Source organism: Acinonyx jubatus, chromosome A1, assembly GCF_027475565.1.
Source record: "Acinonyx jubatus isolate Ajub_Pintada_27869175 chromosome A1, VMU_Ajub_asm_v1.0, whole genome shotgun sequence".
Taxonomy (NCBI): Eukaryota; Metazoa; Chordata; class Mammalia; order Carnivora; family Felidae; genus Acinonyx; species Acinonyx jubatus.
This window is the reverse complement of record NC_069380.1, coordinates 54,217,364-54,336,011: the sequence shown is the minus strand read 5'-3', so window position 1 is coordinate 54,336,011 and position 118,648 is coordinate 54,217,364. Positions and strand designations below refer to the sequence as shown.

Genomic DNA, 118,648 nt, shown 5'->3' with positions numbered 1-118,648 from the left:
TACTCTCAACTCAGGAAAAGCCAAGAGGGATATAGAATAAAGGTCAGAGAAATTTCAAGGAATTCAAACACAAGTACAGCTGACCTTCAAATAAACTGTAAGTCATCACATTAATTCAGTAGTGAGGAGAGGCATCAACTAGCCCAGGGGGATTCATGGACTTTGTGAATAACTCTTGAAGTTTTTCAGTTATGGGCAACAGCACATATTGTGTAAGGAAAATTATGTGTTTATGTGGGTGTGTGTGTGCAGGGGTATGTGAGTTTACCTATTTTGATGAAGAGATAAGAGAGGGCTTTCAGGCCACCAGAGTTTAATCAGATTGTCTTTTTCATGTAATTGCTTTGAGGAATTGAAGGACTATACACTATCAACTTCTGTGATCATTTGACCTTGTGATGCTACCATCACTGTGTTTAATCTCATATTATTAAGGACAAGAAAATGTTGTTTCTAACTGTATTTTCATTTAATGAATTCTCCCTGGTTTTAAAGCCATTTTATCACTAAAAATGTTTATTTGAAATGATTTTTAAGCCACATATTTAAACAATTCAGTGTTTTCTCACATAATTTTATAAATACTTTTAACATCATGTTAATAAGAATTTGCAGGGTCAACATATTCAACATAATTTTTAGGATACATTTTGAGCAATATTTCTTTTAGCAATATCTGGCCGTTAATTTTATTTTTAATTATTATTTTATATTTTATTTTTTGCATTTATTTTAATTTTTTTCATTATGAATAAGTATAGAGGACAGAGTGTATCATTCTTTTTGAAACTTAAGCATCATTTACAGTTGTGTTTCAAGGTCTACTTCTCCAAATAATAAGTTTTATGGAAAAAATCATTAGCAAATAATTGTATAATCTATCCTTTCTTTTAATATTCCAAAGCATATTGCACACTGTAGACTCTGGCAAGTCTTGCAAGAATCTTATTAGAATCTAATTGTTGAACTTATTAGAACATGATAAGAGTACTGCCTTAAATACTTATCTTTTTTTTTCATGTTCATATTTTCCTTCCCTCATCCCCTTCCCTCTTCTTTTTAAAACAATCTTCTATAATCTTCAGTTTGGGGAATGCTCAACTATAGAAATGACTTCTTCTATTAATATGTTTTTATATTCCATTTTTTTAAAGAAACATTTTTTTGAACGTTTATTCAATTTTGAGAGACAGAGACATACAGTATGAGTGGGGAGGGGCAGAAAGGGAAGGAGACACGGAATCCAAAACAGGCTCCAGGCTCTGAGCCATCAGCACAGAGCCCAACCTGGGGTTCAGGCCCATGAGCCATGAGACATGAGATCGTGACCTGAGCCAAAGTCAGATGCTTAACCACTGAGCCACCCAGGCACCCCTTCATATTCCATTTTTTAAAAGCTCTTTACCAGATGATTTTTATTAACACTGAGATTTGTTATGGTATCACTGTACTAGACAAATGGACATGAGCTAATCCTAAGGTGACAACATGTTTGCTCTATTTTGTCATTGAGGTTATAAAGTGAATTGAAATGTGAGTCACTTATTCTGGAATATCTTTTATTGGCTTAAATAATTATAATTATTAATAAATAAATTACTTTCCAAAACTAAAAAAAAACAAAACAAAACTGTACAATATTGGCATTAAGAAGAAACTAGAGATGATATGTTTCACTCATTGTTCACATTCAGAACAACTCAATCATTATTGTTAATATGTACTATTTTTCTAAGTTTATTTATTCATTTTTGATAGAGAACAGGGGAGGAGCAGAGAGAGAAGGAGAGAGACAGAGGGACAGAGAGACAGAGAGAGAATCCCAAGCAGGCTCCATGCTGCCAGCACAGAGCCTGATGTGGGGCTTGAAACACAAACCATGAGATCATGATCTAAGCCAGATCAAGAGTCAGATGCTTAACTGACTAACTGATCCACCCAGGAGTCCTATTAATGTATAATTTAAAAAAATATATTTTTAATTTATTGATTCATTTAAATCCATCCAGAGATTAGTAGGTTGAATTATTCAAATTTTAAAAATTACAAAGTGAATGTAATATTGACCTTTCTATTTCTAGGGTATTTAGAGATTAAACATTTGAACCACTGGCTTTAAGTACCAAATTGCCAAGATAAGATACGTGTTTGTTTTAGAAGATCAAGAGTGTCATATAAACTATATTAAAATTGAAGGGTATGGCAGAAATCTATTTGCCTGTACATGGGACAAGAGTTTTATAGTGGAAACACCCCTTTTATAAATATTACTGAAACTTTAGAAGCAATCATTTTCAAATACATTAACTAGCTAAATAAATCTATGTCATATGTAGTTTGTGAAATTCTATATAACAAGAGGTAAAATATCATTCTCTTCTAAAGAAAATCTTCTATGCAATCATAAATATTCCATAAAATAAATCTCTCCCCTTAGAAGTAATCTTATTACATTTTAGTTTCATATTTTATACTAAAAACAGCAATTTTATGCTGTTAAAAATAGACCCATTTATGTTTTGTTTATAATCTTATATTTTGTGTGTTATGGTTTTTAATAGTCTTTTTAGCAGCCAAAATTTAACTTTTATTTTTAAATAATATATAATTCAAATCCATATCTTTGGGTACAAAATTTGCAATAAAATAAATTTTAATATATGAGGATAAATTGACTTTAAGGGAAATAGAGAATCAAAAATAGTAAGATTATATTTTTCTCTTATATATCACTAGGAATTTCACACTTACAGAAAAGAAAGCCACTTCTAAAATGTCATAGACATGTATTTACCTCCAGGCATCCAGTGTAACAAAATGAATCTATTTCCATTTGTTCTGTGACAGAAGGGAAATAGTCAACCAACTATGGAGAACATGTTTTGGAAGAATTTCATGTGTGGGCTCTTTCACTTTGATAATGAATATGAGGTTTTACTCAACTTTATATGGAAAACAATACCCAAAAAATATATGTTGTGATTGGAATACTAAAGTAGGTGTTTTGTCATTAGATTTGTAATAGTCTAACAAGTTGTTTTATAGATGCACAAAAGCCTTAAATGTCATATCTTTTTTAAGATTTATAAGCTATTAAATTACTACACTGTGAATTATTTACAATAGTAATTTGATTAAGATGGAGTATTGATAGAACACATTAATATGAGGTTGATGTTTGACATAATTCATTTTAGCCTTAATTATTTTTTTCTACCTATTGCCATAATGCACATTTCTCATCTCCCCAAATGAATCAAGAATAATGAAGTCACTGCTTATGAAAACATTGTATATAAATAGCTTCAATTACTTGTGAAGAAACTTATTACAAGGGAACACAAAGTACCATATGAAAATTTGCAGAATGTGAACAATTGAAATTGTCATTAAAAACTTGTTTGCATGTATCACACACAGATTTACTTAGAAAAAAACAATCTGTTATAATCTTTCTAAGGTATATAAAACATTAATGTTTTGTGATATCATATTATAGTTGATATATTTAATATGAACTCTTAAAAACATAATGCAATGCTATTTTAAATTTCAAGCTATGAAAATTTTACAATTATTTATTAATAGCTATATTGTGTGAGTCTATATGTGAGGGAGGGTAGAGAGGGACAGGAGAGCATAAGATTTGATTAAATTGCTTATCACTCTGCATGTTCTTATTTCATTTTAAGCTAAATCTGAAAACCCACTTAGGTTTCATGACTTGTGGTTTTTAAGTTCTATATGATCTTTATAAACTGAGAAGAAACTATTCCAACTATCTAACCTCTTCAATCTTTCTTCATTTTGGTTACTGACAAAGAATCCAAGACAAAGGAGCAGTGTGGCAAGAAAGGGTATGATGCATTCTAAGACACATGCCCAGAATAATTAAATCATTATTAGTAGTTCTATGAATAAGAATAATTCTGAAAATGGTGCAAGTGAATGTTACTGGTTTAAACGAAATGCTTCATATCATTGGCAATAGGAAGTAAGAATTGGCAGTAGGAAGTAAGAATGGGTTCCTATGAGTGGGGGCTTCCCATGTAATGTCATTGTGAATAAGTGTCCTCCAGAAAAGCAAATGTTAGAGTAATGCTGAATGAACAGTGTTTGCTTTTAGGGATTGATTTTTCATAAGAAATAGAATGTATTAAATTACTAGCAGGAAAAATAGAATTAAAGGAAAATGCAAATAACAGCTGTTAAAGATACAAAACCAATAAAGAAATAGATAGATAGATGATAGATGATAGATAGATAGATAAATGTACATTTGCAGAAATCCAAAAGTAAACGTTAGCATAAGTATTTCGAAATTTGAAAGATAAACTAGATGACAGAATAAAGATAATGACCTAAATATAATTAACTCTATATATAAGCTTTGTACCATAAAACAATAAAAACAATTATTTTCAAGCAGTAAGAAAATTTATCCAAAAGCCACAAAATATTAAGCCATTATAAAAATACCTTTAAGTTTTAGAAACTTAAATATTAAGTACCACGTTCTCATAAAAAAGGGCACTAAAAGCAGAAATACAAAACAAAATTTTGAATAAAATAGACCTAATTACTTGGAAATGAATAGATATAGATATGTTAGAATATATATTTATTATATATTCAGTAATAGATATGTTTCATCATCATTTTGGGATAAGATGAAATCAAAACTTCTTTGGTATCAATTTTGGGATTGAAACAATAAAATGAAGATTACACAATGCAATTATTAGACTTTAAACTAGTAAGATAACATTTTAATTAATGACAGTTTTGCTTCAGCACATTTTGGAGGTACTGGTGCTGGACTTAACTCTAACACAGTAAACAACCATAAAACTTGACCAAATATGTAAGGCAAATCTTTTTTTTAAGTGTAGGAAAACAGGTAGTGTATAACTCTGAAGCTTGATAGGAGGGAGACAAATCAGGAGGGCCTTACCTTCAGTCTGGATTTCAACATTAATGCACTCAAAACTATGGCCAAAAAATGTAAGTCAAGCAGAAATAGAGGTAGTTTTTCTGAGCTGAGGGCACAACCATTGGAATTTAGTTTTCAAAAGCAGCTGAAATTTGCAGAATATATTACTGGAAAATAGTAGGCTATCCCAAAGTTTGGTCCCAGAAGTCTTCATGAGGATTTCCTATATGTTTTTGACCAAGAGTTGGTCTGGGCAGGTGAAGGATGAGAAGTTTGAAGTCTTGAAGAGTGTAACCACTGTGATATTGAAAGCAAAATGGCTATATCAGTAGTTACGCATTCCTTGAACATGTTGGAGTTCTGTCTACCCTGAGTGGAAACATCATTGAGCACCTTAGGCATTCATTTGTGACTCCAGAAATCTTATGTTTTAGTAGTAAGTGCTATGCTGTAAAGTCAGGAAATATCCTAACATTAAGAGAAAATTCTAAACAGACCCAATCTAATCAACTAGGGCCAAGCAAGAAGATAGTGTCTGCTTTTATCATGCTGAGCACACTAATCATCCTCTATTCAGTTCAATACAGATTAAACCATCTCCATAGAAACCAGCAGGAAGATATTTTGAAAGGAAGACATAATGTAATCAACACAGTAAAAATGTGGATACTATCCAATGACCTGTATTTCAGTTGAGAGCACATTTTTTGGTCTTCTTAAAAAAAAAAACTTAATCAGAAAAAAATATTAATTTTAAAGTTATTCAGAAAGTTAGGATATTTGACCTTATTTAATCCTTGAAACAGTTCAGTCTCATAAATTTGAATCTAACAATAGACTGCCACACTTAATATAATCGAACCAGTTGAATACATTTTGATTTCCACCTTTCTAATATGACAAGAAGTTATTTAGGTTTATTTATTTAATCAGTCTTGCATTATTCTGAATTATAGATGAGTTCTAAATTATTAAAATAAAATAAGAAATCTAACCTTGTAAGCAGAACGTGGAAATTACTATGATCAAGGTCTTTTGGAGTGAAGAATATTAAAAACCTGGAGATACAATCAGGGATTACACATAAGCTACTGGATATTGGAAATTGAAGTAGTTAAAATTCTGCTGCTAGTCACAGACTAAAATTTGGATTCACTACTCTCCATCATTAAATGTTTGTATAGAAAAACTATCATACACGAAACCTCCACAGTGTAAAAATGATTATAGAAACACTGAACCAGAAAATTAAAATAATTTGTTTATTTAAATTGATAATAAAAAATATGTAAGTCCAGTATTTTGATAAATGCAGTATTTTGGAATTAAATTGAAAGTGTTCCTAATGCGTTGGGTTTTTTTTATTCAAGTATAGTTAACATACAGTGTTACATTAGTTTCAGAAGTACAATATAGTCATTCAACAATTCTATACATTACTCAGTGCTCATCACGGTTAAGTGTACTTTTAATCCCCTTAATTTACTTTACCCATCTCTCCATCTGCCTCCCCTCCAGGAACCTCTGTATTTAAGAACCTTTAAAAGTTTTAAGACTTTATTTCTCATCTCTTTTTTTTTTTTTTTTGTTTATTCCTTTGGTTTGTTTCTTAAATTCCAGGCAAGAGTGAAACCATATGGTATTTTTCTTTCTCTGATTAACTTATTTCACTTAGCACTGTACCATAATATTTAAGTTGTTTTTTGCTTATATATTTTAGAATATTCAATAATTCAAATGAGTGATTAATTCTCAATCTTCAGGAAAATAAAATCTAGCCTGAAATGACAAAACTTAAGGAAAATGCAAAAATTTATAATGAAAAAGGATTAAGTTATATTTTGTTTGTCAAATAGTTTCCATTATTGGTATAAACATGAATTTGCAAGACAAATAGTAAATAATATGTTTGCAACACCACACACACACGCGCGTGTGCACACACACACATGCCCACAGGCAATATCCTTCTTTGCAATATTCCCTCTATCGCCTCAGAATTCACATATTGCTTATGTATCTTTCTTTGTTTTAATGAACCTGGATTCTTTAATAATTCCCTGACTTTTTCATCATAGAGTCATTTTTTATTTACCACACTTTTCATCTACCTCATATAAGGATAGTCTTCACTGATATGAGTTTTTTTAAATCCCAGAAATTACCCATGTTCTTCATTGCTTCCTGATGGTGAAATTGATACCACTGGTATCAGGCAGAAAATTAGACATGTCCTTGATGGATATTTCTGAGCATGGCAGAATATTCCAGTGTTTATTAAAATTTTATTAATAAATAGTATAGCTGTGTTCCAGTAAACATTTATGGACATTGAAATTTGAATTTCAAAAAATGTTCACTTTGCACAAAAATAATTATTCTTCTTTTGACTTTTTCACCCATTTAAAAATTTAAAAGAAACATTTTTAGCTCAGGGATTGTACAAATAGGCAGCAAGGTGGGTATTGCAGTCTGTATGTTGTCAATCCCTGGTATAGACAGGCTACCATCTTATCTTTGGAACATCAGGGAATGCTTTTGAATTTAAGAAATTCATGACTGGTATGACTAACTAAGACATGCCTGGTGAGAGAGAATTACATTTTCTAGCACAGAATAGGGACTTAAAAATTAATAATTGACTAAAGGAGGACTTAGTCCAGTGAAAGAGGTAGGAGAAATAGGAAATGATTGCTCTGGAATGCAGGATCTGCTATTTAAAAAACCTACAACAAAGATGAACCATGAAGTTTTGGAGAGATCAAACCACATTTAGTGAGGCTGACCTGAAGACCATGAAATGTAGGACAGAAAGTATGTGTATTGAGAGACTCATTTCAAAGCTTTCACCTGAGGTATCTTCCTTTGCAAAAAATGCATAATATTCTTCTTTCAGCATTGTTTAGGTAGTGAAATGAGATAATTGATGCAGAACTGCTACATGGAAAGAAAACTTACTTTTTTATTCCTTATATAGTAGCTTCTTTCCCAAGACTGTGCTTACTTAAATATTTCATTTTGACTTTATTAAATTTAATTGTTTATCTTGACAATCAGTGTTTTCATATTAATGTGGTTAAACTCCAAAAGTACTCTTTATCAAATTGGCCAGTTTGATTTCATCATGAAGTTTATTTTATAATTTTTACAAATCTGGGAAAGTTGTTGATAATATTGTTATAGCTCAGATAAACTAAATTAAAACTGTGTTATTTTGTTTTGTTATGTTGTTTTTTGGCTGGTAAGGACAGGAAGAGATTAAGTATTGTGTTGCTATTTATAATTTATTTATAATCTATTTCTAAATTAGTTTTATTGTTCTGTTAATTTACTCAATAAATATTTACTGAGGGCACAATCAAAAGCAGCAATTATCTCTATATTATAATTTCAAAAGACAGAAACTACTTTTCCCATAAAAAACAAATCTGAAGTATAATTAACCACCTTAACAAGAAAGGCACAATTCTCCACTGCCCTTCAAATAATCATGAATGGATTATTTATTCCATAGATGCTAAATAGATGGCCACTTGAACACATATCACCTCCTTCCCTTTCCTGTTATGTGTATTTAGTGCTGAGCACACAGCTCAGTGAGCTATCAGCTATTATTATAATGCTATTTTCATCTTTAATGTTACACTTGACCTCTACATATGTGCTACTAAATAGGATGCTCTCATTAGGATGCTCTCCTCAATTTGTCACTTGGACAGTGAAGTTAAATGAAAAATCTGTCCACTCTATGTAAGGAGAAATGCTTTAACAAAAGTTTCACTTTTTCAATGACATTTAATTCATTAGATCTGAGGCAATGTTGTTAATGGATTGAGTTAGAGGATACTGCCCTATGCATTTTGATTGTCATCAAAATTGTCTACCATTCCCTCTTGGCTCCATTCCATTGACATTTGTGGTCTTTGGAATGTCATGGAAGGAAGCTCCAGGTTACTCATTTATGAAATAGCAGCATAAAGATCTATAGACCTCACAGAAAGTCAACTTTCATAATTATTAAATTTTTGTAAAATGTTAGGTAATACAATTTTAGCCTTCAGATTAGTGTTCTATACCTCCCAGCAACACACAAATTATCTTTGTGACCTTAAATCATTACTAGAAACCAGTGACAGGGTTTATGGGTCAGAGAAACAGATTTTAAAACTTTTCTTTGGTCTATTTTCTCGTATATAGCAAGAAAAAGAATTATTAAATAAAAATCATTAGAAAGCAAATCAAAGGTAATAAAATTTTGAAACTTATCCAACATAATCAGCAACCCAACAAATATGGATTGCACACTAATTCTAAAGTTCTATACTAGTTCAGGAAGAAAATATGATATTTTCTGTACTAAAACAAGTGATCTACAATTGTCAAATTATTTTTAGTGTTACAAATAACCAAAGTAAACAGGTTGTTTCAAAGTTATCTGAAAAAATGTGGCGATAATCTGTTGATAATCTGTTGTAGCTTGTATCTTTGTTGTGACTCTCGATAAAGCTTTTTAAAAAATAACATTTCTAACATCTTTTTCAATGGGGAGGAAATACTGTCAGGAGTAATGACTTCTATCATGCAGATTAGGAGACATTTATAAATGGCTTGGAAGTTCTAACTATTTTTCCTGGCACTACTCAAACCCCTCCAAATCTTCCACAGGGCTCCTAGCACTTTATGAACATCTTTTAAAACCTCTGTATCTGGGGGCTCCTGGGTGGCTCAGTCGGTTAAGCATTTGACTTCAGCTCAGGTCAAGATCTCACAGTTCATGGGTTCGAGCACAGATTATGGGTTCAAGACTCGCATTGGGCTCTATGCTGACAGCTCAGAACCTAAGCCTGCTTCAGATTCTGTGTCTCCCTCTCTCTGCCCCTTCCCCCCTCTTGCTCTGTCTCTCTTTGTCTCTCAAAAATAAATAAACTTAAAATAAAAAGAACCTCTGTATCTGTGTCAAAAATAGAATACAAAAAATATTATAGTAGCATAAAATGAACCCCCAAAATTATCATCTGGTTCTGCTTACCTATTCAATCTTAACCTTTCACTTATCCATCTTTTATATCTTAAATTTTGGTATCCACAAAACTATATTCACCTTTATCAAAGTTCTACACCATTCACTCTTTTTCTGTTCAAACCATTCATTCTCAGCTTATTTTCGATGGCTTGGATACACCAGTCAGTTTGTAACCTTTCTTATGTTTTTTTTTTTTTCTCTCTAAAATACTTTATTCCACTACCTTCCTTCAATGTCCATATATTCTTAGCATGTTAGTACCTACCAGAGACAGTTAGTGCCCTAATAATTTAGGGGGAGCTCTTTGGAAGACGTCTCATTTAAGCTGATGTGTGAAGAAGAAGCAGTGGTTAAGCGGATGAAAGAAGAGAAGGCAATGGAGAGGAGGAGCACAGAGGGACAGACATGTAAAAGTCATATGGTGAGAGATGTTACTTGAGCAAAACAGGGACAGAATTGACCAGGGTGCCATATTAAGGAGTTCTATTTAACTTGGAGGATAATGCAAAACCCATGTGAAGTTGTTAAGCAGAGCAATATGTGTAATCAGATGCATGTCTGTAAATGATCATCATTGATAATTGAAAAGAATTACTCAGAGGAAGAGGATGGCCCAAAGATGGAGAGACACCAATTTAAAAGGTCTGGTAGTAATTGAGGGTTGGAAGATAATGGCCTGTACTACTTTGCAGGAGGAAGATAACAGTAAATATTTTGATGATAAAATCAATTACCCCTAATGATTAATTAAGTGTGAGAAATGGAAAACAGAAGTGAGAAAGAAAGACCATGCTTGTGGCTTAGGCCAACGTTTAAACATTTGAAAAAAAGAAGGGCTTTTATGTGGTGTAGGGACAAGTTCAAGAAAATATATGCAGTAGGCTTTTTTTTTTAATGTTAATTTGTTTTGAGAGGAGAGAGAGTGTCTACAAGTGTCAGAGTGTTGTAGGTCTGGGTCTGGAGTTGTCTCTTGTCCAGCAAAAGAGAGGACACAGGATTAAGATGCGAGAGAGGCTAATGTCCAGGGAGACAAGAGCCTGAGTAAGGGTCCTTGCTCCATTTGAATTAAGATCAGAAGGCTGATAAGCATGATGGACGTGCACAAAGAGACAATGAAACTGTGAACATTAACTCATGGGTGTGAGGGAAAGGGGGTTTTGAAGATATGCAGTGATAGGGATTTGGGTCAATACAAAACAAAATCCTGGCTCCTGGTGGAAGGTTGTGTGCAGCAGACATGAGGCACTACTTCAGTTTACCTAAACTTGCTTAGGGGACAAGAAAGACAGAGCTTGCTACCTCAGGGTCAACAAGGCACCTTTCTTTTGCTAATTAGCTCTGCTCTGGGCAACTTCACCCTGCTGTGGTCTATAGCCCAGTTTACCTGTTTACCTATTTTGGTCCTTCCTGTGAATGCAGCTTTCTGCTATTGTACTAAATTGGGGGGCATTTCCACCCTGAATACCTAATCTTTTTTACCTAATTTTGGATATTTTCATCCTGAGATTTCCTATTTCTATACGTTTGTGCTATACTGAGGATCTTTGTCCTGTTTACCTAATTTGTTTACTTAATCTTGGATGCACATCCTGTGGCTTTCTATTTCTTTATGCCTTGTTAACCCATCAGTGCAAGCTTGGGGAATTCCCAAGCTTATTCTCCACAGCAGAGATAGAGGGAGAGACAGAATTCGAAGCAGGCTCCAGGCTCAGAGCTGTCAGCACAGAGCCCAACACGGGTCTCAAACCCATGAATTGTTAGATCATGACCTGAGCCAAAGTCAGACGCTTAACCAACTGAGCCACCCACGTGCCCCTATGCAATAAGCCTTTAATAAACTACAGTGTGATTCTGGTATTTATATCTAATTCTTCCTTAGCAGAAAGTCGGTGGAAAAACTTAACCAAAATATTAAGGAGAATGTTCTGATAAAACTTAGGTGTTTTATCTAAGTTTTTATCTATCCATGTTCTGATAAAACTTAGATATTATTTTTTGCTAATACCAAGTATACTTTTTCTCTGGTTTCTTTATCATCCTGTCTACCAAACTTTGAATATAGAAGTTTAATAAATTATTTTCATATATTTAATATTTTCTTTATATTTCAGAGGTGAGGGAGGTGCTTTTCTCTGTAAAATATTTTCTAAAATGGCTATCAAAGAAGTGATGAGCTGATATCTGCATAAATGTGCAGGGTTTTTTTTTTTTTCTGTATAAGCATGTCTGAGTTCATATCTATATACTAAAGCAAACAAACACTATGAAGGTCAGGGAGGCTTATAGTCTTATGCACTAGAAATGTCCAAATGAAAAAATTTCTAGTTAAAATTCATGAGGAATACAAATCACCTTTATAATTGCTAAATAAGAAAAGCACCCCCCCCTTTTTAAAGTTTATTTATTTATTTTTGAGAGACAGAGAATGAGAGCATGTGAGGGAGGGGCAGAGAGAGAAACAGAGAATCCCAAGCAGGCTCCGCATATCAGTTTGAACTCATGAACTGTGAGATCACAACCTGAGCCAAAACCAAGTTGGATGCTTAACTTATTGAGCCACCCCGGTGCCCTGAAAAGGCCCTTCTTTAACATACTTAATGCATAGTTTATACAATGAGTGACTCAGTACACTTTATTACAGCTGAGCATCTTTAAAGACTGATTTTTATAGTATTCTAAATTTGCTTTTTATTAAGGTAGAGCAGAACTGTCAAATAATAATAATAGCAATGACAGTAACAATGGAAGAAGAAACAAAGGACCTTAATTTTAGTAAGGAAGGATCATTTTACCCAAAGCTCTATTTGTATCACTAATGCACATTTAAAAAGAATATTGTGGGGGGCACATGGGTGGCTCAGTTGGTTAAGCGTCCGACTTCGGCTTAGGTCATGATCTCATGGTTTGTGAGTTTGAGCCCCGCGTCGGGTTCTGTGCTAATAGCTCAGAGCCTGGAGCCTGCTTTGGATTCTGTGTCTCGCTCTCTCTCTGCCCCTCCCCTGCTCATGCTCTGTCTCTCTCTCTCTGTCTCAAAAATAAATAAAACATTTTTTAAAAATTAAAAAAAAAGAATATTGTGGTATACATTGTGTTCTCTGACTCATTAGGGTAGGAGGGAATTTGGGAATCTTGGTAAAAGGCATTACAATTCAGAATATTTATAAACAATACTATAACTTACCTTTTCTAGTTTTCCTCTTAGCTATTTTATGAAGCAAATAATCAGGACATATTAATCCTCATATATCCATTATATTCTTTTTATTTAAAAAAAAAACCCTCTCATTCTTAACCAATGAGACATGCAATGCTCTTTCAGTCACAACTTCTAATGCAGTTACATTTTATAGGTTTGGCCATATTTTTAAATTTAATTTTTAATTTAGATATGGCCAAGGTTCTCACCTTTGCTCTGATCCCAGCTCATTCTCTCTTTAAATCAGCAGAGGCAGGACTGACAGGAAGGGAATTAAGATGAGAAACCAATCACCCTTGTGCCTCTCTATAATTCATTTCCCCTTCTTCACCCTGTGGCAATCACAGCAGTGGGTGAACAGAGGTGCAAACAGGGAGCATAGAGTCTCCCTGGATTTTGTGTTGAGTGTGTCAAATATTTGCAGAGGAGTGGAGCAATCTCTTAATAGCTACCAGGATCCACATATAAGAAATAATAATTAACAACCACACTTTTAACTTCTACAAAGGTAACTCAAAATGTAATAAAACTGTGTTGAGAGATCATCTGTTTTTATCAAGAAATCCTCTCACTTTCAAAAATATCATACAAAATGTATCACACACAAATATTATAGTTAGAATATATTTATCACATGAAATGTTATATTAAAATAAATATTGATGGCCACACTGCCAAGCTTGGCAATTTGAACATAAGTAGTACTTTGGAAGTCCTCTAACCAGACATGCCTTTTTTTTTTTTTATTACCCATCCATTTGATTTCCTTTACAATTTAAACATTTGTCTGTTACAGTAATATATATATATATATGTATTTTATATATATGACATTTTCTTGGTTTGAACTGTATACAATTCACATAAAACTATGTGCTCTATTCAGTGCATTTCGTTTATTTGGCTCAATATTACATATTTATGACCTATCCAAATTGATATATGTAGTCATGGTACATTTGTTTTCAGTGATGTCTTTTACAATTTTATAAGAATATACATGATTTATTTCTCCTTTGTTCTATTGATGGACAGTTCCTGGGAAAATATTCAAAATATTTAATAATAAGTGGTACATAAAAATTGAACAGTTAAAATAGAACTGTAACCACTCTGAACAAATTACAACTTAAAAGAAACAGCCATATAAGTGCTTCCCAGCAAATTCCAACTTTTGGGATAGCTTCCTTTTTCTTCTTACTAAAATAATTTCAATATGAATATATCCAAACATTTACCTTGGTGCAAGTGCACTGACTTTTTTTGTTTTTTAAGAAACTCACCTATCAGTAAAATTGCCAAATTTTTGAATAAGTGCATGTCTATTTTTATTAAATGATACCAACTTGTTCATGGTGTTGTGCCGATTTCATGTTATCAGCTGTGTATGTGAGTTCCCCATTAATCCACTAGCACTGGTTTTTGTATGCTGCTTAAGTTTTCTAGCCTGGTGGAGGTAAGATGGAAAAGAAAAAAAAAAAACCTGCCACATCAAACCTGGTGAACTGTACATAACCCAGATATCAATAAAGCTGGATCTAATAATATAATAGGATTAGTGATGAGATAGGTTTTGCTCTTCATGGAGAAAAGGGGAGCACTTAAATACCTGAAAGGCTAGTGAAGCAAAATGTAACAGGAAGTACTAGTTGTTCCCCACATCCATTCACCCCTTATTTTTAGGTGCCAAATTTTATATGCACACGTTAACATCCAGCTAAAGATAATAATTCTTCCTCCTGTAACAGTTGAGTGAAGCCAAGTAATTAACTTTGGGCAATGAAATGTAAATGGTAATGATGTGGATTATTTCTGGGTCATCACCTTACAGATAAAGCCACTTGTTCTTGATTCTCCACTTTTCTTTCATACTCTCTGGGAAATGGTGATAATTAGAGCAAATTTGGGAGTTTGGTTTTGATGACAGAAGTACCACCATCATCCCCTCAAAGCTGAAAATCTTGTTCTAGTATTTAACCGAGTAAAAATAAACTTGTATTTAAGTCAATATATTTGATATTGTCATAGCAGCTTAGCCTGTAGCCTGCCTAATGCACTTGAAAAAATATTTTCTCTATACATTCCTGTATTTTCAAAATAAAATCTATAATGAGAAAGAAATCTCTGTATCTTTCTAACTATCTACATAAAAACTAAAAACAAATAAATACAGCAGATGTGTATAGTACATAAATAAATCTCTTTAACAATACAAAGTAAACAGGAATCACTAACCATGTCACAAGTCATTTCTAGATATACACTCTAGCTAGAATATTAAAAAATATATAATGAATCAGGACTCAATGAATATTTTTATTTATTTTTGGCCATATTGCAGCAAAATACTTTAGGTTTATATTTCTACTTATATGACCTGACTTTTGTTCATTTTCTAACATTTTTCTTTACCCATAAATTACAGATGGAGTTTACATTGAGAATTCTTTTAAATCAAAAATACTGTAATTTGCGATTCATAAAGATTTGGTTAAATGAGTTACTAAGTATCTCATGGTGAAACAAAATTTATTTAACTATTACTACTTTGAAATAAGAAAGGCAATACCAGTGACTTTTCATTAAATTAGCATGACATTTTAGTGGCCATGGACAACATAATTCCTTAGACTGTGTTATATTGCCAATGCAGTTACCAGTATTTTGAAAATATAAAGTTCTATTTTACAACACCCTTTTCACAAACATTCAAGGTCAGGAAGAAATAAATATAATTTAATAATATTTTAGTATTAAATCAATCACCGAGTTTCAAGATTCCAGTCTAAAAGCTTTGTGGATATTTCTTCCTATAGACCTGCAAGTTCCTACTTGTAGGTAGGAAGAATGCATAGTTTTATTTTTTTTAATTTTAGGTGTGGAAGAAGCACTGGACTTCAGTCCTCAATCTATAGGGATACAAATGGAATTTTTTATAAGTTATAAAAACCTCATCTCCTGAAAGCTATACTTCCACATAATGGTGGGGTCAGAAGTAGGTCCAGAAGCCACGCATTTGAGTTTCAACTAAAGATAATATTCTTTCATTAAATCCTTATTTCTTATTTTTGCATATGCATATCCTTATCGACTTTTGCATATGTTCTTTACATTGTTTTTTTCAGTGAGAAAATTGTTTTTTTATTAATTTCAGTATCAGTGCTAACAATGTTGACTTGTAATGCGTGAAATTAAGGTTTTTTGTAATTCTCATTAGCATGTGAGAAAGTTCCTAGATCTTGACGATTATATCAGTAAATGCATTTAAATGTTAGGTAAAATAGCTGACCCTGCTTTCTAGTACACAAACCTTCGAAGTACAAATTGAAATTTGGTTATGGTACATCTACGCATTTCAATAATGACACTTTGCCATGATTTTTCAATGCATTACTTAACTTTAATTTTTACATGCTGTGGTTAAAAATCATGGTAGAATAATTCATTAATTTTTCCCATTTAGATATTGCCACTGACACATTTTAAAGACAGTATTTAGCCGCTAGGCCTGGGAAAAACTCAAAGCAAAAGAAACTAAATTTCCTTTTCTCTTCGGACTAAAATTTGTATTCAGAAGGAAAATCCAACTTCTTTGAACATGCAGGTGAGGTCTAATGCAGGTTTTCTATTAACTATGGTCTCCTGGGTTTTGTATGCATTATATGTGAAGTGAACAAACTCACTGGTACGATTACCTCAGCCATCAAGGAATAAAACTAGTGAACATGCTTTCCTTTTTTTTCTTACCTTTATAGGTATATCTCATTTCATTTTTTACTGGTTAGTGGTCTATGTGTCACTGATTGAAAAGCAATTCAAAATAAACCTAAAAGTGTAAGACTTCAAAAGAACCAGAATTAAATTCTTCTGGTGCTACAGAGAATTAACATTAGAATTGGGGGAAAAAAGTGCTTTATTCACATTTACAAGTATCATATAAATAGTGTGTTTATGTAGATATTCAAATAACAACTTTTTTTTCCCCTGGGGGCTCCTGGGTGACTCAGTTGGTTAAGCTTTGGACTCAATTTCAGCTCAGGTCATGACCTCATGGTTCATGATTTCAAGCCCCGGGGAGGGCTGTAGGCTGACATTGTGGAGCCTGCTTGGGATTCGTTCTCTCCCTCTCTCTGCCCCTCCCCAGATCTCTCTCTCAAAATCAATAAATAAACTTTAAAAAATAAACAAACAACTTTTACTCCCTGAAGATTATCAGGAAATGCAGTTTATTGCAAATGGAACCAGAGAAATAGTATTAATGTGAAAGAGACCCTAAAAATCTATGAAATAAATGGCTGAGAGGTATGTGCAAGATGTGGGGATGGGAGAAGGGGAAGACAGATATGAGGTTTATAGATGGAGTGATGAGAAGAATCTCTTACGACGCAAACGATGACTCCACCTCTTTATAAAGACAGGCTAATTACATGAACATAAATTTTTGGAAACACTATGCATAGCATCAATATACTTGAACATTATATAAAATTACTTGCATATCTATAAATGCAGTAATGAATGAATTTCAGGATTCTAGAAGAATGTTTTGATAAAGTAATAACATACATTTCTTTATGATTACCTTAAAAATAATAATAAATAAAAAGGAGATCATGCATCCTAAATCTAATTCAAGGTAATTATGCTCTGAGCATTTGGTAGGTTTTTTTTGTCATAGTGATAATATTTTTATTCATATTAATTATAAAATCTATACTTGACTCAGAAATCAAAGCACTCTTGAGCATTTGGTAGGCCTCCCTTGATAATGGGAAAGATGTGGTCTTATGGACAATGACAAAAACCTTCCAAAGTGGAGTTTGCCTTTTGTGTGATCATATTGATATAGTACATTAACTATTACTAAAAGTCAGCGTAGCTGCATGGTAAAATAGTGCTTTTTTAGTTAATCAACTTTATTTTAGTAAACAGTTTTAGATTGACAGCAAATAGAGCAGAAAATCCAGAGAGCTCCCACATACACTACTCCCTCTTCACCCACTCCCATAAAACCCCCACTATTGACATTTCACTTCATAATGGTACATTTGTTATAACTGAACGAAGGTTGAAAAATGATTATCACCCAAAGACCATGGTTTACATCAGGGTTCACTTTTGGTGCTATATATTCTATGTGCTTGAACAAATGTATAGTTACATATGCCCACCATTGTAGTATCATACAGAATATTTTCACTGCCCTAAACCTATTCATCGCACCTTCTCCATAACCTCTGGCCACCATTGATCATTTTATTTTTTCCATAGTTTTGCCTTTCCCAGAATGTCATATCGGTGACATTAAACAGGATATAAGCCTTTCAAATTGGTTTCTTTCTGTTAGTAATATGCATATAAGGTTTCTCCATGTCTTGATGGCTTGATAGCTCATTTATTTGTATGTTTGAATAATATTCCTCTGTCTAGATCCAACAAAATTCATTTATCCTTTAACCTAGGACATCTTGGTGTCCCCAAGATTTGGCATACAAATAAAGCCTCCACTCTAAGTAAGATATTTTCTTTGCCTGGTTTCTTTCAAGACTTTTTCCTTATATTTTATGAAATGTTAATATGATGTAATTAGGTAGTGTTTATATGAAATGCGAATATAACTAGGTAGTGTTTTAGCGTCCATCTCCCTTCGTGTTCTCTTGAGTTTCCCAGATCTATGGCTTGGTGTTTGACATTAACTGGGGACATTCTCAGTCATTACTGCTTCAGATACTGCTTCTTTTCTTTTGTTTCTTTCTTCTCCTTTTGGCATCCCCATTACACCACTGTAGTACCACAGTTTGAGAGTGTCCTATTCTGTTGTTTATTTTTACAGTCTTTTCTCTTTGCTTTTCAGTTTTGGAAGTTTCTACTGTCATATCCTCAAGCTCACAGATTCCTTCCTCAGTTGTGTCCAGCCCATCAAAAGCATTTTTCTTTTCTGTTACTTTGTTTTATATCTCTAGCATTTATTTTTGTCTTGTTTTTCTTAGAATTTCTATTTATTTGCTCACAATGCCCATCTGTTCTTGCATGTTGTCCACTTTTACCATTAAAGCCCTTTATATTAATCAGAGGTTTTAAAAAATTCCTACATTCCTGCCATATCTGACTTTGCTTTTGTTGCTTTTTAAGTCTCTGTAAACTGTGTTTTTGCCTTTTAGTATCTTTAAAACTTTGTTACAAGGTGGGTATGCGGTACTGCATAAAAGGAACTGCAGTAAACAGGTCTTCGGTGATGTGTGGGCAGCGTGTGGGGAGATGGGCAGTGTCCTGTGATTAGTCTCTGACTTCTGGAAAGCCTTTGCCCCTACACTGTGTAAGTTGTGACTGTGTCCACCAGTCTATCCAACTTTGAGGGGCAGTATCTTGCCCCCTGACTTCATTTCTCTGCCATATCCAAGACTAGTTATTGATTTTTCAGTTTGTTCGGCTTTTTACTTGTCGTTAGGATGAACTAGCAACTTCTAAGCTCCTTATATTCTGGACTGCAAACCTGGTTGTTGTTGTTGTTGTTGTTGTTGTTTTTTAAGTATGAGATTACATTACAACATCTTCCTTCTCTACCTACACCCTTAATACCAACCATGAATTCACACAGCAAAACATGACAGGGTTATTGTTATTTATATATTCTTTTCAGCCTTTTAAATAATCTCAGGATATTATAATTTTTATTGCTATATGACTGAAATCCATAGTAATAAATAATTATTAGCTTTTATACTAGATTTTGAGACATGTTATGCAGTCACTTTATCAAGTTTTATTCAGAATATAATTATTATCATTAAGTGAGAATATTTCTTCCACTCTGATACTTATAAATGATATATTTGGTGCTATTTCTGTCAGTCATCATATATTTTTAAAGAATTGTTTGGTGGTGCCTGGGTGGGTCAGTCAGTTAAGCATCCAGCTTCGGCTCAGGTCATGATCTCATGGCTTGTGAGTTCGAGCCTGCATCTGGCTCTGTGCTGACAGCTCGGAGCCTGGAGCCTGCTTCGGATTCTGTGCCTCCCTCAGTCTCTGCCCCTCCCTCGCTCGCACTCTGTCTCTTTCTCTCTCTCAAAAATAAATAAAAATGTTAAAAAAAAGTTTAAAGAATTGTTTGGTTCCCACTGCATCTTTTTGTTGTGATATGCCTAGTTATGTTTGCTTTTGTCTCTGTTAACTTGAAATACATGAGCTCATCTAAAAAATGCATTTGCAAATATATTTTAGTATGTATATACAGAGAACTTTTTTCCAGTTGAAAAATTATGGAGTAGCAGCCAGTGGTGGTAGAAGTGTTTGGGTTATTTTGATCAATGTTTGAAAGGTCCCTGAAGAGGGATGAGAACAGCATGATGAAGCATCAACCCACTGGGTATTTGGAGGATCTTCTCCAGGCTGGGCTGTGGGCCAGTTATGAGAGTATTGTGCTAGGCCCTTTCAAAATGATTCTAAAATGCAGGTCTGTCCTGCCACTTGGAAGGGCTGGCTCTGGTATGTCAAGCAAGGACACTGCCAGCATACCATCATTTTTTTTTAACCTTTAAATATCCTTGGATCACCAAAAATAGCCATGAACTTTAGCAGCTAAAATATGCTTAGCAGTATCCCTGGTGAAATGGTTCCTAGCTCTCTCGTGTTTCCCCATCTGTTCATGCTCTAAAATTGGGGCATTTTAGGACAGGGAAATCTAAATGGCTCTCTGCTACTCATTATTAAGTTTAGGGGTCAGTCTTTAATATCCTATTGATTTAAGTTTATACAAATTTATAGTATATTATATGTTTTCAGTAGTGGTGCAGATTTTTTGTTTGTACATTTATTTGGTAAATTAAAAGTTTAACTCCATTCTAATAAAAATATTAATAAAGCTCCCATGGGTAAATGAATAGATAAACCTAGACGAGAAAATATTGAAAGAAATTTTACCACTTAAATATTTGGATATACCCTATAAAGCCCTGTAACGTTATTTACAAATATATTCCAATGACTAATTTTAGTCATTTTCATTGATCCTATAGCATAAATTTATTTCATAAATGCTGAATTTTTATTCACCTGTAAACTAAACTAATATTTATTGGCTTCAGCAAAGGCATTGCTATGATATAATTACTGTGACATCCAATATGTTAAAATGTCTTTTTTTTTTTAACGTTATTTACTTATTTTGAGCGAGAGAGAACACACAAGTAGGGGAAAGGCAGAGAGAGAGGGAGAGAGAGGATCTCCAAGCAGGGTCCATGCTGACAGGACGGAGCCAGAGTCAGGGCTTGATCTCACCAACTGTGAGTTCACAACTTGACCCAAAATCAAGAATTGGAAACTTAACCGACTGAGCCACCCAGACGCCCCTAGGATGTCTTTTTGTAGCTCTTTTCCCATAAGTACAACTTAGATTATGTGAAAATTATTGGATCTAATCTTTACCAAGTAAGATTTTGTTTGGCAAGCCACAGGATGCTTCATCAAGAATGGTTTAAACAGGTAGGGGAAAAAAAATTCTTTAAATATCAAGATAAATGGAAGTAGGGAATCAGGTACACCATCATAAAGAATCCTAAATCTACTTATTTTCATGTTCTGTTTACCTTAACACTTAACTTTTATCTTCATGATTTAAAAGTGGCTGCTATGCCTCAGGGAATCTCACTTAAGTTCCAGGCAATTAGTAGAGTGAGGAAGCAGGGTGAAGAGTCTAATGTAGAAAGTCCATGATTTTACAGTCTACAAAACACCTTTCCGAATTTTTATTTCTATAGAATCAACAAGAAAAAGCTTGATAATCTACAAAATTATAATTTCATGATTTCTCCTGAAGTTGGCTATGTTTTAATATACTTATTAATAGTACCTAGATTTTTACTAAATGAACAAACATATGAATAATCTAATGGTAAAAGGATAAGAAGTTGTTAAAATGAGTAAAAGTTTTGGTGGCAGAATTGACCTGTACCTTGGTGGAAGAGTCTTATTATTTCAAAAATACTGTTCAGATTAACTGTGTATTCATGTTCAAAGAGTAGATTTGGAGTATGCACACAGTGAGTTTCTCACTTACGTTTGGGGGTATTAAAGCATGTGACTCCATCAAAATTTTTGAGGAATTAAAAGTGGTAGGCTCATCTTTGCTCTTGAATGTCATTGATATTTTCTAGATTGATTACTTGTGACAAAGTGAAATACAACTAGAGGTGAGAGAGAAAGTATCAGCTACTAACAAATAATCTGGACTTCCGTTTTTTTCTTATGACTTACTAATAGAACAGCTTTTGTATAAGTTGTTTTCACACTTGGAAGTTTAGTTTTCTCATTAAAAGTAAAAATCAAGGATCATAAGAAAATTTTAAATTTATTCATTTATTTATATATGTGGATAAAACAGATAAACATATGGGGGGAAAAAAGAGAAGCAAACCAGGAAACAGATTCTTAACTATAAATAAGGGTTACTGGAAGGAAGATGGGCAGGCAGATGAGTTAAAAATAGGTGATGGGTATTAAGGAGGACACTTGTGGTGAGCATTGTGTGTTGTATGTGATGAACCACTAACTTCTACACCTGAATATTACAGTGTTTATTAACTAACTGGAATTTAAATAAAGAATGAATGAATGAATGAATGAATAAATAAATAAATAATATATCAGACAGATGTCAATGAAAAACCTAGAATATAGGCACTGAACAAATATTAGTTTTACAGTAACACAATTCCATTTGACATCATTTATAGAAAAACAAAGAAATCAATTAATTTATTTTCAATTTCAATTAATATACTCACTGAAAATAATCTATATACCTGTACTTGGAATTTTGTGAGAGCCATACAAATGCATATCATTTATTTTGCTAACAGAAATCTCAACCTGCCTACGTGTATATTCAGTAGTAAATTGTAAAATTTCAATTAAATATTTGAAATATACAGAATGAACAATGTTGTAAGATAAAAGTAGCCTAAATGCAATTGCCTTATTGATATGATAAATTTACTAGAGAGTTCAAATAAACATCTGTTGCCTACACTCACAAATGTGTTCAACCATTCATGCTTCAAATGCCTATCATATTTTTAATTGAGCATAATCTATAATTCAATTATAGTTTGTCTTTTAGTCTGTATGAATGTGATACTGAGAGAAAGGTTTATTAATAACTATACTTTGGAGGAAAATAATTTAAATTTGATAAAAATTCTAATAATAAGGGCATTTAGTTTGATAATGGCCAGATAATCTCATCTAAATTCTTGTAGTCCACAAATTTCTAAGGGCATAAATTTAACGTAATATTTCTGATTTATATATCCACAACAACAAAGAGATATAAAATGGGGCAAAAGCACATCAAATTTATCAAGGAAGAAGAAGTAAAGAAGTTGGAACAGTGGTAACTGCTGGGTTAAGGGAGGAGAAAGCTGATAACTAACAATATTCGTGGAGGAAGATATGGCCAAAAGAGGAGTTACTCTACTCAGTACGTTGAAAGGCTGAGATCACTGCAGTGTTAGGTGAGCTAAGGGCAGAAGTTAGATGCAGGACTGAAAAAACAGTCATTAATGTAAAGCATTCCTAGAGAGAAAGTATATTGACTCGCAACCCCATTCTCCATACAAAATCTGTATAGAGAGGCATATAGGATAAAAAATTAATTTTCTTACAGGGCCCTGAGCAATTTTTTTCAAAATGCTTATATTTAGTATCTTTCCCACGTGAAGCCTCACTTTTATGTGATGAATCAAAAGTAAAGCCTATCAGTTTAAAAGCCCCATTTATAGGCACAGAACACTGAAATATCTATTCATTGTTGTTATATCCCTTAAAATTAACTGCAAACCACAAATTATGCCATTATTTTTGGCTTACTGTAAACTATTGACATTTTATAATAAAAATGCCCCATCCCTTCTTTTAATATATTTAATGGAATATAAAAACCATAGTGATTTTATCACTCATTTAAAACAATACATGAATAAACTATTTTTAAGAAATTAATTATAAACCAATAACTATATTTACAACATCATAGATATTACAGTAAGGTAATATAAAAATTGATCTAAAGGAAAATCATATGCTTCTAGGAATGAAAGATGCTCAAAAGGGCCTGCATAAACATATGGGCATTTGTGCACAATTGTACAACTCTACTGGTGTTGAAAAGAATCAGGAATGTGGTACAACCATGAAAGAACATCTACGTAATAAAAATTAACATATGGAAAGAACTATTAAAATAACATACATTCAAAAATAATAATCTCATTATTAATTAATGAACCTGATAGAGAACAAATGTGAATAGCAAAGACACACAAAATCCTAAGTAAAAAATAAGAAAAATATCCAAAATGAGTGGAGGAAAAGATAGGAGAAAATGTTTATAGTCTTAGGGCACATTTCCACGTTGATAGAAGTTACCCATACTACTAATTAGAAGACAGTAAGACCCAGACCTAGACAAACTGCAAAAGTTCAGAGCCTAAGGGTAAGAGAAAATTTTACACTTCTCTAAAGAGGACAAAAGAGTATTATATTATTACCAAACACATCTTGAGCAGCACAGGATAATATAATATGATATATTCATTTCAAATTTCTGAGGGAAAAAATTCAATTTAATGTTAAATTCTATACCAGACCAATGCTCAATCAAATCTGTTGCTAGATTGCTTATAGATATGTTAAAATTCAATATCGTAAGATATTATGTGAGGATCACTTAAAATCTATATAATGTATATTTAAATCTATTATATATTTTACATTTATATTATATATAACAGATATAATATGTAAAATGTGATATATATCCCATTATATATATATTATATCAGGATCATCTATATATTATATATATACATATATATATATCTTACATATATATGTAAACAAACAGGAAAAATGCACAAGGGAAGGAACAGAAAATAAGAATACCTACAATCAAGAGAGTGGATTCAACTCAGGAGAATAAGAAAGAAAGTCCAAAATACATTGTTGTGCAATATCCAAGGAAAATTATCAGTAGAGGTTTAAGCAGATTTATACAAGACATCAAAAACATTACAACTGATGAAAAAATGATGGGATTTGATAATCTCTGATTTTTAAAAAAATTTAATGAGAACATAAAAATTATTATTCATGGGATTTGAAATTTTACTTGTTTACATTGTCTTCTATATCCCTGGTTAACAGGAATTTAGTATTATTTTTTCTTTTCTTTTTTTTTAATGTAATTTAATTTTTTTTTTAAATTTTTTTTTTCAACGTTTATTTATTTTGGGGACAGAGAGAGACAGAGCATGAACGGGGGAGGGGCAGAGAGAGAGGGAGACACGGAATCGGAAACAGGCTCCAGGCTCTGAGCCATCAGCCCAGAGCCTGACGCGGGGCTCGAACTCACGGACCTCGAGATCGTGACCTGGCTGAAGTTAGACGCTTAACCGACTGCGCCACCCAGGCGCCCCTTATTTTTTATTTTCAACATTCATCTTAATTTGACGTTTTCTATATGCATTTTTGAGATTTTGATTGATTTTGTAGGAGGTGTCATAAAAGTAAATGTGCAAAACAATAATTTGTGTTTGGAATCAGCAGAAATGATAAATATAGAAATCCTAATTTCCTCTCATAGTATAAATGAGACAAAAGTCAAAAATATTTATTTAAATCCTCTTAATAATTGTATAATTATTTCATAACTGCAAGGCCTTTTAAAATTTATTTCAGCTTACAATAAAAAAGTAACTAAAGTTTAACAATTTATTTTTTTCTATTCATTTTTTTCTCCTGTGAAATTGAAATTATATTTAAAACCATCTATTAATATCACGTGTATGGGACAGTTCTGGCTCCTCTTGTATATATAGTGAGAATCATGATGCTCACCTACAGGCACTCACATAAGTAATGGACATATTTTTTTTAAGTACATTAATTCTATTTACTCATAAAATATTAAAATATGAAATGAAAGACTTAAACTAACACTGCCTAGTTATTTTTATGTGCTCGGTATTACATATGGTTGTTTTTTAGGTAATGTTATGTAAACTTTAGAATAAATACTTTTTTTCACTTCTGGGTTAAATCTTAGACATCTAATGAAGAACAAAATGCAGCAATTTCCAGCCTTCGTGGCATTTACATTTTATACAAAAACTGGTAGGGTAACTCTCATTTGCTCCCATTTTACCCACTAGGAAACTGTATTTCACAATTGGTTTGGACACTTCTGTAACCAGATGTCAGCAGAGATGTATCTCCTTTTGAGCTTCAAGTGAAATTTCCTGCAATCTTATGCCATGTTCAATAAGATAGAGGTAATCTGAGTTTTCAAATTCCCACCTGGCTATGAACTTCTGCTTCTGCTGCAAGAGTCAATGAACTGCTCACACCACCAGTCTTTGATTTCTGTACAGATTCCAGATTATAATGAGCTTAAATAACATTGATGTGGTTGTCAATCCTTTCCTTTAATTCCATAAAGAACAAACAAAACAGCAGTTAGAATAATCACAAAATCCAAAGAAATGCAAATAACTAGAATTGAATATTTAAAAAAAAATACAGTTAAATAATATTAAGGTATTTCTGACAATGTGAGTTCTTATCTCTTCTAGACTTTAGTCACTCTGCTTTCTCCAGCCTTCACATTCATGGACATGTTGAGTGCAGAGCATTTTCACTTGCTGTATGCTACCAAGTCATTTCCCCAACACCTCCACCTATATCTGAGGCAGTTACTTGCATAAGCAACTTTTTACCAAATCAAAAGTTTCCAAGCAAACATGTACTTGCATAAAATCAAATATCTGGTCAGTGATGAAACCAATATTCACATGCTTCCAAAAGCATAGACTTGTCACGAAATTTGTGCCTTAAGTATATTATTAATAGCAATAAATAATGAAGTAGAGCATAATCGGATGATCTTTTTGAGCATAGTTATGAGGCAGGAACAGTGTAGCATATAAGCATTCTACCTATGATAATAGTTAAAATTCACTGCAATTACTATGGGCCAGGTACTGTGATAAGAGATGCATTCAGGGTTTCCTGACCTCCTTAAAACATCCATAAGAAAACATTAAATAAATATTGTCATCTTCCAGGACCAAGAACTACAGGATTGGCCCACTGTGACAGATGTACTAAGTTGTGGTGTCATCTCCACCACGTCTGTCTGATTGCAGGGTTTATTGTGTTAACTACTATTCTACACTACCGGCACCTCACGTAAAATGTACAACGGCATTGCAGATTTTGCAGAGGCAGATAACAGGGTGCTGAGACATCAAATAACTTTCCCAGGTGACAAAACTGGTAATGATGAAATTTCTAAACATAACCTTTTCGTGTAACTCTGAACCCTTGCTCATTCCACCGCGCCATGGTACTGTTTAGATCAATGCCATTTCAGCTTTTAGCAACCAGGGTTCGTCACATCTACAAGTCCTAATTAGATTTTGTCAGCCTCTTTTCTCTGGATGAGGCCATTGTAGTGTGAAGCCAAAAACCCCAGTGATCTGTAAATGACATTAACTTAGGCTTATAATGTAGCCCAAGCATGCTATTTAAAAATTTGTCTTTTTTCAACTTTAAAATGTGAACTATCAAATGATATTAAGTTTGAAAATAATGGTCTTTAATGGCATTATCTGATGGACAAAATTTTACAATAAAGAAAATCTTTTTTTGTTTTTAATTTAAGGAAATTTTTCACACTTTAACTTAATATATCATTTCCTCTTTTTTGGGGTTCATTATTTTATAATATATTTGGCCTTTCAACAAGCTTTATTTTCTGAAGACAGCATGTATAATGTGCTAGAGTTTAATGTCATTAGTAATAGACCTCTGGTTTCAAGTTGATTTTTAGATTTTATTTTCTTACCATAAAATAGTAAAGTTTCTCATGTTAAATGTTACATTATTGATCATTTCACTGACAGTGTATTGATTCAATGTGGATGCCAGACCCAGGGCTCTAACCAAAAAATTGACTTTGTTTTTCTTTTTTTAAGCATTATAATGTATACCTTAAAATTTATTTTTCATATGTAATTAAGCATTAATATGTTGAATGGTCTACCTTACGAAATGGATTATTTTAATAACCTTTTATAATTCTTTATAAACTTAATCCATTCTTGAAACTTCAAAATACTAAGATTATAGGGAATTTTCCCTACCAAAACATATTAACAAAGTATCATCTAAGTTCATAAATATATTAAAGAACATAAGCCATTTTTATAGTTAGGGTATATAATATATATCATTATGCATTATCAGATGATCATATTTTTTTGAAATCCATACATACAAAAATACATTTCATTCAATATGACAGCCTTCATTCCAAAAGAACAAATGCTTCATTTACCTCCAAAAGGAAAACAATATCAAAATACTTTTAAAATTGGCAACACTCAATGTGTTCTAAATTATTTAATCATAGAAGCAGTTTAAAATAGGACCATTATAAAGCTATAAATCTAAGACACTACTCTGTAATTAAACATCTGTTTTTGGTTTGTTTGTTTCTTTGTTTTGCTTTTTAAATTCTACATATAAGTGAAATTATATGGTATTTGTCTATCTCTGTCTCATTTATTTCATTTAGCTTAATACCTTCAAATTTCATTTATATTGTCGCAAATATATACATACATGTATATTTTTGAAATGACGTATGGAAAATTTATACTCAGGTAGAGACTGATATCCTAAAGCAATCACAAATGATTTTGGTGAAAAAAACTTTTACATCTCCTACTATGATTGTGGATTTGTTTGTCTCCTTAAATTTACGTACTATTAAAATTAACTAGTTTGATACTATGCTGTTAATTTACCAGTATATGCAATATCAACACATGATAATTATGTATATAATTTAAAATAAATGTGATATATATATCATATTTTCTTTATCTATTTATCTGTCAATGGACTCTTAAGTGTTCCCATGTTTTGGCTATTGTAAATAATGCTTCAATGAACATTGGGTATAGAAACCTTTTTGAGATAGTGATTTGTTTTCTTTGGATATGTACCCAGTAGTGGAATTTCTGAATCACAAGGTGGTTCTATTTTTAAGTTTTTGAGGAATCTCCATAGAGATTTTCCTCTATTAAAAAAATAGATTTTTTTCTATTGAATTGTATGATTCTGAGTTCTTTTGTATTTTGTATATGAACGCTTTATCACAAATGAGATTTGCAAGTATTTTCTTTAATTCCGTAGGTTGATTTTTTCGTTTTGTAGGTGGTTTTCTTTGCTGTGCAGAAGCTTTTAAGTTTGCTGTAGTACCACTTGTTTATGTTTGCTTCTGTTTCCTTTGCTCATGGGTAGCAAATCCAAAAAATCATTACCAAGACAAATGTCAAAGAGCTTACCATTACATTTCTTTCCAGGAGTTTTATGGTTTCAAAACTTATGTTCAAATCTTTAGTTCAATTGGAGTTTATTTTTTTATGTTAGTTTTTTTGAAATGATGTGTGACAATTTGTATTCAGGCAGACACTAATATCCTAGAAGCAGCCCCAAAGATCTCGTGCAAAAAAAGTTTCAATCTCCTACTATGATTGTGGATTTGTTTGTGTTTCTTTAAATTTGTTTAGTTTTATTTCAACTAGTTTGCAACTATATTGTTAATATAGTAGTATATGCAGTTTCAAGCTTATAATTTCCTGTTGAGTTGGTCTTATCATTGTAGGCTATCAGTATGTAGTGACTCAATTTATCCTTAATAATTCCTTTTCCTGTAATATTGTATACTAGTTTCTTTTTTGTTTTATGGTTTGTATAACTATTTCTCTTTATTACTTTCATTCTTCCTGTTTCTTTTTTATTTCAATTTTGCCACTAAAGAAATACTAAAATACAATTATCCAATAATAGAATTGTTAAGAATTTAAGCTGAAAATATCTACATTTGGAGGAGAGTTTTATTTTTGTATTCAATATGATTGTCATTATATATTGGCTTTATCTGTATCTCTCTTTTTTTTTTTTGTTCTTTCTATTGATCAAGCTTTTACTTTCTTCCACCAAAAAAAAAAAAAAAAAAATCTACGTACTTCCTACCTTTCTCAGTGTGGGCTCTTCTCTCCCTCTTGTTGTGGAGTTTGTTCCGTCAGTTCTCAGGTCAATTTCCTGAGTATTCAGAATGATTTGATAGTTATCTACTTGTGTTTGAGGGATGAGACAAGTCTAGGGCTATCCTACTACACCACCATGTTAGATCTCTCTCTGACTTTTACTTTCTTAATTTCATTTTTTTCTCCTTTCCTATTTTGCATTGAATTTATCAATTTTTAATCCATGTTTTCTCTTTAAAATTGAAGAGCATATATATTCTGTTTTTATCTTTGAGCAATTTTACTCATATGCCTTAAAATGTATAATCGCATTAACAGTGTTTGAAGAGCATCCATTTTCCATTCTCTCAAAATTACATAAGACACTCAAAAGGAAGCCTACAACCTACATTTTTACCAATTTTTTTGGTCTCAGTGGATTTAATTTATCTCCAAATAAATTTGTTTTACAATTATTTTGTTAGTAAAGATTTTTGATGGGTAATATTTTGGTCTCTGAAATTTTTTTCTTATCTTAACATATTGTATTTCATTAGAGAAATGTAAATTGACTGTCCTTAGAAAATTGATAAATGGGGGCACCTGGGTGGCTCAGTCAGTTAAGCCTCCGACTTCGGCTCAGGTCAAGAGCTCCTGGTTCGTGAGTTCAAGCCCTGCATCTGGCTCTGCGCTGACGGCTCAGAGCCGGGAGCCTGCATCCGATTCCGGGTCTCCCCCTCTCTCTTTGACCCGCCCCCCCCTGCTCTCTCTCTCTGTCTCTCTCTCTCTCTCTCTCAAAACTAAACATTAAAAAACAATTAAAAAAAAAAGAAAATTGATAAATGGGATATAGACTGGCATTAATTATAACAATAAAATCATAATGGTAACTTAGGACTAAAATAATAATTATTATTTTAAATAGGATCCTATGGGTGGGGAGCATTAGTATTCCGCTAAGAACTTTGAGTAATTTGTGGTATTCCTTGAATAGTTTTTGTAAATTTATTCTAGACTTCTTTGTGTTCTGGCCTCTATTAATAATTGTGATAATTCTGCAGACACAATTCTAATTGTTTTCTTTCTGCACATAATCATTGGTTCTTTTTATGACTTTCTCTTTATTTGGCATGTTAGAGAGTCAACTATGTGCCTAAGATTAGTTTTTTATTTATTTTGTTCTCACCTGAACATTTTTCAGTTTTAGGATATATCTTTCTTTATGTCTCATGAGTTGTAGGCAATGCCATCTCAACTAGAAAACCTTTAGATTACCTTTTTAAATTTTTCTTAATTGTCCATTCTGTTGCTTATAGACTACACATGTGTATTATATCCTTTTTGTCTAAGAACCTCTCTGATACTTTCATTTCTTTGTATCATTGTGATGGTTTCCAAGAATTTTCTTCAGATGTTTCTGCCAGTCCATTCATTCTATGTTGAACTATATCTAATCTGATTTTTAATTAATCTATTAACATTTTAATTACAATAAAATAGTTCATTTCTAGTATGGTCATTTGTCCTTTTCCAAATCAGCCTATGCTTGTTTCATAGTGCCCTGGGCTTCTAAATTTTTTCTCATTCATTATTTCATCATTTTAATTCTTTAAAACACATTTATTTCATATTCTACTTTTGAGTTTTTACTCTATCTTAAATTCTAAGAATATTAATCACATTAGTTTGGTCCAAATAGATTTGGTCATAATAGATTATTCCCTTTGTTGATTTTACTTTTAATTATAAGCTCAATTATAGGGGAAACTTTATTTTTCTGTGTATTCTATGTTTTGGATATATTCCCAAAGAAAGATTTAAATATCTTTGGTTTCCCAAGAGTTCCCACTGTCTCATATATATATATACATATATATATATGTATATATATATGAATTATATAAGAATTATATATATATGAATTATATAAGAATTATATATATAATATATAAGAATTATATAAGAATTATATATATATATATATATAATTCTTATAAATTATCATCTTGGACTCCTTAAATTATCCTATGATTAGCACAGCCTTGGATTTTGATTTTCCAAAGAGTTGGGTATTTTTTTTCCTACTTAAATGCCAAGACAGATATAAGCCTGCAAACAACAAACCTGGTATGGCAGGAATATTTTATTAGTTTATTTTAATGCAGTAGTTCTCACCCAGAGAAAAATCTACCCCCCCTCACCCTACTCACACAGACATTTGTCAATATCTGGAGACATGTTTCACTGTCTCCAAAAATGAGGTGAGATTGTACTACAGGAAACTAGTAGATAGAGGTCAGCGGTACTGCTAAACATCCTATCATATAAAGGGTAGTCTCAACAACAAATAATTATCCAGCCTAAATGTCAACAGTGCCAAGGTCAAGAAATTCATACCATTAATTTATATTGCAATTAAAATCTAAATTTTGTTTTACTGAAGGGCAAGAAACAAAATATCCTTTTTATTCTTTTAGGTTTTTCTGTTTCTTCTTCAAACTTTGTTGCAGAAAATATACTGCTGTGTAAAGGGAAAATCATAATCCCCTTTTCTTAAAAACTAATGAGATTTGTTTTTCCTCTTCTAGTAAGTTTCTTCTAAGTTTAATTGATTTTCTTTCTCACTAAAACATGTTTAGGAAAACATTCATTTTTCTAAAGTACATTGAGTAGAAATGACTCCTTTCATAAATTATGTTATAATTCAGTATTTTGCATAGTGCTAGCCTGAAAACCAATATATCTTCTAATTACCATGAATAAACTTGCTATTTTTAGAATATGCAGACATGTGAAAACCTTGAAAATCTAATCACCTCCACCATGTATAGGCAAATTTCTAATAGATTTTTATTTTACTTTTCTTTTAGAAACATAGATTATTAAAATAATATCATTTAAAAGTTACCTAGTTCTATATCTTGGCTCAGTGGTAATATACACAATGCATTAAATTCTTGGAAAAATAACATCCTGCTTGATTATTTTTATTCTTTACCAGACAGATTTGTAGTAGCTTTAATTCTTATTCAATGATTTATCTTTTTAAAAATTAGTATAATGTTTATCATATCTAAATGGCAACTGTCAATGGAAATAATCAAGTATCTTTTAGAATAAGTCAACCCCTCTGAGTAACATTACAATATATCACGACGATATAAGTTTCTCCATTATACGCAAATGTGGAGGACAAGATGACTTTGCAACCTCGATTGCCTGGGAACACTGCCAAAAATTGAATTTTGTGCTACATTAATGTAATGGAAAAAGACTCAGTCTTGAATTGCACTTATGTTCTCTTGGATTAAAAAAAAAAAAAACTCGCTATAACCTTGACTAGTCATTATATAGAAAACCACATTTCTGAAGGTAAGGCAAATTAAAATGGTACACGTACTATTTTAGGTATTATAACAAATATTGTGGCAGTAATATTAGTGATAAACAGGTATTATAATAAATTCATTATTAATACATAAACACATACACCAAATCTATATTAAGGTCTTACTATATGTTGTACACTCTTCTAGGTGCACATCTAAGAAAATCAAGAACCGATGAGGTCACTCCCTCATGGAATTTATTATTTATTTGGGACAGGCGTACAAGAAACCATTAATTAAATTAATACAAAATTATCAAGTCATGGCAAATACTATGATGAAAATTGGATACTGCATTATGAGAGTAAGTTCTATATGAAGAATATTCAGAGGAGGTGATGTTATGGTTTGAGCTGTGTCCTCCAAAAGAAGCACTAACGCCTGCACTCTGAATGTGACCTCTTTTCAATTAGCAATAATCGCGCCTCAGATAAACCTCATTGGCTACGATACTGCCACTGCGCAAAGCTGAATGTGACCTCTTTTGAAAAGAGGGTCTCTGTAGATGTAATCAAGTTAAGATGAGATCATTAGAGTGGGCTCTAACCCAATATAACTGATTTTATTATAAAAAGAAAAATATAGACACAGAGGCACAAAGAAAATACCATATGGAGACAAAGGCAGAGACTGTAGTGCTGCATCTACAAAGTGAGAAATGCCATAGATCTCTGGCCATCCCCCGACGCTAAGAGCAAGGCATGGCATGAATTCTTTATCAGAGCCCTTGGAAGGAATAAATTCTGCCAATATCTTAATTTTGGACTTCTAGACTCTGGAACTGTGAGAAAATGAATTGTTGTTATTTTAAGCTACCCTGTTTCTGGTACTTTGTTGTGGCAGTCCTGGGGAACTAATATACGGGTATCTATGTTGAGACCTAACTTATGGTGTGAGTCAACTGTATGAAGAATTAGGAAAGATAATTCTGAGCAGAAGGATTAGATATTGCAAAGACTTAAAGCACAAACAAGATGCTTATGCATAAGAAAAAAAGATGATATCTATGGCTGTAGTGTGAAAATAATAAGGCAGAAATGGAGTTGTAGGAAGTGATATAGAATAGGAGGTGAACAACAAATCATGTTTTCCAGGTAAGGAGTTCATATTTTATTATAAGCAAATGAGAAAAGTTATTTGAAGATTTTAATAATAATTGGATATAATCAGAAAGGAAATTTGTATTTCAAAAAGAACATTCTAGAAAATAGAGAATGGATGAAAGAATGGAAAAGAGAGAAACAGGCAAAGCAGTGAGGCATCAGCACAATAATACTGTGGTGTAAACCATAAATTTTGGTAATTTCTGTTGAGCTGGTAATTACTGGATATGGAGAAGAGTAAAATATTTGTGATATGTTGATAGGAATCACTGATGGAGAAGCATGGAATGAAAAATATAAAGAATCAAAGATAACTCCATGGTTTTTGGTTTGAGATCCTAAGTAGTTGATATCAATTCTTGATATCAGTGTCATAGACAATGAGTCTGGAGTTCTCTCTTGTCCAGCAAGAGAGCAGACAGAGAATTGAATACGAGAGAGGCCAATGTCTGGGAGGAGACAAGAGCCCAGAACAGGGAGGTTTGTCTCCATATTTATTGAGCTATCAAGATCTTACACACGGGTGGAACATGAAGAATTCAATCAGATAGTAATCATTAACTTGTGTGTGTAAGAAGCAATTTATTATAATAAATTCATTATTAATACAAGGGTGGTATTTGTGATCAAAGTATATTGGTGCCATATGGAAAGTATTCCCTGCAGGTGATATAACAAGTTAGTCATGATCCCATTGTAGTATCTTATTAACTAACCTTGAGTTATTTCACCCTGTGGTGGCAGCTTTCAGCCCTAAGCTTTTTTAACCTATTTCCCCACAACTCAGGAAGGAACTATTTCAGGTGGCACAAGTTTAACTGTAACATTCAGGGAAAGATGTATTATTTACAAAAATTAAAATGTTAAATTGACAGGTTAGATATGTGAGTTTTGAATTCAAGGGACATGTTGAGTCTGAAGGTATGCATTTAGGAGTAATCAGCAAAAACTTTGTATTTAAAGCTGCAGACCTGGATATAGAATAGCATATTAGAGGGATATATATTCCTGTGAACTACTCCTAGGGACTGTAATATTTCAAAACTTGGTGGAATATGGAACACACAAAGGGTATTGATAAACAATAACCTTGAAATAGAAAAAAATCGCAGATTTGATGTAGAGAGGAGCAGAGAACCTGAATTAGGACTCAGGAAAAGATTAGATACTAAGTTCTAGCATAAAAGAATGGGTAGAAGCTAGCTACTGAAATGAATTAAAGACAGTTCTAGGCAAAAAAAAAAAAAATGAGCATATCCAAATTTCTGAGGGCAAAGAAGTACACAATACATTAATAAATGAGGAAAAAACCAACAACTTCCAGTATGGTTTGGGGAAAGAGATGAAGAATAGGCTAAGGATGTATTCGACACCAGATCAGTTTAGCAAAACCCCTATTAAGCATGTCAGACTTCATCCTAATGGGCATGACAAGCCTTTACATTAGGCCTGGAAAATGTCTAAATCACATGAAAATATCATTTTATCTGTGGAGTTCAGCGTGGATTTGAGAGCAATATCAGTAAGTGCTACTATGCCTCATTGATACTTCTTTAGTCATTAACCGAATAATAGCAACCTCAAATGTGACCTACAATGTAGATTACCATATGGCTCAGTTACCTATAGCAATCTTGGTTTACTCTGTGTTTTGACAAAATTGTTAGATGCATACACTTTCACATACTGGTAAGTGTTCAACAACTGCCAGGAAGGGGTGAGGTCTTGATTCATAGCATTAGCTGATTTTCATGGTGAAAATGCTATCACCGGGGTAGCATTTCTAACTAACAGCTTTTAACATCTGGCTGACAAATTTTTTTTTCAATAATCAGCTCATCCAAGCCAGTAAAAGGCAGTTCCAATGTGCCAGTAGTTCTATTTTGTTTTTAATAATAGCTTATATTTATTAGCTGTAGTCCTTCATATTCAAATGAGCATCAGTTTTGATTATAAATTATTTACCTTGCCTAAAATGGAAGGATGTTTTGGGAATAAATCAGTATAAATATGCCAAACTAATGTTAACTTGTATCATGGTTTGTAAATGGAATAAAATTATATCACACAAAGGAATAAAGTATGATATAAAGAATTCAATGTTAATAATCCTCTTAGAATAAAAAAAATAACTGGACCTATAATTTTAGTTGGTATATAGTACTTTATTAAATAATGACTTACATAGACTCCATAACAGTAATTGTTATTTTTGGAAGATATTTTCTACTTATATAAAAAAAGTATTAAAGAACAATCTTTATGAACATCTCCTAATGTTTACTTTGGAATACTTTAAAACAGATCTGTAACCTTTGTATAAAGATTTTCGTTGACAAGTTGAATAGCTTCTATCAGTATATATTAGTGAATTGCTTAGTAAACCTTGAAAAAATAGCAATGCCTCCTAAAAAGTTTTAATTTGAGCTCAGTGACTCCTTTAATTAGCAGGCAACAGGAAAAAAAATATAAGAGATAAATAATTTAGAATTGTTTCTAAGAAAAATAATTCAAATTGTATGAAATAGGCTGCAACAACATCACCAAGTAATTGACCTAAATGAATAAGTTGGCTTCACCTAATACAATTTCTTATGTGTCAAATACCCCTTTGGTCTTATATATGTTTTCAAAAGATATTATTATGAATTTTCAACGTTAAAAATATAAAATATCCGTAGTACTGGCTAACCAGGTGCAATTCCTAAAATCTGTTTTAATCAAGATATCTGTCAAATAAAGATGCAAATTAGGAGTGATTTACAAAAACAATAATGGTTTTCAAAATTCTAAGCAATTCATACTAAGATGTCATCGCAAATTCTGTTAAGGATGTTTATTTGAAAAACATCTTTCCTGAAAAATCAGAATAAAGCCTGTTGTGTGTGTAGCACCCATCATTTTCTGCAATTCATCCAGGATCTGAGTTATAAATGGTTCTTGCAAATGTCAGCCGAAATTCTCCATATTAAGGAGAGTGTTCAAGGGTATCCTATGGGGGAAGGAGAATTTAGTTTTAATGAGTCAATCTCTCTTTCTGTTTGGTGTACTTTAGCTTCTCTGTTCTGAGTCTTAATGGTTATTGCTGGAATGGTCTCACTTGGCACATTTCACTGAGATGGATTGCTATTTGCTCACAAGAAAAGTTTTGTAACGGACTAATTATGTAACTCATTGCAATATTTTTCTCATCTCAAAATACCAAAATCTGGATACAGATTTCTGTGTTTTTTGGTTGTTTGTTTTTTATAATTTGTATTGATTTATGTTAAGCAAATACAAGATGCAACAAAATTGTCACTAAGACAAATGCCCTTTTACACATCAAGAGAAAATATCCATGTACCATCAAACAGTCTATTAGAAGATATAAAAACAAAAGCAATAAACCCACCTCATTACTTCACTAATATTAACAAATCTGCCTTATTGTTAAAAATGTCTTCATTACAAAAAATATGTGTTGGCTATCTATAATGTATCATCTTAAGCCTTTTTTTAAAAAATATAGTAATATGACCTAATATAATCAAGGAGTTTGTAATCCTGTGGAGGACAAGATTTTAAAAACGAATATTAAAAACCAGTTTGGAAATACTGTCTTCAATATAACAAGTAGTTCAGAAGAGTTGCCCCCTATAGTGTAAGCGCTGACAGGTTGGTTTTTCTTTTTTTGTGTAATGCAAGTGCCTGACTTAAATATTGATTGCTGAAGCAACAACTTCAAAGATGGCTCTTGTATAAACTAATTGTCAGCCACACAACTAGACTCCTTAGACAGCTGACTATTTGGGGCACTTTTTTTTTCCTTTCTGTTCTTTAAATTCTCACTCTTACATTGTAAATTCCTCAATTAAGATTCAGCCTGGGGGAACCCTATACCCCCGTCTTGAGGCCAGTAAAGTAGAATCCAGGCCCACATGTGCTCAATCTCTCTTTCTCAATTGCTCTTAATCTCTCTTCCTCTTCCTCTGTCTCCTTCTCCCTTTCTCCTTACTCCTCCTCTTCCTCCCTCTCTCCCTGTCCCTTCCTTTCCCCCTTCTCCATAACTTCACTGTGTGGACCTAAGACTTGTAAATAATAAACATTTTTTTCCCAAACTTTCAAAGTTGTTTCTGAGGTCATCTTGCAACTGTAAGAACCACAAGGGCTGGCTCAGCCACAGCACTGGTTATCACCTCCCTAAAAGAAAGAGAAAAAAAAGTAGTTTATGTCTCTTTAAATATAGAGGTTACATTTTTCAAACTATTGTAAAATGTATCCTTTGGGTAATGGAATTATTTGCATTATTTTAATTTCCTGTTCCCTGTTGTGGAAACAGACAGACTGAAAATGTTTCATTGGGAAAATTTTGCTAGCAAAAGTAAGTCAAAGACATTTGCCTTCCCTCACCTGTCTCACACTCTCCATGCCACCTGCTTCCAAAACCACACTTCCGCCCATTTTCTGGCTTCACTGAAACAGATCTGCAGTCCAAATCTAAATATAGTTGCTACTCGTTAAGAAGACTACACTTTCAAATAGTTCAAAGTTACTATTACCAAACAGATAGGTTCTTTCCCTACTCAGTACTGTTCACCAAATAGCCAAATAACAAAACATTTGTATTTGATGGAAGCAGGTAATTTATTCAACGGGCCAGAGAATAGAATAAGGGAATTCATGCTATAAAGGCACCCCCTTCTCCACAGATGTGTCGGGGGCATAGATGATATGACTGGGGACAAACACAAGATGGTTGATGTCAGCCAGATTCTGGGGAAGGGGCAGAAATTTCCAGGAACTTAGGCCGCATCCTTTTTTATTGCTTATTTGGTCAGGGGTTTCCTGTCATGGCACTCTTAGGAAGGAGATTTTAGTATGTTAACATTGTATAATGAAGGAATAATGTGAACTTTGGCCTATTTTGTCCGCCATCTTGGGCCTATCTTGTTTGATCTGGTTTCTTGCAGTTTCTTGTGGTCTGGATTTTCTGGGCAGGAACACCTGTGGGGGAGATACTAGAACAAAAAACATCTTTTAGAAAAATTCTCTGGTGGGCTCTTTGGACTCAGTCTAGTAACAATACTCCATTGCTATGACTCAAAATTGCTGACCTCATAGCATGCATTAGTTCTCCTAAATAACTAATGCTGGGCTACTCTCATACTATGCTTTTTGAGAATCAGGTATTACTTCTATTTACCTATCCATCTTTTATCTGCAGAGCTCTGAAATTTGCAGACAGCTTATTTGTTAACTGAAACAGTAAAATTGATCATACTAAATGCTCCTATTTACAGAGACAAATAAACAATTGATACGTTATCAAATTCTGTTTGAATTACATTTCAAATGACATGTTTTAACATTTTATTATTTTATTATTAATATTTTATATAAAGATATATGATATGGGAATATTAAAATATAAGTGGATTTTGTGGAAAATAAGAGCAATAAATTCAGGTGATCCTTTCAATAAATTTCTCCTCAATATTCTAAATAAGCTTGTTCTGTTGAAAATTTGATACATGTAAATTTGTGTCTAGAGTGGTTTTTAAAACCCAACTATTGGGGCGCCTGGGTGTCTCAGTTGGTTAAGCGTCTGACCCTTGATTTCGGCTCAGATCACGAACTCATGGTTAATGGGAGTGAGCCCCACATTGGGCTCTGCACTGACAGTGTGGAGCCTGCTAGGGATTCTCTCTCTTCCTCCCATTCTGCCCCTCCCCTGGTCTCTCTCTCTATATATATTTGTCTCTCAAAATAAATAAATAAACATTTATTTTTTTTAAAAAAACCCTATTATAAGGGTTTATGTTTCAAAGCATGTTTTACTGGTGAAGATTCCATACATATCACTATTGACTTTATTCATACTACAAAAATCTAATAACTAATCATAATGTAATATGAAAGGAGAAATTATTCTAGCCAACAACAAAGACGGAGATAAAAGTAAGATAGATAAGTAGCTCCAACGTCATCAGACAGGTTTAAACTTGCCAGTTATTCAGGCAAATTGCTATGTGTGTTTGTGTAATGACTAAAACCTGGCATGTTCTTTCTTTTCAAGCTGAAGAAATATAAGTAAAGTATAAGAGTTTTAGTCCTTGGATTTTATGACATCTTTACAAGTAGACAGGAGCATTTCTTAAATGTATCATTTGCCACTCATTAGCTGTGTCCAGCTGTGTTTGGAGTTGGCAAGTAAGTGAACTCCAGATTATTGAAATATTATACATTGCTTTTATCCACACAAGACTAAAGCTACATTGGTTATTTTATTTTTCTCATTCCTAGACAGCTATTGTTAAACATGTATGTTGTTCTTTGCTTCAAAGATTTGCATGTTCTCAAAGAAAAGACTTATTCTTAAGATCTATTTGATCAGTAGTTTAATTCATTCAGTGTTTAGTACAAGTCAGGGATGAGAAACAGAGAAAAACAGAGAGAGTGACTAAGAGAAAAATAAGAAGGAAAGGAGGGAGACAGGGAAGAGAATAGTAGTATTGGGCTGTAGTGGTTGAGAAATAGGTCAGGTCACCAATTCAGAAAGAATTAGCTTAGGAATTTTATCATGCAATCATTTAGCTTTTGACATTGGCCAAGTTACTTAATGCTCTGAAACTCTGATTTTCTTTTACAAAATTGGTATAATACATTTTCCTACTTCACAAATTTCTTGTGTGTGTGATAATCAAATGGATTAATCCATGTGAAGCGCTAACCACAGTGCCTGTCAACAGAGCATGCAGTTGATAAATGTTAGCTATTATTATTATATATCATTGTGGAATACAAAACGGATGCAGTGATGATATGCTTTCAATGTGTAAAACCGTTACTGCTCCAAAGATGAAAAGAAACAAAAGTAAAGTACTTGTAGATGGAAGTTAATCTATAATTTCTAGTTTTTAGCAATATATGCGTGTGGGAGTTTCTATTATGTGCTAGGCACTCTGTTAGGCAGGTAGACGTTGGGATACAAAGAGGAATTACAATTCAGTTTGGGGGAGAGAGAGAAAGCATTGAATATGCTAAAGTACTGTGATCAAGATATGAAAAAGATATTATAGAAGCATTCTTTTATAGGAATGACTAGAGATAACACTGGCATTGGAGGCGATTTTTCTGAGGATCTCTGAAGACTGAAACACTTGTTTGTACACACTTCTGTAGGAATTTATGGAATATTAGAGCAGAGAGAAGTCAAAGGATTCCAAACAATGTGATCATATTTGCAAAGACCTTGATATGTGTCAGAACATAGCATTTTGACCACTGTAAGGAATTAACCACTAGATTCATGGTAGAATTTTAAAAAATGTGACAACCAGATAAATTATTTTACTTCCAATAAAACATTTCTGGTAAATCATCTGTATATTGCAGAGAAAGTTCTTTTCTATGACATAAAATGCCTGTATACAATACACCCTGTAATTTTTGGCATTACATCACTTTAGAACACTCCATTTTACTGGTGTAGATCTAGATTTTCTGATGAATCTTAATGGAGTATAGTATATAGTAAATAGTTTATTACTTCCCAAATGTCATGTCAGTAGGCCTTTATTATGAAATTATATTAAATTATGTAAACTTCAACATAGCATTCTTTAAACAGGATGAAACTTAGTAAAGTGTGGCTTACTACTTAACCATGCATACTATTTGCAAGATTTTGATTGAAATCATGTCATATTAAACATATTTTTTTTCCTGGATGACCTGGCTAGAGTTAGAATAGGGCTTATTGATGTAAGTATAATTGATTGGACTCCAAATTGTAGATAGATTCAAGTAAAAAGTGCTGTCCTATTATCCACCTTCTACACAATGTACAGCTGCATCTGTACTAGTGATGATGTTGCTGTCTTCCATTTTCTCTCAAGTGCACACATTATTGAAAAAAAATTACTTTAAGATTTTATGGCATTTCTTATGGGTAACTGATCCTTTATAGGTAGCCTTTCTCCATTGTAGTAAACATGTGTTGATCAATATCCTTTACTATTAAAATGGTTACTCCATGACAAAATAAATACTGATTTCACAAAGAAAAATAACACAGACTGCAAAACAGAATCATTTTGTTGGAGTCTAATAGGGCCATATTTTCTTTTTTCCCAATTAGGAGATTTCTGCAACAAAATTTCTTCAGAAGCAACAAATTCTTCTATGGTTAATAAATATTTCTCAGCACGTGTGCAGGGAATTCTGAGAGAATGACTAACATTAATAAAAAAATAATCAATTATTCATGATGGGAAGGAATAACTACTGGGCAACTGAAGTATTAAAAAGTCATTCTGATCTAAGGTAAATTTAATGGAATGAAAATCCAATACTTGGTTTATTTGACTGATGAAAATCAAAGGAAGTAGCCAATGCTACAAATTAGGGAGAATTTTCATACTGAAGGTGTGGCAAACCAACAAATACATTGTGTTCATGTACATTAGTTACCTATCAAATAACATCTGTGAAGTCTCTTTCCTAAGTAAATTTCGCATTTTTTCCCCAGACTGAAGCCACAAATGAACAGAAAGTTCACATTAACCTTAAGCACTGCTTTAAAATATAAATAGAGCCAGAAAGAAATCAATGAAGCATGTTTCAACTTTCTTTTCCTATTGCAATTTTATGAACCTCTGGCTTCTCATTTATTTTTATCTTGTTGTCTTCTGTGTATCTATCCAAACCCCTTCAAATATTTTTATTTTCCACTTAGGGTTAAAATATCAAGATATAGTGTTATATATGTTTGAAGCTTTAGTAAAAATACCAATTCAATAAATACTTATTTTGCATTTAAAATAACTTAGGTTTGCAAAATAAATAAATAAAAGAAGGAAATATATGAGATAAGCCCCACACCTACCCCATAGATAATTTCTGCATAGAGATCAATTCTCAAACTTGTCTCAGGGTGGTGAAGCCTAAGGAGAACACAGAGGTTCTACTGAAAGGAGAAGACAGACAGTGGAGTTCAAGGATACTGTTGGCAGGTGGCACTTACAGACAATGCATCAGAGGGAGGGAACTGTATGAGACTGGGGTTCCCCAAGGATCTTTGAGCAAGCACTGCTTTCCTCATTTTCAGGGTGAAATTTCGCAAGGCCAAACAGAAAGCAGCTGCTACAGAATGAAGAAGGCACATGGAGCTGCAGACTTTGACACTGTGATCCATGTAAGAGAGACTTCGATAAAAACTCAACATTCTTTTGAGACAAGAGACTGGTCACATCTTAAAACCAACGACCACATCACATGGTAAGGACTTCTCTAAACCTGACCCCCAAAACAAAGACTAATTTGAAGCCTCAAAATGGTCAAGAAAAGCTGCCATAGATTAACTCCTTTTTAGAACAAAAGTAAACTTTTTAAAGAAAGACAACATAGTTCAAATCCAGGTATTAGAAATAACAAAGAACTTGGTGCTACAGTTCAGAGGTAGAGCACTTGATTATAGAAATAGTAAAGGGCTTGAAAAAACTATCATAAATGTATTTAAGGACTTAATAGTAGCAGATGGTACTAAAAAATAAAGATGAGGACTCATAGGGGAAAAATAAAAGTGATAAAAAGAGCCAAATGAAGAAGTCTGTAAGTCAAATGTACAGGGAAATGAAATGAACATTTTATTGGATGTGTTTATTAGGAGATTGGATACTGAAGAAAAAAAAAACAGTGAACATGAACAATTTAGCAATAGAAGCTATTCAAATGGAAACTCAAAGGGAAAAACAAGTCATAAAATGCTAGAATTTTCATGAGTTATAGAAAAATATCAGGGATTATGAGAAAGTTTCTAGTGCTATAGTAAGTATCAGGAATCTTTACAGAGACAATGGGGCTAAAAACTGAAGAAGTAGTGGTTTTAAATTTAACAGATTCATTCAAAATGTAATGATGCATATTACAACCTTTAAAGCAAACACTAAAAGTATAATAATTATAATGAAAAAAATTTGAAAATGGTGGAAGCAAGTGATACCTTTAAAAAGTAGGTAAAATTTTTCCATATCCTTGAGAACCAAGAAGTGAGTTGTTGGGTCACATGGTAGTTCATTTTCAGTTTTTTAAAAATGTTTATTTATTTCTGAGAGAGTAAGGATGTGCACATGCGCACGGGGCGAGGGACAGAGAGAGAGGGAGAGAGAGAATCCAAGCTGGCTCCATGCTTTAATCCCAGAGCAAACACAATGCTTGATCCCATGAACTGTGAGATAGTGACCTGAGCCAAAATCAAGAGTCAGATGCTTGACCCACTGACCCGCCCAGTGCCCCAATATGGTACTTCTATTTTTAATTTTTAAAGGAATATTCATCCTGCTTCTCATAGTGACTATGCCAGTTTACATTCCTGGCAACAGTATACAAGAGTTGTTTTTTTCTCCACATCCTTGACAGTACTTGCTATCTTTTGTCTTTTTGATAATAGTTACCTAAGGTATGAGGTAATATATCATTGTGGTTTTGATTTATATTTTCTTGATGATTAGTGATGTTGAGCACTTTTTCATGTACCTGTTCTCTATTTGTATGTCTTCTTTGGAAAAAATGTCTATTCAAGGCCTTACCCATTTTTTATTGGGTTATTTGCTTTTTTGCTATTGAGTTATAGGAGTTTCTTATGTATTTTGGATATTAACCTCTTATCAGATTTATGCTTTGAAAATGTTTTCTCCCATTCCAGTGATTGTCTTTTCATTCTGTTGATTATTTCCTTTGCTGTACAGAAGATTTTTGATTTGAGGTAGCCTCGCCTGTATATTTTTGCTTTTCTTGCACGTGCTTTTGATGCCATGTCCAAAAAATCATTGCCAATACTAAAATGAAGAAGTTTTCCCCTATGTTCCCTTCCAGGAATTTTATAGTTTCAGGTCTTTATTTAGGTTCTATATCATTTTTTACTTGATTTTTGTGTATTAGGTAAGATAAAGGTCCCATTTCATTCTTTTGCAAGTAGGTATTCAGTTTTCCCAACACAATTTGTTGAAGGCACTATCATTTCTGCATTGTATATTCTTGGCCCCCTTGTTGAAGATCAGTTGACTGTTTATGTGTGGCTTTATTTATGGGCTCTCTATTGTGTTCTATTGATCTAAATGTCTGCAGGTACCATAGTGTCATGATTACTATAGCTTTGGAATATATTTTGAAATCAGGAAGTATGATGCCTGCAGCTTTGTTCTTCTTTCTATAATAATGGTTCTATAATAAGTAAAAATTTTTTTTCTATTTCTGTGAAAAAATGCCATTAGGATTTTGATAGGGATAGCACGTGTTCCCCCATCTTAAAAATAAAAAAAAGTTAAGCTGAAAAGTAAAAGATGGAAAAGAGAAAATGCAGTTTTAAAAAAACACCTAAAACAATCTGAAAATAAATATAAAAATGGTCTATGTAAACACAAACATATCACTAATTACATTTACAAATGAACTACATAATCCAGTAGGGGAAGTAATTATCATACTTAAAGGAGATTTAAAAAAGAGTACAATTGTATGCCAACTACAGGAAACACAGCACACACACACACATACACACACACACTCACAGATAGGTTGAAAGTAAAAGAAAGGAAAATACACCATGAAATCTTAATCAAAGGAAGATTTTTGTGGCTCTTTTTAATTTAAGAAACAATAGGTTTCACCACAAGGTAGAAATAGTAACATTTCATAATGATAAATGAGCCATTTGAACAGGAAGACATAAAAATCATAAACGCATATGTGCCCAATTAGAGAGCCTCAATATACATGAAGCAAAATCAGACAGTACTACAAAGAAAAAGAGCCAAACCCGCAATCGTATTTATCATTCATCTCTGGATTTTACCATTCATCCCTGGGAAATTGAAATAAAATACAAAACCTAAGAAGGATGCTATTGAATGACACTATCCATCATTTTGACTTAATTTTCATGTTCAAAACACTATACCCAAAACTATTATTTATAAAGTTTGTAAATTGAACATGTTTCACCAAGATAATTCACAAACTGGACCATAAAACAAATCTCAATGAAATTGAAAATATTGAAATATTACAGAGCACTTTTTTTTACCATGACAAAAATGATTAGGAATCAATACAAATATGTATAAGCTACAATGTTTATATTTATAATAAAGTTACAATAAATACGTGTGTGTGTGTGTGTGTGTGTGTATCTTTTGTATTTGTATATCTTTTTGTACATATAATTATTTGTATATCTTTTATGTATATATAAATTCCCTTTCCTTTGAAACTCCCTTCCATTATGTTTCACTTTTGTATAAATATATATAGGAAAGATATATTTTTTATAATTAAAGCCGACATATGCCTGGTAGAAATAAGGAGCCTAATTTTGATATACAGTTCACCTGTGAACAACACAGGCATGAACTGCATGGGTCCACTTATGCACAGATGTTTTTTGACAAATACACTATGGTACCGTAAAGGTATTTTTCCTTCCTTATGATTTGAATAACAATTCATTTTCTCTAGCTTACATTATTGTAAAAATATAGTATGTAACACATATTATGTACAAAATATGTGTTAACTAAGTGTCTGTGTTGTCAGAAAGGTTTCTGGTCAACAGTAGGCTGTTACCAGTTAAGTTTTGGGAGAGTCAAAAGTTATACCCACATTTTAACTATGTGGAGGGTCAGCACCCCTAGCCCTCACATTGTTCAAGGGTTATCTGTAACAAACTATAGGTTTTAAACACATATTTAATTTTTTAAAATGCCGTCATATATGGACAGTTCCAGTGTTAATAAGTAGGCTTCAATGCTTCAGCCAGTGGTTTTCAGACAGAACTCTGGACCAGACACAGCACTTCACCTGGGGACCGATTAGAAATGCAAATACTTGGTACCGATCCTAGAAATACTGGATTAGAAACTCAGGGTTTAGACCTAGCACATGGTATCTTATCCAGCTCTCCAGATGACTGTGGTACACACATAAGTTTGAAAACCGTTGGTTTTAAGGCATCTCAGTTATGTCCTGTCAGAGTTACATGCTCAAAGTTGTCATGGGTGGTAAAAGGTGATTTTGCCACATTACCATTTCCTAAGCAATCTTTTAAAAAGCAGACAAATGAAAAGGCAAATTCAAATATATACACCTCTCCAAATTCATCAAGTTGTTTACATTAAATATGTATGGTTTTTTGATTGTCAGTCATACCTCAATAAAGTAGTCTCTTATTTTTATTTATTTATTTTAAGCCAACAAACAAATAAAACAAAGACAGTTACTGTTGAAACTGTCTCACATTTCCAGTTTGGTAATCTTAAGTAACCGAAGTGCAATAGACATTAGCTTCTCAGAAAAATCCTCCAAAAATTTGAATTGTTCAGAAATCAAAAATACAATTTGAAAAACACTTCAAGTCTGCATCCCTATGGAGCTACTTGATCATTTGCTAAAAATTTAAAAACCAAATAATTCCACTAACGTATTAATTTCTCAAACAGTGCCTTTGGTGGTGTTTGAACATTTTTGAACATTTGACTCAACTGAATAGTTAATTCAGCCTGGATCTTCAAACCAGTTTTATAGAAGCATTTTGGCATATGACACAGCAGCTATGAGAGGAAGAATGCCAGCATTTTCAAATGCCCTCATTAAAATCCTAAGCTTTTTGAATTATTCTTTTTTTCTTTTTGTTTCACAAATTTATGAAGTTTAATTCAAACTCTGAATTTCTGAAGTACAAACATCCATACTAATTAAAATTCAGTCACAATAGACAAGCTTAATTGGGACCAAAAAGCTCCTGAGAAAATTACAGTAGTTTATTTCAAGTCTGAGTGTTTCAAGGACTTCTTTGTTATGCCAAGATCCAGTTATGAAGATTTCTCTTGTCCTTTCACAATTCCCTCACAACAAATTTTACTTTCTACATAGTTTCATAAATGAGTAACTGGAATACCACATCTAGTTCTCAAAGCTTAGTAACGATGAGCAAAATTGCTTTCGTTTATGTTGTGCTGCGTAGATGGTACAATAGAAATAAAAGAAAGCCATGTGTTAATTATAATCATAGTGTAAGGATCATCTTACACATATAGGGATATTAGAGGCAAAGGTTTTTGACAGTTTTATCCTGTCAGCACAGTCGTTGAAGTACTGTTACAATATTCCCTATAAACTAACTTGGCAATCATGCCTCTTTCATGTGTAAATTGGCAATCAGTTGAGACTAAAATCAAAATTATAGATTTTAAATTGTTTGTAAGTTTCTAATTTTACTACAAATCAGGAGCATGAAAATCTGAACCCTTTAAAATAATGATACTTATTTATATGTCAATTTTTTATGATAGCTAGGTCATAATAATAAATACCCCAACATGATAAATATCGCAAACATGGCAGACATTTATTTCTTAGTTGTGTAACAGTCCTGTGTGGTTTTCCTGATTAGCATGTAGCTCTCCTTTATGGTGTGAGTCAAAAGTCTAAGTCTTTTAAACCATTTGACTCTCTCATCCTCCAGGTCTAGCAGGAATCCAGCTAGAATAAAGAGAGACAGTCTGGGAAGGAAAATACTCACTAAGCTTTGTCTTGAAATAGAAACCATCATTTATTGTAACACTGTCTAGAAGGCAGTCAGATGGGTCTATATAAATCAAGGGAGGTTGGGAAATGTAGAATAGGTGTATGCTGAAGAAGAAAAAAAAATGAGGTTTTGGTAAACTAGTAGCAGCCTTTGCTGCATTCATTTATAAATAATTTGATATTAATACTTTTCAATAGCTTAATTTATAGAGGCAAACTAAAATGGTACTATCATAGTTCAAATTTCACCCACAGCAAAAGCATCTGAATGATTTAAGTGATGACAAAAGATAAAAAGTTAAAAGAAATTTTACAAAAACATACCGAAATCACAAACCTAAATCATAGGATTGTGTGTCTATGTTTCTGTATGTATTAACACATGATGTCCATGATACTTAGCTGTGGTGGATAAGGAAAAATATTGCTATGTATCTGTACTTGAATGTAATTTGGATATTGTCTTTAATAAGATATGGCTATCTGCTTCCACTGTTTCAATTATCAGTAAAATACAGACACAAAGTATATTCAAAAGAAGCATAAGTTTGAAACATTCCAAATATGCAACCTTGGTTAAGCTGCTTACTAAATTTGTGGCTTACTAATTGTGTGACTTTGGGCAAGTTTTTAATCCCTTTCAGATCAAGTCTCAGTTTTAAAAGGGCAAACTTTCTGCTTTGAAGATTTTGAGGATTACATGAAATAATGCATGACAACTATCTGACTCACAGAAGGCAATCCATACATAGTAACTACTATTTTTATGCCTCTCAAATCTTCAGTCCTATCTCTCTCTTTTGAACTTGTGGTCTATTTTCCAACTTCTTACTAGATACTTCTATTCTTTTTAAGTTTATTTATTTATTTATTTGGAGAGAGAGAGAGAGAGAGAGAGAGAGAGAGAGAGAATGCAAATGGGGGAAGGGCAGAGAGAGAGAGGGAGAGAGAAATCCCAAGCAGGCTCTTGCTGTCAGTGAAGAGCCCAACGCAGCGCTCAATCTAACCAATCGAGAGATCATGACCTGAGTCAAAATCAAGAGTTTAACCTCTTAACCAACTGAGCCACCCAGGAGCCCCAAGATACTCCTATTTTTATTTTCCTACTTTATTTCCCCACAAGCTAAAAGCATTGCTGTCTACTAACTTTCATCCAGATCCAGGGGAACATATTTAGGATGCATCTCCACCTCTATCATATTGTCCCTAGTACAGCCTCATTTTATCTCACGTATAATATTGAGTAACAAAATAGTGTCTGTCCTTGCTCTATTGTTCCTACTTTTCTTTAAGAAAAATCCTATTTTCTTTTTTTAATTTTTTTACTGTTTATTTTTAAGAGAGAGAGAGAGAGAGAGAGAGCATGAGTGGGGGAGGGAAAGAGAGAGGGGGAGACACAGAATCTAGAGCAGACTCCAGTCTCTGAGCTGTCAGCACAGAGCCCGACACAGGGCTGGAACTCATGAACCATGAGATTATGACCTGAGCCAAAATCAGACACTCAACCAACTAAGCTACCCAGGTACCCCCCAAAAAAGCTATTTTCTAATCCTTCAAGTTCATCTTGCAGCTTAAGTGAATTCTCAAATCTTTACCATGATTTTTAAGACCCTTCATAAATGTACCCTATCAAAACCTTTTCAACTTTATTTCCTGTCATTCCTTTCGCCTGACCTATACATGTAATCTTTTTTTCCCTATCCATGTTATCTTAAACTCTAGCTACACATTTGCCTGAAAAAAAATTCTTCTCTTTTTTAAAAAAAGTTTATTTATGTATTCTGAGAGAGACAGAGAGAGCAAGCATGATTGGGGGAGGGGCAGAGAAAGAGGGAGAGAGAAAATCCAAGCAGGCTCCACATTATCAGAGCAAAGCTCGATGTGGGGCTCGAACTCCTAAACCACATGAATTGAGCCAAGATCAAGAGTCAGACACTTAACTGACTGAGCCACCTGGGTGCCCCCAAACCATTCTTTGCTTTAGTCTGTGCATCCATCCATCCTGAAACATCTGCTTAGAATGCATTTCCTTAGTTTCTCTGTCTTCCTATGTTATGTAACTACTCTAAGGCTCCTTTAAGACTAAGTTTAATTTTAATACAGCAGCTTAATTTTTTGGGACACCTCATGCATATATATTCCTTCTAGAAAAGGTCAGAATTAGCCCCCATACTTGAGAATAACTTTTAAAAAAATATTTTTAACATTTATTTACTTTTGAGAGACAGAGCATGAACAGGGGAGAGGCAGAAAGAGAAGACACAGAATCCGAAGCAGGCTCCAGGCTCTGAGCTGTCAGCACAGGGCCCAATGCAGGGCTCGAGCCCACAAACTGTGAAATCATGAACAGACTGAACCACCCAGTCACCCTGAGAATAACTTTCAGGTAAAGGGCATGTTATCTCTTCCTTTTACTTCCAACTACTGTTTTCAAATGCTTTCAATTCAGTCTCTCACAAGACAGATCACACATTAGACTAAGTGTAGGCATCTCTCTAATAAAGCCTTTGCTAAATGAGAGAAAGTCCCAGGTTGGAGCCCATATTTAGCATTATGAATCAACCAGATCTGGGACTTTGGTTATTATGCTATTAAACTTTTACTATTAAATAGACCAAACACCCTATTAGCTTTTGAAGTTTGCATTTCTCAGTGTGAACAATCTCCCTCCCTCTCTCTCTCTCTCTCTCTCTCTCTCTCTCTCTCTCTCTCTCTCTCGTGTGTGTGTGTGTGTCCTAGAGTTGCTGAAAGGTTTTTTCCCTATTCTTTCATTGGTACCTTGTAATATCTCTGAGATGATGTCTTTTTTTTCAGTTGTTTTTCTTTGGTTCAGTTTGTTCTTATCTCATATCTTTTTTTTTTTTTACTTGTACATTACAGTCAGGAGTTGTTTTTTTAAAAATTTTTTTAACGTTTATTCATTTTTGAGAGATAGAGAGACAGAGCATGAGTGGGGAAGGGGAAGAGAGAGGGAGACACAGAATCCGAAGCAGGCTCCAGGCTCTGAGCTGTCAGCACAGAGCCCGACACAGGGCTTGAACTCAGGAACTATGAGATCATAACCTGAGCTGAAGTCGGACGTTCAACCAACTGAGCCACCCAGATGCCCCTACAGTCAGGAGTTTTTATATCAAATTAGGTGAGTTTCTTTCACATATCTAGTTTCATATTTAATTTTTTTCATTAAAGGCAGAAAGGATGTGTCATTTACCTCTCTTTGACAGGTCCTCTCCATACCTGTCCCCTGCCAGCAGGAAGTTCTATTTTTTCATACCTAAAATTATTGACTGGCACTTTTTTAATTCTTACAGTAATTTTGCGTGAAAATAATTGTTTTTTATTGTTCATAAAAAGTTTTGCAGGCTTTTTTATGCCAGCAGTAACATATTGGGTGGAGTGAGGTAAGGAGTTGGGATGGTGAATTTATTTTCTTTAAGAGCCTTCCATTTTGGAGTTGCAGTGAAGTTCAGCTCTTTAATAAATGGTACTTTTGTGTGTGTGTGTGTGTGTGTGTGTGTGTGTGTGTGTGTGTGTGTGTGCTGGTGAGTGGGGGGGCTGGTCATTGTGCCTTCTGCTTGTGATTCAATGATACTGTCTTGTTTTCAAAGGTTTATGAACTTGAACAGCATGATTACTTCTCCCTTTTCACCACCAAACCCCTCTCTTTTTCCTCCTTGTTTCTGGATGTGCTTCTGTATATTGTTTCCTCTGGAGTTGTGTACTTTTCACACCCTTTCTTTTTGATGCACCAGATCAGATCCATTCTCAGCGTCCTTACCTAGGGCAGGATACTGCCTCTGGGGGTAGTTTTATTTACATTTCACCACTCTTAGGGGTTCCTTTATACAACCTTCTCTTTTGTAGACTTCTTAAAATTTGCTACTCTTCATAAATGGGATCCACACTTGCGTCTGCTATTTTCAAGTGTTGGTTTCCCCAGTTACATGTAAATTGAATTTTAGTGTTCTCTGTTTTTTGATTATCTTGTAGGATGTGTGAAGCAGTTTGATATAAAGTTGTCAACATTTTCTTACACATACATACAAGTCTTCAGCCAATGTATCTTTAAGTAGTTGAAAGTCAATAGAATTAAATATATGACCCTGACCAAATATTTTTAATTAATCGGTCCCATAATAAAAGACACCTCAGTGAAGACTAGGAAGAAATACAAAGAGTAAAATCTATTCTGGGAGTAAAGATAAGAACTTACATTGTTGTAAATAAATTCTTAGTGGTTATTCAGGGAGGTAAAGATTTCATATGAGGAAATTATAGTAAATCTGAGAGCAATGAAAAAAGAACGGAACGGCTCATTTTTAATGATACATTTATTCACTTAATACTAAAAAATCATTATTTTGTCCTTTTAAAGTATATTTTTTTTAAAAATTACATACAATATAACAAAGGTTGTCATTTACAGATTTTCAATTACTTTAAGCCATAAATTTAGTTACTTGGAGGTTAACAAATCTACCTTGAATTGTATTCTTATCTCTTAAATTAAAAAGGTAACACATTTTATATTATATGCATCTAAGAAGTGCTATAATGATTCCTCTTATTTTTCTTTTCTCCTTCTATCCTTTTCTTCTTTCTCCCCCAAATCTTTAATTTTTGAATCATATTTGCATCTCTCCCAATGAAAACACAAAAAGCAATTATTTTAGAAATAGGAAAAATGATTTTGCATTAATATGGGGTTGCTACTAAAGGTATTCTCATAATCTTTGTTTTTATACTTATCCTGTCTGAAAGGGAAAAAAATGGATTTAGTAAACATAAAAACCTGGAAAATATAGCTTATTGAATGTGACTATTACCTAGATATACTGATTATGTGCTTAATTCACACTTCAAGGAGCATATTAAGGACCATGATTTTGGAAAGCTTGCTCTTTAGGAGTTCTATACTTAAAGATTCAGCAAGCTCCATAGAAACATAACATCTATCTTTCCATGCTACATTAAAACCAAGAAATTGAGAAAAAACAGAAATTGAAGGTCATCTTTTTATATTTCAAACAATAGTCTGAAATTCACTTTACCAAGTATCAGAAGTGCTTATATTTCACAACAATGTGCTTTGGACAATCATTGCAGGAGAGATGTATTTGTTCATATTTTCAATTGGCAGACTGTATTTAACAAACATTGATTGAGTGCAAATCACTGGACCAGGTGACAGAAGTGTATGTATGTGTTGGTGGGAGTGATGATAAGTATATAACTAATAGAGAAAAAGTAAAATGTCTTTTTCCATTTAGCAGGGGGAAGAAGACAAATAACACAGAATGTGGTGTCATTGGCTGGGCAGTTTGCCAGTGTCTGGATAGATTGGATGATTTTTATATCAACATTCCGTTAGTTTTATGGAAATTGTTGTTCTTAAGATGTTTTTCTAAGCAATGAGCATGATTAGACAATTAATTATAGTGGTGTAAAAACTTCAATTCTTCTAAAGAAATATTAATTAAATCTCTAATCCCAAGAAATTTTCTTCTGATCAAATTAGAAAACAAAACAAAACAAGACCAAAGAAAGCCATGATATGTCTGAGCAGGAGTATGAAGAAACAATTTTTTACATATTTTAGTGATGCATAACAAATTTGGGAAGCCTCAAAAAAATTTGTGATGTATTGTAAGGAAGAAAAATATTTTTATAATCTAAGTCAGTTATAATGCTCATCGTTATATGGATATCTGCATCTGTCAAGAGACAATATCTTAATATATAGAAAAATCTATATGCATAAAATGCGACTTTTGATGTCCAAAAAATATTTCAGTAATTTAAGGTGTACTCAATGCTATATGATGCAGACATTTAAAAATGAATTTAAGTATCAGTCCTATCATAGGAAATATATAAATTGACATAGGAAAATATGGGAACTATACCAAATGCTACCATTGGCAAAGAAAGCTTTATGAGCCTTGTTTATAAAATTTCTGTACTTTCTATATTTCAAAATTGTGATCATATTACAGATGAGGTTGAAATTTCAATTTTTTTTTCAACTCTGGGAGCATTGGGGTATGATCTGGGGTATGATCAACATTGGCTCTCACCATTGCACCACATACATTTCCACGTGAACAGTCACATTTCCTTGTGAATATGTTTTCATTGTGAACATCCGTGTGGGAATAGAGGTGCCGACCATCCCAGTCAGCATTGCATGTTTTCCCTGTGAACCTCTCATGTGTGGTTCTTTTGCAGATTAGCCTGGTCATTCTGATAATTTTCTATTGCTTCTTTATTTCTATAAATGCTTTAAACATGGCAGTTATATAATCACAACATAATTTCATTGTCAAAATTTCTTGGGAGTATTGAAGATTCAGTTTCTAATTTTTTTTACTCAGGTGACTTTTCTCTGCAGTTGTTTTACAATGGTTTTATGTTTGGGTCCTTTTTTTTTGACTCATATAAATTACCGAAGGACTTGTGCAAAGGATCTTTTTCTTCAAAAGTTTTGCTTTACTTCTGTAAGACACTACTTGCTATCAACCTAGAATGGCTTTTTGCATGAATAATTGGTGTGCTGCTACTAAATACTAGGGAGTCTTATTTTCCTCTTCTTCCTTCCTTCCTCTATCCTGTCTTCCTTTACTCTCTTCTTTTTTCCTTTCTTCATTTTCTTTCTTTCTTTTTACTTTTATCATCAATATATTTAGTTGCTGTGTTTTTTGTTTTTGTTTTTGTTTTGCTTGCAGTTGATTTTCTTTGCCTAACCCATGTTCTCCATGAAATTCTAGCTTTAGCTGGAGGATATATTTCCAAGTGCATATGTTGTGCAGGTCTAGTGCCTTGCCTTCTGAATGCTGGCCAGCTTTTCACACACAAAGCTCTGTATTCTCCGTATCACCATGTACACTTAACATACCCTGGGCTTTAGTACTAGCTTTTCACTGTGGAATCATCCATACTCCTTTTCACCTTGTGATTTATCAAAAATACCTGTGAATGCAAATTGATTTTACTTATGTTTATTATATTCCCCGTCGAAACCTTTATTTCTACTGAAGGTTTTCAGACTTTCTAATCTGCCATTTTGTAGGAAGTGGGATCCAAAGTTTTCATTAATATATAACTTTTGTATTGCTTGACTTTCTCAAGGAAGTATATTTTGTATTCTGAGAAAGTATTGTCTTCTATTTTTTTAAGTTTATTTATTAATTTTAAAAGAGAGAGAGAGAGAGGCAGAGAATCCCAAGCAGGCTCTACACTGTCAGTGCAGAGCCTAAGGAGGGTCTCAGACTCACAAACCATGAGATCATGGCCAGAGCCGAAGTCAGATGCTTACTAACTGAGCCACCCAGGTGCTCCTGAAAAAATGGTATCTTCTACATACTAATCTATAGAATAAAATACACATTTTCTAATGTGACATACAGGTGGTCGTTGTTATTTTCATTATAAATACTATATTTTTTAGAAGAGTTTAATATTTATAATTTACCTTATACCTCCTGCTTCCCAGGTTACTTAGGCTCTGGTACTACCCAACAGGTCAGACTCCGGTTAACTAGTTTCTCCTGAGGGCAGACCTTGTTAAATACCGAGAGCTCTTTTGTATTTCAAAATGGTTCCTTTTCTCCTCTACATACAGGAAGCAGGGGGTACTTTTCTCTCAGAGTCTTACTCTGGGAATCTATCTGGTTGAGCTCCTGGAGGTCATTCCCACAGTACTGTGGGAGTCTTCTTAAGACTGTGTCCCCCTGGAGTTTTCAACTCTGAGTTGTCCTCACTGTCCTCCTCTAGCAGGAGGACAGTTACAGCTCTGGTTTTCTCCTGTGCTGGTTCCTGCAGTGGTTTCCACTCCTGAGTCTGCTCTGGTAAGATGAAACCCCCGGATTCTCCTGTCTGTTTCTCCAATCTTGGGGGCAGCAGTTTGCCCTGTATCTTCCCATATAAAGCTTTTCAAGCAGTGGCCCATGACGGATTATCCTTTCTTATCTCCCTCACTTTAAATTCTCCCCATTCCCCTTTCATCCTGAATGTCAGCAATATTGGACTACAATTTATTTTAAAATGCCCTAAGTGCTTTCGGAACACAGCTTGAAAATGACCCCTTCATAATATCTTTTCTGAATTGCTAAGATGCTGAGGCAACATATTCTGAGTTCTATGGGGAAATTTTTATTTTTCATTAATTATTTTTGGAAGAGCACAGTAACATATTATTCATTATATTATGCATTTACCTAGTCATTAAAATAGTGTCTTCCTATCTGTATTTATGTATAGCTGTGTATCTTTATATCTTTGTATATTTGGGAAGTTAGCTTTATAGAAAGACAACAGCACCAAGAAAGTCGGGATAGTTGTATGAGCAGCAACTGAAGATAATCTTGTTAGTGCAATTGAATATTATATTTAACTTGGAGATTTACTGGAGTCCTGCATAAGGCAGAAAATAATAAATAGAAAAAATTCCTGTTAGCTTCTTATAGTTAATCCTATAAGTCTTTTTAGAGGAAAAAATTGGACTAATACTAGTATTAAGAGGAACGTATCATATGAATCCTTTTCTCAGGGTCATTGTATCTGACAATAGACTACATCCTTAACAGTGAAGCTAAAGCTATTTTTTTTTTATTGAGGTAAAGTTGAGATGTATAAGTTTCAGGTGTACATGATTCAGTATTTTTAAATTATTATTTTTTTAATGTTTATTTATTTTTGAGAGAGAGAGAGAGAGAGCATGAGCAGGAGAGGGGCAGAGAGAGGGTGACACAGAATCTGAAGCAGGCTCTAGGTTCTGATCTGTCACCACAGAGACCAACATGGGGCTTGAACCCATGAACTGTGAGATTACCTGAGCCAAAGTCAGATGCTTACCTGACTGAGCCACCCAGGCACCCCCACATGATTCAATATTTGTATACACTGAAAAATCATCACCAATAAGTGTAGTTACCATCTAGCATCAAAGTTATAAAAACATTTTTCTTGTGCGAAGAAGAGCTTTTAAAATTTACTCTCCTAGCTAGTTTTAAATATGTAATATAATATTATTGACTATAGTCACCAGGCTGTACATTACATCCCCATGACTTATTTATTTTATAATTGAAAGTCTATACCTCTTGATCCCCTTGACTCATTTTCCAAAAGCACCCCAAACCCCTCACCCCAGTCCCAGCAACCACCACTCTGTTCTCTGCATCTTTGAATATGATTTTGGTTTTGTCTTATTAGTTTGTTTTGTTTTTTAGAGTCCACATATAAGTGAAATCATATGGTACTTGTCTTTCTCTGCCTGACATATTTCCTTAGCATAATATCCTCAAGGTCCATGTGTATTCACAAATGGCAAGATTTCATTCTTTTTGCGGCTGAGTAGTATTCCACTGTATATATTTACCACATCTTCTTTATCCATTCATCTATCAGAGGACACTTAGGTTGTTTCCGTGTCTCGGATATTATAAATAATGTTGCAATGAGCATAAGAGTGCATATATCTTTTCAAATTAGTGTTTTTGTTTTCTTTGGATAAATACTCAGAAGTGGCATTGCTAGATCATATGACAGTTCTCCTGTAAATGTTTTTCAGGAACCTCGATACTGTTTTCCACAGTGACTGCAACAATTTATATTTCACTAACACTGTATGAGCTTTCCATTTTCTCCACATCCTTGCCCATACTTGTTATTTCTTTTCTTTTTGATAATAGCCATTTTAACAGCTGTGAGGTAATATCTCATTGTGGTTTTGATTTGCATTTCCCTAATGATTAGTGATGTTGAGCATCTTTTCACTTGCCTGTTGGCCATCTGTATGTCTTCTTTGAAAAACTATCTTTCAGATCCTCTGCTCAATTTTCATTTGGATTGTTTGTATTTTGCTGGTGACTTATATGAGTTCTTTTTGTATTTGGGATATTAGCCCCTTATCAGATACACGATTGGGCTTCAGATAAGCTCCTTTCTGGAGGGTACCTGTGAGCAATAGTGAAACCAAGGGAGACAACAAAGATGACAGCCTTCATCTGTGTTCTCTGAGAACACCTCCATAGCCTCTAGATGCTCCAAAGAGTAAATAGGACTTTTTTTCCGGAAAGACTAGGGATATGTTTCAGTCTGCAAGCTATGAAGTGCCCTGGGATAGTAGCCTGCCAAGAACAGTCTCTCTGTTTCAGTCCCTTAGGACCCAGAAATGCACCCCCAACCCGACCACCAGAGCCATGTGATCAATAGGTGTCCCCTGTTGTGGACTGCAAGCATCTGCCAAAGCAGTGGGAGAGCACAGGGCCAGGATGCACCAGCAGCTGACTTTAGTGAGGAAGGGAAGATATTTCTATTTTAAATGTGCAGCAATTAAAAAAAAAATCTATATCAGATCATGATAGGTTTGGATTTGTTTTTTAGAAGAGTTTTAAACTTTCTCTAGAAAACAGGTATGTCCTTGGTAATCAAATTTAAAATATAAAGAAAATAGCTTAAAACCTACAACAATGAATTTTTACCACGGTCCACTGACTACCAAATATAATCTTGAAAATGGAGCTTTTGGCGGGGACTCAAAAGCAGTTAGCTCAACATCATGTCCCCTGGCAAATGAGCCATGTATGGTTTCTAGTCCAAACAAGAAGATAGAAAAGCTGTCATTCTATTTTTTGAATTGAAGAAATTGATTGTATTTCACTTCAGATTGCCAACCATGTGATAGAGTTTGTCTATAGAAGTAGCTTACACGGGGGTCAAATTTCATTATATCAGTCAGTTTTGCATTGTACAGAAGGCTGAGATAAACAATTTATCCCCAGAGTTCTGTCCCATGACTCATGGGAAATATTTCTGAATAGATAAATTATATTATCAATTGTCAGCTGATATTATCAACTGACTTCTTAATCATCAAGATTATCATTATGATGACTCCTGATTTTCTACACAGTGGGGGATGTGCACACATGTTTGTGAATAAATCCTATATCCCCTTTAAAAATAGACTGCACAATAATTGAATGAGTTAGACCAACACGTTACTTGTTAGTACCTCTGTAATTTTAAATAAATGTTGTCTTATATAAGAACATCAACTTGAGAAATAAATCAAGGTATTTCATTGCTAAGAGGAGCTGTGTCTGGTAAGTGACATTATAGCTCTTATATTAAGCTGGTTTCTTAAAGTAAGAAAATATTTGTGTAATCCCCAAGTTTCCTGTACTGTGTGAATTAAATTGTGTCCTGGATTTTTTGTAGGTTTTTAAATTTATTTTGAGAGAGAGAGCAAGAACAGGAACAGAGGAGGAGAAGAGAGAGAGGGAGAGAGAGAATCCCAACCAGGCTTGATGCTCAGTGCAGAGCCCGACATGGGGCTCTATCCCATGACCGTGAGGTCATGACCTGAGCCCAAATTAAGAGTCAGATGCTTAATCAACTGAGTCACATAGTCACCCCTGTGTCCTAGAAATTTTTATGTATTCCATTATTTTCAGAATTTCATCTTATTTTTGGTTTTATTATGGTTGTGTTTTTCTTCTAATTTTTATAGACTAGGCATTCTTACTTGCTAGATTCAGACTGAAGATTTTTTTCCTTCTGACTTGATCAAACTTCAAAATCTATAAATTATTCTAATTGCAGAAGACCTCAAATCAACTTTCAAAGAACCAAAAAACTAAATAAAACAGTTTTCACTAAACTTTTTTATTTTAACAAATGTGTGTTACTTGCCCTTTTTTCTCATGATAGAAATTGCAAGAATTGCAGTGTGTTTTCCCCATGCCAAACAAAATATTGTTAGTCATATGGTTGTGAAGCCATGATATAGATCCAAATCCACAACAACAAATAAATAGTAAATATTATTGCTTTATAATGCAACATGTAAGCTTTGAATATACAGAGTCTCCCTGGCATCTGATAGTAAGAGATAATAGATGTGTCAAGTATATAGCCTTCTGGAATGTAGGAATGGCTGATGAAGAGGGCAGTTGAATGAAGATAGAAACAAACCTTCTTCAGTGAATTCTTTTTTCAAAAAATGTTAAGTGTTCTGTGTTTTTCTTTTTCTTTCAATAATTACCAGCACAAGTGAATTTTCATATGTTAACAGCACTTACATTCATTTTATGTACCCCAACTGGAACAGAGATGGGCCACTTAATCAGTGCTATCAGAGGCATACAAATGTCTTCATTTTTGGAGACTGTGTGTTTAAAACTGTCTCTAGTGCATAGCTGCTTCCTTTATTTCTATCAGTGTTCTTTTTACTAAGAAAATATGTTGAATTATTCAATATCTCAAAAATCAAAAGCATTTTGCTTCATGATTTGAGCTAACTATCAATTGAGCTTTTCTAAGTCAGTAAACCAATGAAAATAATTTCATCACTTGGGATAATTTAGAACCAGTAAAAAAAAAAAAAAAAAAAAAGAACCAGTACAAATTATCAACAGCAACAGAACACCTAATTTCTAATATGACACTATTTTATAGTCAAAAGAAACCATGCGTTCTCTATCCTACAAATTCAAAGTTTCAGGGAAAGAAATAACTTGCAAGGATCCAATCAATATGGAAGGGTATACACAACATTTATTACTACATTTTTAAAATGTGGTGACTCTCATCTGAATATTATACTTAATTATAATACTTAACATTTTACATGGTAATTAAAAAATTAGTCATAATGTTTTTTGCAAAAACCTATTGATATCAACTGTACAAAGAATTCCCAAATATAAGTTAACTCTAAACACTTATGTTAGTCTTCATCCAAGAATTCATGAACATTTCATAAACTGCTGGAAGGAATTTCAATATGATCAAGATCAAAGTATTTGATAAAGCTTAAAAGTCCCTTGAGCTGACTGATACATGCACTTTAATATCTGAACTGATTCATTTGCAATGCTTTAATACAGTTTTTTAATAAATGAAATTAAAACGTATGTCAATTGTGAAGTGATGCTGATTGGCAACTCTTGTGCTTGATTAGATAGCTGTAGGGCATTCGAACTGAATCCCTAGATTTCAGTCTCCCTGCTTTGCAAGTCACTACATGCAGATTTGAATAATGTTGATCATAGTGCTATTCCTATATCATATTTAAAATAAATATTTTAAGAAAAAGTCCTTTCACTTCCTTTGAATTTTTTTCAAAATTCTTATTAATTGCTGGTTAATGTTTAATATACTCCTAAATCACATCTTGTACTGAAGGGAAAAAAACAAAATTATTTTTTCTGGCCCATATTAAAGTTTTATATGAAAGAAATATATTGTGTTTTTTGTATTTCCAAATGCCCTAGCCTTTAAATTCATTTGATTCAGATACTTTATTTACAAACATTTTTATTCTGAAATTGTTTACCAGTGCAATTTTTCACTTTTATTTATCTATTGTAAACATGCTTTGATAATTAGTGTTTTTATGAATACCTTACAAAATATTTTATTTAAAAGGCATGGCATAGCTCATGCCAATTAAACCTTTTAGAATTGGGTCATTCTGAGGTTATTCAATATTTCAAGTAACTCAAATGTAATAGCTTAATGAACCTCCTTATTATCTTCAAAGGCTTAAAAACCAATATAGCTTTAAAATATGTAATCTGCTCTGAGCAAGACTGCATGTAATTTTCCTTAAAATTACATTTTTTAATGGATTTAGATAGCAGAATACATTGCTTAATGGCTGGCTTCAGTAGGGTATTCCAAAGAGTCTTAAAAATCTGGACATTTATTATAATTATTTATTTATGAATTGCTGAGTGTATTCTTTGGTTAACATTACATTAATTGAATCTATGTTTTGTAGTGGTTTTAGAGCTTAGTAATACTGCATTGTATGTCTCATTGATCTCCCTTATAAATATTAAAGCAAATGAACTCTTTCCAGTTTGTTAACATAAATAATGTATCTCTGCAGCCTGGAAACTTACTGGAAATTTCTTGCATTTTAAGTAAGGCATTTCTAAACTTGAATACTCAGAGAAAGACAGAGGCCCATTTTCTGATTCAATGTCTTAACCCAATAAATAACCACTAATGAACTTAGTAACTTTGAAAAATGAAAATAATGAGTTTTTTTACTTACATGTCTACTTTTATCACAACAATTTGAACTTAAATTTGCATATGCAATTTTAATATCAGTTTTAGAAAGGGCATAACAGAAATTCATTGACTTTAGACTACTCCTATTGCATATGTGGCTAATGAACATTCAGAAATTCTAATATGGTGACTTTGAGAAAACACAGAAGTATTCATCAATATGCATAGCAGTCCATTAAATTAACCTTGTGAAGATACAGGATGCTAATGTGCTCAGTGGCAAAATGGGCAAGCATTCTTTCAATCTGAATTATAAAAGCCAAAGGTCATACTATAAGGCAGGTTTTCCTTGATAAATTTCTGGTTGAAAGGTAGTGTGATGTATATAATCCCAATCATTCCTTAGATAAAATGTCCCAATGGTAAAGAACTTTGAATCCTAGTATTATATGACCTTTAGTAAACAATTTAAATGTTCCAGATTTGTCTTTTGGAAAGTGGAACACATTTAATGTCTCCTTAGATCTTCTTAGGATTCTGAAGAATTCTAATTTTAGACACTGGAAGCTCATTCAAGATGAGGCAATTAGAAATAAAGTAAAGAAAAAAACAACAATGAAGGAAGTAAAGCTGTTAAGAAAAGAAGAGAGATTAGTGAAATGAAACATTGGAAAAGGTAAATGACAAGGGAAGAAACACACTTCCCCCTTTGTGAAGAAGCAATCCAAAGCAAGCAGACCTGTATGAGGTGTTTGCTGGGACTCCACGGCCCAGAGGCAGCAGCACAAAGGACGAGGTCTGGAGCACACTGGTCACCACCGCCTCTGTCAGAAACATCACAAAATTGAACACTTGAAGTCGGGATAGAAAGCCAGAGGGAAAAAAATATGCTGGTTATGTATATATGTGACAAAGCCAAACAAATAACTATCCTTCTTAACCATTCAGAAAAAAAAAAAAAAACCCACATCCCAAAAAGGTAAAAGATAAAAATTGAATTTCACATTATACATAAATTGACCCTATATATTTAAAGTATAGTTGATGTTATACTTTATGTAGAATGCTACCTCCATTTTATTTCACTAAACCAAACTGAAATAGCCACCACCCACACCATGACTTCATGAGGTTGAATTTTGAATGCTCTATTTCCTTGTAAAATCAGACTTTTTAATGATGTCTTCATCTCCAACTTTTATTCTAACAGATCCATTTACATTACTTCCTAAATGTGATTAGATTCTCTAGAATTTGGAAGAATTTAAGTTCATAATTACATATTAGATAAATTGAAGGATGTTGACTAAGCATCTTTTAAATTTTTTTTTAAGTTTATTATATTTATTTGGAGAGAACAGGGAGAGATAGCAAGAGAGCAGGGGAGTGGCAGAGAGAGGGAGAGAGAGAATCCTGTCAGTGTGGAGCCCTACCCCCAGGTCTCGAACTCACTAACCCTGAAATCACGACCTGAGCTGAAACCAAGAGTTGACGCTTAACCAATGAGCCACCCAGGTACCCTTAAATACCTTTGTAAAAAATAAAAACATGATGGAACTAAGTATGTGTAAGTTGCTTAGTTGAACCAGGTAAATGTCTCTTCCTCAGTAGTAAAATCACCTTTCATTAGAATGAGTTTATATTTGGATAATCCCCGTAAGATCTTTCATGTTGATAGGGTAAAAATTCAGGGAAATATTACTACAATAAAAATGCAAGATATCACTTTTGAAAATTTCTGTAAGTAAGACACTAGTTTTTGTTTGTTTCTTTATTTTCCATACATTTATAACCTGTTTTTTGTTTGTTTTGTTTTAAGACTGTCAATGTGACCTAGTCCAACAACAGATGTAGCTACTCTAGGAAAGTGTCTATAATTCGGGCATTTAACTGGGTAAGGTAACTTCAGTTAGGATTCCTTGAAAGTCAGATTTATGTATATGGTAGATAAATTGATGTTTATTGCTTAACTATCTTATACTGATTGATTTTTGATACATAATATCTCTAGGAAGATAATCCCAACAAACTGTAATCTTTAAGGTACTGTAACTTTATTTATGCCAGTAGTAAAACTATTTACTTTATGGAGAAATATTATAATATCAGAAACAAACCATAATTATCAGACATGATGAACATGGTAGGATGATGTACAAAATTTTTAGAAAGAAGAAAGCATAGAATCTTTATACTTGAATTAGCACTTTCTTTCCAAAACCTTTTTGCCTTATGCCTACTTCTCAAATCTTCTTATATAGCTTCTGCTCCATGTTAATTTAGCTACCCTGTGCTCATTTGCATCTTTTACTTTTCAAGCACAGATTTAAATCTATATCTATATATCGCATATGAAAGTACTTAAGTCTAAGATGGGAAGAGGTTAAAACCTTGACTTTTACAAGTCAAGCGATCCAATTTTGACTCAGGAAGCAATGAAGACTCTTAAAATATTTGATTTTTTTAAAAAGACATCTTCAATAAATATTCAGTTGTAATCAGCCACCCTTCTAATTTGTTAAGTCAGAAAACCATTACAGTTTCCCCTTTAAAGTCATTCTTTTTTTTCACATATTTACCTAATTACCATTTACAAAGCGCATAACATTCTTATAAGTCTGATTCACATTTGAAAGAGATGAAGTGGTTATAACTTCACAATAAAAATCAGTCCTGATAATTACAGTATTCAGCCTGGATACATGGGTATTCATGCATAGCTGGTGAATAATTGTGGACAATTCGAGAGTTTATAGAATTTACAAAGACTTACTAATGCAAAAAAAAAATCAGGAAATAGGAAGCCACGCTATTTGAATGATGTTATCTGCATAATCTTTCAAATTCATATCGTTTCTGAACAAGCATCACAACTTTGAGGATATATGTATGCTTTAGTTTATCTTCCTTCAGGCACAGACTGTACATAAAAGCAAGAAAAGAATTGATAATCATTCACATTCTGTTCAGTCAGTAAAGAGCTTTACCAAATGATACGTAGGAAAAAAAAGATTGAATTCTTATATAAAATGAGCAGTCATTAACAACAACAGTATTAAACAATTCATCAATATTTATGACTCTTCTCCGCATAGTTTGATTAATAGTCTTTAAGAAACCTCATTATTTAAATGATTTGTGAAGGGTGAGGTTATTTTAAAGTCAATAATTTTTTTCTCAAATGTATATAAACTCTCAGGCTGGAAGCTACATAGTTTGTGGCAAATATAAAAACATTGCTGGGAATGCTCAAGTCAATGAAACATTTATTAAGTTCTGGGTATATTTGAGTCATTGCTTTAGGCCAGGGTGGGGTTGGGAGGAAGTGGAAGCATGCAGAATCTGAAAGAAGGGGCAACATAGTCCCCACAAAGAGAAATGTGAAACATGTTTTTAAAAAAATAAGATATGCCAACAAAAAAGAAAATACTCTAAAGAAGCAGAGCAACATGTAAAATTTCTGAAGTTCAGATGTAACTGTAAAGTATTACAAGAACCTATTATTTTAGAGTACTACTGTTCTGGGAAACCTGTAAATTGTGTTGAAGGACAGGTAAATTATAGCCTATAACAAAGGACCGGGTACTACCATAGGAGAGATGAACCAAGATGTTAATTGTCTCTATTATGACTTTCTATAACTTTGCAATATGTATCAGGGATTTTGAAATGTCAAGTCAAAATTTAACTGCCTAAACAAATAATTTTAAGAAGACAGAATTGTGAAATATTGCAATGTAAAAGATGGTTCTATGTTAGTAAAACAAACTGCAAAACTATGCATTATACAAATCTATTTTCTTCTTTGAGAAGTGTGGTACGTAAAATAGTGTCCAAATGCCTATGATTTCACATTTCTGTTATTATAAAAATGCCTTGAAATACAATATCTGTAAATATTTACTTACCTGACAGAATATAATATTTTAAGAAAGGTTTGCATACTATTTCATTTGAATCTCAGGTAGCTATAATTTTGTAAATTGTGGGGTCTATTACGGAGTCAACTTAGGCTACAATCGCTTTGCTCAGAATTATTTTACTATATGGTCCCATGTTAGTGTTGATGACAGGCTAAATTTCTGTGAGGGTGTGAAGGCAGGAGTGAAATAGGAGCCATGTTTTTATACTGTAAAAATTGAAGGAGGATGACAGTCTCCGTGATAGCTTGTACATGTCACTAACGTGTTTGGTCATCTTGTTGGCATTAGTCTAATGTGTTTGGTCATCAGCTGGAACTGCAGCTTCTCTAGTTCCCAAGTGATTTACTCCTTCATCTTCTCTGATCTTGGGCCAGGATAAAGAATGGCAAATACTCCCCAACTAGCCCCCAAATTGTGTAAGACCTAAACACTGTGATAAATCCTTCATACAATTTCATTCACAGTGGTTTTGTGGTTTCACAAGACCCTAATTTTAGGGTTTCACAGACCCTAACTTTAGAAAAATAAGTAAACTAAAAGATTTTACAGGAATAGAATCTTAATCGTGGGTTCTTTGAATTGGGTCTGGGTTATCTGGATGTGGTTCTGTCCCTGATTATATTTAAAAACATGAATGACAGGGGCACCTGGGTGGCTCAGTCGGTTAAGCGCTGGACTTGGGCTCAGGTCATGATCTCGCAGTTTGTGAGTTCGAGCCCCGCATCAGGTTCTCTGCTGACAGCTCGGGGCCTGGAGCCTGCTTTGGATTCCATGCCTCCCTCTCTCTCTCTGCCCCTCTCTCGCTTGCGTTTTGTCTCTCTCTCTTTCTCTCTCTGTCTCAAAAATAAATAAACACTTAAAAAATTCTTTAAAAAGCTTAATGACTGTTTCCAGTGGTAAAACGTCCATTGGTAGTCTATGGCATGAAGTGTCAAAGCAGTTACTTAAATTGTCACCTGTAGACACTTGTATTAAGTATCTTTTGGACAGGCACCTAGGTGGCTCAGTTGGTTAAGCATGAGTTCAGCCCAGGTCATGATCTTGCAGTCCATGGGTTCAAGCCCTACATTAGGCTCTGTGCTGACTGCTCAGAGCCTTGAGCCTGCTTCAGATTCTGTTCTCCCTGTCTCTGCCCCTCCCCCTGCTCTGTCTCTCACTCTCTCAAAAATAGATAAATATTTTTTAAAAAATGTGTCTATAGGAGACAAAACTTTGGAGGATCAATATGTTGCTGTCATGGAACAGTTTCATGAAAATAAGGAGTATAATGTTGTGGGTTTTTTTATATTTCTGGATTTTACTAGGTGTCATACATAAAATTCTAAGATAGTTTAAAAGATTCCTGTCCTTTAGTGTTCATGATTTGTATAATACCACCCCCTTGCATGAATGCAGAAGTTGTGAATATAATAGAATATCATTCTTATGATTAATTTACTAATCAGTTGGGCTTTAAATAATCAAAAGGAGTTTACACTATGTAGGCTTGACCTAGTTGGCTGAGTTCTTTTTTATTTTATTATTTATTTGTTTATTTATTTATTTATTTATTTATTTATTTATTTATTTATTGAACGAGAGGGTGGGAGGGGTAGAGAGAGAGAGGAAATGAGAGGGAATCCCAAGCAGGCTCCACACTATGCGCATGGAATCCCATGTGGGACTTAAACTCATGAACCATAAGTTCATGACCTGAGCTGAAATCAAGGGTCAGACACTTAACTGAGTGAGCCGCCCAGGCACCCCAAATTTGCAGAGTTCTTAAAACAAGGTGAAATAAACAATTTGTCTGCTGACTTTGAGGGAGCAAACTGCAATGCAGTGGAAAGAATCCCAGGGCAAAAAACTGCTAATAGTCTCTAGTAGCTAAGGATAGCCACTGGTGGACCACAGGAAAGAAAGCAGGGAGCTCAGTCCTACAACCAAAGAGAATTTGGCTTTGCCAGCAATCCAAATAAGCTTAGAAGAGGACCCTGAGTTACAGATAGGAAAGGAGGCCCAATGGAAAATTTATTTCAACCTGGTGAGACCCTGAGCAGAGAAACCAGTTAATCTTTGTCCAGATTCCTGATTGACAGAAACCTTGACATAACAAATCTGTGTTGCCTTAAGATACTACTTGTGTGGCTATTTGGGAGAGGGGGGGAATAATAGAAAATTAATAGGGGTGCCTGAGTGGCTCAATCGGTTAAGCATCTGACTCTTGATTTCATCTCAGTTCATGATATCACAGTTTGTGAGTTCAAGCCCCATGTCGAGCTCTGTGCTGATGGCTCAGAGCCTGCTTCGGATTCTCTCTCTCCCTCTGTCTCTGCCCCTCCCCTGCTCATGCACCCTCTAAATAAATAAATAAATAAATAAATAAATAAATAAACAAACAAACTTAAATTTAAAAAAATTACCAAGTAAAGAGATTTTGTTACCTAGAAGTGAGGTACTACTGTAACAAATACCTAAACACGTGAGAGAGCCTTTGGAATCAGGCAGTGGGCAGAGGCCAGAAAAATTTGGGGGAGTATAATAAAGAAAAGTTAAATTTCCTTGAACAGACTGCTAGTAAAATACGGGCTTCCAGGATGCTGCCAGTGAGAGCTGAAAGGATGCAAGGAACATGTAATTGTAAACTGAAGAAGAAAGCATCCTTGTTAGACAGGGACAAAAAAGTCAATGTTTAGGGAGTAATGGGGCCTTGAAAATTGTAATGGGATTATGCTTTTATACTTAAGCCAAGGACTTTGAATCCTTAAATTTTTGCTAAGCCTCCTTTACCAGTCGAAACACTACTTTCTCCCTATCTGAGGAGGTGGTATACTTTTGCCTGAAAAAAACTTTTATAGCCTCCCTTGTGGTACTATTATTATTTAAGGGACTTCTGATCTTACTCCAGGCCTAACTACCTACAAGTCATTACTTCTAGATCTATAAATGGACTTATTTCCAACAAGGCCAGAGAATGATGTACGAAGTGTGACTCATGAGAAAGTCTGATATACAAAAGGATTACTAAGATTTTGCAAATGTATATAGACAGAAGTGTAGGGAACATGGGTTGAAATCTATTCTCAAAGTGTTGAATCAAATTTGAGAATATGTTAGATCAGGCTGAATTTAGACTTCCAAAATAGATATTACACATCCAATTCATCTCAATATCATATCAATGTTCAAGAAATTTGAGCATGCAATAGCTTGGCTAACTGGCTGGAGAGTACCATTAATATTTTTCTTGTTTTAGACCCAATTCTGCACTGTACTAAATGAAGGAGAAATAGCAGACCTTCTTTAGTTTGCTGTAGATGAAGATATCCAAATGCTGGAGCAGACTGGAATGCTTGAATGGATTTATCATATAAAATTTGCTAAGTACGTCCCACAGAGCTTACAAAGGACAGTCCTTGCTAAATCTAGAAAATACATTCATGAGTGGAACCCTTCTGTGCTTGAGTAGTTCTGTGACGGGCTATTCTTTGTAAACGAGAAATGATAGTGGGAACTATTGCCACAGAACTGAGTCCTCCAAGCTCAATGAAGATAATCAGGCCTTGATCAAGTTGTGACTCTTAATGGTCAAAAACAAGGAATGCATTTTTACCATAATGGGTGACAAAGTCAATCCAAAATCCTAATAATCTGATGGGCAGAAATTTTTAGAATTGACTGCTTGAACATTGTATCTCTAAACTGAAACATATGGGTAGTCTACTAAATTCATATGAGTAACTAAGTGTAAGTTTGGTTAACAAAAGTATTTAAATCACCCTAATAGATAACTGCAGTCTCTAAATGAATTCTAATATTGAAGTGACTTCATAGACCTATAGTCTCTTGATTGAAGTAGAGGCCAAGTCTTTCCATAAAGCCAAAAAATAAATACTTAAAATTTCTTCCTCCCTTCCTTCAAATAACCTGTGACCATTTACTAGGGTAACTGAGCATTGGCAAAGAGAAAATAATCAGACTTTTGAGAGATTTCTGGACTCTGTCTCTGAAGTGACCTTAATCCTGGACACCTGAAATGCCATTGTGTTCCGCCAGTCAGATTTGAGGCTTATGAAGGTTAAGTGAGCAATGGCATTTGGGCATATTCCCATTTCACAGAGGGACTGCTGGATCCCTGAACACATCCTGATGTTATTTTCCATAATTTGGAACAGTCACACTTAGCAACTGGCAGAATTTTCACATTGATTCCCTGGGCTCTTGTAACAAGAAAGGTCAAATAGAGACCACTAGAACTGGTTATATCTACGAAAACGGTAATTCCAAATCAATCATAAGGATGTTGCCAAGGTTAGTGCCACTCTCGAAAACTTGAACATTACAGGGGTGATGATTCATGCTACATTCTCCTTCAAGTTGTCTATATGGATCATACACAATCCAGACGGATCTTGGAGAATAATGGCAGAGTATTATCATCTCAATCACTTATTGACTCCAATTGCAGCTGCTGTTACAGATGAAGTTTCATAGCTGGAATAAATTAACATATCCCTCAGCTAGTACTTGGTATGCAGCTATTGATCTGGAAAATGTTTTTTTTTTTTTCCTCTGTATTTGTTGGTAAAAACCATCAGAAGTGCTTTTCTTTCAACTGAACATACCTGAAATACATCTTTTCTGCCCTACCTTATAGCTATGTAACTTCTAATCCCACAGTATAGTCTAACCTGGAGCAACCTTGCTCACCTCTCCATGCCACTGGACTGCTGTTATACTGATTTATTACATTGATGATATCAATGATATTGATGCTAACTGGACTTGGTTATTAGGTGTCACAACTATTCTGTACATCTAGTTAAAACAAATACATCACAAAGCATGGAAAATAAATTCCTCTAAAATTCACAGGTCTGGAAAATGTTGAGAGATCACTTGCAAGTTGAATGACAACCTGCTTCCTCCAGCCTCTTCTCTCTCTTTCCCATTTACTATACCCTTTTTCCACAAGGATGATTTAATCACATTATTATCTAGGTACTTATGTACTTATTCTATAAGAAAACTTATTCAACTTCTTGTTAATTACTCTTTCTTTACAAGTTAAACAAAAATTTCCCCTGTTATCCCTTTTTCTTCTTTCAGTGGAACAGAATTTAAAATACTTATAAGAACATCTGCTTTAAACAAGACTGTATTTCAGCATTTCCTCCTTATCCTCTTGGAATCTTTACAAAAGCATAAGAATGTATTTTTGAATTTTTGAAGAACTCAGAAGTCTCATTTTTAGAGAATCTTGGAGATAAATATAATCCCAAACTCAAAAATACATATTGGGGCTGCCAAAAGCAGCTGAGGCTGAGCAGAAGTTATCTGGAGAGAAGTGAAGACAAGAAGCACAGCAAATGATGAGGACTCTCCTTGACACAGCTCAAAGAACTACAAGAAAAAAAAATCTACAGTTCAAATGCTCATTCTGAAGTCAAAAGCAGTAACAGATAGAGGTACTGGTTTGATGCAAAGAAGCAAAGGACATATAGTTACACAAAGAATTGCAAAGATGGGCCATATTTTGGGGGACCAGCCTGTCTCTATAGCAACAAATAGTTTCCCAATCATGAGCACACAGCTGCCTGGAATAAAGAAGTCATATTGCACGGCCACATGAATAAGTGTTGACTAACAAGATATAAGCTGAACTGCCTGGAAATTTGAAAAGATGACTCAAAAGTTCCTCTTGTCCCCTTTCTCTCCTGCTTCCTCCTCTTTAAGATTCTGATGTAATGCCAAAGTGATTGAGTAGATAAGAAGAGCTTCATAAGAAATAAATAAGCTTTACTCCTGTTTAAACCAATATTATTTGGATTTTCTTTAGAATGGCAGCTAAACCTTATCAGAATAATTATAAATATACACGGGTTCATATTGACGGCATTTCCAAGAGAAAATAAAAAGTAACAATTCTGACCATTTATCACTTAACCTGGAAATTTTTTTATATGAAAGAACCAGTAAAAGTGTATAGGTTAAGCATAGATATCATAAGCAGCAGCTAAGGCAGGTCCCAAACTGTGCTGGCTTTAGAAGACTGTCATTGTCTCATGAAGTTCCACCCTTTTTTGTTTTTGAATGTTTATTTATTTTGAGAGAGAGAGAGAGAGAGCGAGCACATGTGCACATGTGCTAGTGGGGGACAGGCAGAGAACGAGGGAGACAGAGAATCCCAGGCAGGCTCTGGGGATGTCAGCACAGACCCCAATGTGGGTCTTGATCTCACAGACTGTGAGATCGTGACATGAGTTGAAACCAAGAATCAGATGCTAAACCAACTGAGTCACCCTGGTGCCCCTAGTTCCACCCTCTTCTTAAAATTGCAACAAGACCTCTAGATTTCACAAAAAGAGAAACTCAAAATGTAGGATCATTATGAAGAAGTCACACAGACATCTATATTTTTCATCCAATGACTTAAAAAAATTCTTCATCTGTGTCAATTTTAGTTTCTGTAGAATTGGAAGGTTGTCCCTGGTAGTGACTGTGGGTCACCTCTCCATCAGTTCAATCATATTGATGTGATTTGAAGTGGGGGTTAGAACCAACAGTTAAGAATTTTTGAGCCATTTTTGGTGCAAAAGGTGTTTTTTGTTAAAATATGGGGGATAGGACCTGTGGGCAGAAAGGAGCATTATGAGGAGCAACTGATCACATACTTTGAAGTTGGGAAGGGTAGAGACAAAGGAAGTTTCCAAAAGAATTTTCATATGTTAAAGATTTATGGGATCCTTGGAGGCCTAACTATTGTCAAGCTAAGGTTGTTTTTTTTCTTCAACAAGGCATTAACATTAAGATTGGGAGTTCTTGGAGGAATGTCATTCTCTGCCTGTCTCAAGTATTTGTTAATAGCCTGCAAGTTATAAGGAAATTTAATTTTATCTACATTTTTTTTTGCCTTTGCATTTTCTGCATCAATATGATAATCTTGTTCTTCAAATAACTAGCAATGAAGAAATGGGCAATGAAATCCAGTATTTTTTGGCATTTTTACATTGTATCTGAGGATTATTAGCAACCAAAAATAAATATAGTAAATAATTAAAGTGAAGTTGGTTTAAATAATAGGATGTTATGCATACATGCATAACTCAGAACAGATTATTGAGCAACAAAAAGTAAAATGCACTTGTGTAAAATGTAAACAGACATATTCATGAAACAATATCATACAATTACAGATAAGCATACACATGCACATCTGTTACACACATTAAAGTGAAAGCCTACAGTGGATAGTGTGCCTGAAGAAAACATTGGTAAAGATAGAGCTAAAGAAAAATGCTAACAGGAGAAAGGGACCTTGTTTAGGTTATTGGTTTCCATTTACTATAGGTATGGTTATTTTTTGGCTTTGAATTATAGAACTAGAAATGTGTGTGTGTGTATGTGTGTGTGTGTGAGATATTTTGTTTTCCTTTGTTATTTTATAGAGACATCTGACCAATATCACTGAAGACTGAGAAACAGGGTCGTTTCTCTGATTATAAAGTCAGATTTGATGAGGAGATAAGGCAAGTTGAGGGCAAAGTACAGGCTAACAGCACCTCCCCCCCACCCCAGGTGGAATATGTGTGATATTCCTTGGACATTCCTGGCTACCCAAGAGCAAAGGAAAGGAGTTTAAGTGCTTGCCATGGTGGTGTGGGAAACAAAGGCAAAGGAAAAATTTAATTATCTTACTATCTACAGCTCATTGACAAGTCCTTGAAACAGGCAGAGTGATCTTCCTGTAGGAGCTCAGCTTCCTCCAATGATCACACTTTGCTAGGGGCAAAAGGCAGTCTTGGCTTAACATTATCCTGAACCCCTAAGGATCCTTTCTGTGAGTCTCCTTAAACATATAAAAATTCCTTTGCAAACCTCCTTTTTTTCAACTCCCCTAACATATATGCTGATAATCATATTCCAAGCTTATGGCCCCCTGATATACATCTGAAGGGTCTCATGACTGAGGTTTTACTAAATGGTAATAAATGGTAATTTTCCTAACAGCAGCTAGCCCCTCAGAGCCCTGGAAATCTTGCTTCCAAAATTCCTTAGACACTTCTTGGTATAATTCCTTATACCCAACTTGAGGGTATATAATCAGTCACTCTGCACAACCCCAGTGTAGCTCTTTCTGCCCACAGGTCCTGTACCCAAGCTTTAACAAATTCACCTTTTTTTGTACCAAAGATGTCTTCAAGAATTCTTCCTTGGCTGTTGGCTCCAAACCCCACCATCACCCCAAAACCCCATCAAGATTTATGTATCTATGCATGTTCAATGGCAGATGCCAACCCTGTGTGTGTAAGTATATACATGTGAGAGCACACATGTGTATTTTGCATGAAAGAGAACACACTGAAGATTTTAAACAGTATCTACAGCATCTAAGCCCTAGTTTTAGAAGGCTGGCATGTATTCTAAATTCTTTACATTGCTAGAATAAATTTTCCTTTTCTATGATCCCAGATCTTTTTAAAGCCTAGTTTTTGTCCAAGTTATATATATTTCAATTTCTGATCTTCAAATATGGATGCTGTTCCTCTCCTATGTCTTATAACCACCTCAGACTATTATTATTATTATTATTATTATTATTATTATTATTATTACCACACATTTAATTATCTTCCTCAGGAAAACTGAGTTGATATTTCACTAATTTAACAAATGTTACACATAATTCTAGGAGTATCACATTACTGGTAGGGCTCCCAATTTCTACATTTGAAATTGATGCTACAAATTGTAAATGAGTCTGGGAATTTACTTAAATTTCAGCCTGTCTTGACACCAAATGTTAAAAAGAGATTCTATGCATTGCATAGAAGGTTGGATAAAATTGCCACAAGAAGAAATTTAGGCAGGTTCTCAGTTAAAACCCTAAATCAGCTGAACAGTTACATTGAACTCTTAGATGAACATTTCTTAGGAATTTAGAGAAGATGTATAACAAAAGCATCTAGAATACAGAAATGCTTGCTGCACATCAGTGCCGGTGTCACAACTAGTGCAACACAGCCGGCTGAGGCGCCAGCACGGAATGCACAATGAAGTCTGAGGCATCAAGCTGCAGGCAAAGCAGGCATGGGCGGAAGTAAGATCACTTCCATGTAACCAGGGACCACTTCCCTAACAACTTTAGCGGTGGGTGATTTAGAAAATGCATAACAAAAGCATGAAGAAAGAACTCTAAGAAAAAAAATCCATTAGCAATGAAATTGAGCAGCAAATTTGCATTCTTGTCCTGTACGCTGCAAGGCTACATAGTAACCTTATTGATGGTGTTTAAACTGTGCTTAAATTACAATTGCAAATAAATGAGTGATTTATTGGATTTGGGTTAAAAGTGTGTTGTAATCAGAGAAAAGCAAGAAATGTCTTTCAATATTCTCTAATAAACCTGATTGAAGAATACAAAAGCAGTAAGTTCACCCTCTTCCTTAAATGGTTTAAACAGTGGAAGAAGCAAGTCACGTGCTTACTGTAAAACACATGTTTGATTGGGTCTTTTATCATACTCTCAAATGTCATTTTCCTGAACCCTTTCCTTTTTGATCTTTGGCAAGGAAAGGATATATAATATTTTACTAAAAATATGAAACATATACTTCAGTAACAATTAAACACCGAGAAGGTATAAATACGCTTTAACTCTTCTACAGATTTACTTTTATAGATCAGGTAATGAGCTGATACGATCTCTAACGCACCAATTTCTTTATCCCCAAAACATTTCAAATAATTTTATAGTGCAGGTACAGGGCATAGGATCAATCATGTGATGGGCTTATTGTTTTCATTTATGGTTTGTATAACTTGTTACAAGTACATTGTTGTATTTTCTTTATATTCTGATGTCTCAAAATGATGCATTAAAATTGCAGCTTGTTTTTGTTTTCCACTTTTTAAAAACATTTTCCTCTTATCTTCCATTCCAAAGGAAGAATCTGGCCTTTTGCATATCTTTGCCTAAGAAGGTTTTACAAGATAGGTAGGGGAAGCTACCTCAAACAAGTCTCATTTTTGTATGTATGTGAAAGCTCCGGCTTATTCATGAGACTTTGCTAAGTATTCCACTGGAGAAGTGCCTTATATTTTGGAAGCCATTTCACTGTTAATAAATTAACTCAAAACAACTCATTATGCTTGTCAAGTTACATGTTATCACAAAACATGTTCCTATTAAATATTTGCAAAATTTTTAGCAAATTTTAGTGCATGGGTTGTTTTCAACATCTTTGAATATTTTTGAAGTTTTGGTTCAGTTTTAATTTTAATATGTGTGTGTGTGTGTTTAGATCTCAGACCATTGATTCAGCCAATTAGCTTTGGTTTTGAATGCCAATGTGTATGCATTCATATTTCAGACACTGAACATCTCATTTCTTTTCAATATACACCAGCTATACATTTGATAAGGTCAAGTTCTATTTCTGGATTAGGATCAAAAGTGTGTTGAAATTAAGAAAATTTCATGATTTACAAATGTATTGACATCCACCCTTTGTAAACGCTTGTAAGTCAAAACTCACAAGAAAACGCATTCCCGAATGTCATAAGCCCGAACCCTGCAAGAACCCAGGGTATCCTGTACTTTACTCATAGAGGAAGTGGTAGGACAGGACTACAGTAGGCAAAGAGAAAACAATTTAAAATGAAAATTAAACTGTAACCGTGAACTGCTAGTTATAATTGATGAGGGAGACTCAAATGCTGTGAAAGCCATAATGTTTTTTTGAATGTTTATTTATTTTTGAGCGAGAGAGGGCACATGCGGGAAAGGGGCAGAGAAAGAGAGACAGAGAATCCCAAGAAGGCTCTGCACTGTCAGCACAGAGACTGACGTATGGCTCTAACTCACGAAACTGAGATCATGACCTGAGCCAAAACCAGGAGTCAGATGCTTAACCTACTGAGCTACCCAGGCATCCCTATAACGTTCTTATAGAACTTGTGAATTTTTCAAATCCTTAGAAAACATCATATTTGCTAAATAGGTAAGTTTTTCAATTTAATGACCTGGCTACTTGGTAAATTGTCTTTCAGCCATTTGATTTTTATTACATATTTTCACCAGATTTTTGGCCATCTATCATGTTGGCCTTTTCCCCTGAGTAAATGGTTTATCTTAGGAAGGAATAAACCTTCTGATTGCCTAGGGAGGCTGGATACTGGGCCAATTTCCATTCTTTCAGGAAGAGCACAGAAGCTGAAAAGTCACCATTGACTTTCAAGGCAGCAGTCAGTAACCCAGGGGAGGAGAGAAATGAAGGACTTCTTAGAATTTTGGCAGATTAAAAACAAAAACAAACAAAAAGAAAACCTAGGACTTCTATAAGAATCTGAAAAGGTAATATGACAAAATGCTGATAACTGAAATGATATTTCTCTGTCAAACCAGATTAATAGAGATTTGGAATTAGTTATACATTTTTTCAAGTGCTGTAGACCAAAGTACCTTTATTCCACTTCTCTTCCTATGGTTGGAACTATATTTTACAACTGATTTTTACAGATGAGAATAAAATAAAATAGCAGCAATTCTAAGTGATAGCTCACCAATACTTTGTTAACTTGCCCTAGATAAAAGGAAAGGTTCAATAGAAAGAAATGTTGCATCTTATTACTTATAACTATAGCTTGGTTAGTTTGAGTTTAATTTTACAAGGATATTTCTAATTATTTGTTGGTGATTATCTCACCATGTATTATGAAAAGACGTGAAATTTTTGATATTTATATGCTAAAAGTTTTTTAGTAGAACTGCAAAAATAATGATCTACAGATTATAAAGGACACGCTTTTAAAAATATTTTAATTCCGGGGCGCCTGGGTGGCTCAGCCGGTTAAGTGGCCGACTTGGGCTCAGATCATGATCTCGCAGTCCGTGAGTTCAAGCCCCCCGTCGGGCTCTGTGCTGACAGCTCAGAGCCTGGAGCTTGTTTCAGATTCTGTGTCTCCCTCTCTCTGACCCTCCCCTGTTCATGATCTGTCTCTCCCTGTCTCAAAAATAAATAAAACGTTAAAAAAATATTTTAATTCCTGGGGTTAGTAACCTTTAAATGTAGAGACACAGTAAAGCACTGTAATGGATAAGTATTGGTGACGATGAGTAACTATGTTGAATACAGCAACATTTGAGTATAGATACTGGGAGTAGATAGGACTCAGATAGCAGGAGAGGAAAGCAAGCTACAACAGGACTAAGTCCTGGTCATGAAGTACGACTGTAGCATTTATCATATACCAGTTCCTTCATATTGCACCGATGCCTTAAACCCCATATGAATATTTTGACATAAACAGGGTGTAAGTATTAGCAGATTCCCAGAGCAGTCATCTGGTCAAAAGGACTTACTGGTATTCTATTCATTTTAAAGTAATGTATCTATCCTAAGAGGTACTGTTCAAGCTTTTGGGGTCAGAAATGCAAAAAAAAAAAAAAAAAAAAAAAAAAAAGGAGAGGCAGGCAATCATTTCCATGTTTTTCCTCTGTCCACAACATGGAATTGCTGTGATTGACTGTTAATATGCTATATGGCCATAATCATGATGAACAATTTTTTCATGACCTTAAATTTCTGATACAGGATGTCAAATCCAACCTCTTTAACTTTTTGATGCCAGCCAACAATTGAGCCCTGTGAAAACAGGTCCCACGTCTATTTTTCTTGATATTATATCCCATTTTCTCAACTGCTTTCTGATAAGCAGATCAAGAGGTACCCAATGAATATTAAAATTCATTCAATCAAAAGATGTATACTTATTCCTACTACAAACTCACTAAGGATTCCTTACAAACTCACTAAGCGAAAGTTTTGACATGTTTTAGTATTTTTGCCTACATGATAAGTAAGCAATGGAATTTCAGGATTCTGTACTTCCATTAACACATGGTTCTCATAGGGTTTTTTTACTTACTAGATTTTTTTTGTTTTATATTACAGTGTCTTTACTAGATGAAACTTCTATTTATATTGGAGTTATGGGTACTGTTTCTTCTGCTTGAAGATGTTTATTTATGACATTTGAAATCTGCCCCCTTGTTTCCTTCTACTTTTTACCATCAAGATTCCAAGGGCTAAGTCATTCCAACCCACTCTCTCTCTCCAGAATGTGCACCTTCTGAAGACTCACCTCTGTTTCCACACATAGTTACCCATTTCCTTTCAGTTGTATGGGAGGTAGTGCTATAATCCTAAAAGCTTCAGTCCTGTTCCATTATTCCCCTGTTTAGAAAGAGATATTGAGATGATTAGAAAAACTGGTACAAAATTTTGGGAAAGTAATAGTAAGGTAATAATAAAAAGGAGGTATTAACAAAATATCACTAAAATTTGTTGTTAAGTGCCTTAAAGGAGGACAAAGCTAAAAAGAAATTTTCAAATGCGTTGGCATTCCTATTTTTGCTAGTCTCAAGTAACCACAGATAGCTATAAGGTAGCAGTATTTATTTCTAGCCTAAATGGATTTAGACATGCCTCAAATACAAGTAGTTATCATTACAGATTTCATGCCCATCAGAGAAACTCCCCACCACTGGTAAGTTTGTGGTCTACCCAGGTTACTGCTAAGAAGCTTAGTGAGTGTTACAAGTTAAGAGGAGAAACAAAACATAGTAAGTAGTACAGGAAATAGCTATTGTCATAATATATGTTTTCTAGCAATAAGAAATAAATACATAAATTCCAAAAGATTGGTAAGACTGTCCATGTAATATCATGTTTAGTACCTGTTAAGTATAAAGAAACCAGAGATAGCTTAGAAAAGACGGTCAACAGTGAGGAGGAATAAATAAACAACTTATTAAAAGAAGGTAAATTCACTCCAAATATAAAATTTTATTAGTTGCTTTCCAAAGTAATAACTTAAAATCATGGCTTAGTTTCCAAATAAATTAAGATTGAAAATCTGAATGGTTGAGCAATATGGGATGAGGGATAATTAAGTAAATGAAATGAAAATAATTAATGACATATTGAGAGATAATGAGAAAAAGCCTAAAGATATTATAAAATTGTCTTCATTAGCTTTACTTCTTTTGTTTTAAAAATGCATGCATTTGTAAGACTATACCCATGAATATTGCATATGAAAATATTGATTAGGAGATAATTTCTCAGATATAAACAAAATAGCCGATTATTAGATATAATGCTATAAAGCAACTGCAATGAATTATAACATTGTAACTAGTTATTCTTCTCCAACTCTATAAGCTCCAAAAATACCAACACTCCTCCAAGTTACATTTTTTAAAATTTTTTCATGGTTTATTATTTTTGAGAGAGAGAAAGAGAAAGCGTGAGTAGGGAAGGGGCATAGAGAGAGGGAGACACAGAGTAGGAAGCCGGCTCCAGGCTCTGAGCTCTCAGCACAGAGCCTGACGCGGGGCTCGAACTCACAGACCACAAGATCATGACCTGAACTGTAGTCAGCTGCCCAACTGACCGAGCCACCCAGGTGCCCCTACATTTGCAAAGCATGACAAACATAAACATAAAAGGTATGGAAGGGGAAAATATGGAAATGCATTTGATAGGCTTTTTGGAGATATGCACAAGCCCTTAATAGTAACTTTTATCAATATAGAAATACCTACATAAGACGATACTCAAATTATAAGCACAGATTAATGTATTTCAAGTAAGTTTTGATGCCTGCAAAATATTTCAGTTTTATTTAAAACAATATTAACTATAAAATGCTCTTCCATGACTATTTACTTTAAAAGCAGTATCTTTATTGTGTAGATGAGGCAGTTGTATGTTTCTTATGTAGAGTTTATCAATTTTACCCATTTAAGAAAGCTAAAGAAAAGGGTTTTTTAAAATTTTATATTTAATATAATTCAAAATACCCAATTCATAAGAATAAAATAATACATTTTACAATCTACAATGAGTTTATACACATTGAACTTACCTTTTAAAACACTGATGCAAATGTTATTTAGGCTTTGAAAGCCAAAGATAAAATAGGTCAAAATAACTTATCAAAACAACGTTTTGTTGAGACAGTTTTCCTAAAGCAATGGTTATCAGCCAAAGCAATTTGCAGCCTCTATAGGATTCATTTAACAGGGTCAGGAGACATTTTTAGTTGTCAACAAACTGGGAGAGAGGAGCTGGGGAAGCTATTGGAATCTATTGGGCAGGGGCCAGAGATGCTACTAACCATTCCTATAATGTATGAACAGACAGACCCTCACAATAGTTATCCAGACCAAAATGTCATCAGTCCTAGCATTGAGAAACTCTGCTTCTGAGCAGGTTTGAGACTACTAGATATTTAGAAAATAGGAAATCGACGTTTTTTTCTCCCCAAGCAGTGTAAAATCCACGTATAATAGAATAATCCATACTTCCCTTAATAGACTTTGTCTTCTTTGCCTCACTAATCATCAGTCATATTCCAACACTTGTTGAAGACATAGCATTTAAAAATTAAGTAAAATTTAAAAGGTCTTACTAATACAACATAATTGAAACTGAATACAATTTCTAAAAATTTGCCATATTCCCATTTACAAAATTACACAGACATACACATTAGGAAAAATGCATCTAACATTTGCATAACTCCTTAAAATTCACTTTATTATTCCAAGTGGCCTCATTATACCCCCGAATTCAATTGCCTCCAATACATTGGTTGTGTTTAACAGTAATCTCATTTCTTGAGCTTCAGAGGTGTTCAAGATCTGTTGGTCCCCTTTTCATAGACGCTGTTAGTAACCTGCCCAGCATAGAGTAAATATGCAGTCAATTCTATTGACTAGACCATAAATAGTATGAGAATATGAAAAGCCTGCCTAGTTCACCAATGTATTTAAATACTTTACATAATATTCATCACATATAGAATCTCAATATTTATTGAATGAATGAATGAATGAAATAGATAAGTTTTTAATTTATTTTTCAATAAATATTCTGCTTTTACTACAGAATCCAAAAGATTTAAAAACTTGATATTTTGTATATTTGGAAAGCAAACACCATTTTAGGGGTAGCACAGTTGAAAGTAATTGACCAAAAATATTCATAAAACTTTGATTCTTGAGTCACACAATGTAAAAGCCTAGTAACAGGTTAATGAGCTGTTGAATAGCCTGTGATAAATAGTGAGAGGTTGAAGGGAAACCCATTAACATGTCAAAACTGCTGAGATGGAGTCCTTGTTTTGAACATTTCTTTTTCTTTGGGAAAAAAAATATTGACATCTCTCCATCTCCATTTGTGCTTTGTTCAGGAGAAAACTAGATTTTTAATTTTGCATCTGTTTGTTTATTAAATGGAACTATGTTCAAATTGCATTTAAAAGCTGCACCAAAGCTTAGAGTCTTCCAGAATCTGTTCGCAAGGGTAAGGACAAATGTACATAAAAGACCTCTGGTATTCACTGACATCACATCTTGTCATCTTAACCATATTACTAGTAAGTAATATTGCATATTTAATTTTGCTCAGAACTTAAATATGGAGAATACATAAAAAATACATTTAATATTCAAGGAAATAAATAATTCAATCAATAATAGAAACAAAAATACAAATTTAATTTTACCTTGAAATGTCATTTTCATGTTCCCTTAGCAATTCGAAGTTACAATGAGGACCTAACTGAAGACAGCATAGACAAGGAATTTATTCTTGTCTCATTCAGTTCCTTGACAGATAAGCTTGTATTTAGATATTAATTCATTGCTTTATAGTAAGTGGATAATAATAGGTGCTTTCCCTTTCATATTATGTTAGTGCAAAATGAATATTATAATTTATGTGAATGTCTTTTGAAAACCACAGATGTGAAATTCCCAATGTGTATTTTACCATTCTCTTTAAACATGTAAAGATTTTTTATGATACATGTACCATACGTTTGCTGAAATTTCCTTTAAAATATCTGGTTCTGTGATTCCACATTTTCCCACTAACAGTGATAAATTAGGACAGAAGAACTATGCTTCTGTGCATCTACTTTATAAATGCAGTATTTTTAATCACTTTTTCTAACAGTACAATATTTCAGACTATGTGAGAAGACTTTAAAATTATCTATAATTCCATTAAATATTGTAGTCGTGTCCTTCCTGACTTATACATGTAATGGGATGAAAATTATTTTATCAGCTGGTGCATTTTGGAAACATATTGTCTTTATTTAGAAGAATCATTTGATGTGCAACTTGAAAGCACTGAGTTCAAGTTTGTGAAAGAAATAACCTAGACATAGAGAAATATCTTTGTGTAAGGAAAAAAATACCCAGAAACTTAAGGATTTTAGATAGCTAAGGAGTAAGGCATAAATACAGTTAAATGTAAGTTGGATTAGAGGTTTACTACTGTAAATGTTTTTCATAATTATAAGCAATACGGTTCTAAGTTTGAGTGTCCCAACCTTTCTTTCACAATCCATCCTTACCTATCCACAAGCAGATACAATATCTACAAACATCTAGAAAGGTAAAATGTCCCTACTCATAATTATAAATTATTTTACTTTGTTTTCTTTTGTTTCAAATTTATTTATTTATTTTGAGAGAGATAGAGCACGAGCACGGCACGGGCAGAGAGAGAGAGGTAGACAGACAATCCCAAGCAGGCTCTGCACTGTCAACACAGAGCCTGACATAGAGCTTGATCTCATGAATCATGAGATTAGGAGCTTGAGCTGAGATCAATATTCAGAAGCTTCACCGACTGAACCACCTAGGCACCCATATAAAATATTTTATGTATTAAAATATATGTTGACCCAGTGTGAAGTCCTCACCTTTATCAAGTTGCTAGGTTCATCAAGCAGCAGAATATAAAACTTAGAGAATATACTTAACCTGTTCCCTTCAGCTTTAAATTAATTTCTATCCCTAAGTCCCTGTAAAACCAAACCAAACAAAACAAAACACAAAAACCTAGCAAACAGATTTTCTCAGACTTTCTTTTTGTTTGTTTTCTTATTTTATCTGATTTGTTGCAATGAAGGTAGAGTTGGCATTGGGGCTAATGGGGAAGAATTTGGTGACATATGATTAATTTTCACTTACCAAGTCAGGTGCTGAAAAACATTTTAAGGATTGAATTTACCTCCAGAATTATGAATGTCAGTGAAATGTAAGAATTTTTTTAGCTTTTCAATGTCATTCTTTAAAGGAATAAGTCCCTTACTAATCTGGAATGTCTGACTTTTTTTTTTCAATGAATAATTAAATGTACTCATTGAAATGCAATTCAGATCCTCACTGCTCTGCTCAAGACTTTTGATGCTTCCTATTTTCATCCAAATATATTCCAGTGTCTTTATGTAGAACATAAGAACTCTAGTATCTTGTAGTGTCCCTGACCTCATGTCCTACTTCTCTATTCCTCTCTCAATGGGCTGCACATAAACTAGTCAAAGTCCAGCCAGGATTTTTACTTGTTCCCCTTGTTTGGGACATGCCTATTCCAGATCATGCCACGGACACTAAAAAGGAACAATTGAAAACTTTGACTATAAGTTTGACTATCAATATGCATTTCATTTATCAAATATATCTTAAAGTTTGGGAAGGTTTCATTAAAAATAACTAATTTAATTGCAGTTAGTCAGTGAAAGGTTTATTTTCTTTTCTAGGAGAAAATAGATATTTTAAATATTTTACCATGAATCTGTTGATTTCTTAGGAAGGTGTGTTTCAATATATATTTTGAATAAATCCTCAGAAATATAGAGAGGCATCTAAAAAAATGTTTTAACAGTTCTCAAAAATTATTTTTACATTTCATACAGCCAGAGAATGTACAATTTTTTTAAAGTTACCAAATAAAATGAAAAGCTAAAGGAATATTCTAAGGTAAATATCAACAGCAGTTACTGATTTTTTAGAAGAGATATATTTTGAATTTCCCCCACAAGACCACTTCTCTCGTTTGACTACTTCTCAGTCAATTCATACTTTCTATACTTTTAAAATGCATATTAATTTTAGCTTACTATGTTAATATTAAAAAGATATAATATTTGTAATTGCATGTTTTTTTATATCTCACTTATTAATTCCTTGAAAAATAGTGGTTAATTCAATTAGACATCCAGCAACACTTTGCAACAAATAAATTGAAAAATACATTTTTGGTCATTCAAGTGTATTGACCCATTCAAGTGTATTAGCAATATGAAAATAGTTGGATAAATTACTAGTATTTCTTTATTTTTGTGGGTTTACAAGGCTTTACACACTATTTATTCTTCACAGAAATCAACTGTGCTTGCAAGTACTTTGTTAGTCTTAAATTTCTTTCCCATTAAATGCCAAAAACTGGATATGTTTATTGTTACACTAAAGGAAAGAATGCACTATCTCAAGAATGATTTTTAGTAGCAAGAATCACATATTTCCTATTATATAGAAAAAAGATTGAGACAATGTACAGATTTGAAAGTAGGTTATTTCTTATGTATAGTCTATAATGGGTTATGTATAGAGTATAACGGGTAGGCTAACTGAGAAAACATAAGTAATAAGCAACACTTTGTTCTGGGAAGAGTTTGTATATGAAATGTGCTGCCAACTTGTCAATATTTTAAAAATAAATAATTTGAGCAAATATTTTATCCAACATAACAGTCTGAAAGTTGTGAAGTAGACAGATTATTTCTAATTTCTTTGCAGGTGTTTTATAGATATCATTATGCTAGAAAACAATTGAGCAGTATAGATATGAATTTTCAGTATATGTATTTTGAGCCAAAGACATAACTTTTGGATTATTAAATCTTTCTAATTGGGAAATGTTTTTGCATTACAGAATCACTATAAGTCTTTCACTTGAATTCGGTTATAATCAGTAAGCCATAATGACTAGGAACTTCCAATTGGTTCAGGGGAAAAATAGCAGTCCATGGTAGCAAAGACACCTGTATCTCAATGTCAGATCTGCCATTTAATAGCAGAAAACTAGGCATGTTGATTAACCTCTAGGTGCTTTACTTTTCATTGTTAAGTAGGGCATGATAACTCTTGCCTCACAGGATTGTTATGGTTTATGTAAACAACATGTCACAAGGTACATGAATATTAAGATAAAGCTACATGTCTTTGTATTAATCATGTTAATCAGATAAAGAAATGGTACAAGTTCAAAAATAGTACCAAAAGCCGAAGAAAAAGTAAAAGTCATTTTATGACAAAATATTAAAGATAAATTCAAATAAATCACAGTTGTTATGCAGTATAGGTTTTACAAATCTTAAAAGACAATTGTCATAAATAGAAGGTATTGTCACGCTAGGGCGTTCCGGCTAAATATAGAATTCTAGTCACAAGAGCTTCCAACCAGTCTCACTGCTTCTATCCTTGGCCTTCTATTGTTTATTCTTAACAAAACAATAATAATGTTCCTTTCAAGACAATTAGACATGTTCCTTGACTCCAAACCATCTAGTGGCTTCACAATTTACGCAAAATGAAAGATGTCATTTCATAAGCTACATTGCACTGCTTCATGTCATTCTGGGCCACTTCTCCAATCTGATATTACACCTGTCTCTGTCTCACTCATTTCATTTCAGACACACAAATTACCCTGTGTTTATGAAACAATCAAGGGATAGTTCTGCCACAGAGCCTTTTACCATACTGTTCCCTCTGCCCCAAAAACCTCTTCCCTGGCTATCCAGATAATTCATTCCCATACTTCAAGTCTCTGCTGACATGGACCTTTATCGGTTGACCTCCAGTTGTCATTTTTCTCTTTACTTCTCTTCATTTCACATATCGCTATCAAAATTCATTCATTCATTCATTCATTCATTCATTCATTCATTCATGTTTATTGTCTCTTGCCTCACCCACACTAGAAAGTAACTGTGAAAGCAAATGCTAAATAATTTTTAATTCTCAGTAATAGTTACATAGAGTGTCTCAGAATATATTTACTGTATGAATAAATATGCTTTAATTTTTAATTTAAGATTATCCATGTGCTTCTTTTTAACCCCTTCATGCTTGGAATAACTTATTACTATTTCCATATACAGTTTTATGTTATGTTCTTTTTAAACCTCTAAAGCAATAATAGCTATTAAATCTTTGAATTCTACTTTTAAATATTTTGTATTTTAAATACAGAAGTCTTACTTATTTCATAACTTAAATTATGGATCCAACATAAAGTTTATGAACAGTTCAGAAGGTCGTGTTTTACAATTGAGATCCATAAAGTTTTTCTTGTATATACATATATACTCTGACAGAGAATAATTCTATCCTTCAGTTCTTAGAATATTTACAGTCAAACAACTTTGCTTTAAATTGTGGTTAATGCAGTTTCTCAATGAATCCATTATATAGTTTGAATATAAGTGTAATAAAAAATGCATATGTTTAATAAAAGTAGAGCAGTAAACCACCTCTATTTCAAGTAATCAACATTTCATTAATAAATATAACCCATGTACTAATATTTCTTATGCATTAAAAATAGTACTGATACGTTTCAGTAAACATCTAATAAAATCAAAATAAATTATAAGAGTTTCTATAAGATTTATCATTCCTCCACTCTTTCTTCACACAGTTTACTTATACCAATGTTCTCCTGGGTGCCAGGACTCTGCTATGCACTGAAAGTGATGTGTGAAGGTGGGGCATATACAATAAGGGTGAAAATGTTTTTGCCCTTACCTTCAAAATAATAGCACTCTCTTAGAGAAGACAGAAAGAGAAATAAGTAGTTTCAAAATTATGGTAATTACCAAAACAGGGGGGAAATTTTTCAAAGTGCTAACAGGATTAAGCAACAGTCCCCCCCAACCCCAAATCTGGGAAATACAACTAAAGGAAACATATACCTTCAGTGGGTATGGAAGGTATTCACCATGCAGAAACTTAGATCTGAAGGTCATAGAAACAATACTGGGCAAAGAAAATGCTCAAAGAAAGTTAATAAAATATCCATACTTTAGTGATATTTAATATGAAGTTTAAATGTATTATCAATATTCAAAAGTCAAAACAAATAAACAATTTAAATGCATTTTCCCCTCCCTTTTCCAGACTCTTATTTTCAAGGCTTTTAAGCCCAAAGGATAAAAAAGGAAATAAAATGGCTGTACAATATTCACTTGCTTATTTTAGTTTGTATATAATTATTCTGATGCACACATATGTGAGGCTAATATTTGCCAAATTGGCAAACTTTCCTTTCTTCTTTATAATTTCATTGCTAAAAATTCACCAAATTTTTTATAAATGAAATAAACATTTCAGATTTATCCTCATAAGTGAAGAATATTTTTTCACTTGAAACAATTAGGATTTACTTCTATAGATCACATTGAGTCTGGCAGGAAAGCCATTGCTACAGCTGCACTCACTTCAGTGAATTACTTTTTAATTACCAACAATTCTCTTCATTTGGCTTGGATGACCAGACAAGCATCTGGGAATTAAAAAAAAAAAAAAAAAAATCTCTCTAACATAAGATCTTTTCTTAGCTGTACAAATCCCATTTTTGTTTTTGTTATTTTTAACCAAAATAGGGCCATAATTTTTTCTTTCAATACTACTAAATAAATTTAGGCAGGATTCCATAGCAACACTCAGTACAGAAAAATCTAAATAAATAAGGTCAGGCAAAGCCTAGTAATTAAATCAGCAGGGCTGAGATCTCTCCCTAGTGGAATTTTTAAATCTCAATGCCAATTGGCCCAACAGTCTTAGAAGAGTACTTTTGCATCTGAGTTATTTCTGTCATGGAGGGCTGGGTTACCTTTCAGGGTTGTAACATTTCCACTGGCTCCAGCTTCTTCCTGATAGCTGAGGAATAACTTCCTTGGATCATCCATGAGGCTGGAAACATCGCTCCTTTTTTCAACGAAGCTGGCCAACTGGAGCGAAGAAGAAATTCAAAACAGTGTTTTTCCATCTCAAAATTAAGAAAAAAGAAGGCCAATCCCACAGGGAGGTTTTAACATCTTCAGATATTCAGCTTGTAGAAGAGCCTCACACAGTGTCTGTTGGTTAGTTCCCAAATAACAGCCTGTTAAGGGAGCTTACACTTCTTGTCTGTTACGAGACGAGGGCCATTATGTTCAGCATCTGCCAGTGCTTCTCCCTTCTTTATGTATCTTCAGACTGTATTTTAAAACAGAAACTTTCTAAAAGAAACCACGTCTTTCTCTTCAATGTTTAAAAAAACTGTATTTGGTAAATCAGCTCCTAATTCAACATATAATATTTTCATCAGCTTAATAATTAAGAAGGCAGAAATACCATTTAATGTTTCAAAACCAGATAAAGTTATTTACCATTCCATAATTAGTTATTGAATGTTGACATTAAAAATAACCTTAGCAGCATTTAATTCTCTGTACCGTTCACTCCTTCTAACACTCCTTTTTTGGGTGCTTGGGTGGCTCAGTCAGTGAAGCTTCTGACTCTTGGTTTTGGCTCAGGTCATGATCTCATAGTCATGAAATCGATCCCCACATCAGGCTGGGTGCTGGGTATGGAGCCTGCTTAAGATTCTCCCTCTCCCTCACCCACCCCATCCCCCCTTTCTCTCAAACACAGACACACACACCAAAGAAACAAAAACATTCCTTTTTGCTTCTAAGAATTCATATCTATCTCAAGCAGCCTTTACAGACTGACTTCTCTCACTTAGTAATGTGCATTTACGTTTCTTCCATGTCTTTTCAGGGCATAATAGCTCATTTCTTTTTAATGCTGAATAATATCCCATTGTCTGGATGTTCCACAATTTATGTATCCATTCACCTACTAAAATATACCTTGGTTACTTCCAAGTTTTAACAATTACAGATAAAGCTGTTATAAACATCCATGTGCAGGGTTTTTTGTAGACATTTTTTTTAACCTCTTTGGATAAATACCAAGGAGCATGATGTCTGGATCTTATGGTAAGAATATGTTTGATGTTGTGAGAAACTGCCAAATATCTTCCCGAGTGGCTGTGCCATTTTGCATTCCCACCACCTATGCATGAGTGTTCCTACTTCTCTGCATCCCTCACCAGCATTTGGTGTTGTCAGTGTCCCCAATTTTGGCCAAAGAAATAGATGTGTAGTAGTAGCTCACTCTGATTTGAATTTTCATTTCTCTTATATAATGTGCAATATCTTTACATATGCATATTTGTCATAGGTACCTGTTCTTTGATGAGGAGTCTGTTAAGGTTTGGTCCATTTTTTAATGAAGTTGTTTGTTTTCTTCTTGTGTAGTTTTAAGAGTTCTTTACATATTTTGGATAATAGTCCTTTATCAGATAGGTCTTTTACAAATATTTTCTCCCAGTCTGTGGCTAATGTTCTCACTCTCTTGATATTATCTTTCACAGAGCAGAAGTTTTTAATTTGATGAAGTATAGCTTATCAATTATTTGTTTCATGGATCATATCTTTGATGCTGTGACTAAAAAGTCATAGATATACCCAAAGTTATCAAGATTTCTTCTCTATTATCTCTTATGATCTTCATAGTTTTGCATTTTACTTTTAGGTCTTTTATCCATTTTGAGTTAATTTTTGTAAAGGTGAAAGGTCTGTGTCCAGATTTATTTTTTTATTTATAATATTATATACTTATTTATTTTATATTTATGTATATATAAAAATATATATATAACATTTTATAATATTATATATATTATATAATATTATATAAATATTATATATATAATATTTATATAAATATTTATATAATAAATATTTATATATATTTATTTATATATAAATAAATATTTTAATATTATATATATAATATTTATATAATATTATATATATATAATATTTATATAATATTATATATATATAATATTATATAAATATTATATATATATATATATATTGCATGTGAATGGCCAGTTCATCACCATTTATCAAAATGACGATTTTTGCTTTGTTGTATTCCCATTACTCTTTTGTCAGTGATTAGTTGATTATATTTGTGTAGAACTATTTCTGGGCTCTTTATTATGTTCTAATGATCCATTTGACTATTTTTTCACCAATACCATACTCACTTGATTACTGTAGCTTTATAATAAGAGTTGAAGTTGGGTAATGTCTGTTCTCAGCTTTGTCCTTCTTCAATATTGTATGGGCTATTCTGGGTCTCTTGCCTTTCTGTATGATTAGTTTGTTGATATCCACAAAATAACTTGCTGGGATTTTGAGTAGGATTACATTAAATCCATAGCTCAAGTTGGGAAGAATGGACATTTTGACAATATTGAGTTTTCCTATCCATGAACATGCTATATTTCTCCATGTATTTAGTTCTTCCTTGAAGTCAGAGTTTGATAGTTGTCCACATATAAATCTTGTACATATTTTGTTAGATTTATATCTAAATATTTCATTTTTAGGTATTAAGGTAAATAATATCACCTTTTTAATATCAAAGTCCACTTGTTCTTTGCTTATATATAGGAAAGCAATTAAGTTTTGTATATAAATCTTGTATTCTGCAAATGGTTATTATCCCTTATCAGTTCCAAGAGTTTTGTTGTCTCTTCTTTTGGATTTTCTACATAGATAATCAGGTCATCTGTGAACAAAGACTGTTGTTATCTTTCCATTCTCAATCTGTATATCTTTTATTTCCTGTTTTTGTCATTTACATTAGCTAGAAGTTCCAGTAGGATGTTGAAAAAGAGTAATGAGAAGGAACTCCTTGCCTTGTTGGAAAAGTTTTGAATTTCTCAGCATTAAGTATGATGTTGGTTATAAGTTTTTTTAGGATATTCTTTATCAAATTGAACAAATTCTCTTTTTTAGCTTATTGATATGATGGATTGAGTTAAATGATTTCCAAATGTTGAACCAGCCTAATATATGTAGGATAAATCCCACTTGATTGTGGCATACAATTCTCTTTGTATATTGTTGGAGTGAATTAGCTAATATTTTGTCAAGTAAAATAAAAGTTTAAGAAGCATATGACTATCATTTTATTTCCCTCTATCAATTATTGCTGCCATTACAATATCTGTGTGCTTCAAATAACATCCTTACCTTCTATAACAAGTGCAAGGCCAAGTTCCAGAAAAGGATTTAAAAAATTATTCTGTTCCTACTATCTACAGAGAGACTGCTTGCATCTACATTGGTATAAGTGAACAATTAACAATGGGCTTAGAAATGTTTCTTCAAATGATAATGCCACTTAAGCCTTTATCATAATAATTTCTTTAGTGCAAATTTAGTACCAAAAAGTATTATGACAATGCAAAGGAAATGATTCATGTCATTTACTGTAGTATGAATATGTGAGATCCCATGTATTTACTGAGTGAGAAAAATACATACGCTATGCTTGACAATTAACAATATATTATTTTATTTTTAGAAACTTTGAGTTGCAGACTAAAAGCGCAATGTGCTAGCAGTTTTAAGAATGTTATACTGTGTGAAGGGTAATAGTCTATGACATACCTGTGGAATGTACTGCCAGTTTCATATCAATTATATGAAAAGTAAAACTGTTTACAAATCAAATGATCCCCTTTGAGTTCAAGCTCTCAAACTGTGAATACCAAGGGAGATTTCTTGGCATGTAGACTTCTTCCACTTGTTCTAAGATGAAACAGAAGTGTGAACCAGAAAAGATGTGATTTTTAGTGTTACACAGAAAGCATGTACTTGAAAACTTTGCATGATAAAAATATCAATATGCCCAATTAGGTGTTGAATACTTTAAATATTTCCCTGTAGCGGTCTGAGATTTTTGTCTGAATTTCTTTATCAAAAAAAAAAAAAAAAGAAGAAGAAGAAAAATCAGTTGCTTAATTTACAAATTCATAATAGGCAAATAGAAGAATTAGTCGATGATATAAGGAATCCAAGTTAAATAAAATGCTGTTGGGTTTAATCTTGTTTAGCTTTATTAAAATTAACTTGATTGATTGGAATCTTTGAATTTCTATGCAATGCATTTCAGTTAAGCCATAAAAGCAGGTTTAAGGAAGTAGCTCAATGGAACCATAGTAGCTGAGTTTATTCACTTTTCTCATGTATATTATTTATAAGTAAGGATAACATAGGAAGTGGTAAAAATGAGGTATATGCCACTTTAAGTTATTAATGTAAGACCTGAAACATTAAGTACTGAGCACCTTTTCTTGACCTGTTCTTCTTCTCCCCTTAGATTTAATAAAGGAGTTACCTTGTTAGTAAAATTGATTGAAATGGAGGTGATACTTGATTCAGTTGGATTCAGAGTAGATTAATACTGAAAGTAATATTTTTCACTGGCAAAGGAAACTAATGATAAAACGTCTAGGTTTGGTGTCTTTCTTGATATAAAGAAACACAATAAAAGAGGAACTGATCTAAACGGAAAAAAAGTATTTAGGAAAAAGTCATGGCAGTACACAAATCATGGTTTCTCAAAAGTCTCTAAAATAATTTCTAGGGGTGCCTGAGTGTTTCAATCGGTTAAGCATCCAACTCTGGTTCAGGTCATGTTCTCATGGTTCGTGGGTTTGAGCCCTGTGTCGGGCTCTGTGCTGACAACTCAGAGCCTAGAGCCTGCTTCATATTGTGTCTCCCTCTCTCTCTGTCCCTCCCCTACTCGCGTTCTGCCTCTTTCTCTCTCTCTCTCAAAATAAATAAACATTAAAAAAATTTTTTTTTCAACGTTTTTTATTTATTTTTGGGACAGAGAGAGACAGAGCATGAACGGGGGAGGGGCAGAGAGAGAGGGAGACACAATCGGAAACAGGCTCCAGGCTCTGAGCCATCAGCCCAGAGCCTGACGCGGGGCTCGAACTCACGGACCGCGAGATCGTGACCTGGCTGAAGTCGGACGCTTAACCGACTGCGCCACCCAGGCGCCCTAAAAAAATTTTTTTAAGTCAATGTTTAAAAACAAAATAAAATAATTTCTAAAATGTTCCTTGGAGCCTGAGATTTAGTATATTTCTCTTATTTTTTAAGCTATGTTAAGAAGGATTTCTATCACTTGCAACCAAGAGTACAAATACATTAAGTTTAAACAAGACCAAACAGACTTTAATTTTGAGATACATTTTTTACTATCAAAATAGCAAAAATAAGTGACTCCCTTTAAAAATAAATTAAAAATATTAATGCTCTTAATAAATAAAAACAAATCTTGAAACAAAAATAAGTGACTGCTTTTAAATATAGATTTTAAAAATATTAATTTATTTAAAATATAAATTTTAAAAATATTCATTATCTTAATATATAATAAAAATCTTTAGGAACCAAATTTACAAAGTAAAAGCACAATCAATACCAGACCATTATTAAGCCACAAAATTATTTTAAAAGTTAAGATAGCTTAATTTCATGAAAACAGTTTACTTTTTCCTTCAGTTTGGATGTCTTAAAGAAGCTATCCCCAAATATTTGTTTTAAAAACCTATGATTAACAGCATTTTACCACTGGGAATAATCCTTAGATAAACATTTTAATTATTAATTGCATGATTTGGGCAACATTTAGAAATAAATAGTTATTCTGGAGGCATTTGGAAATAAACTGTTCAGCCATGAAAGATTTTGTTTTTAAATGATGATACAGTGAAAGAAGTACCCAGCTGTTAATTATTTCTTGTGATAGAGTACAAGTTTCAAAGACTTATAATTAACTTTCTTGTGCATTTTTAGGATACTTCAGAATGCTCTAATTGATATGATATTCAATTTGGGAACTGAGACATTACCCAACTAACTATCCTGGAATAAATTTGTTAACATACTAATGGGTTTTGTGGGGTTTCCCACAAGGCCAACAATCTTCCCTCATTTTTTTGGTGAGATAGCCCCCACATTTACTTTAAGTTACTATTTATTTCCAATTCTCTTTCCATTTTTTTCAGGTATAATCAATTTTACCTGTGGCTCTAGGGACAGGAATATGACCCAGCATTGGCAACTCAGAATAACTGACCAGAAAATTGGTTACATAATGTGACTAGTGGCTATGAGACAAGATCTCTGGACTTTTCTTTGTCTATGCATATAGGGAGGCAGACTCTACTTTTCATGTGGACTTGTTTTCTGGAGGGCACCATCCATCAGGAACTACCATGGTCTCACTGCATGCTGGCACTGCATGGTAATACCTTATCTGACCACGATGCCAGCCATAAAGCCAACAGAGGGTCCTGGGACTCATTGGAGCACTTAGGTCCAGTTTCACTAAACACTGGACTTTGAGCAACGTAACTTCTAAGTTCCATTTTACTTAAAGACGTTTATATTGGGTTTTCCTTCCTATTGTATTTATTTTCATTTTTTACTATTTTAAAAAATGTATTAATTTTGAAAATTAGTGAGCAAGTAGGGGAGGGGCAGAGAGAGAGAGAGGGAGAGACTTCTAAGCAGTCTCCATGTTGTCAGTGTAGAGCCTGATGTGGGGTTCAATCCCACGAACCGGGAGATCATGACCGCAGCCTGAGACCAAGAGTCAGACACTTTAATTGACTGAGCTACCCAGGCGCCCCTCCTTTCAATTGTGTTTAAAAAGTAATTAACTGGAAAACTGAGACTCCAAAAACAATGTAGAATCTAAGTGACAAACTTCCAGGATCATGAGTTCAATTACCACTTGGGATATTGGTCTCTCTCACAACTACCTCTCCTTTTTTATTTTCTTTCCTTTTGTCAATTCCTATTTCCAAAGCAATATAGTATTAGCCCTCAAAACCATATGTATATACAATAGTCTACCTCCTTGATAGTGCTAGCTATATCACAAGAGGAAATATGACCAAAGCTGACCCAAATATATTCAGATTTAAGAAAAAACTATAATATTGGGAGATCTCAGAGTATCCTCTGTTGGCAATATAGCTTAAAAAACAGATGAGTAGGAAGTGAGGAACTGTGTGGAAATGTAGTCTTATATTAAATTTATCTCACCCTCTTTTAATATATGTCCACTGACTCCATTTGCTTCTTAATACCATATTGTCCTGCCAAGTGTATTACCCAACTTAAAGGCAATTTCCATTTCTTTTGAGGCTATGTTGGAGGCAGAAATCATAAAATGTGGAGGGTCTGTTTGTTATTCCACACATGATGACACATAGCTTCCAAGTTTATTTTCTCTGTTTTCCTGCCTTATTCTGTTCCATTGCTTTCTTATCTTAGACTCCCATTCCCTGCTGTGTTTATTCTATGATCTTCCAGCAGCATCAGAGGGAGCTGGAATAAAAATAAAATTTTTATAGTGTTGTAATTAGAGTAACAGGTAGAGAGATCAGTGAATACATGGCTCAGTGCTAAATTCTTGCAGATGTTTCTGACTGAATTCTTGCCAACTGAATTTGAAAGCAATGTATGTATGACTGTTTCAGAGAACCACAGACAATCAGCTCTCCCGTTCTGCACTTTTGGGTCCAAGTTACTTACAAGCAACATAATAAAATAACTTACATCTCTCCAGTTGGTTGAGCTAGAGAACACATACTCAAACAGGGTGACTTTTTCAAATCTCATTTTTGAAACTTTGTCAAAAGCATGATTATGTTATTATTATAAGCAAAATTACCCTTTAAAACATAATTATCTGAGTTTCAAACATCTGTTGATAATTAGTTCTCTTATTCATACAAACTTATTTTTAGTCCAGAATTGTCCCAGGCGTTGTGGATTGTGAGATTATTTAGGGACTTAGATAAAAGTATAGATATCCTTAGACTCATCCCAACATTAACACACAAGGATCTAGGGTAGATGTATAAGTCTTCTTAGCAATTCTTATACTCGAGTAGATTTGTGAAACAATGATTTGGTCTTAGTGTCCACTTTATCTTTTACAACTAATCACTAATCAAGAGTATCTGTGTCCTTTGATCTGTTCCTCAGTTACTTCAAGCTCTCACTTCTGCCTGTGTCCTTTGTATAAACTATTGTTCCTAGAATTGTATTCCTTTCCCCTTATTTTTGTTTCCTGAATACAGAATGTGCAGTATTATTGTGAAATTACTTTTTGTTTGCATATGCTACATAGTACGGGAAAAAAATTGGCTTTGACACATATTTTGTCATTTACTTCAGTTTCTCAGCAACTCACATGCTTTTTTCTTTACATCAGCTTGTGTTCCTGTTTGTTATTGGAAGTCTATCTAGATCTAGCTTCTCAAAGAATCATCCAAAAGACTAGAGAACAAGGAAATTGTCAGGAAAAAGGAAAAGTAGGCAATGTGAAATGAATTTCACAAAAATGGACTTTTCTGGATGTTCTCACTTCATTGGCTCCCGACATCACCTCTAATCTCCACACCACTACTGTGATTGGCCACTGATTTTTAAGCTATACTCACAATATTTACAGCTCCAGGAAAGAGCACTGAAGCGGGCTGTATGTTCACTTCCAGCTCTCCAGTAGCTGAAAAGAGAAAATGGGGAGCCCTTCTTTTTTCCATAGTGTAGGTAAAGAAGAATTCAGAATAGCATAGTAGTAGACTAACTTAAAATAGGTAGTGTATTCATATCCTGAGTAACAAAAATAAGACAAATAACTATAATAGTGCGAAACTTAATTGCTCAAGATCCATATAAATCCTTCTTCCCATATATAAGCTTCCAAACGAAAAAATTGCTCTCAAGAAGCATCTAATCTATCTCCTTTCAATGCAAAATTTATGCATATGTGACTATGTGACCCAAAGGGGGGCAAACTCAATATTATCACATAGAATGCTAAGTGTCCAGATAACTCGGCATTGTCCATTTCTTTTCTAGTTCTGATCTGATGCTGTCTATATATTATCTCACACACAGATTAAGTTGTATAGCAATATGCTTGTGTTTAACCACAAGTGATATGATCTATATATAGTTTGGTGGAAGAAACTACTAAAAAAGTATGTAGATAGATTTAGATATCTCTGAAAAGAAAAGCAATTAAATTAATATTAAGAAAAGATAATTCCTCACTTCTGCAGCTCGTTACTGATTCATAGTTGGAATTCCTGATCATTCTTCATTAAATATACAACACCCCCTTTGATTCCAATCTGGAACTCAACCGGTTCTAAGACTTTTTTATATAACATAAACATTTACCTCTGAAAGATCTGAGCCCATGGTGGTACCACTTATGTACTGTTACAGTAATCTTTCATTGACATTCATCATTATATTTAAAAAAATGGTGAAGCATTCCCATAATAAATTGGCTCCATCCCATCCAAACTTTCCCATGTATCTAATCTGTGGAAATCACTGAAATCAATATCAAAATTCCCATTTTCTTCAAATGGCATCAGAAGCATCAAAAAGTAACTTGTTGTCACATTATCTAATTCAATGGAGTCATAAATCCACTAGTGGAAGCCTGTCTTTGAAGTACTAAAATCTCTAAATTGCACAAGATGACAGTCATGAACATAATAAACAAGTATTTTTTGAATGGATACTATGGGAAGTCATACTATGTGATACTATGTGAATGAGTAACTATCGGAGGTGTTATGCCCTACTTCTATTTCTTAACTTTCAGATCTGTGCAGAATACATTCTATACAATGCATGATGTTGTTTACAGCTGATCCCTGATTGGGAAACCTAATGATTTCTGTAGACTCTAACCCAATTCCTTCCTTATGATGCTCTAAAAAGAACTCCTCAGTCAAAAGCAATGCTCTATAAAATACTACAGTGGTTTGTCATCATTTAGTCAGTGTATGGACTTGTTACTAACAAAGACATGAAGGCAGATAAAGTATTTTGAAAACCTGAATGAGTACCTCTTTGAGAATAAATTGCTACTTTCTCTAAGGTTAAAGGCGTAAATAAAATTGACCTGATTCAAGGCTTCTCTTACTTAGCATATTATACAATATTAGGCTCTTGAGGTTGCTTATTTCTACTAGTAATATTAATTATTCAGTGGCAGCCATAACTGAAATAACCTTAGTTATGGAAAGTCCATGCCATTGATTTTCTGTATAACCTCCTATTTGCAAAACTGTCTCTTTGTGAGGTCTTTGTGGAAGCACTGCAGTGGCAGGTGAAGGAGGCTCGCTTACATATTTAGCTTAAGTAAACTTGTCCAGCTGATAATTAAAATCTCCTCTGGCATAGTGGGCTTTGAATAAGAATTCGCATGTGATGCAAATATTTTTCACACTCTGAGCCATTATACAAATTCTCTCTGCAAGAATCCTCATTGTTTCTAATTGTTCAACTTGCTTCTTTCATTTCCTTGATTATCCAACAATAACTACCCTTGCTATGAACTATTGGATATTCCTAACTCATGCCTTATCTATTTCCAAACAAAGTGGATGACAAGATGTACTACTCTAAGGAATAGCTCTTGAAAATATGCATCCCTCGGTCCCATTGCCTTCAGAAGCACTCCTGAATAAGCTATACTGTCAACACAGCTCATTTCTGGCTATTTTATTGGTATGTAAGGTGGAGTCATCAATAAAATGTTACTTTACACTTCCTCTGTCAGATGACCAAGGAAATTCCTTATGAGAAAGGTATGAGTTGAAGACAAGTTACCTGGTAGAAATAATCATGATGGGAAGGTTAATGACATAGTCTGATCATGTAACTTATTTGTGCGTATCAAGAAATTACATATATAGTTATCCCTTGAACAACATGGGGTCAGGGGTACCAACGCCCCACACAGTCAAAAACACATATATAACTTTTAACTCCTCAAAACTTTAGCTGCTGAAAGCTACTGTTGCTATTGGTTACTGTTGACTTACCAATAACATAAATAGCCAATTAACAAGTATTTTGTTTATATGTGTATTATAAACTATATTCTTGCAATAAAGTAAGCTAGAGAAAATAAAATGTTATTAAGAAAATCATAAAGAAGAGGGGGCACCTCGGTGGTTCTGTCAGTTAAGCGTCCAACTTCCGGCTCAGGTCATGATCTCACAGTCTGTGAGTTCGAGCCCCACGTCATGCTCTGTGTTAACACATCAGAGCCTGGAGCCTGTTTCGGATTCTGTGTCTCCCTCTCTCTGATCCTCCCCCACTCGTGTTCTGTCTCTCTAGCTCTCAAAAATAAATAAAACATAAAAAAATTTTAAAGAAAATCATAAGGAAGAGAAAATATTTTTTCAGTATTGTACTGTAAAACAAATATCTGTGTAAGTGGACTCAGGCAGTTCAAACCTGTGTTTTTTGAAGTTCAACTTTATATCTCAAGTTTTTGTATAGGACGATAATTACCCAAAATTATGTCAGTTCAAAAAAATAATTCACAAAGAACATTAAGGGTCATATGACAATGTGATAAGCATTCTCGATTTCAGTTTTTGTAACTTTCATGGACTTATTAACAACCTGAAAGCTATTTCTGAAAATGATCATGGATACATGCAAAAGACGGCATAGTCTTGCTTCTAAACTAAGAAGTCTCCACTGTGGTTTCCAATTGTGGTTTGTTATAGCCTCTGTCCATCACTCTGAAATGTCATAAATGCTTGAGTGGTACTCAGTTTGCTGGGTCAAAGAACCACTTGACAGATTCACTTTTTTTTCTTTTTAAGTTTATTTATTTATTTTGATAAAGACAAAGACAGCACGAGTGGGGAAAGGACAGAGAAAGAGGGAAAGAGAAAATCCCAAGTAGACTCCACATTGCCAAGTTGCAGAGCCCCACGTGGGGCTTGATGCAGGACTTGAACCCACGAACCGGGAGATCATGACCTGAGCCAAAACCAAGAGTCAGACACTCAACCAAATAAGCCACCTAGGCGCCCCACAACAGATTCACTTTTAACTAGAGAAGTTTACCTTGCTATTGGTCTCAGGCTTGCCTGTCTTTCAGATCACAAAGTAAAAAGATTGAGTCAAACCTCTATGTCTCTTTTGTAGTGGTAGTGAGCAAAGGTGTGGCAATTTATTCTATGTTGTGGAAGAATCATATAACCTTCCCTGAAATGAAAGTCGTACATATTTTGTGGAGTACATTTTCCACTCTTTGACAAATGTATTACCATGTCATTTAAATTATTTATTAATTTGAATGCTTCAGTCCTATCAGCATGATGCAATCAATATCGTGGGTCCATGTGTTGATGTCCTTTGGAAAGAGGAGAAACTAGAGATCCCTGCAGCCTAAGAAATGGCACCACATTTGAGAAATGACCGACCCCTGAGGAAAGATGTTGAAATAAATTGGTGTACCTACTAGGTTAATGGGACTGATTATGATATTTCATGTTTATGATGATAAAGGGAACACTGCCATATCAGCAATGCGACATGAGTTGATAGCAAATGGATTGATTTGCTTCAGAAAGATCTCTAGAATAGAAGCTACAATTATGGGTTAATGTACTATCATTGTCAAAGACTTCTTAGATTTTAGTATAGACTAAAATTATTTATTTGGTTTATATAGCAATTACAGTCCTCACTAAAAGGCTCTAAATTCCTATGATTCAGACAAGGATATGTAATTGCTTTTGGTAAACTATTTTGGTAGTGAGAAGGAAGAAACTGCTCCAGGGACTTAACTTACTATAAAATCCTTTACCCCTCAGAAAAGAGATTCAATGTAATGATAAGGTCATCATAACAATTCCATAATGTTATCTTTTACAGTTTTCACCTAAAGCTTGCTTGTATAATGAGATAGGTTCAAGACTTCAGTAAGTCAAATGTGTATTCATTCCAAGTAAATTTCTTTTTATATAACTTGCCTTTTATAAGTCTTTATTGACAATTGACAACTTTGTTATTCTGGATGTATCCCTAGGGAATAGTGTTAACTCAGAAACATTCTTTTCTGATCTCTGAAATATATTAGTTTTCCTCTTTCTTAGTACTTGGTTTTCTTGGTAAAACACCATGATAATTTTGCAGAGTTTGAGAAGAGATTTGTAGTATGATCTTGCTGTTGTATTTTAAGGTCTTTCCTTAAATATATGCCACATTTATATCCATATGGTATTTATATTTTTATATATACAATATTTCATAATTAATGTAAAGCTGCCTCAACCTACATTTCCTGCACATGCTAGGATGCAGACATGACTGAATATCACTCTAGGACAGTTAGGGCAGAACCAAAAGAAATGTAAGTGATTGACACACTGCTCTACTGGGAAATATTACATTTTTAGGGAAGAATAAGATGAGATAAATAAATTGGATTAAAAAAGGTTGAAGAATTTCTGCTTCTGGTAATGATGGGCTAGATGGTGTGAAATAACTCTTCACTGAAAACAACTACTTATTGAACGAAGAAAAAAAGGCATTAGAGAAGAACAAGGCAGTGAGAAATTGTGAAATCAGTCGGGGAGAGCAGAGAAGAATAAATGGATGAAATAGACATTTGGGACCTTTTCTCTTTTAGAAAAAGCACGATTTGGAAGCGGTAGCTGAGAGGCTAGGAAGTTGAGCAAAGCTTTCCACAGACTCGTGGACTTAAAAGGACAAGTTTGGAGTTGAAGTCCATCTGGAAAAAAATCCATAGAATTTGGAATGGGCCCTCAAACATCTACAACAAAGGAATAAACATGAACTGGAAAGAAACAAGACTTCACTAAAGCTAGAGTTACTTTCAGATACTCTCAATTTTGTAACACTGCCAGAAGTAAAGATAAATTCTCTGTGGATAAAATGTACATAATCCAGAGCTTCAAATTATCTTAATAAGGTACAATATAATATGGCAAGAACTTGATCAGAATTAATCAGGTATATGAGGAACAGAATGTGAATGAAAACCAAGAGAAACAACTGGCTGAAAGCATTGACCCATAAAGAGTATGGATAATGGAGGTACCAATCACAGACTTTAAAATAAGCAATGATTAGGATGCTTAAGAAACTAAAAGACAAAAAAAAAAAATGAGAACACAAGTGTAATTAGAGCCAAGAATTACAATAAGTGAAATTAAAAACTCAGTAGATGCATTGAATATCAGACTAGTTACTGGTGAAAAGAGTGTTATTAAACTAAAAGGTGAACCAAAAAATAACTTTCTGAAACAAAGATATATGTCAAAAATCGTGAAACGTATTGATGCAAATTAACAAATTAGTGTGCCTCAACTTCACGGATGCTATCAGCAAACACGAGATTCTTCACTCCAAAATAATGAACTTTATTAGAGTGAAGGGCAGGCAGCATGAGCTTTATGTTCATATCCAATTTACTCCCCATTTTCCACAAATTCCATGGGGATGGTGCTGAAATGGGCCCAGGTAGATGCTACACAAACACGGAATTTGTTTCACGGCTGAGGAACCCCTAGCTTAGAAAACCCCTACTCTTATAACAAAGCTGCAAGCAAACCTGTTGAACTTTTGCTCTAGAGAGAGACACTATTTTTATTAATAAAGAAATAAAGGAAACCATTGTTCTTTCTACCAGAGTGGAAGATGTTGTATCTTCTGATGTTGTTTGCTAGGCAAACCCCCTTGAAGATAGTGTGAAACGAAATCTTCCCCCCAAACATGTAGAAATACCATGGTGGATTGTCTACAACAATACATACCCCTCATGTCTGCATCATCATGTCTTCTGAAAATTATTCCCATCAATATTCCACTTCACTGTTCACTCAGATTAATCTGAAAGACATAGGCTGGCATTTAATATGGCTCCCATCAACATGCTTATAAATAGCAGGATAAATTCTGGAAAGAAACAAGTCTTTGGAATCCAGTACTATTATAGTCATGCCACCCAGTACTATTTATAATAATAGTTCTGTTTATAATGCTACTCAAACTGGAAACCCAGTGATCATCATAGCAGAAAAGATAGTAAATTGTGGGGATTTACACATAAAATACTCGTGAAATCGATTGTACAAGTTGTAACTGTGTGCATCAATAGAAATGAACCTAAGAAAATAATTTTTACATTTACAAAGGCGGGTAAAAAAGAGTACACATATGTGACTCAATTTACATAATGTTCAAAGCAGACAAAATTAATACATGGAGTTATAAGTTAACATAATTTGTGAAGAAACATCAGAGGGAATAGGGGTTTAGTGCAGTTTTTCTTAACTTACATACTGGTTACATAGAGTTGTTAAGTGCATGAGTATTTCACTGAGTTGTAGATCTAGGATTTGTGCACTTCAGTACAAGTCCCCCAAATAACAAAAAATGTGCTATATCAACCAAATATACTATATTAACCAAATAAAGAGAGAGAAGAAACAATTATAACAACTAAACAATACAGACCTTAACCAATACAGATGAGACAGTTGATAATACTCAATATTTATTTGTGATTAAAATACTTAGAAATTTTAGAGTAGAAATTCTGTATTCAAATAAAAAGTATATACATAAAATATACAGTAAACATTACACTTAATCAGAAATGCTTAACTCACTTTTCTTGAGATCAGAAATGAGAAATGATCATTAATCTCCACTGCGTTCATTCAATATTGTATTGAAGGTCCTAGCCAATAGATAAGACAAAAATATTAAACAGAATAAGAAGTGAAAATAAGGAAATACAGATTTAATAATTTACAGATGACACATTTGTGTATATGCCATATCAAAAGAGTCTGCAAATAAATTATCACTTAATAAGTAAATTTAGCAATGTACTTGGATGTGAAATCAATATACTAAAAACAATATGTAACTGCAATATGAAAAATCAGTTGTATTTATATGAAATGAAATCAATTATACAGAGTAAAATATAACAGAATAAAATTAAAAGTCATTAAATATCTAAGAATTAATCGAAAATATATGTAAAGAATCTTTATTTTTCTTCTATATTGAAGAAGATGCCAGCAAATGAAGGCATATAATATATTTTCTTGAATTGGAGGACTTCAAATAATTAAAGGATACATTTTCCTAAATTGATCTATTGATGTATAAATTCATGTAAATCCAATCAAACCTTTGGAAGTTTCCCCTCACTTTTTTTGATAAATTAACAAGTTGATTCTAAAATATATATGAAAAATTCAAGTTACCAAGAACAGTAAAAAGATGTAAAGATGACCAAAAAAGGGATACTCACTCTGCCAGATGAGTTGTTAAAAACATTAGTAAAGTACAGTAAAACCTTGGATTGTGAGTAACTTGTTCTGTTAGTGTTCCATAAGATGAGCAAATATTTCTAATAAATTTTAACTTGATAAAAGAGCAATGTCTTGAAATACGAGTAGTATGTGACACCGAACATCAGAAGATCACAACTGAGTCAATGGTTCTTCTCTCTCTCACTGAAGGATGGTGGGTGATCGTTTCCCATGCTGGGATGCTTGGCCTCAGGCCATGGTGTTTGGCAGAAATCAGTGATTTTTCAGAACTTTGGAAGGTGCCCACATATGGCACTAGTGCATATTTTGTCACTTCAAAGCACCTATGGGCAGTCCTTTGCTTTTCCATATAAGAGTAAGGTTAGGAATTCTTTGCTTTTTCTAGGTAGGGTTGCCTATAGATATAAGCCCTTTCCTGTCTGCCTTATTGTCAAATATAGTATATGACAAGAGTTTATAATATTGTACAGTAGTCATCATCTGTGTGAGTGTATGCTATGGCCTCCATGCAGAAAAGATTCTAATGAGCCAACATATAGCAGTGATTCTGTTAGTGGTAGTGAAAATTGCCCTACACAATAACTCCTAACACTAACTCCTCTCTCTTGTCTCCCTCACAACAGCCACAAAAGTTTTCAAAAGTCAATGCAGGTTAATATGTTTCTTTTTCTTTATATTTTGCATTTTCTTTATTATTTTGTATTATATTACAGTATTGTAATCATGTTTCTAGGAATATTTTTGGGTTGTGGAAAGAATCATCTGAGTTTCCATTATTTCTTATGGGGAAATTCACTTTGATGTACGAGTGCTTTGGATTACAAGTATATTTCTGGAACAAATTATGCTCACAAACCAGGGTTTTACTGTGCTTTTTTTTATTCCCTAAAAGATAAGCAAGAAAGTTCATGGATCGGGATAGTGAATTAAAAAAATAGACTCATTTCATTTAACACAAAGGTAGTATTGCAGTGCTGAGGAAAGATTACTTTAAATGATGCTGGATCTACTAGATAGCTGTATATAAAATGATTAAAATTTAAAGCCTACCTCATTCCATTCACTTAAATTATTTCCTTTTTTGTTGTTATATCTAAATGTGAAAGAGAGGTAACAAAACTTTCATATCAGAGTATATATTCATAAACTTAGAGTAGGAAAAAAAAATTTAAGTTTATTTATTTTGAGAGGGAGACAGAGCAGGGGAAGGGCAGAGACAGAGGGAAAGAGAGAGAATCCCAAGCAGACCCCACACTGTAAGTGTGGAGCCACATGCAGGGCTCTAACTCACAAACCATGAGATCATGACCTGAGCTGAAAACAAGAGTCAGATGCTTAACTGACTGAGCCACCCAGGCACCCCTACTAGGAAAAACTTCTTAACTGAAACTTAGAAAATTAGAAAAATTAAGAAAAATTAATGAAGCAGCAGAAAGAGAAATCCAGGAATCAATCCCATTTACAATTGTACCCAAACAAGATACCTAGGAATAAATCTAACCAAAGAGGTAAAAGATATGTATTCTGAAAACTATAAAACATTTATGAAAGAAATTAAAGATGACACAAAGAAATGGAAAAACATTCCATGCTCATAGATTGGAAGAGCAAATATTGTCAAAAAATGTCTATACTACCCAAAAGCAATCTACACATTTAATGCAATCCCCATCAAAATAACACAAGCATTTTTCAAAGACCTAGAAAAAACAATCCTGAAATTTGTATGGAACCACAAAAGACCCTGAATAGCTAAAGCAATCTTGAAAAAGAAAAACTGGAGGCACCATAGTTCTGGACTTCATATCATATTACAAAGCTGTAGTCATCAAGATAGTATGGTATGGGCACAAAAGCAGACACATAGATCAATGTAGCAGAATAGAAAACCCAGAAATAGACCCACAACTATATGGTCAACTAATCTTCATAAAGCAGGAAAGACTATCCAATGAAAAAAAAAACAGTCTCTTCAACAAATGGTGTTAGGAAAACTGGATAGCAACACTCAGAAGAATGAAACTGGACCACTTTCTTACACCATACATAAAAATAAATTCAAAATGAATGAATGGCCTAAATGTAAGACAGGAAACCATAATAGTCCTAGAGGAGAACGCAATCCACTACCCCTTTGACCTCATCCATAGCAAATTCTTACTAGACACATCTCTGAAGGCAAGGGAAACAAAAGCAAAAATGAACTATTGGGACTTCATCAAGATAAAAAGCTTCTACACAGTGAAGGAAACAATCAACAAAACTAAAAGGCAGCTTACAGAATGGGAGAAGATAATTATAAATGGCATATCTGATAAAGGGTTAGTAACCAACATCTATAAAGAGCTTATCAAAATCAACACCCAAAAAACAAATAATCGAGTGAAGAAATGGGCAGAAGATATGAATAGACATTTTTCCAAAGAAAACATCCATATTGGCCAACAGACACATGAAAAGGTGCTGAACATCACTCATCATCAGGGAAATACAAATCAAAACCACAGTGAGATCCCATCTCACACCTGTTAAGAATGGCTAAAATCAATACAGGAAACAACAGATGTCAATGAGGATGTGGAAAAAGGAGAACCCTCTTACCCTGTTGGTGGGCATGCAAACTGGTGCAGCTGCTGTGGAAAACAGTATGGAGGTTCTTCAGAAAGTCAAAAATAGAACTACCCTATGACCCAGCAATTGTACTACTAGATATTTACCCAAAGCATACATAAATATTGATTTGAAGGGGCACATGCACCCTGATATTTATAGTAACATTATCAACAATAGTCAAATTATGGAAGGAGCCTAAATGTCCATTGATTGATGAATGGATAAAGAAGAGGTGATATATGTATACAATAGAATGTTACTCAGCCATCAAAAATAATGAAATCTTGACATTTGCAACAGTGTGGGCAGAAATAGGGTGTATTTCGCTAAGTGAAATAAGTCAGTCAGAGAAAGACAAATACCATATTATTTCATTCATATATGGAATTTAAGAAACAAAACAGATTAACATAGGGGAAAGGAAAAATAAAGAGAGGAAGGCAAACCATAAGAGACTCTGGACTATAGAGAACAAACAGGATTGATGAAGGAAGGTGAACAGGGGATGGGCTAAATGGGTGATGGGAATTAAGGAGGGCCCTTGTTGTGATGAGCATGAAAATGATGAATTACTAAATTCTACTCCTGAAACCAATATTACACTGTATGTTGGCTAAGTAGAATTTAACTAAAAATTTGAAAAAAAATGTGCAGAGGCAACACCCATTGGAGTATGTCAAAAATGCAATAGAGTGGACGGTGTCAGTCTAGTTTGGCATATACAGAGACAGTATAACTTTCTAGAAGGGTCTGCTGGTATTTTTCAGATACAAATCCTGGCAAACTCAAGTGAGCAAAATAGGCCTGGATTGATTGTATTTTCAGTATTGTTGACTTATAGTAATTTGTTACTTTATCAATAAAGCAGATGGAAATTTATATTTAAAAAAAGAGAAGTTGAGTGTAGGGTATACAGGAACTCTGTACTATCTTTGTAACTTTTCTGTGAGTCTAAAATTATTCCCGAATCAAAGTTTATTAAAAATATAGGGACACCTGGGTGGCTAAGCCTTGACCTCAGCTCAGGTCATGATCTCACGGGCATGAGATCAAGCCCCTGCTTGGGTTTCACTCTCTCTCCATCTCTCTCTGCCCATCCGCTGCTTGCATGTGTGCATGCATGTGCTTTCTCTCTCAAAATAAATGAACTAAAAAAAGTGTATAAAACAAAAAACAAAACAGAAACATTAAGAAAAATATTGACAAATGGCTACATTAAAATTAACAACTTCATTTCATTAAAAGATAGAAACAAATTAAAAAGCAAGACAAAGAGGGGAGAAGCTGTTTGCAACAAATATAACTGATGAGATGTTTTTATCGTGAATATAGCATGAATTCATTCAAATAATGATAAAATGACAGAAAACCCACTATAAAATATTAATAAGGGCTTCAGGTAAAGATCTAGAAACATGGAAGGTGGTCATTTTTCAAGGACCTGCAAACTAAAAGAGACTGTATCACCAACCTCAGCAGCACTGATACCAGCAGCTTCTATATAAAGTAGACCAAAGGCTTGGCTCTCCAAATAAATATATTTTCAGAGCAGTCATCAGTAGAACCAATGCTCCTGCAATGGTATTTGTCTGCAAAGCTCCTGTTTCCATTGACAGTAACATAACAATTTACTCGAGACAGAGTAGTTAAAAAAAAAAAAAAGTTGTCATGGAGTATTAAGGGAACTACAAAACACTTTGGAAAGGTCCAGAAAAGGTCCAGAACATTCCCAGAGCAACAAGGAAAAATGTGATTAGAGCATGATTTTCCTATGAACAGGAGGTGGTGGCACTGATGGAACCCTGTGAATATCCTATGATAGTTATGATGACCCTCTATTATGTTAAGTGTGGTATGGCAACAAAAGTGTCTTCACATAGAAACAGATATCAATCAAATCATACCGACTATAATTCAGAGGAAATCAATAAGTGATAATCCATTATGAAAACTGTCGCTATTGCTTTTGTTTGTAAGTTTTGCTTTCATTTAGCCAACTTATTCTAATTTTGAAATGAGCCATTGGGAAAATTGGCACTCCTCAGGATAAACCAAACTTATATTATGAGGCTTACTTATTTGCTTACTATGATTGTTTTCTGCAAAGACCTTTGGCTGTTTGATGAACTAAGTCATGATTACTGAATCCCCCAAAGTTTTTAATCACCTTATTTTGACTATCCTTCAGAAAAGTCTGTTAAATTTGGAAAAGCAGCTGTTTATTTTAAATAAACTAAATTAACATAGCTTTAGGAAGGCATGGCTTTAGGGAAAAAGGCATAGCTTTAGGAAAAGAAATATTTTTGCTTTCCAATAAGTGAAGCAAAAGTTATTTTCTAGGAGTATCCTGTTTCATGTTAATTTAAAGATGCTAATGTAGTCTATACTAAACATAAAGACCATTTCAAACATATGAGAATAAATATTTTAAGAAATCAAAGGACAAGAATAATTTAAAAGTCAAAAATGTGGTTTGGAATACTTGGAATAAGGTGTAATTACAGAATCAAACGTCTCAAATCAACTTATGCATTTGGAACGGGGGCAGAAAGATATCATACAGACTAAAAAATCATGAAATTGAAGAAACTTCTCAAAATCATTTTGGAAATTGAATGTGGGACTAATTTTATGTAGAACCCAATGCCCAAAAACTGGATCCCCAAAAGAAGTGTGTCCAAGAGATAACTTGCAGTTTCCATCTTATGTTTTACCATAAGCCAGAGATAACCTAAAAATATCTCAGCCCAGATTTGTTGTGTAATGTGTATTATCCTGCCAATGAAACAGCACCCTTGTCCTGAATTTGAGTTTCTTCCTCAAAACTGTTAGGTCCTAATTTACCCCTCCTTTAGTCTATTCCCTATTCTTTCTTGTTAGATGACAATTTCTCTGTCATGGAATTTCTGATTTGTGGTTCATCAACTCCCCCAAGTGATGTTTCTACCCAGTTTCTAAGTCTTAGGGCTCCAAAAGCAACATGTGAATACTAAATAAGATAGGAAAGAAATCAAAACAACTACCAGAATTAAAAATATTTTGGAATCCAGTGGAGAGTGCTTTGCAAGTATAAAGAAGTCACACGTTCTGTCATTTCTAATAAAATACATACTTAAAACTTATGACACCATTGAAAACTTATTTCTGGAAACCAATTTTAAAGTTTTCATACATTTTAATCAATATTACTGAAAGAAATGTTGAAACAAAGTTTCTGCCAATCTGAATAAATTAAGGTTGAGGTAATTGAATAAATAATTAGTTAATATTGAAATGGATTTTCTGCCAATGTGAGTAAATCTACAAATCATCATAAAGAATTTCAGCCATCCCACATTAATCTCATAAACGTGTCCAATTGACTGATTTAACTGTTATTTTTGTTGCCATCATTTCTAGTATGTTTGGTTTTAATAGAAAACAAATTAAATGGCTCATTGAAATATATATTTATCAGGTGAGAATGAGGTTGTATATTTTCCTCCAACTGAGAGAAATAAATGAATGCCACCCAAATGAAAACAAAGGCTATTCATGCAGAACTTGCCATGACAGATAAGAAGCCATCCACCATCACATGTGTTTGGCACAGACTCAAAGGCAGGCAGAAGTGTAGGACTGCTTTATAGTGGGAAAAAAAAAAAAGAAGGATTTCAGGTATGCCGTGTCTGGTGGTTTATTGGCATGAGGAAGCCAATATTATCGGTATATTGTTTCCCAGTATTATTGGCTTCCTAATATTATTCCCCACATTAATATTCCCTGTGTTATTCCAGGAGATGTCCTAGCTAAAAGTGAGGCATACTATGTAATTGGTTAGGAGAGTGTTTGTCTTTCTGTGGTGAGCACTTCTTGGTTGGAAGTGGGAGTGAGAAGGGGAACAAAAATTAGGAAAGCTGGCAGTTAGGGATGAAGTTCTGAACCACTCGGGCCACCTGCCACAGTGCTACACAGGTTGTGGTTTAGCTTCCTGGGCTGTAGAGTATGGGCCAGTTGTGTGGCTCAGAGTGCTATTTTCATATATGGAATAGCTATCAACCATTTGTATAGTTGGTCTCTCAGAAACAAGTCTAATTCAATGAATCTCAAATTTTCTTCCATTAGATGTTTTTGTTTAAAATTATTTTAATGTTTATTTATTTTTGAGGGGGGGGGGGAGTGTGCAGAACGTGAGTGAGGTAAGGGCAGAGAGAGGGAGACACAGAATCTGAAGCAGGCTCCAGGCCCCGAGCTGTCAGCACAGAGCCTGATGTGGGGCTCAAACTCACAGACCGTGAAATCATGACCTGAGTCGAAGTTGGACGCTTAACCGACTGAGCCACCCAGGCACCCCATCTTTTATTAGGTATTTTAATCCTACCAATATATGTAGATATATTTTCAAGATATTTAACCTACATTATTGGATAAATTTATGTAGAAAGAGACACTGAACTTTGAAATATAGTTGAAGAGTTCATAGAAAGTTGTAATTATTTTATACCTAAAATATAAAGGGAGGCATATGCCCTTTGCTACAAATATCAAGATGAAATGTTTTTTGACAGCAGATGGATAAATCATCTTGGTAGATCTTTATGTAGAAACGGGTTTCCAGAGAAACAAGTGCCTGTGAAAGCAGCGTTTCCCCATTCTTATTATATATCGTACAAATAAGGCTTCAGGAATCCCCTTCAGTTCCTTCCTTGCCCAGTGGCAATTTTGGTGGCATTTTCCAAATTTAAACATACTCAGGCCCAATTACTCAGAAAACAGAGAAACCTGTTTGGTCTTAAAATAAGTCTTCTAGGATAGAGTATTTAATCTGTGCATCTCGAGCTCAGATCTGGCCATTGAGAATCATGAATAAGATCCTCACAGAGGGTGGCAGATCCAGAGGGCACAGAACAATAGTCAATGAAGATTTGTGAAATAGCTTACTCATATCATGAGTCAATGTCTTACCTACAGGGTGGAGGACTAGGGGCACAAAGTTCCACATAGGTGTGTTTGTACTTGCCCTTTAAGGAGGAGTCTCTTCTCCATTTTTAATTGCTGAATTTTGGTAGTTGACTTTCTCAAATGCTTTTCCAGCATCTATTAAACTGATCATACATTTTTCTTCTTTATAAAAATCAGTTAGAAAGTGTTTCTTCCTCAACTTTTGAAAATTGTGTGGGATTGGTATTCTGAGCTCTTATTTAAAGTAAAGCTTTTGAAAACAAATTCAGTCTTCCAATAGATATTGAACTAGAAAAATGTTTTATAGTGATCTTGGGTCAATTCTGAGAAGTTATATTTTTATGATATTTGTTCATTTAGTATAAACTGTTGAATTTATTGCCATAATTCTCTCTCTCTCTCCCTGTCTCTCTCTCTCTCTCTTTCACTACTTACTTAAGTATATGTATACAAACTTAAGTGATATGGAAAAAATAAGTGATATGGAATATCATAATTTTCCATATTAAAAAATATCATTTATTTCTAAGTGATATGGAAAAAATAAGCAGAGAAATCAATAATATGATTTTGCCTATAAACAGGCAAATCATAGGAAACATAACAAATCCAAAAGTTGGTTCTTTGAAGTTATCAACAATATATATATAATATAATATATATAACAATATAATGTATATATTCCTCTCCATATATAATAAATATAAATAAACATATATAAATATATATTTGTGGGATTATTCTCTTTAAATACTTTAATGAGGACTAAATGAGTTAATTTCTTAAATGTCTAAACCCACAAAAATATATGATCTGCAGGTGTTAGCTACAACTATACAATACCTTTATGTTGTTTGTAGATAAAAGTTTATTCCAATTATATAAACCAAAAATGGCCTATGGAGAATAAAAACGTTCTTCTTGTAGTGGCAATGACGTATTTTTATTGAAGTATAATTAATATATAGTTCTATATTACTTTTAGCTGTATTACTTTTAGGTGTATAACACATTGACTCAACAATTCTATACATTACTCACCATGATAAGTGTAGTTACCATCTGTCACCATAGAATGTTATTACAATACTATCGGCTACATTCCCCATGCTGTACTTTTCATTTCTGTAATTTATTTATTTTATAACTGGAAGTTTGTACCTCTTAAGTATCTTCACTTATTTTGCACACCCACCTTTCCTCTGGTAACGACCATTTTGTCCCATGTATTTAAGAGTCTGTTTTTTGTTTGTTTGTTCGGTTTGCTTTCAGAAATCCCACATATAAATGATATCATATGGTATTTGTCTTTTTCTGTCTGACTTATTTCACTTAGCAACTGTGCATGAGGGTTTCCTTTTCTCCACATCCTCACCAACACCTGTTATTTCTTGTCTTTTTTATACTAGCCATTGTGACTGGTATGAGGTTTAATCACACTGTGGTTTTGATTTGCATTTCCCTGATAATTAGTGATGTTGAGCATCTTTTCAATGAGTTAATACTTTTAAAGTACTTGGAGAATAACTAAGAAGATGTCTATCAAATGAATAAATTAATAATTACATATGTACACACAACCAATGGCTTAAAAATAAAGGAGACATTTCTGTAACAATAGGTACATGCTAATTTCTATTATACTCATTTCATGCTTTTCTGTATTGCTTGATGTGTTTAACATCAGTTAAAAATTTGCTTTTCTTAAGTGTAGAGACATATTTTTGGAATACCTTAAATTTATTACTCTTTAATGTTTTGCACCAGTAACAACTAAAATGTGAGTCTGTCCACTTATGTTCTGACTACTGTATATGATTTTAGTCCAGTTTTGCTCCTTAACATTTACCATAATGATTTATTGTATGTGTTAAATGTTACTTCATTCAAATGGACTTATTTGTTGTTTTTAGTTATTATTTCTAATACCTGAATTTGCTTTTTCAAGTCATATACGTAGAATTTCAAAAAAAAAAAAAAAACACCTGCTCTGAAAATAGAGAATAAATAATTTCTTGTCCTAAAAGCTAAAATGTTCTGACCTAGTACTTGGATATCAAGGAAAAGGCCAATAAAATTATCAATCAAGGCAAATAAAATTATCAATCAATAATTTATTATTGAAGACCATATATATGGAATAATTACTTCTTATTTCTAAGCTTATCATTTAGTAGTGAATCATAATCATTAAAATGTTTTGGGAATGGTGACAGATGAAGGGTATAGAGATATTAGAAAATGTTTTACCAACATCCAAGATTATAGTAACAATGACACCAAGAACAAGATTCTTATAGAAGTTATGCATACCCCAAATGGTTTATTTTTCTAACATATATATTATAAACATTTATAAATATATATAATATTACATGTATACTATATAATATTTATTTTTTGTATCATTTGCAATCTTAAAAATTGTTCAAACAGCAAATAACATGTAATGCAGATAACAATTGGAAATGAATTGTTTTTATTCTTCAAACAATCCCTGTGAGATAGATAAGCATCTATATTGTTAAGTTCTCCATGTTACTTATGAATAAGAAATTGACTAAAGTTTATGCACTACTATGTAACAAACCTAACTGGGACTCACAATGGGATGATTTCAAATTTTTGCTACATCTTTCCTCTGTGATTCTCGAATGTTAGTGTTCATACAATGGGGCCCTTGAAAACTATGATCCTTGGGGCACCTGGGCGGGTCAGTCGTTTGAGCGTCTGACTTTGGCTCAGATCATGATCTCAAAGTTGGTGAGTTCAAGCCCTGCATTGGACTCTGTGCTGACAGCTCAGAGCCTGAAGTCTGCTTCAGATTCTGTGTCTCCCTCTTTCTTTGCCCTTTCCCCGCTTGTGCATGTGTGGGCATGTGCGCTTGCTCTCTCTTTCTCTCTCTCTGTCAAATATAAATTAAACATCTAAAAAATTAAAAAAAAAAAAAGAAAATTAAGATCCAGATCTCAGATTCTACTCATGAGTATTCTGATGAGATTCATCCATCTGCCTCTTAAATAAGCACAGATATTATTCATAATCAGATATTATTCATAATCAAATGTGTCTAGTGACCACATTTTGAGAAACACTGCTTTTCAATCTGTGCTTTTTGTACACATTTAACTTGCATAATTAACATTCAGTATATAATATTTCCTATTTTCCACCTTTGGAAAGAAGTAAGTATAATTCCTTAGTTTTTGTTAGATGATTGTTGAGTGTCTGTAATACCCACAGGATTTTCTGAATGCCATACATTTGCTATCAAATATTCCTTAAAGGTTATTATGTGTGTTTTCTACATAAATAAATGGGTTATGCAGGTTCTTAAGCACCCCTTAATTAAACCTGCACCCTAAACTCCAATTATTTTCTCACATCTTATTTGGATTTGATTAACATCTATTCTAATCCTACAAAGTAATTTCCAGGCTCTGCTAAATTATTGTACTATAAATAAGAAATAATCATTTAAACTTCAACCTTTTCTTTTCAAAGATTGTGACAATCAGGTTTGATGGTATTACCACAGAAATGTCAGCTCAATTATTTTTAGAATAATTAGCTTCATTATATACAGAAGGTACACAGATATAAAATTCAGTTTCTTGATTCTTAAGTAGCTTGAGTAGCAATCAAATCCAAATTGAAAGTGGCTCACACCTGCTACCTTCATCCTTTGTCACTCTCCTATAGAGAGATTTACTATCACCAGATCTAAGCGATTTATTAAGTATCGCATAAAAACGATTTTCAAACAGCAACACATATACCCGGAAGTTGCTGAATTGAAATTACTTAACAATTTATATTTCTTACAATTGCAAAATCCAGTTCTATATAGGGTTGCTTGTGTTGCTAGAGTATTGGAGGTACTAAGATGCTGTGTTAAATGATCAGGAAAAAGCTTGAGATAGGACTCTGGTGTTTTGACATAATCACTCTTCTTACATCAGTTCATCAGTTAACAACATTCATATAACACTTCAAAACTCTTCTGAGATGAATTAAAATATTCCTCCGAACCAAAGGCTTTTAACTGTGTCAGGCCCATATGATCGTCCAGGTACACAATTTTTTTTTTAAAGCATGCAATTAACAGTATGAAACTTAGGGAAGAAAGAAGTAAGGTTAGATTTAATTTTTAGAAGGGAGTGGGGACTAAGATAATCATATGCGTAATAAATCATGGGAAAAGAGTAACATCTGAGAGCTATGTGTGTCTACAGGTTATCCCAGAGGACATTTTGGGGCTTTTCAGGTCTATATATAAAGGTAATGCTTCATATCTGAATAAGCAATATAAAGATATTCAATAGTTTTAAAGGGGTAAGCCTAGGTATATCTCCCAAAAAATATGCCCATAAAATAATTTTTTGTGATGAATCAATCCCTGATATACTTATATCAAAAAAAGGATTGAAAGGCATTTTCTTTCCTCTTATTATCTGAACTTGGCATATAATGTCAAATATGTTTTGTTACCCAAGAGAAGTTACTAGACATGAGATGCACTTCTTTTTTTTTTTAAGTTTTTTAATGTTTATTTATTTTTGACAGAGAGAGAGACAGAGCATGAGCGGGGGAGGGTCAGAGAGAGAGGGAGACACAGAATCCCAAGCAGGCTCCAGGCTCTGAGTTGTCAACACAGAGCCCGACGCGGGGCTCAAACTCAGAGACCGTGAGATCATGACCTGAGCTGAAGTCGGACGCTCAGCTGACTGAGCCACCCAGGCGCCCTTCTTTTGTAACTTAAAACAAGAAGTATTGTTACTATGAATATTGGAAAGATATTCTATTTTTATAAATAATTTAAAAATTGTAATTTGTTTT

General features: G+C 33.6%; 2 long non-coding RNA genes and 1 pseudogene across 4 annotated transcripts; 1 reads left to right on the top strand and 2 right to left on the bottom strand.

Annotated features, from left to right (window-relative positions):
• Nucleotides 1-34,034: 34,034 nt before the first annotated feature.
• LOC113601180 (uncharacterized) lies at nucleotides 34,035-34,104 on the bottom strand (annotated as a pseudogene).
• Nucleotides 34,105-34,156: 52 nt separating this feature from the next.
• LOC106969595 (uncharacterized) lies at nucleotides 34,157-90,508 on the bottom strand. Of its 3 annotated transcripts, none has more exons than XR_008296159.1 (4): nucleotides 89,999-90,508; nucleotides 80,379-80,470; nucleotides 64,070-64,154; nucleotides 34,157-38,919 (listed from the first exon to the last, which is right to left on the bottom strand). It is a non-coding gene; the product is annotated as an uncharacterized LOC106969595 (long non-coding RNA). The 3 variants fall into 3 exon arrangements; XR_008296156.1 differs by lacking the exon at nucleotides 34,157-38,919 and adding an exon at nucleotides 52,090-63,960 and having other exon boundaries at nucleotides 89,999-90,505; XR_001429371.3 differs by lacking the exon at nucleotides 34,157-38,919 and having other exon boundaries at nucleotides 52,090-64,154; nucleotides 89,999-90,490.
• Nucleotides 42,917-73,046, top strand: LOC128314473 (uncharacterized). The gene is made up of 3 exons (XR_008296162.1): nucleotides 42,917-43,044; nucleotides 43,829-43,998; nucleotides 72,342-73,046. It is a non-coding gene; the product is annotated as an uncharacterized LOC128314473 (long non-coding RNA).
• Nucleotides 90,509-118,648: the final 28,140 nt, after the last annotated feature.